Source organism: Dama dama, chromosome 12, assembly GCF_033118175.1.
Source record: "Dama dama isolate Ldn47 chromosome 12, ASM3311817v1, whole genome shotgun sequence".
NCBI lineage: Eukaryota > Metazoa > Chordata > Mammalia > Artiodactyla > Cervidae > Dama > Dama dama.
The window spans coordinates 83,871,988-84,016,166 of record NC_083692.1 but is presented as its reverse complement, the minus strand read 5'-3'; the positions used below and the strand labels follow the sequence as shown (position 1 = coordinate 84,016,166).

Below are 144,179 nucleotides of genomic sequence, written 5' to 3'. Positions count from 1 at the left end.
CAGCCCCTTATTTTACATCAAGAGAGACAAAGACATTGGAATTTTAAATTCCTCTGAGTGCTACAAGGTAATAATCGACACTTGCAAAAAGAACTGATGCATTAATCTTTTAAAACTTGAGGGATTCTTTTTTCTTCTACACAGTAAATGAACACAGATTTATTTTTCTTCCCTGAAAAGACCTTCACATACACTGCTTAGACCTTGCTAGCCTCCGTCTAAACAGTGGATATTTATTTTTAGGACACAGTTACACTTTCTGCTTAAGAAAAAGAAGCTCTAGATTTTCTGAAAATCTTTTTTAGGCCATGCATAAAATCTCACATGTGCTGCACATGGGTTTCTCACTACCAGCATGCAAAAACATCCCCCCATTAGACTGTCCTCTGCCTAAGATTCCACCACTACCAATCCACTCTCCTTGGGTTAAGCATTATCTTTCCATTTGGCTCCTGGGAGTTAGTGAGTCTAACAGCAGCTAATGACAGTGTAGCAGGAGTAAATATCTACTCGTAAATTTAAACAGGCAGTAAATATAATTATATTTATTTTCCTCTACTCAAACTAATTCTAGACCCCTGAATCCTGAACCCTTCCAGAAGGTCCCCCCATTCTCCTGTTTCCCAGCCCTCTCTCATATAATTCTAATTCTAATAAGGCTTGGGTAGAAAGTGGACCCCAACTAGTAGGTGTCTACCTCATTTGCCTAATCCAGTCCCCTGGGGATGGCCGTAGGTGCCTTCATATCCTCCCTAAGATAATCAATACGATGGTGACCATCTTACATCCTAGTACAAGTGTTCCAGTGAGGTTCTCTGGCATTTGAGAGCAGATGCCTGGGTGCTAGGGTTTCACTCTGCCCTGCCAGATTACCCTTTAAGACCTTAGAAATCATGGTTTCTGGTTCCCCATTGCCTCCCCAACGTTTGGCATAACGTGGCTTTCTTACTTTTGTCAACCTGCTAGATGTAATGTATATCTCATTTTGGCTCTATTTTTTGCTTTTTGTGATTACCAATGACATTAAATATTTCTTCAGGTACTTGTTACCACTAGGTTCCCTTTCTGAGAAATGCCAGTTGTGTCCTTTGCTCATTTTTCCGTATCGTTCTTCATCTTTTTATTATTGATTTTTCAAGAGTTGCCTGTATATTCTGAATGTTATTTTATTTCTACCTTCTCTAAATTTTTATTTTGAAATATTTCAAATGAACACAATTATCATAATACAGTTTCCAACTGTTGATATTGTTCCACATTTGCTTTATTTGTCTTTCTTTCTTTGACATAAGCATGCTGCTGTGTGTGTGCTCAGTCGTGTCCGACTCCTTTGTGATCCCATGGACTGTAGCCTGCCAGGCTTGTCTGTCCATGGGATTTCCCAGGCAAAAATAGTGGAGTGGGCTACCATTTCCTACTCCAGGGGATTTTCCCCACCCAGAGATCTAACTCACCTCTCCTGTGTCTCCTGCATTGGCATGTGGATTCTTTACCACTGCACCACCTGGAAAGCCCATAAGAGTTGATATAGATATACAAATATATTTTGCTGAAACATTTGAAAATAAATTGCTGATGTTCATACACTTCACTAAACATTGCAGCATAAATCTTCTAAGAACAAGGACATTTTCTTATAGTAAAATTCTTCCACTCAATAAATTTAACATTTATACAAACATTTTGCAACACTAATGTCTAATTTAAGGTTCATATTCAACATTCCCCATTTATCCCAATAATTTTTGACATCATAAAATGACCTCCCAATCTGTCTTTATTTATTAGCATCATTTATGAAGATCATTTAACAGAATCTTTAATACTTATGCCATCAAATGCATTAATGTTTTTCCCTAAGAAGAGAAGTTTTAAGGATCTCATTTAAGAAGTTTTTGGCCATCCTCAAATTGCAAGGATATGTTTCAACAGTTTCTCCTGTTAACTTTACAGTTTCACTTTTTAAAAGTAGATCTTAAATATAAGTGGGGTTTACTTTTATATAGGATAAGAAGTAGGGAGTCAACGGTCTGTTTGTTTTTTCCATAGAGTTTTTCTGATGCTGTCTTAAAAGTGGTCTGTTCTTCCTCCCTTGTTTGTGGCCCTCTGTCGCATACCAGGCTCCCATGTCCCGGGTCTGTTTCCAGGGCCCCTCTTCTTTCCATATATATCTATTTGCCCCTTCCTGCACAGGAGCTACTCATGGCTTTGACATATGTTATCATATCTTTCTGTCTGATAAGTTGTACTCTCTCTCTTTACTCTTATTTTTCAAACTTGACAGCTACTTGGGGATTTTTATTCTTCTACATCAATCTTAGATTATGTTTTTAAGCTCCACAAACATTCTGTCCATAGCCAGTCATTGTAATAACCTTGATACACAGCTGCCCTGATAGTAAGTGGCAAAGTTACAAATGAAGTTTCTATCTCTGAAAACTCATTTCATATCATACCACAAAAATGCCAAAATCCATCTTGAAAATAGACAGATAAAAGCAAATATTTGGCTTTCTCCCTTGTTTTCCTTTGGCGTCAGCTGGGCTTCGGATCTTTCTTAGGAATTATTGGCATCAACCTGGTGGAGAACAGAAAACAAATGGGCTGTACAGTTGGAGAAGTCCTGAGACTACAGGAAGAATAAAACTGAAATCCAGAGGCAGGAGACTTAAGCCCAAAACCTGAGAACACCAGAAAACTCCTGACTACAAGGAACTTTAAGTAATAAGTGACTGTCCAAAAGCCTCCATACCTACACTGAAACCAACCACCACACAAGAGCCAATAAGTTTTAGAGCAAGACATACCACGCAAATTCTCCAGCAACGCAGGAACATAGCCCTGAACATCAACATACAGGCTGCCCAAGGTCACACCTAACACATAGACCCATCTCAAAACTCATTACTGGGCACTCCATTGCTCTCCAAAGAGAAGAAATCAAGCTCCACGCACCAGAACACTGACGCAAGCTTCCCTAACCAGGAAATCTCGACAAGCCAATCGTCTAACCCCACCCACTGGGTTAATCCTCCACAACAAAAAGAAACCACAGACCTCCAGAATACAGAAAGCCCACTCCAGATACAGCAATCTAAACAAGATGAAAAGGCAAAGAAATACCCAACAGGTAAAGGAACACGAAAAATGCCCACCAAGTCAAACAAAAGAGGAGGAGATAGGGAATCTACCTGAAAAAGAATTTAGAATAATGATAATAAAAATGATCCAAAATCTTGAAAACAAAATGGAGTTACAGATAAATAGCCTGGAAACAAAGATTGAAAAGATTCAAGAACTGTTTAATAAAGACCTAGAAGAAATAAAAAAGAGTCAATTACAAATGAATAATGCAATGAATGAGATCAAAAACACTTTGGAGGGAACCAAGAGTAGAATAACGGAGGCAGAAGATAGGATAAGTGAGGTAGAAGATAAAATGGTGGAAATAAATGAAGCAGAGAGGAAAAAAGAAAAAAGGATCAAAAGAAATGAGGACAACCTCAGGGACCTCTGGGACACTGTGAAACGCCCCAACATTCGAATCATAGGAGTTCCAGAAGAAGAAGACAAAAAGAAAGGCCATGAGAAAATACTCGAGGAGATAATAGCTGAAAACTTCCCTAAAATGGGGAAGGAAATAGCCACCCAAATCCAAGAAACCCAGAGAGTCCCAAACAGGATAAACCCAAGGCGAAACACCCCAAGACACATATTAATCAAATTAATAAAGATCAAACACAAAGAACAAATATTAAAAGCAGCAAGGGAAAAACAACAAATAACACACAAAGGGATTCCCATAAGGATAACAGCTGATCTATCAATAGAAACCCTCCAGGCCAGAAGGGAATGGCAGGACGTACTGAAAGTAATGAAAGAGAATAACCTACAACCTAGATTACTGTATCCAGCAAGGATCTCATTCAGATATGAAGGAGAATTCAAAAGCTTTACAGATAAGCAAAAGCTGAGAGAATTCAGCACCACCAAACCAGCTCTTCAACAAATGCTAAAGGATCTTCTCTAGACAGGAAATGCAGAAAGGTTGTATAAACGTGAACCCAACACAACAAAGTAAATGGCAACGGGACCACACCTATCAATAATTACCCTAAATGTAAATGGGTTGAATGCCCCAACCAAAAGACAAAGATTGGCTGAATGGATACAAAAACAAGACCCCTATATATGCTGTCTACAAGAGACCCACCTCAAAACAAGAGACACATACAGACTAAAAGTGAAGGGCTGGAAAAAAATATTTCATGCAAACGGAGACCAAAAGAAAGCAGGAGTCGCAATACTCATATCAGATAAAATAGACTTTCAAATAAAGGAAGTGAAAAGAGACAAAGAAGGACACTACATAATGATCAAAGGATCAATCAAAAAAGAAGATATAACAATTATAAATATATATGCACCCAACATAGGAGCACCGCAATATGTACGGCAAACGCTAATGAGTATGAAAGAGGAAATTAATAGTAACACAATAATAGTGGGAGACTTTAATACCCCACTCACAACTATGGATAGATCAACTAAACAGAAAATTAACAAGGAAACACAAACCTTAAATGACACAATGGACCAGCTAGACCTAATTGATATCTATAGGACATTTCACCCCAAAACAATCAACTTCACCTTTTTCGCAAGTGCACACGGAACATTCTCCAGAATAGATCACATCCTGGGCCATAAATCTGGTCTTGGAAAATTCAAAAAAATTGAAATCATTCCAGTCATCTTTTCTGACCACAGTGCAGTAAGATTAGATCTCAATTACAGGGAAAAAATTGTTAAAACTTCAAACATATGGAGGCTAAATAACACGCTTCTGAATAACCAACAAATCATAGAAGAAATCAAAAAAGAAATCAAAATATGTATAGAAATGAATGAAAATGAAAACACAACAACCCAAAACCTATGGGACACTGTAAAAGCAGTGCTAAGGGGAAGGTTCATAGCATTACAGGCTTACATCAAGAAACAAGAAAAAAGCCAAATAAATAACCTAACTCTACACCTAAAGCAATTAGAGAAGGAAGAAATGAAGAACCCCAGGGTTAGCAGAAGGAAAGAAATCTTAAAAATTAGGGCAGAAATAAATGCAAAAGAAACTAAAGAGACCATAGCAAAAATCAACACAGCTAAAAGCTGGTTTTTTGAAAAAGTAAACAAAATTGACAAACCATTAGCAAGACTCATTAAGAAACAAAGAGAGAAGAACCAAATTAACAAAATTAGAAATGAAAATGGAGAGAGCACAACAGACAACACTGAAATACAAAGGATCATAAGAGACTACTACCAGCAGCTCTATGCCAATAAAATGGACAACTTGGATGAAATGGACAAATTCTTAGAAAAGTATAACTTTCCAAAACTGAACCAGGAAGAAATAGAAGATCTTAACAGACCCATCACAAGCAAGGAAATCGAAACTGTCATCAAAAATCTTCCAGCAAACAAAAGCCCAGGACCAGATGGCTTCACAGCTGAATTCTACCAAAAATTTAGAGAAGAGCTAACACCTATCTTACTCAAACTCTTCCAGAAAATTGCAGATGAAGGTAAACTTCCAAACTCATTCTATGAGGCCACCATCACCCTAATTCCAAAACCAGACAAAGATGCCACAAAAAAAGAAAACTACAGGCCAATATCACTGATGAACATAGATGCAAAAATCCTTAACAAAATTCTAGCAAACAGAATCCAACAACATATTAAAAAAATCATACACCATGACCAAGTGGGCTTTATCCCAGGAATGCAAGGATTCTTTAATATCCGCAAATCAATCAATGTAATACACCACATTAACAAATTGAAAGATAAAAACCATATGATTATCTCAATAGATGCAGAGAAAGCCTTTGACAAAATTCAACACTCATTTATGATTAAAACTCTCCAAAAAGCAGGAATAGAAGGAACATACCTCAACATAATAAAAGCTATATATGACAAACCCACAGCAAGCATCACCCTCAATGGTGAAAAATTGAAGGCATTTCCCCTGAAATCAGGAACAAGACAAGGGTGCCCACTCTCACCACTACTATTCAACATAGTGTTGGAAGTTCTGGCCACAGCAATCAGAGCAGAAAAAGAAGTAAAAGGAATCCAGATAGGAAAAGAAGAAGTAAAACTCTCACTGTTTGCAGATGACATGATCCTCTACATAGAAAACCCTAAAGACTCTACCAGAAAATTACTAGAGCTAATCAATGAATATAGTAAAGTTGCAGGATATAAAATTAACACACAGAAATCCCTTGCATTCCTATATACTAACAATGAAAAAACAGACAGAGAAATTAAGGAAACAATACCATTCACCATTGCAACAAAAAGAATAAAATACTTAGGAGTATATCTACCTAAAGAAACAAAGGACCTATACATAGAAAACTATAAAACACTGATGAAAGAAATCAAAGAGGACACAAACAGATGGAGAAACATACCGTGTTCATGGATTGGAAGAATTAATATTGTCAAAATGGCTATTCTACCTAAAGCAGTCTATAGATTCAATGCAATCCCTATCAAGCTACCAACGGTATTTTTCACAGAACTAGACCAAAGAATTTCACAATTTGTATGGAAATACAAAAAACCTCGAATAGCCAAAGTAATCTTGAGAAAGAAGAATGGAGCTGGAGGAATCAACCTGCCTGACTTCAGACTCTACTACAAAGCCACAGTCATCAAGACAGTATGGTACTGGCACAAAGACAGAAATATAGATCAATGGAACAGAATAGAAAGCCCAGAGATAAATCCACGAACCTATGGACACCTTATCTTTGACAAAGGAGGCAAGGATATACAATGGAAAAAAGACAACCTCTTTAACAAGTGGTGCTGGGAAAACTGGTCAACCACTTGTAAAAGAATGAAACTAGAACACTTTCTAACACCATACACAAAAATAAACTCAAAATGGATTAAAGATCTAAATGTAAGACCAGAAACTATAAAACTCCTAGAGGAGAACATAGGCAAAACACTCTCCGACATAAATCAAAGCAAGATCCTCTATGACCCACCTCCCAGAATATTGGAAATAAAAGCAAAACTAAACAAATGGGACCTAATGAAACTTAAAAGCTTTTGCACTACAAAGGAAACTATAAGTAAGGTGAAAAGACAGCCCTCAGATTGGGAGAAAATAATAGCAAATGAAGAAACAGACAAAGGATTAATCTCAAAAATATACAAGCAACTCCTGCAGCTCAATTCCAGAAAAATAAATGACCCAATCAAAAAATGGGCCAAAGAACTAAACAGACATTTCTCCAAAGAAGACATACAGATGGCTAACAAACACATGAAAAGATGCTCAACATCACTCATTATTAGAGAAATGCAAATCAAAACCACAATGAGGTACCATTACACACCAGTCAGGATGGCTGCTATCCAAAAGTCTACAAGCAATAAATGCTGGAGAGGGTGTGGAGAAAAGGGAACCCTCTTACACTGTTGGTGGGAATGCAAACTAGTACAGCCGCTATGGAAAACAGTGTGGAGATTTCTTAAAAAACTGGAAATAGAACTGCCATATGACCCAGCAATCCCACTTCTGGGCATACACACTGAGGAAACCAGATCTGAAAGAGACACGTGCACCCCAATGTTCATCGCAGCACTGTTTATAATAGCCAGGACATGGAAGCAACCTAGATGCCCATCAGCAGATGAATGGATAAGGAAGCTGTGGTACATATACACCATGGAATATTACTCAGCCATTAAAAAGAATTCATTTGAACCAGTCCTAATGAGATGGATGAAGCTGGAGCCCCTTATACAGAGTGAAGTAAGCCAGAAAGATAAAGAACATTACAGCATACTGACACATGTATATGGAATTTAGAAAGGTGATAACGATAACCCTATATGCAGAACAGAAAAAGAGACACAGAAATACAGAACAGACTTTTGAACTTTGTGGGAGAATGTGAGGGTGGGATATTTCAAAAGAACAGCATGTATACTATCTATGGTGAAACAGATCACCAGCCCAGGTGGGATGCACAAGACAAGTGCTCCGGCCTGGTGCACTGGGAAGACCCAGAGGAATCGGGTGGAGAGGGAGGTGGGAGGGGGGATCGGGATTGGGAATACATGTAAATCCATGGCTGATTCATATCAATGTATGACAAAACCCACTGGAAAAAAAAAAAATAAAAAAAAAAAAATAAAAAAGCAAATATTTGTGAAGTGATTTTGAATCACTTCCCAATTCACAAGTTTAAGGGTACGAGGAAGGACACTTTTTCTAACATCTCAAAACTGACCTGAATTTCTTTTTGGAGCTCTGCTGGAGTAGTGGAAACTTAATTTCAGTTAATCTGGGGGGGGCTCTTCTCACTTTCTCTGGGATGGTATTTGAGTTCCAAAGGGCTTTCAGAGAAGCAAGGCTTCAAGGGGCAGGGAGATCTATTATGTCAGCAATGTCATTAAGTCAGGCAAGCATCATTAAATGTCTTTTGTCCAATCTGCTCTTCAGTCAGTGGTCGCCAAAGGTCTCTCTCTACTCCTGTCTGTTCCTTTTTCAGGCTCCTGACAATCATCCTGTGGTTGCAAGGAGGGGACTGAGCAATGCTGTGAGACCCCATCTGCCTAGGTGTTTCACACAACCCTCTGGGACCTTGCCACCTCTCAAAACTCTACCAGGAAAATTAGCAAAGGGCCCCTGTACTTTCAGATCCCACCAATCTACCTGTTAAGGTGTCAGCAAGCTTCATTCTCCTCTCCCTGGGACCACTAGCAGCTACCTTCATAATAGGATTCTCCAGAGAAATGGAACCAACAGGATGTATGTGTCTACATAGAGAGAAATTTATCACAAGGAATAAATTTTGGAAGCTGGCAAGTCCAAAATCTTCAGGGTGGACTAGTAGGCTGAAGACCCAGGAGAGAAGTTGTTTAAGTTAGAAGGCTGTCTGCTGTAGAACCGGGAAAAGACTGGCAGATGAAGCCCAAAGGCAGTTTGCTGGAGAATTCTCTCTTGCTCAAAGACTTGTCTTTTTATTCTATGCAAGCTTTCACCTGATTGAATAAGCCTACCCACATTTTGGAGGGCAATCTGCTTTACTCAAAGTCCACTGATTTATTATAAATGTTAGTCTCATCCAAAATTCCCTTAAAGAAACTCTCAGAATAACATTTGACCACATGTTTGAGTATTGTGACCCAGCCAAGTTGACATGTAAAATGAGCTACCACACTTTCCTTGATTAATACTATAGCAATCAGGTTCTAGTCAAGTAATTCAACATAAAGTATTTATATTTTTAATGGGCCTATAATTCACATACCATAAAATCTCTCCTTTTAAATTGTAGGCAGGAAGGCTAGGGGTCTCCAAACAGAAGAAATAGGCTGCAAGTGTCAGACATTTTTTATCTCTCTCTTAAGCAGCAGGAGGAAACAAACTACAAGTGTCAGATTTTGTTTTCCCTTCTCTATACAAATTTAAAAGGAGGTTTCTCTTAAAATTCTGTGTTGCCATGATGACACCTGGTTCCACCTGAACTTAGCTTTTCTCAAACCTTGAGCTAACCAATGTGTTTTTCTTATGGAAATGCTTTTCTTAAGCTATGTTAATGAACTATGTATTTACCCTAGACTCTGTCTTTCTTCAAGTTGGTTCCGCTTAAGACTCAGAACCCATAAGGGCTCAACAAACCAGTATGTTTTATTCATACATTGTTCTCCTAATCTATGTTAATGAAACTATATATTTACTTGGAAACCTGCCTTTCTTTGAGATTCATGTCAATCGTTTCACGGCCAGGGGTGACTCACCTTGTCCCAATGTTATCTCAAAATGCATGTTGTGGGTGAGCGGCCTGGTGTGCCAGTCTCCTGAGTTTTGAGAAATTTCCTTTCTCTAATTAGCAGCCTGCTGGTAGCTATATAACATCCGGCTAAAGACTAGCAAGGGGACACTCTTTCTGCCCCCTTCTGATGTCTATATCAGAAGCTTTGTCTGTCTCTGTTATACTTTAATAAAACTTTATCACACAAAAGCTCTAAGCAATCAAGCCTTGTCACTGGCCCTGGATTGAATTTCTCTCCTCTGGAGGCCAAGAATCCTGACATCTTTCTCAGCTCAGCAACAACCTTTCACAACCATCACCACTGTCTAATTCCAGAAACTTTTCCTCACCTCAAAGGGAAAACCCATATGTATGAGCAAGCCAATGGGAGGATTTAATATAGGAAATTGTCTGGATAGCTATCAAAGGACTAAAGAGGCAGAAAAGAAACTCTGATGTCATGCAAACATGTAACTTTGGGAAACAGCTACCGCTCTGAGCACTGGGGGCACAAAGGGTAGAAGTTGGGGTGACCAGAACCCAGGACCCTGGAGGAGGGGTTTCACAGAACTAGGACTTAGATCTCCAAGAAGGGGGCATGAGCTAATGCCACTGCACTACAGGAGTGCAGAGGAAAGGTCTAAGTGACCTCTGATGGAACATAAAGAAACACTGGAAACTGGACCCAAGTCTGCTGCCTGGCTGATGCTGACAAGAGCAGCAAGCACATAGGAGTAAGACCATTTTCCAACCTCCTGCTTTCTGGGCACTCTTTAGTGCTCCTTTTTGATAGGACTTGGCAGGGAACTGCTGGCAACAAGGAAATTGAGTTGCAAAGTTATAGCTTCACTATCATAAAGCAAAGTATAGAAGAATTTGTGAGGAGTGGGGAGATGATAGCTTATACACCACACCTCTCAACTCTGCATCACCCCAGTCCCAGGGGCAGGGGCGGAGAGAAGTCTTATCTGGAGTTTGGACAACAGGGATAGCAGAAGTCTTGCTCTTCCTTGAGATATTTTTTTCCTGTTGCAAGTACTTTCATACTGTATCCTCTCCCTGGTCCTAAGGCCTGTAAGCATGATTCCCAGAGATGCCTGGGGTGAAGCTTGGGCTGCTGTGGTGTGGAGAGGTGAAGGATGGCAAAAGGGGGCCTTGTGCCAAAGTGGACTGGATTATAATGAATGCCCTTCGAGCCACATAGCACAGAGTGCCTCCTGAGACTGATGAGGGCCTCTGTCTCAGATGAGGTGGTCCTGGCACCCCATCACACTCACCCACATGCAGAGCTGCTCCCATTTTAACCCCAGAAGTACTTTGCTCAATGAAGCAGCTCTCATCTTAGTAAACAGGACCACACTTATCCTCAATAGGGGCTTCCTCAGTACACAAAACTGGCACTCATGGGGACATTTCTTGCCCTGGGTTATAGCTACATGGATGCTCGCTGTAGCTGCACATTTTTGTTTTGTGAACTTCAGAAAAGTCTGCATTGACCCTCAGACATTATCATACACAACTGTGAACCAATTGTGTGGCCGCCTCTGCCTGTCCCAAATAACGTTGCTCGTCTCTCCACCCTGTGTCCTGACTGCGTGGCCTCCTTCTGTTTACTTTAGATGAGTAAACACTGTTTGATTTACTCAAGTAACGTCTGTGTCTGGGTTTTCCTTTCATCCAAGTCCACTGTTGACTTTTGTCTTTTCAGTATAGTAGATGTGCAATTTCCCATTACCTGAAGGGCTGAAACTTTGAAATGCAAAAAGTCAGGGGGGAAAGGCTATTTTTAATTTGTACTTTTGCTATCATCTCCTCTCCGGAAAGACTCAGCACAGAATGGCCTACTTGCTTCAAAGTAGGTGGCAGAGTGGGAAAGAGATGTGTCATAATTGCTTTTTTTTTTTTTTTAACATTTTGATTTTGTACTATGACATACATTCTGTTCAGAAAACAAAAATGTACAGCTACAAAGTGAGCATCCATGTAGCTTTAATTGAGGGCAAGAAATGTCACCATCACCCCTAGGAGCCCCCACGTGCCCCTCTATTGCTCTGCTGACCTCGGGGTTTGGATTGTGCCAGTTTTGACTAGACTGAGATGAGGCTCCCTGGGATCCCCAAGTCACCTGTAGAATCAATCAATTTCAGTTGTCCCCCTCTCCTAACCTCCAGTTTTTTCTTGTGCAGAGTTGGAAGATAGAAGTGAAGGAGCCACCCCTACTTTCTAAAGGTCGTCGTGGTTAGATGTGGTGGCAGACAGATGCAGAGGTCCCTGTGAACCCCAGCTTGTCCTCACTTTCCCCTGCCTGCTGAACCAACAGCGATCCCAGCTGCAGATTCTCAGAACTGGCTGCCACACAGGGGCACTAGCCTTCTAGAGACTTCTCCCATCTACCTGTTCTAGTCCAGCAGCTGCCCATAGTGTCTGGTTTCATGATCCCCTGGAAGGCCTTGAATATCCACTCCATGCCAAGCAGTGCTTCAGGGGATTGGTCAGCAGTTTTTCTCTCTCTCCTTCAATTTGGATGAGGTGGTCATGGCACATAATCACACTCACATGCAGAACAGCACTAGCTTTCTTTATTTGTTTATTCTATTTGTTGGCTGTGCCACACAGCATGCAGGATCCTAGTTTCCCAACAAGAGATCAAACCCACACTACCTGCAGTGGAAGCATGCTTTCTTAACTTCTGGACCTCCAGGAAATTCCTTAAATTTTTTACAGGATATAGCAATAAAGCCTGGAGTTTTCTTTCCAGAAATTTTGTTTGTTTATTTTAACAGCAAATTAAATTTATCTAATAGATATAGGAACTAAAGAGCCTCTTGATGAGCATGAAAGAGGAGAGTGAAAAAGCTGGCTTGAAACTAACATTAAAAATAATAAGATCGTGGCATCTGGCCCCATCACTTCATGACAAATAGGGTGAAAAGTGGAAGTAGTGACAGATTTTATTTTGGGGGCTCCAAAATCACTGTGGATGGTGACTACAGTCATGAAATTAAAAGACACTTGCTCCTTGGAAGAAAAGCTATGACCAACCTAGACAGCATATTAAAAAGCAGAGATATCACCTTGTCAACAAAGATCCGTATAGTCAAAGCTATGGTTTTTCTAGGAGTCATGTATGGATGTGAGATTTGAACCATAAAGAAGGCTGAGTGCAGAACTGGTGCTTTTGAAATGTGGTGTTGGAGAAGACTCTTGAGAGTCCCTTAGACTGCAAGGAGATCAAACCAGCCAATCCTAAAGGAAATCAACCCTGAATATTCATTGAAAGGACTGATGCTGAAGCTGAAGCTCCAATGCTTTGGTCACCTGATGCAAAGGGCCAACTCATTGGAAAAGACCCTGATGATGGGAAAGATTGAAGGCAAAAGGAGAAGCAGGCGGCAGAGGATAAAATGGTTAGATAGCATTATCGACATGAAATTGAGCAAACTCTGGGAGATAGTGAAGGACAGAGGAGCCTGGCATGCTGCAGTCCATGGGTTTGCGAAGAGTCAGAGACAACTTAGCGGCTAAACAACAACAACAGTCTATTTTGAGTTTCTCCTTCATTTTGTGACACTTCTTGTAAATTCTGTTTTTTCGATTTACATGTCCATTTCTTCCATCGTGTTGAATTCTTTGGTATAAAGTTATTTATAACACTCTCTTACTTTTCATGTTTGTGGTAATAAAGCCTTATTTATTCTTGATGTTAATCATTTGTCTTCTCGCTATATTTTCACGATAAGCCTAGCTAGGAATTTACCAATTTTGTTCATCTTTTCAAGGAAACAACTTTTGACCTCATTAATCTCTTTGTATCATTTGATCTTTTCCATATTAATTTGTTCTTTTATCTTTTTAAAAAATTTTATTTACTTTGGGTTTTATTTCCCTCTCTTTTTTTTCCCCCCAACTTTTAAAAGGGTACCCTTGGGCATTTGTCTTGAACTTTTCATCTTTTCTACTATAAGCATTCAAAGCTATACATTTCCCTCTAAATACTGGTGTAACTAAATCCACACATTTAGTTATTGTATTTTCATTTTCATGCAGCTGGAAACATTTTTTAATTTACTTAGGATTTCTTCTTTGACCCAGAGATTATATAAAGCTGCATTGTTTAATTTCAATATGTAGGTGTTTTTCTGGACATCTTATCATTATTGATTTCCCATTCGATTCAGTGTTGGTCAGAGAACATATTATGAGCTCCCCAAATTCTGAATTTACCTCTTGGAATTTCCGTTCTCCACCTATCCTCTTCACCATTATATCAGCTGCCTAAAGTCTTCAAGCAAATTTTTAAAAATAATGTTGTGTCTGGCTTTTCTTACTGTGCTAAGTGAGAGAGTTAATCCAAATTACCTAGTCCTTCATTATCAGGCATCACTAGTTGCATTTACAGAAGTGTCATTCAGACTAAATCAATCATTCAGCATCAAAGCTATGCCGTAAATGCTTTTGGTGGAATTTTTCTGCATGGACTAGACTAGCTCACTTCTTGAGACATGAGTCAAAGTTTGGGCCAGAGGTATTTTCTCCCTCTCCTAGCACAACCTTCAGAATCAAACCTGGGCAATCTTTTTACAAGGACTTCCAATAGGGACCCCAAATTGGGGTCCTCTGTCTCAACCATTTTTCACTGCCTATTCAGTTTATAAGAATGTCTCTGACATGTATTACGTTGTAATTTCTGAGGAGGAAGAAACTTCATTTTCCTCTCTTCTTCTTCTATGCCTTGGTCCCCATTTAATCCACTGAAAGGACTCATTTTAGGCTACCTTCTCTTCAACAATTAAAAATAATATTTTCTAGAAAATTCTACAATGCTCTAGCTAGTCGTCCAGTTTTCCGCAAACCCCAAGGTCATTGTTGAGAGGAGGTCATGTCTCATTCTACATGGAAGGGCACCATTCTTTGTAATACCTTTGGCCTTGCTCAGATTGGAGGGTAGGAAAGAGAAACTGGGCATGCGCAGTCCAGCCCCTTCTGCCCTTTCTCTTGGGCACAGGTTGTCCTAACGAAGCACACCTCTGTTAAACTGCTCCAAGAGCAGTAATTCCCAAGCCAATATTTCAGGGGGCTACATTTATCCAAACCTGAGTTTAGAAAGCCCATATATCAAATTCACCACTCATCAAGGAGCTATTTTGGTGTTTATACACTTAAGCTCTTGCCTTACTTCTCAGGACATTTGGAAACTAGGGTGGGGTAGCAATTAGGGTTTCCCCCACTTTGATTCCTGGGTCAGGAAGATCCTCTGGAGAAGGGATGGGCTACCCACTCCAGTATTCCTGGGCTTCCCTCATGGCTCAGCTGGTAAAGAATTGTCCTGCAATGCAGGAGACCTGGGTTCGATCCCTGGGTTGGAAGGATCCACTGGAGAAGGGAACTGCAACCCACTCCAGTATTCTGGCCTGGAGAATTCCATGGACTGTATAGTCCATGAGGTAGCAAAGAGTCAGACAGGACTGAATGACTTTCACTTTCACTTTTTTTCACTTTCTAGGCTCTCTTGAACCCAGTAGATATGCAAATAAGTTCTCTTCCTGAAGTGATCAATCCATTCTTTATTTTAAAAAGACAACATTCTCATGTTCTCAAATATTCCATAGAGAGACTGTGGTTCTTCTCAAATGGTTCCTTGGTGCAGAGGCACATGAATGTAATTCATCCATAGAAAGGTTTTCCACTTCGTGAATCAGCTCACCAGATTTTTTTGTCACCATGGATTGCCTGGACTAACAAAAAGTTTCAGTTCAGTTCAGTCGCTCACATGTGTCGGACTCTTTGTGTCCCCCTGGACCTCAGCACACCAGGCCTCCCTGTCCATCACCAACTCCCGGAGATTACTCAAACTCATGTCCATTGAGATGGTGATGCCATCCATCCATCTCATCCTCTGTCGTCCCCTTCTTCTCCCGCCTTCAATCTTTCCCAGCCCTTATTCCATCAATTAATTTAACTTAAGGAGTCTTACTTGTGACAGATAAGAAAGATCAAAAGTGGGGATGCGGCAGTGAAAATATGAGTGTGTGCAAGCTCAATATGTCTGACTCGTTGTAACTCTATGAACTGTAGCCCACCAGGCTCCTCTGTCCATGGGATTTTCCAGGCAAAGAATACTGGAGCAGGTTGCCATTTCTTCCTCCAGGGCATCTTCCCGACCCAGTGATCAAATTCACGTCTCTTGCTTCTCTGGTATTGGCAGGAAGATTCTTTACCACTGAGCCACCAAGAAAGCCTGAAAATATGAGTTGAGCATCTCCAATGAAAGAAAAATATCACTCTTGACTCTTCAGTGTGATGTGATGGGACAGAACTAAGCTCAAAAATCAGCTCTGCAGCTTTGAGCAAATATTCGGCGCCTCTGAGTCCCAGCCCCCTCTCTTAGAAAAACAGACAAATAATGTCCGTCTTCGAAGCTTTTATGTGAGGTAACATATTGGAAGGCTTGAAACGTAATGAGTACTCAATAATGGCAATTGCTTTTCCCTTCCAAAAAAACCAACTGGATCAAATTTTCTTGATTATCATAGAAAGTCTTGGGGAATATTCTCAGTAATACTGAAAACTAGAGAAATAGGAAGATTGGCAAAAGCAAAATAGACAAAACAAAACAACAGAGTTGAGAGAAGAAATAATTCGCTAAGGCAGCTTACATCTGTACAACTTAATGCTTTGCCAAAGGGCTCCCCTAACTGTTATTTGATTTGAGCCTTACAATAGCTCTATGAAATTGATGGGGCAAATACTACTGGGCCCATTTGAATCAGGAGGAACTAAAGTTAAGAATCGTACGTGATTGCTCATGGCTCTTCTATGTCCAGTCTAGCATATCTCTCCCATGGTACCCTCTCTGTGTCACAGCTACTCTGAAATAATGTCCATAACGATGCCACTCACGTGCATATATGGCACTTTTCAGCGTGCAAATCTCACATTCATTTTCTCATTTTGTCCTCACAACAAGGATTTCTGGATATTTTACAAAGGAGGAGCCACAGGCCTCAGAGAGGCCAAGCAACCAGCCCCAAACCACACAGCTCACGCAGAGGCCTTCTGACATGCACACGGCTTCTGTGCCTATGGATATTAATCACATGGCTCAAGTGGTAAAGAATCCGCCTGCAATGCTGGAGACGCAGGAGATGTGGGTTCAATCCCTGGGTCAGGAAGAGCCCTTGGAGAAGGAAATGGCTACCCACACCAGTATTCTTGCCTGGGAAATCCCGTGGACAGAGGAGCCTGGCAGGCTACAGTCCATAGGGTCACAAAGAGTCAGACATGACGGAGTACACATGCCCATAGATGTGCTATCCTATCCTGAGGACATGAAGGGCAGAGGAAGATGGACTCATGCCCAGGGTGAAAGCAGAGCACGTGTTCTTCAGCCCTGAGGCTCACTTTGCACAAGACCCTGGTCCTTGTGGTCACAGCAACGGTCACAGTAACTGTCACAGCCAGCACTCTGCCCTGGTCATTTAGTACAATCGGCAGCAATGATGTGATTTATTGATGGCTTTCATTCCCCACTGGGATGGCATGGAAATAATCAGATGAATAATGAGCTCGTGAAGATGGATGCACTGTGAGCCAGCTCCCACAGAAGGGAAATATATGCTGGGGTTCTGCCCGGAGCAGCACAGGACGATGAATGTTTCTGCAGAAAGCTGGGCCTCATTTGCTCCTTTGGCAGAGAGTCACTACTCTCTACAGACACAGAGAGGCTTAAGAGGTAATAGCACTGGCATTTCCCTGTTCCAGGAGTGGAGATGAGATGAGCACTGATGGGCTCTGGGATGACAAAACAGAGCCTCATCCTTGGGGGAAGAAGCTGCATTTAACCCTCTGGAAGCTGGCAGGAAGGCCCGCTCCTCCAAGGTTGTCTAATGCATGGGCTCCTGCCCAACTTGGTTATGAGCCATGGGTCGGTCCTGCTGGTGCATCCAGGTTGTTTTACTGCTGAATCACAAACCACCCCAAAACTTAGGGACTTCACACAACGATCATCTTATTACTTACCATTCTGTGGGTCAGAATTTTTTTTTTCCATTTATTTTTGTGGGTCAGAATTTGAGTGGCTCAGGGGGAATGCTTATCTCTGCACCCTGTGTTGCTGTCTGGAGTGGCCTGACCGGGACTCAACAATCCCAGGTGACCTCACTCCGTGTCTGGGGCTATGCTGTCCACTGTTGGCTGGAAGCCTCAGTTCTCCTCTGCACAGCCTTCCTCCAGTAGTACAGCCTGGACTTGTTTACATGACAGCTGGGTTCCAAGGGCAAAAGTGAAATTTGCAAGTCCACATGGGCCTGGACTTTTGAATTCCCAGAAAATCTCTTCTACACATTTTCCTGGTCAAATCAAGACAAGACAATGAGGCCAGCTCAGATTCCAGGGGTGGAGACATGGTCTTCATCTCTGCATGTCACTGCAAAGGGGTGTGGACATAAGAGGGGCCCCCCATAATTCCTTGGGGGCCACTGGGAAGCAGGCTCTGAATTGGTATGTAGTGAGTGAGCAGGATATGTATCAAGGGGGGCCCTTGGAATGGTCACCAGTAGAAAGGAGGGGAAAGGAGCAGGTGGGGGCAGAGGGAGGTGTTGAGTAGCAATCAGGCCCACAGACAGCCCAGCCTCCACCGCAGACACGCTAAATGGAAAATGGCCCTTCAGAGCTGTCCTGAGGTAGGAAAGATGGCCAGGATGTCATACGCACAAGTCAAAGGATGTGGGTGCTTGGAAAGGGACATGACTTGGGCGAGGCAGTCCCTAAAGGCTGCACTCCCTGCAGCTGGGAACAGGCCCTGCACTGAAGGGCATCTGGGTAGCCCTCACGGTGTCCACCCTCGTTCTACCACGCTTGCCTTCCCAGAGAATCTATGTTCCTCTCAGCTCCCCACCACCCAGAGGACAAGGCAAGACACCCTGGACCCCCCTGGACCTCCCTCTCTGTCTACCTGCTCAGCGTTCTGCTCGCCGTGTGTCCAGCCTCTCCCTCCCTACCCTGCGTGGTCTGCTCTTACCTGGATGACTGAGATGTACTCCTACCAGGTGTCCCCCCTTCCGCCCTTTCCCCTTCAAAACCCATGTTTCTGCAGCAGCCCCAGCTGTCTGAGACAGAAATCGACCCAGGATGCTCTCCTGCTTAGAGCTCTTCCCTGACCCCTACAACCCCAAGACCACACCCTGGCTTCCCACACGGCTCCCCAGGCCCAGCACATAGCCTGACCGTGGCTCCGGCCACTTCTCCCTTCACATTCCCCCCAACCCTCGGGAGCTTTGAGCACGCTCTTGTCTCTGCCCCATCTGCCTGGACACTCACTCAGTCCTGTGTGTCCCCCTTTCCCACGCCCCTGAGTCCCCTCAGTCCACCCCTCAGCTCACTCTTCAGCTGGCAGCCCTCCTAAGCCCCCAAGTCCACCCCAAGTGTGTCAAGCGGCCTTCCTCACGTTCCTGGAGCCCCTGCACTCCCCGACTTCAGCAATCTGCACACGGGGGCAGTAGAGGGGCCCGTGATGTCTGTCTGTCTCCCACTAGACGGTGAGCCCACAGGGGCCGGCCCCATGTCCACTGCACCCCAGTGAGGAGAACCAGCATCACAACTGCATACTCAGCACACAGGGGCCTAGTCACGTGTCCTCTGAGTCACGTGTGACCTAAGAGCTGGAGGGGTGACAAGAGGAAGGGAAACAAGGCCTGCACCTGAGGTCCAGAATTAGACCAGCCCCGGGAGATGAAAGCCCTTGGGGAAGGATGGAGAGTGGCTTTGGAAAACGGGCCTGACTACACCCTGTGCCCGGCCACAGGCCGGCGTGGTGAGAGCCCCTCCTCGGGTGCAAGGTGGACTAGGGCAATGGGAGCCTGGAGGATGCCCAGCGACAGTGGACACGCTGTGGAAGGCGCTATGTCCTTTAGGATGATATCCACGTCTCTACTCCCTACTGGGCGGGCTTTTCCTCAATGTTTCCTTACAGCCTATCTTCCTCCCATCCCAGAGAAATGCTGCCAACCCACAGCGCAAGAGAAGTGCCCATCATTCCTTGAGCTCGTACCCTGTCCAGGGCACTCTATAGGGATTACAGTCCTTGTGTTCCAGGTTAGGTAACAGAGGCTCAGAGAACACAGGCGACTCACCCAAGGTCCTTAAAACTAGCACATGGCAAATCTGGGATTTGAAATCAAGCCCTATGTCCTCTGAACACCTGAGACTTTGCACGAGGCCGAGGCAGGGCAACCTGGAAGAGACAGAGCTAACACCCCAGGAAGGCACTCACAACCAAAGAGGGATGGGGCCTCAGCGAATAGATCACCAAGTTCATATTCCAACTTCTGTAATCCACTCTACCATTCGCGAACACAGGACTGAAAGCGAATGTGGAGACAGTCTTGTCTAACTACCTCTGTTTGTATTTAATTTTATTTTGAGCCCTCTGGGTTATGGTCTTAAGATCCATCCCTGTTTCTAAATGAACATCTGGCCTGTTACTTTTAAGTGTTTCCAGTGCTGCATCAATCCTGGTTTACTGCCCACTGCCGTGAGGATGGACGTCCAGATTGCAGCTCACTACAGACTCCGCTGCACTCACCCATAGTCTTGCTTCTGTCTTAAAGGTGAGAAAACAAGGATCAAAGGGTGGGGACTGGCTGGCAGCCATATTCATCTGTCGTAGCCATCTCTAGTTAGCTCTAGGCAAACCCAAAGGGTGAGGCATTTCTCTTTCCTAATTTTTGCATGTCCTCTAATGACAGGGCTCTGAGTGATCTTGTTTGCATGTTCATACACACGGCAATGGCTGGGGGAGGAGGGTGCATTCTGATAGGCTGAGGTGGGCCATGTGACCACCTTGGTTAGGGGTAGGTTGAGCCATTTCTTACCTCCCTACAGGGGACATACAGGATGGGGAAAGAACACTGAATTCTTCAAGGAAAAGAAGAGTCTTGGCAAAGAAAAACAGCTGGTGTCCACCTGGAGCCTCAAGGTCATTACTAGGTTGGGTCAGCTGTGCCAGTCACAGGGGTGGGGTCCTCTGAGCGGTGGGCACAGTGCAGTCCTCCTAAGGAGCAGGGGTCAGCATGCAGCCCTAGGCTGCCCACCAGGAGTGGTTCATCTCCAGCGGTGTGCCACCATTGAGGGCGAAGAAGCCTGACCCAATCCCCCTGCCATCCCTCTGAGATGCTGAACAGCGAGAAGCAGAACCCCTTATTGACCACACACCCCTCTCCCCACATTGGTCCCAGCTGGGGCATGGAGATGGCGAACCTTGGCTGACACCCTCACCACATTGCCCAGCAGCAGACTCAGGGCGGGGAGAATCTCCAGACCCAGACCCACATGGGGGATTCATTCTGCTAAGTGTAGAGTCCAGGCCCTGCTGATACTGTCATCTGTCTGTCAGCTGTAAACTGGCACTTGCCATCTACCTCTATAAGGATTAAATCAAGTGCTGCTGCAGCTGCTGATTTTCAACACCTTCTGAAAGGAGCTCAGGGTGGAGAGCAGAAATGAAGCACTCAGGGAAAAACTGGCAGGACAGGTCTTCAGACAGATATTTTCAGGAGCTGATGTTATGAGCCCAACTCTTACATCTCCTCGTATCTAGAAAAGCACTAAAATTTTTCACAGTGATGACTGCTCCTTGTAACCAGCAGAAACATTCTGTAAAAAAAAGAAATGTGCTCAATTGCATGTCCCTGCCCTCTTCAGCAAAATCACATATATATTGACCTTCCCACTTACCTCTTTGGAGCAGTTTCTTGGAGCTATCTGAGGTGCTGTCTCCCAGGCTATAGTCCTCACTTTGTCCCAAATAAAACTTACTTTGCAACTTTCACACTGTACATTTTTTTAAAGTCAGCATCTCAGAACACAGAGGAAGGAGAGGGACTCCTTAATTCTGATCCCCCAAGGACTCTCTGTTGAAATGGACAAGAAAGGAAATTGAGGACATATGGTCAACCTAGAACATAGGTGTAGAGTAGGCCTGTGTCCACACCCTACACCCTCTACTGGGTCCAGGGCACACCTGATACTTGGCACCAGACCCAGGCAGGGCAATTGCAGAGACAGAACTAATGCCTTGGGAAGCGCCCATATACACTGAGGATGGAGATTTGGTGAGTCAACCTCCAGCCTCCTTTCCCTCCTGTAGGGCAGCTCTGAGACCCCTCTCCTGGGACTCCCAGGCCCCCACGGGGATTAAGTTTTCCGTGACCACAGTGGATACATGGGCATAACACACATTCCAGGAGCTTCCTTCCTTTCTTGACTCATTTCTTCACTCACTTAGCCATGTCCCTGGGATCGCTTTTCAAAAAATGACTTACACTCAAATCCTTCTCCAGATAGGTATCCAGTTTAAAGGGTACTTTCTCAATCTCAAGAACACTTGAGAAAGTATATCTGGAAATCTGAAGATGCAGCAGTAATAGAGTGGATGACCCTACTCCGGGTTTGGAGTCATACAGTCTGTGTTTAATCTTTGGTGTGTTTAATCTGTGTGTAACCTTTGGTGGCGGTGGTGGTTTAGTCGCTAAGTCGCGTCCGACTCTTGCAATCCCTTTAGCCTGTCAGGCTCCTCTGTCCATGGGCTTCTCCAGGCAAGAATACTGGAGTGCATTGCCATTTCCTTCTCCAGGGGATCTTCCCTACCCAGGAGTCGAAACTGAGTCTCCTGCATTGCAGGCAGATGATTTACCAACTGAGTTATGAAGGAAGCCCCAATCTGCCTTTACTAGTATATAAATATTTAAAATTAGAATGAGTGTTGTTTATAGACTTTAGGAAGTAGATTTCAGGACACGCAGAGCTGGAAACTCTAGAGACAGGAAGGTGTCTCAAAAAGGATGGGAGGCTTTTACAAATTCTGAGAATATACAAATAATTCCTTCCTCAGAGGCTAAAAGGACAAAGGGCAAAAGAAGCCTCATGGCAGGCTGAAAACAGAGACTCCACCCCCAGCTGTAAGACAGATATTGGGAGAACACACTTAGGCTTGCTAATATCCCCAGGGCAATAGAAGGGGCTTTGTTAAAGTCCTTCCACATGAATTGGACATCAAGGAGATCAAACCAGTCCATCCTGAAGGAAATCAACCCTGAATATTCATTGGAAGGACTGATGCTGAAGCTGAAGCTCCAATACTTTGGCTACCTGATGCAAAGAGCTGGCTCATTAGAAAAGACCCTGAAACTGGGAAAGATTGAGGCAGGAGGAGAAGGGGGCGACAGAGGATGAGATGGTTGGATAGCATCACTGACTCAACGGACATGAGTTTGCGCAAACTCGGGGAGACGGTGAAGGACAGGAAAGCCTGGTGTGCTGTAGTCCATGGGGTCACAGAGAGTTGGACACAACTGAGAGACTGAATAACAACCACAACAACATGAATTGGAGGAGGAAGGGACACGCTGGTGCTTGTGACAGAGTGGGACTCTCACAGGTGACAGCAAGAAAGCAGAACTGCAAAACCTCTATTTTACTCCTATCTTTCCTACCAAAGCAAAGGTTGTAGAACATAAAAGGTAAAAACAGCCTGAGTTAAGAGAAATTAACACACAACTGAAGTCCAGGTGCTGGGGCTTGACAGGATTACAGGCTGGCAGACTTAGTGAGGCTGGGCTTGGACGCCCCAGCTGACCAATCTCCATCCTGAGGGCAGTTGGCGGGTAGTAACTGAGGGTGGGCTGCAGGGTCCCGTGCTTCGTTTGTGCAAGTTTTCCACAAAACATGACAATCCTAAGTACAGTCTTGTCACAGAGAAGGCTCCAAACCCAGGATATTTTCCGAGTCAGGAAGACTCCCCGGACAAGTGATGGCTACCCACTCCAGTATTGTTGCCTGGAGAATTCCATGGACAGAGGAGACTGGTGGGGTCGCAGAGTCAGACACAACTGAATGACTGAGCACATGAAAGACCCCATTAGGTGGCCACAGCTGGGTGTGTGTGGTACTACTGACATCCAGCGGCCAGAGGCCAGGGATGCTGCTTAACTTCCTACAATGTGCAGGATAGACCCTACCACAAAGGGTTATCTGTTCCAACACGTCAACGGAGCTAAGGTTGGGAAACCGGGCTCCAGATGAATGACTGCTGAATGAATGAGGAGTTAGTGAGCGCTGGTTTTAGAAAAGGCAGAGGAACCAGAGATCAAATTGCCAACATCCGCAGGATCATCGAAAAAGTAAGAGAGTTCCAGAAAAACATCTATTTCTGCTTTATTGACTATGCCAAAGCCTTTGACTGTGTGGATCACAATAAACTGTGGAAAATTCTGAAAGAGATGGGAATACCAGACCACTTGACCTGCCTCTTGAGAAATCTGTATGCAGGTCAGGAAGCAACAGTTAGAACTGGACATGGAAAAACAGACTGGTTCCAAATCGGGAAAGGAGTATGTCAAGGCTGTATATTGTCACCCTGCTTATTTAAGTTATATGCAGAGTACATCATGAGAAATGCCAGGCTGGATGAAGCACAAGCTGGAATCAAGATTGCAGGGAGAAATATCAATAACCTCAGATATGCAGATGACACCACCCTTATGGCAGAAAGCAAAGAAGAACTAAAGAGCCTCTTGATGAAAGTGAAAGAGGAGAGTGAAAAAGTTGGCTTAAAGCTCAACATTCAGAAAACTAAGATCATGGCATCCGATCCCATCACTTCATGGGAAATAGATGGGGAGACAATGGAAACAGTGTCAGACTTTATTTTTCTGGGCTCCAAAATCACTGTAGATGGTGATTGCAGCAATGAAATTAAAAGACTGCTTACTCCTTGGAAGGAAAGTTATGACCATAGACAGTATATTAAAAAGCAGAGACATTACCTTGCCAACAAAGGTCCATCTAGTCAAGGCTATGGTTTTTCCAGTAGTCATGTATGAATGTGAGAGTTGGACTATAAAGAAAGCTGAGCGCCAAAGAATTGATGCTTTGGAACTGTGGTGTTGGAGAAGACTCTTGAGAGTCCCTTGGACTGCAAGGAGATCCAACCAGTCCATCCTAAAGGAGATCAGTCCTGGGTGTTCATTGGAAGGACTGAGGTTGAAGCTGAAACTCCAATACTTTGGCCACCTGATGCAAAGAGCTGACTCATTTGAAAAGACCCTGATGCTGGGAAAGATTGAGGGCGGGAGGAGAAGGGGACGACAGAGGATGAGATGGTTGGATGGCATCACTGACACAATGGGTGGACTCCGGGAGTTGGTGATGGACAGGGAGGCCTGGCGTGCTGCGGTTAATGGGGTCGCAAAGAGTCGGACATGACTGAGCGACTGAACTGAACTGAACTGCAGATGTACAGATGATTAAGACACAGTCTCTCCCCTCAAGAGCTTATACTCCAGTACAAGAGCTAGAGGCAGGTGGCTGTATAACAACGAAATGTTCTTTCCTAGAGGGGTATGAGAACAGAGATAACAGAATCACCCGTCCGACTAAGCGAAGGTGCCTTATGAGCTGGGCTTTGAAAGATAAAGCTTGGTCAAGACACAAGGTGGAATCATAGGAGTTCCAGAAGAAGAAGACAAAAAGAAAGGCCATGAGAAAATACTCGAGGAGATAATAGCTGAAAACTTCCCTAAAATGGGGAAGGAAATAGCCACCCAAGTCCAAGAAACCCAGAGAGTCCCAAACAGGATAAACCCAAGGCGAAACACCCCAAGACACATGTTAATCAAATTAACAAAGATCAAACACAAAGAACAAATATTAAAAGCAGCAAGGGAGAAACAACAAATAACACACAAAGGGATTCCCATAAGGATAACAGCTGATCTATCAATAGAAACCCTCCAGGCCAGAAGGGAATGGCAGGATGTAATGAAAGTAAAGAATGAAAGTAATGAAAGAGAATAACCTACAACCTAGATTACTGTATCCAGCAAGGATCTCATTCAGATATGAAGGAGAATTCAAAAGCTTTACAGATAAGCAAAAGCTGAGAGAATTCAGCACCACCAAACCAGCTCTTCAACAAATGCTAAAGGATCTTCTCTAGACAGGAAATGCAGAAAGGTTGTATAAACGTGAACCCAAAACAACAAAATAAATGGCAACGGGACCACACCTATCGGGATTGGGAATACATGTAAATCCATGGCTGATTCATATCAATGTATGACAAAACCCACTGGAAAAAAAAAATAATAATAATAATAATAATAAAACCTTGCTTATTTTACCCATCAGGTAAATGGCTAAAAGAGCATAATATATAAAAATTTAAATAAAAGTAAAATACTGATATAAAAAAAAATAATAATAATTACCCTAAATGTAAATGGGTTGAATGCCCCAACCAAAAGACAAAGATTGGCTGAATGGATACAAAAACAAGACCCCTATATATGCTGTCTACAAGAGACCCACCTCAAAACAAGAGACACATACAGACTAAAAGTGAAGGGCTGGAAAAAAATATTTCATGCAAACGGAGACCAAAAGAAAGCAGGAGTCGCAATACTCATATCAGATAAAATAGACTTTCAAATAAAGGATGTGAAAAGAGACAAAGAAGGACACTACATAATGATCAAAGGATCAATCCAAGAAGAAGATATAACAATTATAAATATATATGCACCCAACATAGGAGCACCACAATATGTATGGCAAACACTAACGAGTATGAAAGAGGAAATTAATAGTAACACAATAATAGTGGGAGACTTTAATACCCCACTCACAACTATGGATAGATCAACTAAACAGAAAATTAACAAGGAAACACAAACCTTAAATGACACAATGGACCAGCTAGACCTAATTGATATCTATAGGACATTTCACCCCAAAACAATCAACTTCACCTTTTTCGCAAGTGCACACGGAACCTTCTCCAGAATAGATCACATCCTGGGCCATAAATCTGGTCTTGGAAAATTCAAAAAAATTGAAATCATTCCAGTCATCTTTTCTGACCACAGTGCAGTAAGATTAGATCTCAATTACAGGAAAAAAAGTGTTAAAAATTCAAACATATGGAGGCTAAATAACACGCTTCTGAATAACCAACAAATCATAGAAAAAAATCAAAAAAGAAATTAAAATATGTATAGAAATGAATGAAAATGAAAACACAACAACCCAAAACCTATGGGACACTGTAAAAGCAGTGCTAAGGGGAAGGTTCATAGCATTACAGGCTTACATCAAGAAACAAGAAAAAAGCCAAATAAATAACCTAACTCTACACCTAAAGCAATTAGAGAAGGAAGAAATGAAGAACCCCAGGGTTAGCAGAAGGAAAGAAATCTTAAAAATTAGGGCAGAAATAAATGCAAAAGAAACTAAAGAGACCATAGCAAAAATCAACACAGCTAAAAGCTGGTTTTTTGAAAAAGTAAACAAAATTGACAAACCATTAGCAAGACTCATTAAGAAACAAAGAGAGAAGAACCAAATTAACAAAATTAGAAATGAAAATGGAGAGAGCACAACAGACAACACTGAAATACAAAGGATCATAAGAGACTACTACCAGCAGCTCTATGCCAATAAAATGGACAACTTGGATGAAATGGACAAATTCTTAGAAAAGTATAACTTTCCAAAACTGAACCAGGAAGAAATAGAAGATCTTAACAGACCCATCACAAGCAAGGAAATCGAAACTGTCATCAAAAATCTTCCAGCAAACAAAAGCCCAGGACCAGATGGCTTCACAGCTGAATTCTACCAAAAATTTAGAGAAGAGCTAACACCTATCTTACTCAAACTCTTCCAGAAAATTGCAGATGAAGGTAAGCTTCCAAACTCATTCTATGAGGCCACCATCACCCTAATTCCAAAACCAGACAAAGATGCCACAAAAAAGAAAACTACAGGCCAATATCACTGATGAACATAGATGCAAAAATCCTTAACAAAATTCTAGCAAACAGAATCCAACAACATATTAAAAAAATCATACACCATGACCAAGTGGGCTTTATCCCAGGAATGCAAGGATTCTTTAATATCCGCAAATCAATCAATGTAATACACCATATTAACAAATTGAAAGATAAAAACCATATGATTATCTCAATAGATGCAAAGAAAGCCTTTGACAAAATTCAACACTCATTTATGATTAAAACTCTCCAGAAAGCAGGAATAGAAGGAACATACCTCAACATAATAAAAGCTATATATGACAAACCCACAGCAAGCATCACCCTCAATGGTGAAAAATTGAAAGCATTTCCCCTGAAATCAGGAACAAGACAAGGGTGCCCACTCTCACCACTACTATTCAACATAGTGTTGGAAGTTTTGGCCACAGCAATCAGAGCAGAAAAAGAAGTAAAAGGAATCCACATAGGAAAAGAAGAAGTGAAACTCTCACTGTTTGCAGATGACATGATCCTCTACATAGAAAACCCTAAAGACTCTACCAGAAAATTACTAGAGCTAATCAATGAATATAGTAAAGTTGCAGGATATAAAATTAACACACAGAAATCCCTTGCATTCCTATATACTAACAATGAAAAAACAGAAAGAGAAATTAAGGAAACAATACCATTCACCATTGCAACAAAAAGAATAAAATACTTAGGAGTACATCTACCTAAAGAAACAAAAGACCTATACATAGAAAACCATAAAACACTGATGAAAGAAATCAAAGAGGACACAAACAGATGGAGAAACATACCATGCTCATGGATTGGAAGAATCAATATTGTCAAAATGGCTATTCTACCCAAAGCAATCTATAGATTCAATGCAATCCCTATCAAGCTACCAACGGTATTTTTCACAGAACTAGACCAAAGAATTTCACAATTTGTATGGAAATACAAAAAACCTCGAATAGCCAAAGTAATCTTGAGAAAGAAGAATGGAACTGGAGGAATCAACCTGCCTGACTTCAGACTCTACTACAAAGCCACAGTCATCAAGACAGTATGGTACTGGCACAAAGACAGAAATATAGATCAATGGAACAGAATAGAAAGCCCAGAGATAAATCCACGAACCTATGGACACCTTATCTTTCACAAAGGAGGCAAGGATATACAATGGAAAAAAAGACAACCTCTTTAACAAGTGGTGCTGGGAAAACTGGTCAACCACTTGTAAAAGAATGAAACTAGAACACTTTCTAACACCATACACAAAAATAAACTCAAAATGGATTAAAGATCTAAATGTAAGACCAGAAACTATAAAACTCCTAGAGGAGAACATAGGCAAAACACTCTCCGACATAAACCACAGCAAGATCCTCTATGACCCACCTCCCAGAATATTGGAAATAAAAGCAAAACTAAACAAATGGGACCTAATGAAACTTAAAAGCTTTTGCACTACAAAGGAAACTATAAGTAAGGTGAAAAGACAGCCCTCAGATTGGGAGAAAATAATAGCAAATGAAGAAACAGACAAAGGATTAATCTCAAAAATATACAAGCAACTCCTGCAGCTCAATTCCAGAAAAATAAATGACCCAATCAAAAAATGGGCCAAAGAACTAAACAGACATTTCTCCAAAGAAGACATACAGATGGCTAACAAACACATGAAAAGATGCTCAACATCACTCATTATTAGAGAAATGCAAATCAAAACCACAATGAGGTACCATTACACGCCAGTCAGGATGGCTGCTATCCAAAAGTCTACAAGCAATAAATGCTGGAGAGGGTGTGGAGAAAAGGGAACCCTCTTACACTGTTGGTGGGAATGCAAACTAGTATAGCCACTATGGAAAACAGTGTGGAGATTTCTTAAAAAACTGGAAATAGAACTGCCATATGAACCAGCAATCCCACTTCTGGGCATACACACTGAGGAAACCAGATCTGAAAGAGACACGTGCACCCCAATGTTCATCGCAGCACTGTTTATAATAGCCAGGACATGGAAGCAACCTAGATGCCCATCAGCAGATGAATGGATAAGGAAGCTGTGGTACATATACACCATGGAATATTACTCAGCCATTAAAAAGAATTCATTTGAATCAGTCCTAATGAGATGGATGAAGCTGGAGCCTATCATACAGAGTGAAGTAAGCCAGAAAGATAAAGAACATTACAGCATACTAACACATATATATGGAATTTAGAAAGATGGTAACGATAACCCTATATGCAAAACAGAAAAAGAGACACAGAAATACAGAACAGACTTTTGAACTCTGTGGGAGAAGGTAAGGGTGGGATATTTCAAAAGAACAGCATGTATACTATCTATGGTGAAACAGATCACCAGCCCAGGTGGGATGCATGAGACAAGTGCTCGGGCCTGGTGCACTGGGAAGACCCAGAGGAATCGGGTGAAGAGGGAGTTGGGAGGGGGGATCGGGATGGGGAATACGTGTAAATCTATGGCTGATTCATATCAATGTATGACAAAACCCACTGAAATGTTGTGAAGTAATTAGCCTCCAACTAATAAAAAAAAAAAAAAAAAAGACACAAGTTGGAAATGAAGTGTGAGCAGAGGCGTGACATGTGCCTGGTGTGTTGGGGGCATCACAAGTAATCCAGTGTGACTGGTGTGCAGGGTTCTTAAGGAAGAACTTTGGGGACCAGGTGAAGGGTGCCAACGCCATGGTGAGGCCCCTTGACCCTCTCTGTGTTACAGGCACAGGGCTAAGAAAGTTGTTAGGCAGATGGTAACATGGTCAGAATCATCTAGTGAACATAAGAATATATTCATTATCTCTTTGGTTAAAAAGAAATCTTTTATGTAAAGAATTAGCATAACATTAATCTCATTCACAAAGCCACCAGGATGATCTCACAAAAAACACAGCAGAATATGCTAGATCCTCCCAAAGCATACCAGAACCCTCTGCCCCACCCACCCTGCTCAATCCCACCCTTTGCCCTGTGTATGCACCAGACTGTTTTAAGTGTATGACTCAGTAATTCTCAGTAAATTTACAGAGCTGTGTAACCATTACCATAATCTGGTTTTAGGACATTTTTATTACCTCAGAGTCCCACATGGGTATTTGTAGTCAATCCCCATTCCTACCCCCGGCCCCAGGCAACCACTGATATGCTTTATGTCTCCATACATTTGCTATTTTTAGACATTTCGTATAAATGGGATCACACAATGTGTGGTCTTCTGTCTCTAGCTCCATTCACTCAGCATCATGTTTCGAGGCTCATCACACGGGAGCATGAATCAGCAGTCTGTTCCTTTTTATTGCTGAATGATACTCCAGTCAGATGTCTGTTTCAAAGAAGGATGCTGGTTCTAGAAGGTAAGACGGGTAGAGGAGGAAGAAATAGAAGCCAAGGGACAAGCTAGAAGACCCTGGTGGTTGTTCTGGCTGGAGACCAAGGAGGCCTGAGTTGGCTGAGCAGCAGTGGGCACGGAGCGAAGAAGGGAGGGAAGTGACAGCGTCTGAAGACAATTTGCTCACGTGAGCTGGATGGGAAAGGTGAGAAGCCTGGGCGAGGTCCGGATTCCCACAGGGTGAGGAAGGGGCGAGTGAGTGGATAGCATCTCTGGGCAGATTCATACCTGGCTAATGGGGCCAAGCGTTCACAGGTCCAGTCAGCCTTGAGCACCCTCCTGGCAGCCTGCTGAGAGGTTGGGTTCTTGAGTCACTGAGATGAAGGCGCTGAGAACAGGTCTGCCCCTGTGCTGACACAGAACTATGAGGGGCAGCACATTTGTGATGACTCAATACAAAAAAGCTTGGCGGGCTCAAATGATGGGCCATGGCAGAATCTGGGCAGCTCTGCGGGAGTGAGACCTACAAATGCCAGTGGACTGTGGTTTTCTGGACACCCATCTATCTTCCTGGCATGCTGTGAGCTGTAGGAACAAAGACAGTGCCTGAGGATACAAGGAGGATCTCATGAAAATGACCCCAGCAGCTGGCTTTGGTTGTCAGGGCCTCCTCTTTTCAGCTTCCTATGGGAACAAGGAGCTCCTTTGCTTCACAAGACGGTTTGCCCTGCCTGAAATTCCCACAGGCCTCCAAGTCCCCATGTGAAGGGTGACAGCTTTCCTCACTGCTCCTCTAGTGCCCCTGTATTGAACAACAAGCCCAGCATGCCTCTCCATGGGATGCTGAAAAGATGGGGATCTCATGTCCCTGCTTGCTGATCTTTATTTTGGTGTTTCTCCCAATAAATTCTGCTCCTTAACCCTTACTGTGTATTGTGCAAGAATTTATGATGCTATTAATCACCGTAGCAACTAACAACACAATAGGGGTTTCTTCACTTTTGAATCCATGCACTGCCAACAGAGCGTCCGACTCTTTGTGACCCCATGGACTGCAGCATGCCAGGCTCCTCTGTTCTCCACTATTTCCCAGAGTTTGCTCAAATTCATGTCCATTGAGTCAATGATGCCATCCAACCACCTCATCCTCTGTCGTCCCCTTCTCCTTTTGCCTTCAATCTTTCCCAGCATCAGGGTCTTCTCCAGTGAGTCAGCCCTTCACATCCGATGGCCAAAGTATTGGAGCTTCAGCTTCAGCAACAGTCCTTCCAATGAATATTCAGGGTTGATTTCTTCTAGGATTGACTGTTTTGATCTCCTTGCAGTCCCAGGGACTGTGTTTGATAAGTAGCTATGGACAAATAAAAGCACAGACCACTTGGATGATAGGTACCTGCCTTAAAAGCAATTGGTTCAGAATTCCAGGTATTAAGCAAAGATTCTATCACTGCACTGTATTCATCGAGTCCCAGTTCTTGGAAACTGGAGATCTGATAACATTTACTGTAATTTCCAATTATAAAAGTAGCATATGCTCTCCAAGGCAGATTTGGACACTATAAGCAATGTTAACTTTTTGATTGATTTCTTTCTTGATACAGAAGGAATGTTCAGAATATTTATTCATTCATACATATACATAGGATACATGCACACACACACACACACACAACAGATCGTTACTACATAATTGGGATCAACAGGAGGATTTAAATTTCAACTTAAAAACATCGTTCTGTCATTAAAACTCTTTGGAAACACCCTTTTTAATCTGGGCGGAATAGTCTATCATATGTAGGTTACACGATTTATTTGACCATTCCCCTCTCACTGACCTTGTAGGTTGCTCTGGGCCTGGGGGCTGGTTTCAGTGATACCTAACTCTGCCTGTCCCAGGTGGGGCTCCGGAGTCCTTCCCCAGCCACGTGATTCTGTCACACTTTTTGGCCCACCTCGCTCAGCACCTGCAAACTCTCCTGCTCTGGCTACCTTGCTCCAGGTTTATGTGCAGCCTTACCCCTGCCCCCGCTCCCCACCCCAGGTGCCAGTTCTGCCCCAGTTTCCTGTTTCCTCCCTCCCAGCTAGCGTCTAGGACTCCGCATCTTCACAGTCCTGAAGGCCATGGTGGCGGTTGTTCCTGGCTCTCTCCTGCCATCTCCTGCCCACTTGCAGCATCTCTAATATCCTAGCTTCAATCTTACGATGCTGGGCCACTTGGGAAAGAACAGGTCTAAATCAAGAGAACACCATTTAACAGGTTTAATTGTAAAGTCCCATACTTATTTGTTCTCAATTATCTGCAGAGTAACACTATGAAAGGCCTGATTTAACTGTACCTGAAGGAGGCAAGGGTTCAATCCCTGGGTTAGAAAGATCCCCTGGAGGAGGAAATGGCAACCCACTCCAACATTCTTGCCTGGAAAACCCAATGAACAGAGGAGCCTGGCGGGCTACAGTCCATGAGGTCACAAAAATTCAGACACGACTGAGCGATTCAGCAGAAGCACAGAAACAGTCCTAGAGGCTTTGCTTGGTAATAAGCCCTCTAAGAATCACTAATGGAATGTGGCTGTCAAAAAAAAAAAAAAAGTCATACCATTTCCAGTCACCTTTATGTACTATTTTGGGACTCAGGATCACCAGGGGGATGTCTTGGGAAGGCAGATTTCAGGTTAAAATAAGGAAAAAGCTTTGTAACAGGAGCCGTCCTCCAATGAAATGAACTGGCAGTGACTGTTAATGTTAAGAAAAGATGGGATCCCTTATGCCTCCAAGATTTTATTGCTGCCCACACACACTCATTACACACGCTTCTTAAGTGACTGCAAGGAGACTGAACACCCACGCTAGCAGTGGGAGGTGTGAGCTCTGGGTTTACATGTGAGCCTTCATTATGCAGCTTGTTCCCTGCCATCACGGAGAAGAATTCAAAGGCTAAGTGAGGCGTGTGGTAGCTCCCTGGGGTGGTAGCTCCCTGGGGTGGGTCCCGGGCAGGCCCTGAGGCCAGCTTTCCACCGCTGCTAGGCTTTGGCGCTGTGAGGCAGCATCCAGTCTCATGAACTAGGATGATGGTACCTCGGGGGGGTGCGGTGGGGAGGGGAGTGTCCTTCACGCTCCCCAAGCTGGGCAGGCCCCACCCTGCCTTCCCATCCATCCCAAGACACTCTGCTGCTATCACCATACCTCTGCTCCTGCTTAGCCACTAAGCCGTGTCTGACCCTTTTGCGATCCCACGGACTGCAGCCTGCCAGACTCCTCTGCCCATAGGATTTCCCAGGCAAGAATACTGCAGTGGGTTGCTATCTCCTACTCTGGATCAAATCTGTGTCTCCTGCATTGGCAGGCAGATTTTTTACCTCTCGGCCTTCTTGGAAGCCATGTCTGCATTCATATAACCCACAGCAGCTCCAACAGACACTCACCTATTACTCACTGAACACAAATTTCCTTCCTCTAGGCCTGTTGTGTGGGTAAGTCTGCAGGGGAGGTTCATGAGTGCATAAGGCAAAGGCTCCCTTTCCCTTGGGGAGAGGCAGCAAGATAGCAAAGTCTTCAAGGGCCAAGGCAGCCATGTGAAAGGATGCTTTTGCCAGACAAGAGCAAGTGCAAAAGCAGAGGGGGTGGAGTGGCTTGGGATGGGGATTGGGGAAGAAATAATTCAATATGGCAAGTTGCCTAGTCTGGCTGGGGCTGAAGTGATGCAAAAAAGGGTGGGTGAGAGATGAAGCTGGAGAGGTAGTTGGGACTCAAAATAAGAACAGCCATACTAAGGAACCTGGATTAGAAACGGACAGATGTGGGAAGCTACTGTCAGAGAACAGTACTAAAACCCCGAGAATTCAAGGACTGTGAGGTGTGTGCCTCCTTTCAAGAACAATGACCAACTGAAAGAAAGACTGAACGGCTCTGAACCCTAAGTTCGTGATTTTATAAGCTCACCTTGCCAACAGTGACCAACCAGAGGCCTCATGGAGCACCCTATGGAGAGCGTGGTGTTTCGTCCTCACCAATACACACTTGGATTTGTGTCCATGCACATGATGCCTCTGCTAGCACAACCATCTGTGGACTCACCTTCTACACATTCTCAGGATCAAAGACCACCTTGCTTCTAAGGAATCCAGCCTTTGTGCAAAATTAGGAAGTTGGTTGATAGATCTCATTCAAAAGTTTTTACCATGTACCAAATTATTCACAGGCAACTGGCTTTATTGTTGCTGTTTAGTTGCTAAGTTGTGTCGGACTCTTTGCTACCCCGTGGACTGTAGCCCAGCAGGCTCCCCTGTCCATGCCATTTTTCAGGTAAGAATTCTGGAGTGGGATGCCATTTCCTTCTCCAGGGAATCTTCCTGACCCCGGGATCAAACCTGCATCTCCTTCACTGCAGGCAGATTCTTCACCACTGAGTTACCTGGGAAGCCCCACTGGCTTTATAGAAGGGTATAAAACTCAAGGTGTAACAAAAAAAAAAAAAACAAAAAAAAAAAACTCAAGGTGTAGTGCCACTGGAGAGGTGACATCTTTGAGGTTACCACATTGATTTACAGCCTATGATACATGCCTTGAACCAGCAAGCAATACACAGGGCCAGGAACCAAGCCATGAATGTGGAGGTGCTCACTTGTCACTTTCATAACTAATGACTGCCCAAATTTTTGCTTCCCATCCCTATAACTCGGGGCTCTGTTTGTTTAGAGATTTTAGCCTTGAGAGAATGTTTCCATCAGGAGACAAAAATAAAGGTTTCAAAAACTTGGCTCTGTCACCTCCTCATACAACTCTGGTGTTGTAATATAGTGTGTAACATAATGATTTGGAACACACTGTCCATGGAATTCTCCAGGCAAGAATACTGGAGTGGGTAGCCATTCCCTTCTCCAGGGGATCCTCCCCATCTACTACATAATTCAGGAAGAGAAAAGTATAGATGTAACTTAGAAGATCCCCTGGGACTTCTCTTAAAAAGGAATGAAAACAGTAATCGATGACACTGAATTGTATTACCTGCCAATTTCCTTAGAGTAAAACCTCCTACTGTGGCCAATGTCAAGGCATCAATATGACATTACAGCATTCTGAACATGCAGTTTAGATTAACAGTAGTCCACCATTATGTGGTTTTTATACAATACATACAAAAGATATAAATAACCCCAAAGGGATAGATAATAGTAAAATAACTAGAAAGTGATGAGCTTGGGGTATTTATTACATTGTTTTTAATATAATTTATTTGATTGTGAGGGCTTCCCACATGGTTCAGTGGTAAAGAAGCCACCTGCCAATGCAGGAGACACAGGTTCAATCATTGGGTCAGGAAGATGCCCTGGAGGAGAAAATGGCAACCCACTCTAGTATTCTTGCCTGGGAAGTCCCACGGGCAGAGGTGTCTGGCTGGCTATAGTCCATGGAGCTGCAAAAGAGGTGGACACGACTTAGCAGCTAAACACCAAAGTCCCACAATAACACGTCATCTTTAAGGAAAACCAGGGTGCAGCACAACTGGTGACTGCCGCAGGCCTCTGGCCAACTCTGTTCTCACATGGAGGTGGGCTTAATTTGTCATCTTCTACTTCTGCAGCAGGAGGGAGGAATATGGAAGGAGGGTGAAGCTGAGGAGGAAAGCAGCAGGCAAACTCTTCAATAGAGAGCTGGAGGCTGTACTCCTACATCGCTCACTGATTTTCTCTCCAGATCAGGGCAATTAGATGAGAACCGACTAAGTGGGAGAGCTGCAGAATCGTTGTTACTGCTCTGGAATCTCTGCATACTACAGAATCCAGAATCCTTCTCTTGACATTTCAGCTGGAGCTGACAGCTGCCCCCCAGTGACGCCATATGGCAGCTGGGACATGGCCCCAGTTGAATCAGGCAGTGGGGACTTTCAGAATCACCATCCAGCTAGCTCTGATGTCTCACCCAGTTATTTTTAACATGAATATATTCCACAGTTTACAAGAGTTGAGTTTGGGGGGAATTTACTTATAACATTGCAACAGGGGTTTACTGGATTGGACACCAGAGGGAAGTTGGTGAATATTTGTATTTTGTTGGCTTGATTTTGGCCTTCCCAGAATTTGAAACCATTTCTTTAATTGGGAAACTCCCACTGTATGAATCTTAGTATGAGGTGGTGCTGATGATGCCCTCCACTCACTTTCCCAGCCTCCCTCACAAAGAGCCCGGTCAGGGGCAGCGGGGATGCAAACCTGCCTGGCGTCTGGCACTGAGTCATAGGAACAGCGGCACCTCCACCAAAACCAATTCTGCAACGTGATGTGGCTGCTCAGCCTTCAGATTTCGTCTTTCCATCTTCCCAGTGATTCTAGTATTTGTTTCAATAAATTACCTTTCATCTTGGGCTTCCCAGGTGGCGCTAGTGGTAAAGAACCCACCTGCCACTGCAGTAGATGTAAGACATGCGGGTTCAGTCCCTGGGTTGGGAAGATCTCCTGGAGGAGGAAATTACCCACTCCAGTATTCTTGCCTGAAGAATCCCACGGACAGAGGAGCCTGGTGGGCTACGGTCCACGGGGTTGCCAAGTCAGTCTGACACAACTGAAGCGACACACGCCTTTCTTCTTAAATCAGACCGTTGTTCTTGTGACTAAAACCCTCGGTTGATATCATATAAATAATTCTCAGGGGGAAGTAGCAGAGTCTTATTCTAACTTTTGGACTAGTGACGCAGGAGGTAGGGCCATCCACTAACAGAGTTCTGTGCATATGGTGGGTTGAAGAGAAATGATGAGCCACTTTGAACAACTCTGAAATCCTTCCTGAATGAGTCTATTTCCAGCATCAATTTCCTACTTCTTTGGTGAGCTCTTTGAACTCTCTCTGCCTTTAATCTCTCCTGTCATATTGTCTTCCAGGCACCATTGTAGAGGCTGGAAGGGAGCTCTTATACCCAAAGTGGCTTGATTCTCCCCTGTATTTTTCCTCTCTGTTAATACATATAAGCAAGGACTGACTCCTTAACACCAGTGGTGAGGGGTGTGGGGACATGTGTACCAGCACACATACATCTCAAGCCAAACTGAGTCAGAAAAAACAACCCTGAAGTTCATAATTCAGAAAAACCAACAATCGTCCTAGGAGTGGAACTTTTCATAAAACTTTTATGCCAAGAAGAGCTGTTGTAATAATCAAAGCATTTCTCTTCCCACTCAGGTGTGGATATCAAGTCACACCAATAATCAAGAGTATACCCAGGAGCCAGAACAAAATTTTGCTTACATCCATACATTTCACAAAACTTCATAAATTCTCATCATTAAATACATCCCAGAAAAGCCCATAGATAATATCTAACATGACCTTATACACACACATGCATACAGTATCCAGTAAGACAAAAAGGCTTTCTATACAAAGACAAGTCCCAACTTCCAGCTAAGCTCACTAATTTCCAAAAGACATTCCTCACTTGATCTAAAGCTAATTTCTTCCCCCAGGACTTTAATCTCTTCTCCTACATGATGCCATTTTAGAAGGTTCTCAGCAGACTTTGGACTTTGAAATTCTAATGTGCAGTTTTTCCAGCATGGGCCCTGGCTTTTCCTGTTGACCAGCAGAGCCAAGGCATAAACTGGGCAGTCCAGGCTCTTGAATACACCCCCATTCAAATGCAGAAGAGAAAGGATATGGGCCACTGCTGAATGTTTTCACTGTCACACAAAATAACAGAAAAAGTTCTTTGACCTACTCAGGTGCTAATGATGCTATCCTTTGGATTACAGTAGTAGCCCAGGGAAAAACACAGAAAACCCTAACAGAGCTAGTTTTCTTTTTTTTTTCTTTTTCTTTTTTTTCTTTTGGACTTCAGAAAGCTCAGAGCCAGCTCTGCAGGTCAAGTTTAGTTATGCTATGAGGACGTTACCCTAACCTTTCTCTTCACCCTCAATTTCCTAATATAATTTTACCTTGCCATATATATTTCTTATTTTTCTGAAAAACAAGGGGAATTTATTTTTACCATATTTAAATTTCAAATAATTACAGAGTCACTGAAAGTTTTAAAGGTATGAGAGAGGTCCTGCTTTTCATTTCTCAAGAGCAGGAACCACCCTGCCCTGGCTCTGCCACATTCTGATGAAAGGCCCCTGGGATCAGCTTTCCTTGTCCTGAGAAACCTACATGCTGAGGCAAACCAGGCCTGAGAACTGCGCATGGTTGGGTGGGTTTAGCTGTTTCAAAACAACTGTTTAAAGTCCAAGAGGTTTGACAATGTGGATCTGAACTCTAATTCCCCAGCCAGGCCCCTCGGGATGCAGACCCTGTGTCCTGCATTCTGCATGTTTTCCTCCCTGTATCCCATTCATTCTTTTTTCTACATTCCCTTGCTGCTTTCTTCATAAGACATGTTTTTTGAAAGGGTAGAAGCCTTCAATGAATTTTTCTGTATTTTTAGCTGTTTGGCCTTGTCTTATGTTTGACCAAGGAGACCCGAAACCAAAAAAGCCCCAAAGAGTTAGGGCAGCCTGTCTGGATAATAGGCATTTTTGCTTGTATGTTTATTCCCAAGATCCTCACTTGACTGAGGGGCACGGAGATTAACGGTTTCATTCTGTACCATTTTGTATGATTTGAATTTTTACCCTATGCCTGTTATTAATTTTTTGTTTGTTTACAAAGGTATACTTCATCAACTTGTTGTAGGTCATAGCCTAAGAGAAAAAGTTTTTCTGGGAAACAAAGATTAAAGCTAGTATATTTTCCCAAAAGCCATACAGTTGTAAACGATACTCATCAGTTCATTCAGTCCCATGTAATTAATTCCTGTTGATCTGGATGAAGTAATCAGGTTTTTCAGCAGAGTTTTGTCATTTGCTGGGCTTTCCAGGTGGTGCAGTGGTAAAGAATCTGGCTGCCAATGCAGGAGACAAGAGTTCAATTCCTGAGTCAGGAAGATCCCCTGGAGTAGAAAATGGCAACCCGTTCCAGTATCCTTGCCTAGAAAATTCCATGGACAGAGGAGCCTGGAGGGCTACAGCCCAGGGTGTCACAAAGAGTTACCTAGTTTCTTCCAAGGTTCCACTTCACATAAACATAGTATTGATATCAGTACAATGCATGTGTAAAGCTCTAGGTCATGTTATCACATTCATGTAACTCTGTAACCTCCACTGCCAGCAAGATACAGAAGCATTCCATCTCCAGAGATCTCCTTGGTGCCATCCCTTTTCAGTTGCACTCACTCCCCTCCCTCCACTGGTCCTAACACCTCTCATCTATCAATGTGTTCTCCATGGTTACAATTTGGTCATTTTGAAAGTGGTATATAATCCATAATGCCCAATGCCTGGCAACCACTGATTTGTTCCCATTACTATAATTTTGTTGTTTTGAAAATGTTGTATAATTGGGCTTTGTAGTCAGCAAAGGTGAATGTATTTTTGAAGTACAATTATTTGTTTACTCATCTCTTTTTCTCTAGATCACTTCAATTTTCTACTTTGTTTGTACATTCACGTATTCAAGTGGAAGAGTCTGGGCTGGGGTAGCTACCACTCGGAGAGGCTTTTTTTTTTTTTTTTTTTTTGAGCACCTCTGCTGTCCAGTAGGGTTTCCCTGGTGGCTCAGCTGGTAAAGAAGCTGCCTGTACTGCAGGAAGCTGCCTGCAGTGTTAGACACCAAGGTTTGATCCCTGGGTCAGGAAGATCCCCTGGAGAAGGAAATGGCAACCCTCTCCTGTATTCTTGCCTGGAAAGTTCCATGGACAGAGGAGCCTGGTGGCTATACAGTCCTTGGGGTTGCAAAGAGTCGGACACGACTTAATGACTAAACCACCACCACTCTCCACTCGCTTAGGAGATATTAATAAAAACAGTAAAACTTATTTTGAACTCCTGTCTTCCTGAAGGTGAGAGGATAAATTTCTGTTGTTTGAAACCACTGCATACAGTAGTTTGTTACAGTCGTCATAAGAAACCAATAGGACAACTAAGACAGTGCCTTTCTGATACAAGGCAAGTACTCAAGAAATGTTTTGTGAACTTCTTTGAATTCAGAATAAAAGGAAAAACTCTTCCAAAAGGTAATTCCTGGAAGGCTTCATGGGAGTGGGATTTAAGTTATTCCTTAAAGAACTGGGTAAATCATAAAGGGAAGAAAAGGAGTGAGAGATCATTTTAAGTGGGAGAAATATGATGGGGAAAGCAAGGAGGCGGGCAAGCCTAGGACTCTGAGGGCAATGACACTGGCCCAGTTTATCTGGGATAGAAGAGGGCCCTCATGGGGAAAAGTGGGGAAAGTACTGCAGTGCAAATGCCCTGGTTCCCCCATTTATCAGCCTACGTGTGGGTTTTCACCAGTTTTCCTCCAATACAACCAATCTTATCCATAATCTTACAGATTATTCGTCTAAGACCTGAGTGTTAGCAGTGTTATTCTGTGGTGTGCTGTCATAATCCAAGTGGGTTCCCTTGGATTCCCTACCAGAAAGCTATTTGGAGCAAGGCAGGATAGAAAGAACCTTGTTCCTCCCCTAGGATATGGCTCCATGAATTACTGATCAACTGTGTACCACTGTCTTAGTTACCATAACTCACAAAGTCCATTCATCGGCTTAGCATAGACGTGGTAATACACAGAGCAAATTAATGGACTTGCCATCTGTCTCCAAGGACCCTGCCATTCACTTCACTCCCAGGACTCCAAAAGCAAATTCAGTCAGCTCTGTTGCATGCAGTATTCTGCCCAAGCTCTGTTAATGAGGACATCAGTGCATTTAGAGCATAATGATAATTAGTGTCTGTGCTGTGGCTGATGATCCTGAAATACAATAAGATCTTGACAGCCCTATGCATCCTGAAAGGCAAAGTCAAATTACTTCAATACACTTGCTTCTTTACCAAAATTCTATATTAACCAGAGCATTCCATCTCCTGCTCACATTAAAGGACAGAGTTTTCCATAATGATGGTTCTAATCAATAGGTTTACCCCAATCCCTGCCTATTTATCCAATATTATCTTTTATCTTTCTTAGAGTAACTGCCAAAAGATTTGGAACTTGAGATAACATATATATTTTTGCAGTGGAGGTTAACAGATATGTAGACCCATGGAATATAATGAAGATTAAAAAACAGCCCCAAATAGAAACTTATTACACTTTTGAATGGAAAAAACCAATATTGCATTGAAGAAAAAAGATAACTGAATTAATTAGACAAACTGGATAGAAATATGGATAATAACTAAACTGAATCTGTACCTCATGTGATAGCATAAAAAAGTACAAATGGCTTGTTTAATATAAACAACAATATAATTAAAGAACTAAATAAAATATAGATCCATATGTTGAGAATGTTTAAGGTATGATATCAACCCCAGAAACCATAAAAGACTGACAAATTTGAATACAAAATCTAAACTTGGGAATGAGAGAGAAAAGCCAAGTTAAAAGGAAAATAACAAAGTCAGAGGGGAAAAATTACAGCCTATTTGGCAAAGAATTAACATCCTTTTGAAGGTGATTCTTAGGTTAAATTTAACCATAATTTAAACTTAAAGGAGTTGAGAGCAAATGCTTGCCCACATAGTCCAATTCAATTAAGCACTCTTAACTTCAGACTCTTCAAACAACAGTAGGAAGCCTATTTATTGGATTCCCTGATCAAAGAAGGAAGTGCCCCCAAATCCTGTACTATTATTGCTTTACAGGTTAGTCTTTCTTGGAAAGGACACAAACAGGAAGACTGAAAAAGACACAACAAAGCATTAACCATGGTTATAGCAAGGTTTGGAAGAGTTGGAGGGGTTAGTTGTTTTTTTCCTTTTTCTTGTCTGTATTTTCTAAAAGTTTTCAAATTGAATATATGTTGTTTTGGAATAAGGGGAAAATGTTTAATCAGCCCAGGTTCTTATTTGCAAGCAACAAAATTCAATTCTGGATGTTTTAAGTAAATAGGGGATTTATTAAGAATGCACTGAATTAAAAAATTGTTTTAAATAATAATTTTTAAGATGCATTTGGAAACTCATTGAGTTATAGAGAAGGTGGAAACCCAGACTTGGGCCTGAGTGGACAGAAAAATCTTCCAAATCATATTTGAAAGTCTGAGGAGAAGACAACAGTGGTCCCATCAAGGACTAGATGGTAATCTTTGGGATCACCTCCATCTCAGCACCAGGAACTTGTCTTGGAGCAAACCCAACTGTCCCTGCAACCAGAAAGAGAGACAAGTGCCATCTCCCCCTCTTACTTTTAGTCCCCTAGTCAAAGTCAAGGGCACAGCTGGCAAAATGACCTGGCTTGGGTCATGTGCCTGCATCATAGGATGCTGGGGAAAGGCAAACCCTTGGCATTTGCAGCCTCTATAATGGGCGGGTATCTCTTCATCTCGTTAAGGTACGCGAGGCAGAGAATGCCCTAGACATGGAAAAGTGGTTCATAGGCTGGTGGTCAAGAGAAAAGTAATTGGCCACTACATAATACATTTTAGAGATTTTAATTAAAAATATAGAGGGAGGTAGGAATTTGAAAAGCAACAGCAGCTTAGAGGGAATTGTGATGGGGTAACTCAGGCAGCCAAGATGGCTCCTCATGAGACAAATTATCTCCTTCTCCCCTTAAAAATAGAATTTCTTCCAGTAATTTTATTACTGTCTCTAAGATTATCTGCTAATTAGTACACTGTTTGGGGATAAACATACCTTTTTTAAGTAAAAAATTTACTTATATAGTAGTTAACATGTTCTCAGTAATTTATAAATATATTCATTTGGTCATACTGCTTTTTTAACTCCTGCCTCTGAAAGCGTCACCGTTACTTTCCTTGGAATAGAGGTGAGGGAGATAAAAGAAAATTGGGGTCCATGTCAGGCCTGGATAAGGGGCTGCAAAATGGAGGATTCAGGGTCTGGTGAGAGCGTAGGCGGCCTGAAGGGACAGGGGGAGTGAATGCACAGAAAGAGCGGAATGGAAGGCAAAAAATACCACGGACAGATAGCTACTTTAAAGTTTTGTCTGAAATATCTGTCAACCAAGAAAAAGGAGAGAGCCATCTGTTAGAATGGCCATCACTGAAAAGTCTACAAATGGCGAATGTTGGAGAGGGTGTGGAGAAAAGGGAACCCTCAGACACTGTTGGTGAGGCTGTAAATTGATGCAGGCCCTGTGGAAAACAGTATGGAGATTTCTTAAAGAACTAAAAATAGAACTACCATATGATCCAGCAATCCCACTCCTGGGCATATATCCAGGAAAGATTAAAACTCTAATTCAAAAAGATACATGTACCCCAGTGTTCATAGTAGCACTATTTATAATAGCCAAGACATGGAAGCAACCTAAGTGCTCATCAACAGACGACTGTGGATCTTCCCAGCCCAGGGATCAAACCCAGGTCTCCGGCATTGCAGGTGGATTCTTTAGCAGCCAAGCCACAAGAGAAGCCCAAGAATGCTGGAGTGGGGAGCCTATCCCTCCTCCAGCGGATCTTCCTGACCCAGAAATCGAGCCAGGGTCTCCTGCATTGCTGGTGGATTCTTTATCAACTGAACTACTAGCGAAGCCATATACCAATGAATCTATATACAAACAGAAACAAACTCACAGACATAGAAAACTTGTGGTCACCAAAGAGGGGAACAAATAGCAGTACGGGATTAACAGAAACTATGTATAAAATAGGTAAGCAACAAGAATTTACTGTATACCACAGGGACTTTACACAAATCATGTAATCATCTATAAGGGAACATAATCTGGAAAAATACAGAATCACTATGCTATCTACCTAAAACTAACACAATACTGTAAATCAACAGTAGTTCAATAAAAACATAAGGGGAAAGAAAAATGCAAATTCTTCCTCGTGGACCCAAATGGATCCAAAATGTGGAGCATTACTACTCAGATTCAGTCATATCATAGGCTAATTATTCCAAAATTTAAAAATTATTACAAAATAGCTTAAACTTTTACCATGAGATCTGATGGAAGCACTCAGGGAGATGCACCCTGCTCACCGCACTGCATGTGCCCTGAAGGGAGTTTTCACTCCAATTTGGAATGACATGCTGAACACCTGGGGGAAAGGCTGGCCAGCTTCAGAACCAGGAACAACTGCTATACCTAGCGGATATGGTATCTCACATGTGTGATGTTCACTTCCTTACACTGGCTGCTAGAAAGTCCCGTCAAACTGAGGCCAGTTCCAGAAATGTAAGCAGAATAGTGTTCATGGCATGTTTTCTAGATCCCGAGCTGTTCCTTGTTTTTCCTGTCTTTTTAGTATTTACCACTCCTCTTTCCCTCTCCCATACTAAGAAAAAAATTGCAAGCCACCTTAAAAATCTTTTTTTGTAATGAGGTAGGGCAAAAAGTAATAAATATGCATATTGACATTTGCTTGGGAACCTAAAATGTAAATTCAACGTACTAGCTCCCTATTCTGGTTAGACATCAGACCACAATTAAATCTTCCTCAGATTCTCTGTTGTCCTGGTAACTGCTCTCCGCTTAGAGAACACAGAGGGTGATATCGCCCAAAAGGGTCTGGAAGGAGAGCAGGAGCGCATTAAGGAATTCTTTCTGATGTTCATAACCACACAACAAGCTGTGGCAGAATGGTAGCATGGAGCGGAGACAAGCCCTCCTCAGGTTACTCCCGTTGCTGTGATGTATTCGGGCTTTGCTGCAGTTAAGTGGCTATGTACGTTATAATAACAAGATTGGCTATAGCACACCAAAAATATTGACAATGAATAGTACTTTGGATAATCACAGATTGCAAATCCTCTTAAACGCATTCGACTCTAACAGATATATTTAGACTTAGATGAACAGTAGCTGAGGGAATTTCTCAAAGTGTCAATTGGTGTGAATGAATAAAGATGGCTTTAAAGGAGCTATACTGCTTAGGGATTAAGACCAACTGGAACAATTCACTTTTACAAAATAAGCCTCCAAGCTCAAGAGAGCAGCCCGTCTTTGTTTGATGGAGGCGTATACACTTCAACCCTCAGGACGTGTGCTGGCAGTCCTGTGATGGTTCATCCCTGTCCATTTGTTCAAGGAAGAGGTTTTAATTGTACATTGATGGGAACCCGCAACTCCGTTGAGACAATCTTTGTAGCAACAACAAAGAGGGAAAATTTTTAAGTAGCCGTCATTTTTATTTTGGCTTAACAGATTTTAGCAGGAAGATTCTGAATATGAATCGGCTTCATTTTTAAATCCTAAAGAGAATTTCTGAAGCAGCCCAGAAGGTGCCACTTTAGTCGGAGGCAATTAAAAAAAGCCCAGAATAGCAAGAAAGAAAATCACACAATTTGTTTGGACATTGTATGGAAAAAAGTTACAAATTATATGAACTCCTTTCCTCCATCCTCCCTGAGTCTATTTGTTCTTGTTTACACTCCTACATAAAATTCTTCCTCAGTGTTTGGAGGTGGGGATGGGACAGGAGGTATGATGTAAATAGTAAGAAGAGTTTATATTATTTAAGATATTGCTTGTCATGTTTTAACTGCAACAAAGTCAAGTGTTACATGCACTTAACAAAATGGCCAGTGCAGTGACTTTCCTGGTGGTCCAGTGGCTAAGACTCCCCACTCCCAATGCAGGGTTTGATCTCTAGTCAGGGAAATCGATTCCACGTGCTGTAAGCAAGAGTTCACATGCTGCAACTAAAGATCCCTCATGCCGCAACAAAGACCCTGTGTGCCATGACTGAGACCCAGTGCAACCAATAATTAATTAATTATAAAAGGGGGGGGGGAATGGTGCACTTTTGGATGGTACAGAATCTCTTCCCATAGGTGAGTTGTTTTTCTCAAGAGTTGAATTCCAGCCTTTAGTCGGTAATGTGGGCATCAGTAGAGAAAAGTAGAAACTGATTAAAAGTCATTTCTCTCTAGGTTTCCCCCCCGCCCCCGTTCCCTTAAGGACCACCAGAGAATGCATTTTCAAACTTAAATCCTTTATAATGTTGAGCTACCTGAAACTATTAGAAATATGGTTCCTCGAACTGAGATGTCAACAGAGCGTACCCAGCTACTGGGATTCCCTGCGGGTACCACTTTTAAAGTGACCCGCACCATGCTCCTTCAGTGTGCGAGAGAGAGCTACTTAATGATGCATAAAACTAATTATTATAAAATAAGACTGAATCTGTATGGTAGCTGTTCACAATGTGGAAAATCACACTTTTTCATGGCCTATTTTCTTTTAAAATGTATGCCCTTTTCCCATCCTTAATGTGCTCTGTATATGTAAAATAAATACTCTTCGCAGCAGGACCTGGGCTTGGAGGCCTTAAAACCCAATAAAAGAGTCCTGTAGTTTAATGGTCCTTAAATGCTCAACATCTTTTTCACTTAATGTAAAATCCATCTGATCTAATAGCCGTGACTGAATTATAGATATATAATTTTTTTCTATTAAATGTTAATCTTCTGACTTGGCAGAGCAATAGAAGCTCTAAATTATTAAGAAGGCAATAACCTCTCTAAACTCTTTCCTGAATTCAGAATATTCCCAGGACTGCTATCTTAAAAAAAACCTGCAAACCTATTTAAAATATAAAATAAAAATTGGGCCTATTAAGTACAATTTGATGCTAAATATCAGTTATAAGGGGCATTATTTTTATAGATGTTTATCTCCTTTATTATTTCACTATATGTATGTATGAGTTTGTAGGTATGTGTATACAGATACACACCTATAACTGGAGAAGCAATCCTCACAAGTCCTGGCTCTTTTTCATTTACATATGACATTTTTGTAACCTTGCCTTTTTGGTTGAATTCATTCATCATCAATGTTTGTTCATGCAGGCATAAATAATGAAAATGCCCTCTAATGCATAAGTGATGCCACATGTCCAATTATGCTAAACACAGTCTCAATGCCCAGAGAATCTTATTGAGTGCCATCTTTGCTGCAGTTTTTCTCTTTAAATCTCTACATCCATGATTCTCATGAGCCAAAAATCCATACGTGCAGTAAGAAACAGAGCCACGTTAAGAAGGTTAGTATGTACCTGGGGAGGCTAGTATAGACACTCTTGTTTCAGATACTCAAGCCCAAAACATAAGAAAGAATTCAATTTCCAACAACAAAGTCTTAAATCCAGTTTAGTTGGGAACAACACTGAATGAAGTGGGAGCTGAAACATCTATTTAGCATTTTGTGCATGATATATCTTCTGGTGCCGTTTGCTTTTTTTCTTTTTCTGAAAATTACTCAGTAATTGTTTTTCCTCTCTGAAATTTATTCACAACATTCAGCAGCCAGGAGCAAGGTCCAGGTTCTTCTTCCCCGGCCATACATGTGCAACCATAATTTGCACAATTATCACAGGCAATTCTCTTTCAATCCTTATTTTGGTGCCTTTACTTTGATACATACAACTTGTAGGATGAAAAGGATCACCACAAGGTTGTAGAATCCAGTGATGAGGAAGATAAAGAGACTGCAAGAAAGTTTTCTTCCACCATGGGGAAGCAGATGTCAAAAGAAGTTTGGAATCACTACTGTCAATATTACCCACTTGGCATTAGTGTAAGCAGGCACTGATGTATCTAGTTATCATGGACACCAAAAATTAATTTGAAACTCTTCCCTTTTCTTCTTTGAAACAAGCAAACTGAAAATATGAGCCATGTTCTCTGTAGGTAAGAAGCTCGTGTATGAGACCAATGTTCAGGTCTTTGTTAGAAGGAAGGTGGTTAACACTGCAGGCAAAAAAAGTGCTCATGTTCTAAAGCTGCAAGCTTTTTAAAGCACCAGTGAGCCAATGCATTTAGAATTACAGAAAAAATTAAACTGTATAATATTGGTTAGGGACAAGAGGAAAGGTTTAAATAAAAAACAAGCTATAAGAAAGATTAATTCCCAGGTGGCGCTAGTGGTAAAGAATCCACCTGCAAATTCAGAAGATACAAGAGGCCCAGGTTCAATCCTTCAGTAGGGAAGATCCCCTGGAGTAGGAAATGGCAACCTACTCCAGTAATCTTGCCTTGAAAACTCCCATGGACAGAGGAGCCTGGGGGACTGCAATTCATGGGGTCACAAAGAGTCGGACACGACTGAGCACACAGACACACACACATCTGAAATTTTAGAACAGCACAGGTGTAGCTAGTGTTTGATGCTGTAAAAGTGCTGCATTCAATATGCCAGCAAATCTGGAAACCTCAGCAGTGGCCACAGGACTAGAAAAGGCCACAGTTTTCACTCCAATCCCAAAGAAAGGCAATGCCAAAGAATGTGCAAACTACAGCACAACTGCACTCATCTCACACGCTAGCAAAGTAATGCTCAAAATTCTCCAAGCCAGGCTTCAACAATACGTGAATCGTGAACTTCCAGATGTTCAAGCTGGATTTAAAAAAGACAGAGGAACCAGAGATCAAATTGCCACATCTGCTGGATCATCAAATAAGCAAGTGAGTTCCAGAAAAACATCTACTTTTGCTTTATTGACTACACCAAAGCCTTTGACTGTGTGGATCACAAACTGTGGAAAATTCTTCAAGAGATGGGACTGCCACACCACCTGACCTGTCTCCTGAGAAACCTGTATGCAGGTCAAGATGCAACAGTTATAACTGGTCATGGAACAACAGACTGGTTCCAAATTGGGGAAGGAGTACATCAAGGCTGTATATTGTCATCCTGCTTATTTAACTTATATGCAGAGTACATCATGTGAAATGCCAGGCTGGATGAAGCACAAGCTGGAATCAAGATTGCTGGGAGAAATATCACTAACCTCAGATATGCAGATGACACCACCCTTATGGCAGAAAGCAAAGAAGAACTAAAGAGCCTCTTGATGAAACTGAAAGAGAAGAATGAAAAACTTGGCTTAAAACAACATTCGGTAAACTAAGATTATGGCATCTGGTTCCATCACTTCATGGCAAATAGATGGGAAAACAATGGAAAGAGTGACAGACTTTATTTTGGGGGGCTCCAAAATCACTGTGGATGGTGACTGCAGCTATGAAATTAGAAGATGCTTGCTCCTTGGAAGAAAAGCTATGACCAACGTAAACAGCATATTAAAAAGCAGAGACATTACCAACAAAGGTCTGTTTAATCAAAGCTATGGTTTTCCCAGTAGTCATGAGTGGATGTGAGAGTTGGACTATAAGGAAAGCTAAGCACCAAAGCATTGATGCTTTTGAACTGTGGTGTTGGAGAAGACTCTAGAGAGTCCCTTGTAAGGAGACCCAACCAGTCCATCCTAAAGGAGATCAGTCCTGGGTGTTCATTGGAAGGACTCATGCTGAAGCTGAAACTCCAGTACTTTGGCCACCTCATGAGAAGAGGTGACTTACTGGAAAAGACCCTGATGCTGAGATAGACAGAAGGCAGGAAGAGAAGGCCGATGCGATGGACATGAGTTTGAGAAGGTTCCAGGAGTTGGTGATGGACAGGGAAGCCTGGTGTGCTGTAGTCCATAGGGTCGCAAAGAGTCGGACATGACTGAGCAACTGAAGTGAAACTGAGCTAGTGCTTAGTTTAAAAGCACTAGCATTATTAAATTTTAAGATGTTCATTGCATTACTATTTTATTTTAAAGGTTCTTTATAATACTAACCCTTTGTTAAAAGGAATGAGCTTTTCTGATGAAGTAGAAGTGATTTAAAAAAAAAAACAAGCAACAAACAGTAATAAAGCTTTCAATGAAGGGATTCAGTGATTCTTTCAGAAAGCACTCGTATGTTAGACAACTGATCTTCCTCTTGGCCTAAGTTCAGACTTCACAGTCTTTCTGAATACAGAACAGCAAAGTGACCAGCATCACACATTGTATATGTTTCATTTGTTAAGGCTTGTATGAGCTCTGCATTTGACATCCAAAGGTGAGTGAATGAGAAAATGAGATTAATTCAAGGAGGTTACTTGGTATTGCATTCTACACAGCTAACTGAAAATAGGTGTCATTCGATGAACATGGGTTTGGGTGAACTCCGGGAGCTGGTGATAGACAGGGGGGCCTGGCATGCTGCAGTTCATGGGGTCGCAAAGAGTTGGACACGACTGAGTGAATGAACTAAACTGATCTGTACTTTACACCCCATCATTTTCTACCCAGAATTCTCCAAAAATAGCAAATGGACTTGATCACCTTGTAAATCTCTTGCAAGGATGTTCAAAACAATATTCCACAGAAAAATGTTTTTTGATGGCTGAAGACAAAATAAAACATAAATAAACCCATACAGGTGTTCCCTTACCATTCCTAATAAGGAAAGTATAACACTAAAAATTATTCAGTTAAGAACTTCTCTACTCTAGAGCTTCAATAGGTGACTTAAAACTCACGAAACAGAACTCATGCTGAAGGACAACATTAAATATAAAATTTAAATAATCTAAATATTGCTTATATAAACTACATATATTTAACTAAAGAATTAAAAATAAATCCATTTCTGACTTTTCATTGTTGCTTCTATATTGAAGAACTAGGATAGTTTATTCTTTGGTGAGATAAGTTATTCTGATGGTCCTTTGTCCTTGTAATTCGCAAAAATGGGATCAAAAACCTGGTTCAGGATGCTCAAAGATTATTGATAAGGCACATTTTGCAATTAAAAAAAAAACTTGGTTGAAATGATTCATTTGTGTAGTTTATTTGCTAATAGTCAAATTAGTAATTTTCAATCTGAATTGTAAATAAAATATTAACAAAATAGCAAAACAAACTTTCCTTAAGGAGACAGAAATAATAAAAATGGTTGGTTATAATATTTACTATAAACATGTCCAATTGCATTATTTTCTTGCTATCTATATTCTTACAGTTTACTATGTTCCTGCACTTTTGTCTAAATCCTTAAAGATCTGTCCTCTAAAATCCATTCTCTAATGCTAATTTTGCCAGAAAACTGCCTTTTACATTATTAATCTCATTAGTGCAATTTTCCTATAAATAAGTACAAAACATTTGGAGGATGCATCTATAATGAGTGCTTGGTTACTATAGTAGCAAATGTCAGAGTAATTACTAAAAAAAAAATGTCTAAAACTTTTGACACTTTGAAAAATCTAGTATACCATTAATCATAGTTTCCTACATACTCTGGCAAGAAAAGTCACCACAAGTGAAAATTAAGATACCATTATGGAGATTATGAGGCAATTTTATTATGAATTCCTGATATATTCCACCCTTGCCTGTTCTTAACCTAAATGTAATTTAGCACTGCAAACCATCTGTGAAATGAAATTTACTTTAAAAGGCATAAATGTTACTAGTGTAAAAAGAAAAAAAACGTGTACCTCCCAAAGAAGTCAAAGGCACTCATTAAGTTACTTGAATAAAAATGGAACTTGGCCAAGTTACCATGTGTTCCTTGAAACTTCATGAGATCTCATGGCTTGACTGAAGACCTGAAAGATCTTTTGAGAGCCACTTAAAAGTGGCTCCCAACCCAATTAATTTCTCTGGAAGAAACCTTTAATTATTTCCGCCTAACCCCTTTTCAAATGGAACCACTCAGTTGGCTCAGGTTTTACTGGGTACTCAATCAGTTAAAACAATCCAAGGCAAAGTGTTAATGTTGTTTGCCTAATTGTAAAATTAACATACACAGAATGTAAGATTTGAACTGATACTGAAGAACTCAGTAACATGGCTGTCTAAATTAAAAACCTACTGATGGATCAAAATACACTTTATTTTAGTTATACTAGCACAGCAAGGCCCAGAAAGGCCATGAGGTTGCAGACAGAATGCTCAGCACTAGCAGGAAGAGCCACCATGGGGGGTGGGTGCCCGCTAGCACACGAGCCCCTGCCGCATCTGTATGATCTGCAGTAAGGCGGCCTGCACGTCCTCATCCATGTGACCCTGGGGAGAAAGGGGAGAGGGGAGAAGTATTTTATGTCATCTCCGTTCACACACAAATTCTTAAGACACGGGGCTTTATAACAGGACTTTATTGGTTGTGATTCACCAAATGCTAAATCCTCACCATCGTGGTGACATTCTCAACATTTTATTGGAAAGCAGAGTAGAGTTCTATCGTGGAAAGAAGGACAATCAACGTAAAAGTAGTGCACACCAGTGCCTCTAACTGTCTAGTATCAGAGAACAGATGGACAAACTTCCTTCTAGAAAAAGAAGTAAAAAGTAAAAAGACAAACTTCTCTTTTTACTAATGGCTCAGATGATAGAGGCAGCATAAGTTACAGATGAGCAAAGTAAACTACTACAAGGAAAAGTTTCTTTTGCTTCTGCCAAGTTTTTTTTTTTAATCAGAAAAGTAATTAATGAAAATTCCTATATTTATATTTTTTACATAAATAGGATCAAATATATCGTTTTGCAATTTGCCTTTCCACCTAATGTCACAGAAATCTTCTCTAGGTTATTGCTTATTTTTATTCATTTATTTATTGGACACACCACATGGCTTGTAGGATCCTAGTTCCCCAAGTAGGGATCAAACCTGGATCCATGGAAGTAAAAGCCAGAGTCTTAACCACTAGAATTTCCTGCCTTAATTATTTTAAATTATTGTATAATATCCCATCGTGTGTATGTATGATAATTTCTTTATTCATTCTCTCAAAAATAGACATTTATGGAGTTTCCAATCTTTCACGCAGGTTCCTAGAGAAGAAACTGCTGGGTCAAAAGAGCAGGCTCAATTTTTAAATTTTGCTAAGTACTACAAAATCTCCCTCTACAGAGATAATGACAAGCTACACTCCTACCAACAGGGTATAAGTGTCCATTTCCCACAATGTTCTGAACAGTGCTACAGATTATCCTTTTCTTTAATATTTGCCAATCCCAGCAGTGAAAAATGGCACCTCCTTGTTTATTTCCCCTTTTACTAGTTATGTTGAGGTCTTTTAACATGAATGTTATCCGCTTATATTTACAAAGAGACACTTTAAAGTTAAAATGATGGCAAGAGGTTGATTAAATGCAAGCCAATATGGTGGGCTTACAACACCCACCCTCCTTCCCTTTTCCTTTGCTTGAGTACTTGAATGCATTTCAGCATGACACTTCCTACTAATATAAAAAGTTTAGCTTCCAAAATCTGTTTCTATAACAGCGGGATGTTTAAATTCGAAACATTAGCCATAGTTGACTAAACTGAATTTCTTAGTTAACTTTATGATGCCAGAAGGCAAGACTATTTCATATGCCAATTGCTTTTGTTATGTTTCATTAGGAGTCAGTAGAAAATAATTTCGAATCTCAGAAGCATACATGATAAAAAGTCGATAGGCTTGTTAGCTTTGCTGTCTTTCAGTACGCTGCTCCCCGCCTTGGCCAGTATCAGAGCCAAGCAAGTTCACCCTCACTCACACAGAGCTTCTATACTTTTCTACTATTTTCCCTCCAAAGAACTCCCCATCCTGCTGCCCGTCAACAGTCTTCTCTAATAATTACAATAATAACAACTTTCAAACCCCAGCTTATCTTCTATCTACTCAAAAGAAAGCAGCCAAAGAGACTACCATATTATTCATCCTTTTCCATTGGTTTCCCCTTTATCTCCTACAGAAAAGGCAGGCCTTTTTAAGAAATTGATACTGTAAAAAATCTCTTCCTTTTTATTTTACCTAGTTCTCTTTCTAAAAATGATCTTTTTTTTTTTTTTTTTCCAGTGTGGACACTTCAAATCTTAAACAATTTCTATTACATCTCACCTGCTTATTGCTATTCTAACATTGTCTCAACTGTCTTCCCAGAAAATCTATCCTGAGAATTTTGGAGATGCTGATCGTGTTTCTACAGAGTATTAAGCATAAAACACTTCATATGTTAAACATATTTCTTAGTGTGATTTTTTAAATAGTTTTCTCATTACACCCCTCAAGAAAGCAATCTGTGGTCTTACGCTTCACTGAGATTAAGGCTCAATAAATAAATACTGCTGATATTCTAACAGAACCTCTGTTTTCTTATATTATTACGATTCTGTGCACACTTGTCACTTTTTTGGTATTCTCTACATTTCAAAGAAACACTTCTGAGCTACCAAGAAACAGCGAAGTTCTTCCTACTCTCCTCTTTCAGCAACAGCCATGTGTGGATGTCAAGGCATTATCTCCAGCTAGTGATACTAGTAATGTGTGCCGCCATCACATGTTGCCAAACTGTCTACAAAATGAGTGACAAGCAGATGGAGACAACACTAAATTTAAGATGCTGTGTTGCCACACAGCTTTGTAAATTTCTCTGGAAGACATGCAACCCATGATTAAAAGAAACAATTATTTTAAAATAAGCATATGGGGGTACAACTACGTTAAACATCAATGACTTTCACATAAATTTACTGGAAAATAAAGAATTATTTTCTCTAAAATGATATCCTATCCAAAGGAGGAGTTCTACTTTACCTGCGCAGCACTAAGAAGGTGTGTCCGATAAATTGCAATTACTTCTTGGTGCTGTCTGTCGGCATCCTACAAGTGGGAAAGATGGGGAGGTCAGACTATCAGCATTCATGTTTTCAAACACATGGAGGCTTGTAACAATGCTGCCCTCAGGCCTGATGCTTCTAAACAGTAGTATTATTAAAGCTCTCCTGCTATATTGCGATAACAAACCACCTTGGACCCACCAGATGCAAAATTCCACAGCAAAACAATAGTATAAACTTTTCTAAAGAAAGTATGGGAACATTCACAGTGAAAGTAATGCCGCTCATCCTAGGTAATATGAAATTATTGCCTTAGATCACATCTAATGCCATGAAATTATCCAGACACTTATCAACGTATGCTTTAGATTACTGCAAAAACTTCCCATCTCATCACCTGTCTCTGGACTTTATTCCCTTTCATGCTACTGAGACTCAGGTAACTCTGTCCTCACATCACTTTTCACTCAAAAATCTTGGGTGACACCTCATTATCTGATATCTAATATCTCATATCAGTAAGAGGGAACTGGAACTCATCAGCTTGATTCTCAACAGCCTCCACAACTGGGCCTCAAACACAGCTCCCAGGACCAGCCAGCCCAGCACCCTTTTACTACCCTGAGGCACGCACGCCACTTGATTTCATTTCCAGGCCTTGCTTCACACCGTTTCCTTTGCCTGCGGGAGGCTCTGTCTTCCTTTCACCTACCAAAACACCATCCATACGCAAGTTCAGCCCAGGTACTCCCTCCCTCTTTCAAACTGGCTCCTACCACATCAGTGAGCTTGCCTTCCTGGCAATTCATATCACTTAGATCCCGGGACCGTATACTCAATTTTATATTTGATATTTTTGTCCCACTATTTTACTTTTTATGGATATATATTTTGCCTAACTACCCAGAACCCTTGGGGACAGGGACTGTATACTCTCTTTATCCCTGACAGTGCTTAGCACAGTGTCATGAACATAATAAACAATAAACAAATATTTCCAAATACTGAAAACTCCACCACATCCTTTTGGTAAGATCCAAATTAGCAATATGTCATCATTAATCTGTAGGCCAAGAGTATTACAAAATGAACACTTTAAAAAATAACTTTCTTCTATTCAAAAACAACTCACAACCAATTCCTATAGATTAGAAAAATAGCACCCAACAATTTACATTTGATTGGGCTACATTTTACTTAGCCTCACAGCTCATTCAACTAAAAAAAGGAAACAAGCAAGCAATCAGTTCATATTATCCTATTCTAAGGATGAGGAAGCCAAGGATTAAGGGAAATGTATCATGTCACTCTCTTTTAAGTGGCAGGGCTTAGAACTGAGCTCCCAACTTCACCTTCTTAATCCAGATGTTTTCTTTTAATATATAAAGGAGATACATATCCACAAAGGTATTTATGAATGTATACATATATATACACACACACACACATATTGTCTTTTAATATATAAGGATATAATGTATAAAAACCATAGGAATGCCTACCTTTATTCATAAGGATAAAAGATTATTTTAAAAAGTGTGCCCTGTTGTGTCTAACTTTTGTGATTCCATGAACGGTAGCCCGCCAGGCACCTCTGTCCATGGCATTTTCCAGGCAAGAATACTAGAGTAGGTTGCCATTTCCTACTCCAGGGGATCTCCCTGACCCAGGGATGAAACTGTAGTCTTCTGCACCTCCCGCATTGGCAGGCAGATTCTTTACCATTGTGCCACCTGGGAAGCTTGCTTTAAAGTGAGAGTGAAAGTCACTCAGTCATGTCCGACTCTGTGACCCCATGGACTATACCATCCATGCAATTCTCCAGGCCAGAATACTGGAGTGGGTAGCCTTTCCCTTCTCCAGGAAATCTTCCTACCCAAGGATCAAACCCAGGTCTCCCACATTGCAAGCAGATTCTTTACCAGCTGAGCCACAAGGAAAGCCCAAGAATACTGGAGTGGGCACGCCTATCCCTTCTCCAGCGGTTCTTCCTGACCCAAGAATTGAACAGGGGTCTCCTGCACTGCAGGCAGATTCTTTACCAATTGAGCTATCAGGAAAGAAGTGGACCAAAATTTTAGAGTCTGCAACAGTTGGAAAGCTATCAGATTTGGAGTAAGTCCCAGGATTAAATCCTAGCTGTATGATCCTAGGCATATTTTTGTCTTTGTTTCCTTAAGAATTAAATGGGGGGCTAAATAAAACCTTGTAGGACTGTGAAGAAGATCAACTTTAAAGATCAAGCACATAAAATGCTTAGTATAGTGCCTGGTACATAATAAGCACACAAAAATGATATCATATCATAGTATAAATAATTTCTAGCAAAAATGATTGCATTCTTGGATCTGAACACAGCCACAAATTAATCTGATTTCTAAATAAGATTTTACAAACAAGCAAAGGTGACCGTGCACATATCAGCATGAAGCCCTGCAGGTCCCAGGTACTCACCGCCAGCTGCTGCTGCAGGGACCGGACCTGCTGCTGCAGGCCGTCAATCAGCTGACTCTGCCTCTTGCTGGGACTCCCACTCCCATAGGTGAGCTGGGAAAGGCCACTGAGGGCCTGTTTTAATCTCTCCACATCACTGAGCAGTTCAGTTATCTTACAAAAAAAGAAAAAGGGTTGTGGGAGAAACACGTTATTAGTCACATATTCACCTGTAAGGAACATCTTTACACAAAGCTCATTCTCTGAGATACAAAATTCACCTTTATATACCAGAAAATTGAGGAAGGAATACTGTCAAGACTGTTTCAACAGTATGTGCAGTATATGATTTTCTCCCAGTACAGGGAGAATCTTTCATAGTTAAGAAAATCAAGTAAAATCCTAATATATGTTTGGTATGTGGGTGTGCATGCTAAGTCACTTCAGTCGTGTCCGACCAGGCTCCTCTGTCCGTGGGATTCTCCAAGAATACTGCAGTGGGTTGCCAAGCCCTCCTCCAGGGGATCTTACCAATCCAGGGATCGAACCTGTGTCTCTTATGTCTCCTGCATTGGCAGGCAAGTTCTTTACCACTAGTGCCACCTGGGAAGCTCCTTGGTATGTAGTATGTGCTTACTAAGTGGCAACAATTGTAAGTGGGAAATTAATAACTTGTTATCATAATTTCATATTATATCCATAACTGATTTCCAAACAAGGTGCGAACACTAAAGTTCTAGGTCATGTGAGCAGACATGCCAGAAGGTCAGTACTTGTACCACTCCACTGGGCTGAAGCTGGGCTGTGTCACTGTATTCCCAGCACTAAACATAGCCCCTGGCAGGTAGAAGGCATTTAATAATTATTTGAATGGGTAAAATAAAACTGCATTCAATCTCCCTGATTTCTCATCTTCCTAATACATGCTTTATTCAACTACCAGTTTTGAAAATGTTATTGAGCACCTGTTCTGTAACTTGTACAATGAGAATGAACAGTAAGAAGGAAAGATAAGTTATGAATCTGCTCTTAAAAACTGGCTGGCAAGACCACCCATATCATTCTGACATGGTAATATATATGCTGTGAAAGTGAAAGTGAAGTAGCTCAGTCATGTCCAACTTTTTGCAACCCCATGGACTGTAGCCTACTAGGCTCCTCCCTCCATGGGATTCTCCAGGCAAGAATACTGAAGTGGGTTGCCATTTCCTTCTCCAGGGGATCTTCCTGACCCAGGGATCAAACCTGGATCTCCCGCATTGCGGGCAGATGCTTTAACCTCTGAGTCACCAGGGAAGGCCTGTAAATGGATGTCAAAACACAACATACATTTTGGAAGAGGAACCGTTTACTATAGGCTAGATCGGCCAGTGAAGGATTTAGGAAGGAGAGTTAAGTGAAGATGTGGGCATTAAGAAATGTAGAGAATTTGAGCAGGTAGAAAGGAGGGGCAAAGACATTCTGTCTAAAGGAAGATAAAATGTACAGTGAGTTGGAGGGCCCAATTTACTGGTATGAGTGAGTTTCAAGATTCTGGGAGGCTTCAAATTCTGGGAGGCTCTGCAGTGTCTTCAGCTTCTTGCAGCCCAGAAACATAGTTTAATATTTTTCCTTTCCCATTCTTTAAGTGCCCTAAAAACCCCTAGGTTTTGATTACTCATTTTTGAGGCAAGCGAATCTTGAGTCTCCCTATCTTTCCACAGTTCTTGCCTGAACCAGATGAGAAAACAAAAGGAAAACTGCTTTTGATTTCTGTTTGTGTAACTTTACCTTTTTCTCAACTCTGTTTTGTTTTTGTTTTCGGCATATTCACAGTCACACTAAAAAGGAGGCATTTAATGATCACTTTGTCAATGCTTTGGTAAACCTGTCTTGTGGAGTGCTACAGTAAACAGTCCTATCGTATGTACCCCAGCAGTTCTGCCCTGGGGTTGCCAACACCAAGCCATGCTTCCCTAAAGTATTATCATTACCTTATTATCTTTTGCTTCGATTTGTTTGGCAGATTCCTGTATTCTTCTCTGTAGCTCTGTGATGGTTGTTAAGGATTTGTCACATCGTTCCTGCTGATCTTTGATTTCTTGCTCAATGCTGAAATGGAGCAATTCCTTCTCATCTTTAGCAGACAGTTCCTTCTTTTTGGCATGCAAAACCTCCTCACATACTTCCTCATAGTTCCTATTCAGATTGGCCAATTTTTCGTTTAAGTTGGAAATCTGTGTCTCCAAATCGCTTTTCGTTGCTTTATATTTCGACAAATCAACCACCTCCCTAGTCTCTAATTTTTTTAGCGCTTGTTTAGTATTCTGAATCTCAGACTGGAGTTTGGAGACCTCTTCAGTTTTGTTTTGGCTTTCTTCTTCCTTTTCTCTCAAGCTAGCTTTTATGATTCCAACTTCTTTCTCAAATGCTTCCTTAACCTGCAAATGCTCAGCCAGGGGCACAGAGGAGTTCTTCTGATTCTCCAGCATCTGCCGCAGTTGGGTCACTGTCTGCTGCTCTTTCTCGTAACATCTCTGCTTAGTCTTCAGTTCTTCCTTGAGTGTCTCGATTGTACCACTAAGAGATTTTTTCAGGGACTCAACCTGTTCCAGCGGAACATGCTGCTTCTGCAAAAGAGTTTGTGCTGCAAGGATCTCAGAAGTCTGCTTGGCATTTTCCTCCACAAGCTTCTCTTTCTCCTTCTTTGCCTCTGTGTATTTCTGCAACAGGTCTTTTAACTGTCTGTTCAGCTCTTCTGTTTTTCTGCTTAATGCTCTTTCTGTTTCATGAGCATTCTCAATGAGAACACTCTTATCCTTTAGATCCTTCTGAAGAGTGAGGATCTCCTTCTTTAACTTGTCATTCTCTTGCCTGCACTTCTTGGCCTCTTCTTCGCTGGTATGATACTTCTGTGTCTGCTGGGATAATTGTTCTTTAAGTTCTTTTTCGGTGGCTTTAAATTTTCTCTCACACTCTTCCAAGCTGATGATCGGAGCATATTTTAGCTTGATGCATTCCTGTATCGTGTCAAGTTCTCTTTTCTGGGCTGCGATCTCAGCATGCAGGGTTACAATCTCCTCCTGCCCTTTTTTGTAGTTAGCCAGTATTTCAGCGCTGTGTTCCTGGACCTTCTTCATGCTCTTCCTTATGCCACTCATCTTTTCTTCATGCTCTCTTAGGCTGATGTACTCAGCTTTTACTTGGTTCTGAGTATTCTCCAGATTTCTTTTTAATATTTCATTCTCATCTTTTATTTTCACAAATTCTTGATTTATATCTTCACACTTCTTCTTCACATCTACTAATTCTCTATTGGTTTTATCCAATGTGCTACTCAAGGCAGTTTTGATCTCTTCATGGGTTTTCACTGGCACATACTGATGACTCATGGTCTTTTTCAAATCATTGTTTTCAGACATGAGTGAATATATTTTCTCTTGGTCTTCACCACATTTTTTATTAAGTTCAGACAGCTGCTTCTTAAGTTCAGTGATACTGGATTTCAGAGCCACCATCTCTTTTTCGTGTCTCTCAGGAGGTATGAACACAGTTTCCAGGCGGCTGACATTCTTACTTAAACTGGCATTTTCCATAAGCAACTTCTCCATTTCCAACTTCTTTTCTGTATATTTGTGTGTCACATCTGAAAGCTTTTTATTCAAATCATCAACAATTACATCATGTGACTTTTTCATTTCTTCACTTACTTTTAAAGGGACATAATGATTTTTCATTTCAGTTGTTAAGTTATGTACTTGTTGCGTAAGGAGCTTATTATCCAGGCAGACCTTTTCGATTTCCTTTTGTAACGTCTGATTTTTTGATGTTAACTCAGTGATCCTCTTCCCAAGTTCTCCTGACTTTTGCTCTAATCTGCTCTTGAGCTGCTCATGTTCCTCTGGTTTGACGTGCTGAGCCAGTTTGGACTTCAAATTCTCAAGTTCTCTCTTTAATGGTCTAATTTCATTAAGTGATCTTTCATACTCTCTTTCCACATCTATTAATTTTTTTGCCTTCTCGTTTACTTCATTTGATAACAAGCTCTTCATGTTTTCAAATTTCTCTGCTGGAACAGAAAGGGCCAGCTTGACTGACAAGTCCTTTAACTGGCCTTCCATCTCAGTGAGCTTCCTTCCTCTCTTCTCTCGCTCCAGTTCACACATGCTCAATTCCTTCTGCAGTCGCTTATTCTCTTCCATCAGCTTGCCCTCATCTCTCTTAAACTCTTCAACTAACATTTCATTTTGTTTGATTTGGTTTCTCAACTTCCCCACTTCTGCAGATGCACCTTCATATTTCACTTTCATGTCTTTCAACTGATCCTTCAGTTCCTCCATCAGTCTGTGGTTCCCAGTAGCTGCATCACTTGTCAGGTGCTCTTTCAAGGCAAGAAAATGTGTCTGCATTTGTTTCACTTTGCCTTCCGACTCATACATTCTCTTCTGCACGTCTTTCAAGGCATCTTCCAGCTGCTTTACCTGCTCGTCTGAGTCCTCTTTCACCCTCTCACACTCCAGCGCTAAGGCTCTGCACTCTGCCACCTTATGAGCCAGTTCATTTTGGAGTTTGAGTCTGTCCTGTTTTGCTGAATCACAGAAAGTTCTCATAGCTTCTAATTCTTTCTTTAAAATTTCATTTTCCGAATATGAGGCTTGGTTAGGTAACGCTAGCTCCAGTGGTCTTAACATTGATCGGCTTTGCATATGGACTGGCATGCCTGTGGAAGTACACTGCAAAAATAATAGTAACACAATAAAATATCAATCCCAAAAGCCTAAAGAAGACACTTATTTACCAAACTTATAAAGTTGCCACATCATCAGTAGCCAAAGGGTTTCCAGACTAGTATATTAGAAAAATATAGTAGTACTGATTTTTGAGGTAAGAAAAACAGTTCTAGGTATGATTTCCTTGATGCAGTGACATTTTAAAAGCCTGTTCATTTTACGTGTATTTCTGGCAGACCAAAGAAGGAAACAGTTGTGGCCTCCGGGGACTTTTTTCTCTTTCTCTTTTTATAATATCTACTGATGAATGTCAACTGATCAAAATCCATTTACTATTTCTATGTATTATGGCACATAATCTGCTTAGAACTTCAAATTCTGAAGAAAGTCATCAGAGCCCTTGAGTAAAAACAAGGATTTTGCAATTTTAAATCTGCAAATAATTTTATAGAATGATATATTATTATCTAATAACATATATTGACCTCTGAGTTCCCTCAATGCTAATGCCAGTGTAATGTTTAAATTATAAAAATAATACCAAAATAAACCTAGCTAGAATAAGAATCAAGACAATGATATTAATAAATTCACAAAATATAAACATGTTTTCTTCTTTCAAACAGAATGATAAATTAGAATTTACCATACACTTTTACTACAAAATTGAATCAACATCTTGTTTCTTCTATTAAATGCTGACAAAAAGAAGTATAATTTCTCACTGAAATATTTCATAAGTACCAGAACACAGAACATATAACCATGAAATATTAAATTTAACTATTTCTATTTTTCCCTATCCACCCTATTACAGTAAGGGCTCTTTTAAAATACTGATAAAAGCCATATGCTATGAGTATGTCCCACTATTTTAATAGGCAGGCTTTACTGTTGTTCACTTCAATTAACACTGCCTTCCCATTGATGAAGAAGAAAACCATGGTGTGCCTGGTCACTCAGTCGTGTCTGATTCTTTGCAGTTTTATGGACAATGGCCTGCCAGGCTCTTCTGTCTATTAGATTCTCCGGGCAAAAAACACTAGAGTGGGTTGCCATTTCCTCCTCTGGGGGATCTTCCCAACCCGGGGATCAAAACCATGTCTCCTGCATTGGCAGGTGGATTCTTTACTACTGAGCCACCTGGGAAACCCAAAGAAGAAAATTAACAACATGGAATAATTTCTCAGCCTCAGTCTGCTTTCAACTTACCAATTATCTTTGGACTAAGACTACTATAATTCACCAGCAAATTACTTACACAGCTTCACAATTCTCATACTTATTTTACTACAATCAAACATTTATCTTATCTTCTTAAATATTATTCAGTTAATTGACATCCATTCTCTCAACTTAGAATCTTAGAAGTTTCCAACTTAGAGGGACCCTAGACATCATATAGGCTAATTCACTCTGCCCACGGATGATGAAGGTATATATATAAAACCTTTAAAAGTCCAAATATTTATCAGTTCTGCAGTTCATAGAGGGTACTTGGAAGGCAAACCTTGTATCCACTGGAAACTAAAAGTAAAGAGCAGTTAGGCAATAGAATCAGACAACACTCCCTCTTGGAAGCTTTATTTTGAGGTGAAGTGAACTGAAGTCGCTCAGTCGTGTCCGACTCTTTGCGACCCCATGGACTGTAGCCTACCAGGATCCTCAGTCCATGGGATTTTCCAGGCAAGAATACTGGAGTGGGTTGCCATTTCCTTCTCAATTATTTTCAGGTAAATTTCCCAAATATAGAATACACATTTGAATTCAAGGAACAATACATCTCAAAGTCAAAATGAATGCCTTTTGAATTATTCATACCTGTCTCCCCTGTAAATGGGCAACTACGAAGAGTTGACCAACTGCTGTTAAAGAATAGAGGCCTAATATCAAAGACAATGAAATTGTAATTCAAATCTTTTAAGTCACTGTCACCAAAAATACTCTAGACGGCACTAAACAGCGTATCTGCTTTTACTAAACTCAAGACCACAAGACCAATTTTTCTTTGATAATGAAAACTTAATTCAATGTATATATAGATGATAAATAAACAATGCTGCTTTCCTCCTTTTAAAAAGGCACAAATACATGTAAATCCATGGCTGATTCATATCAATGTATGACAAAACCCATTGGAAAAAAAATAATAATAATAATAATAATAAATAATAAAAAAAAAGATAAAAAAAATAAAAAATAAAAAGGCACAAATATTTTTATAAATATTTTTTAAAATAAAACATTACCTGTGATTCTGTCATGTACATTTGACCTTGTTTAAGAAGCATATCTTCTTTCCCTAAATAAATGCAAATAAAGGATACCTTAAATATCCATACCAAAGAAGGCTAAGCATTAATTTGGTGTTACTATCTCCTTTATTATTCAAATAAAAAAGAAGCATGAGTTACAAAATAAAATTACCCTGTTCTAAAATGGCCATATTTTTACTTATTTTTCTATATACATAAGGAAAGTATGTATATTCTTTTGAGTAGATATGAAGTTGGTTTTTAGAATTATGTAAAACTGTTAGGCTAAATAAGTTAAATGATTATTATAAAATATGTATATTATAGTCAAAATAAAAATGATATCATTTGCAATTTATAGGATAAATATTACAACTGTACTTAGCTAAGGAATAATTTAATATTCGATAGGAAGCAAAAAATTAGATTTTCTAGAGAAACTTTAAAGTTGGAGAATAAACACAGTGAAGATTAATTATGTAAAGTCTTAAAATAATAAAGAAGTATTTATGGAACATCTAAATAATTCTAAAATGCTTACCTGCATGAGGCTATATCCAAAGATTTTTCCAAATCAGAAAACTATGTTTACATCTCTTTCAATAAAGAGCAAGTCCCAAATATCACAGGTTAAATGTCTTAACAATCAATATGCAAATCTGGTAATTTGTACAGCACACAGTTTAAAAATTTAGGTCCTAAGGAAAATCAGAGCCTTAGTGATTAGCAGATTTTCTGCTAAGAGACTACAGGAGTCATGTTAACCTCTTCCCTGCGCCATGCTGAGGTATAAGATACAAGTAGTTGATGAAGTTTTGCAGCAGGAGTATCATATATAGTCAGAAAAAACATTCTTTTTTGCTTAAACTGGGTGAACTGTAATGATAATCTATACTTTTATACTTACTGAAATGACTTCCTGATCCTAAATGATCACTCTGAAATCAGAAGAATACATTAAAACATTTTAGATGAATACTGCTTCAATTTTGTTAAATTCTGTATCTATTTTAGCTCTAAATGATCCAGTCATAAAACCACATTTTCAACATTCCTTGTTTCTCCTGGGTATTATTCTACTCAAACTCACAAAAAGACAAAGCACAATTAGCGAGATCAGTTGGGAATAAACTACTTCACTAAGCATTTTAATAAAAGCAGACAAGTATTTCAAGAAAAAACTTTGACTCTTCAAAAGAAAAGCAAGCTCCAAATGAACTGAAACAACTTTGAACATGTACTCTCTGCTGCTTCTTTACCTCAAAAGGAAGGAAATGCCACATTCGCACCAAGAAATCAATTTACTATATCACCGTTGGGGAGCAGAAACCTTAACTCATCAACTATGAAACATTAGCCTAACCCTTTATTTCAGATTTATAAAATGCTAATTACCTTTGAAGGTAACAGAGACAGAGAGCAGGAAATAAAACTGAGGCAAAGAACTGCATATAGTTCATAATAAATCCACCAATGCATCAGTTAGGAAAAGGAGAAAAATAGAGAAAATTTAGATACTCTGAGTTAAAGTATACTTGGATTGATCCCTATCCCAAGTTAGCTAAGTACAAAGAACCTAACAGAAATTAAAATACTATACTGTCAAGAGTAAAGATATGCAGATGTACATCATGTTTCTATATTTGTCTATATTCATACTAATGGCTGTGTGTCACTCTGGTAAGTGACCATGATAAAAACGGCCCACAGTTCAATAACTAAATTAATGTCCCACTAATACTTATTGCCCCAAGGGTATGGAAAAAGATCTGTAAACTTAGGTGAGCTCTTTGTTCTAAATAATATGTAATACTAGAATCTGCAATAGGTAGTAAATGGGCTTATACATGAATGGGTGAAGGGAGGCCATGGCACATAAGAAATTCGAAAAACTTAGTTTGGACTTATTACCTTGCCTGATGACTCAAATGACAACAAATGCATGAGTTACAACATAAAATTAGCCTTGTTCTAAAATATCCATGTTTCCCAAACTTGTTCTGTAAAAATAAAGAAAATGCCTACATATTAAGTACCACACAGTTGCACTCATCTCACATGCTAGACTAAAGTAATGCTCAAAATTCTCCAAGCCAGGCTTCAACAATATGTGAACCATGAACTTCCAGATGTTCAAGCTGGTTTTAGAAAAGGCAGAGGAATCAGAGATCAAATTGCCAACATCCGCTGGATCATCGAATAAGCAAGATAGTTTCAGAAAAACATCTATTTCTGCTTTATTGACTACACCAAAGTGTTTGACTGTGTGAATCACAACAAACTGTGGAAAATCCTTAAAGAGATGGGAATACCAGACCACCTGACCTGCCTCCTGAGAAATCTGTATGCAGGACAGGAAGAAACAGTCAGAACTGGACATGGAACAACAGGCTGGTTCCAAACAGGAAAGGGAGTACGTCAAGGCTGTATGTTGTCACCCTGCTTGTTTAACTTATACGCAGAGTACATCATGAGAAATGCTGGGCTGGATGAAGCACAAGCTGGAATCAAGATTGCTGGGAGAAATATCAATAACCTCAGATATGCAGATGACACCACCCTTATGGCAGAAAGTGAAGAAGAAATAAAGAGCCTCTTGATGAAAGTGAAGGAGGAGAATGAAAAAGTTGACTTAAAGCTCAACATTCAGAAAACTAAGATTATGGCATCTGGTCCCATCACTTCATGGGAAATAGATGGGGAAACAGTGGAAACAGTGGCAGACTTTATTTTTTGGGGCTCCAAAATCACTGCAGATGGTGACTGCAGCCATAAAATTAAAAGACATTTGTTCCTTGGAAGAAAAGCTATGACTAACCTAGACAGCATATTAAAAAGCAGAGACATTATTTTGCCAACAAAGGTCTGTCTAGTCAAGGCTATGGTTTTTCCAGTAGTCATGTATGGATGTGAGGGTTGGACCATAAAGAAGGCTGAGCGCCAAAGAATTGATGCTTTTGAACTGTGGTATTGGAGAAGACTCTTGAGAGCCTTTGGACTACAAGGAGATCCAATCAGCTCATCCTAAAGGAGATCAGTCCTGAGTGTTAATTGGAAGGACTGATGTTGAAGCTGAAACTCCAATACTTTGGCCACCTGATGCGAAGAGCTGACTCATTTGAAAAGACCCTGAAGCTGGGAACGATTGAGGGCAGGAAGAGAAGGGGACGACAGAGGATGAGATGGTTGGATGGCATCACCAACTCAATGGACATGAGTTTGGGTAAGCTCCGGGAGTTGGTGATGGACAGGGAAGCCTGACATGCTGTAATCCATTGGGTCGCAAAGAGTCGGACATGATTGGGCATCTGAACTGAACTGAACTAAGTATTAACACATAATACAGCAATGCTGGTGGCAGTTTATGAAGACTTTCAAGGGAGGTGAGATAGCAGTGGATATTCCGTATTACAAATAATGATTCCTTAGTTTTTAATAACGGCTTTCATAAACATGGTCACAAATGAAGCAGACCTTATAATTTTCTCTTGGATGGTTAAAAATCATTTCCAGCATAAAAATTCATTTGATTGGGGAAAATGTCCCCATTATACTGAATGCAAAAACTTATAAAATAGGATGTATAATAAGATTCCATCTGATGAATTCATGTATATAACAAAAGTTATGTACAAAGAAGGGGCTTCCCAGGTGGCTCATTGGTAGAGAATCCTCCAGTCAACACCAGAGACACAGGACACACGGGCTTAACCCCTGGGTTGGAAAGATCCCCTGGAGGTGGAAATGGCACCTTCCTCCAGTATTCTTGCCTGGAAAACCCCATGAACTGGGGAGCCTGGTGGGTTGCAGTCCATGGGAGTCGCAGAGTCAGACCCGACTCAGAGACTGAGCGCACACACACACACACATGTACACAGAAAGGTTTGAAAAGATGGTCAGGTGCTAAGAATACCACATCAGCATAGATGAGCTTTGTATCAGCATAGATTAGCCTTGTATCAGCATAGATTAGCTGTGTCTAGCTCTGCACTTCATAAAAAAGGAATTATGCAGTATGTGCTCTTTGCATCTGATTTCTTTCATCCAACACTATATCTGTGAGTTTCATCCATGTCTTTATATTCTTTTTCATAGCAATACCCGTTTTTTTTTTTATTTACAAAGAAAAAATTGACTTTTGTTATGTATTTTGGAGATATATCTCATAATAAAGATAAAAGACTCACATTGAATCAGCTACTCTCTTCAGCGACCCCAGTGCTGAACAACATTTATAAAAATATGTATTATGGCCTTGCAAAACACATCTATACAGTTGCAGGTCTGGAGAGTGGTCACCCTTGGTGCAGGGAGCATGAGGAGGCTTCTGGATAAAGGTGATGTGCTATTTCCTGATCTAGGAGGTCTGATTTGTGAAATTTGTGAAAATCCTTCAACTTATCCACTTTAACATATACTTTTTAACATATATTGCATTTTGAATAAAAGTTTTTAGAAAAACATAGTCTTGGAAAAACTAAGAGCTAACTGAGTCAACAAAAGATAAGTACATGATCTGAGCCTTATTAACACACTACCCTCACCAAACAAGTTTGTACATGCACCAGGCTCTTTCTGAGATAATCCTGGAATTACCACTGTTCATTTAAATGATGCTTTTTATTAACACTATCATAATCACTGTAATTTTACAGGTAAAAGTATGACATCTTGAAATGGTAAAAATGGACAAAGAGGAAGGTTGGGGAAGAGAAACTGGAACTGAACTAAATGTTGGTTTAGTCAATTTCAATTATTTCATTTAACCTTTACGACAACTCCGTGGGAAAAGGGACAATCACCCCAATTTTGCCAAAGCAGCAAAAAGCTCAGAGACTTTAAATGAATCACCTGAGGTCACACTATAAAAGAGTGATAATTCAAATTCAAGTCTGACTTCAAGCCATTTACCACTTCCATTGTAAGTTACACAAAATACTTTATTTAAGCTTTCTGTACCTCAAAATACTTAAATCTACTTTTCAGAGCTTCAATAGTTCTTAGGCTTTCTTCATGTTGCTTTTCTTTGGCTGCCAAAAGGGACTTCAGCTTTTCTTTCTGAAATGAAAAGGAATAAATACAGCACAAAATCATACTGTGCTTGAAATACATGTGCATGAAATGTATTACAGAAAATGTACATTAGAATTACTTTGAGGACTATTGTTAATGAATTCTCTAAGCTGGTAGATTTTTTAACTATTAGTCAAACTTCATACCAATATACCAATAATACACAAAATATACAAATAACATTATGAAAAATTCAAATTTCTGTGGTTTGGTTTAAGTCATATTATTTTCAGACATTTTTTTTATAATGCTTAGAATTTTATATCTTTTCACAACAAGTCTCATGGAAAATGAGACATTCAGAGGAGTAACAACAAAATGCCTACAATAACCCATGCCACTATTCTCAAAACATAATTTTACAGTCACACATAGGTTTTGTTTTTCCCTTTGAACAATTAACCAAAAAAGCAATTCCGTCTCCATCTCAATTTAGGACTTAAAACTCCTACTGCAATATTCTCTTCAATTTACATAATATTTTACAGCTTTAAAGTAAAACTTAATCATCCTACCTCACTTTCCAGATCATCAGCCACCATTACTTCCTAAATTTAAAAAGAAGAAGAAATATATTTTCACTCTTAACAGTTTATTTTAAGAAGCATGAGCTTGGCAAATACCTTTTAAACAGACGTGCATGTCATTGAGCCTGGGGTCAAGGATGTGAGGAGATGCCTGTGCCCCCACTCCTGTGCTCCCACTGTATTCATTCGTCTCACTAACCTTGCTCACAGCACTTCAGGCTCTTCTGACAGCCTGTCAATTCCTTACAACTCTTACTTGCTCTTCCTCCTCACTTCTGTCCATTCCTTCCTCTCCAATCCCACAACTCCAGTGTTATCACCATAGACCAACAGTGTTCTCTGTTCTTAGATTTGACATTAAGTTTCATGTAATGAAACTTCCCTGGTGGCTTAGCCGATAAAGCGTCTGCCTACAATGCAGGAGACCAGGGTTCAATCCCTGGGTCAGGAAGATGCCCTGGAGAAGGAAATGACAACCCACTCCAGTCTTCTTGCCTGGAAAATCCCGTGGATGGAGGAGCCTGGTAGACTACAGTCCATGGGGTTGCAAAGAGTCGGACACGACTGAGCAACTTCACCTTCACCTTCATGTAAAGGTCTTAATAAGATCTAACTTTCCTCAAGGGCAATGATCTGATTTTACCGCCTTTAGCATCTGACACCATGACTTGCTGGGAGGGTTTGATCATTAACAATTTGTTATCGACAATGATGATGACTCACAGTAAAATAGTTCTGGATGTTTCTGGTATTATGCAGATTATTTACCTCATTTAGCTGTAGCTGTAAACCATTGACTTTATCCAATAATATTCTCTGTTCTTGCTGAATTTTTCTCAACCTCTCTTTCAGATCTTCATTTTCAATCTCCAGATCCTTCAACAGTAAAGAAAACAGGTGCTAGGCCAACTTTAAAGGAGCAACTCTTATGGAAGAAATTTCTGAAAGCAGCTCACTATCATAAATACATACACATACAAACAGCTTTAAGTATAAAGATACAATAATTTCAATGACATTTAAATAACAAAATCTATACATGAGAAATAATGTAGAAAATTACAGTTCTATGATAACTAATAAACATAGCTATATATAAGACAGCAAATCATGATTCTAATAAAAAAGAAATAAAAACATCATCTAGAAATAGAAAAGAGCAGAAGAATATGTCATCTTAACTTTTGCCAAACACCTCTCAAATTAATGAGTTTAAAAAACTGAAGAATATTCTTACACTTTGTTAACCTAATCATCATCACTTCAGTGCTCTGATAAAACATTTAAGGCTATAGTTCACTTTCTTAACACTTCAGAGTAAACTATGAAATCCCCCCAAAATGCTTTTGCTTCATTGTACAGAAAAGGTTATTCAACTTATATTTTAATAGTATTTGTCACAAAGTAAACCATTTAATTATGGCTCATCTTCCAATGCAACCCAAATAATAATTATTATTTGAACACTTTAATGAACATAAAAGGTAAAACTACTGTGTGGATAACAAAAATATTTTTTAGTCAAAATTTTAAAATTTAAGAAAATGTTCAGATTTTGTTTTATTCACAGTGATAATCATTTTGTCATTATAATTAATTTTCTGAAATAAATACAAATGTATGATTTATGGCCTAAAACAGATATATTTAAATCAACAAAAAGTTATATAAAGTTATTTACTTCCTAAAGTATATTAAAACAATGCTTTCTGTAAGATAACACTGACACAAACATTCATATCAAAAGTCAATTCTTTTAGAAGGAATAATGCAAGAAACAGAATCACAAAATATAACAAGCTTCTCTTCCTGCCCTTACTTGTCCACAGCACGTCCCATTTTTGCTTCCTTTCTTGTCCCAAACCTCACTACAAACAACACTGGAATTCTCTGCAAAGGAAGATACCAATGTTTTTCTTTTTACCTGAACGTTCTGATGCTCCCTCTGATTTGACTTCATATTTACTTCATCTAACATCTGAGACAAATTTCGCTTTGGTAAAACATATGAAAACACAGGTTAGCAAGTGTGAGAATAAAGAAAAGTACATTTTCCTCAATAGGAAATATACCCAATTAGTGATTTTTCAGCTTAACCAAGTTTTAATTTTCCTGTACAAAACACAAGGTGGCAGTGTTTCCACTTAAAACTCCAAATGGAAAAAATAACAATATAGGTTTTAAATGGAACAAATATAGTCTATTTTTAAATACTAAAAAATAACAGAATTTAAAATCTCTATTATTAACTACTTATTTTCACCAAAGTCACAAAATTTTAAAAAGAAGAATTTATACTAGAAGCAAAACTCAAAGTTATACTAAAAAGCATTAGCTACTATTCCCAAAACAAGGGAATTGGTGTTTAAAAAGAGAAGGGAGAGTTATATTAATATTGAAAGAAAAATATGGAAATTATTTGAGTACTGAAGAAATAAAATATCAAAGGGTGTGAAAAGAAAGAGACAGACAATGCACTGACGAAAGCTACATGACTTGGCTGGTACATGATCTGTTTCTGTACACTTACTGCTTTGAAACTTTATTCCAGCTTAGAGATTTGCTTTAATAAAAACACAACACAATCATTAAACAAGAGAGAAAATAACCTTTTTTTGTCCAAATTGATCTGTAAATCTACACAATAATTTGACAGCTAAAAAACCAAATAAAAAAGTAAATGCCTTAGTTCTCTAAGGTAATTACATTTTGCATTACTTGTTGAGTTTTGTTTAATCAAGTGTTTAAACTATCATTCTAATGAGCTTGGATTTGGAATTGGAGGGGGAAAAAGTTCCCATTAAGATGATACTTCGTATCCACAATTTGGCCCAAACTACATTTCTAGCTTCATTGCTTCTACCAAAGGTCTGTTCTCATGTGTAATCTGACCAGTCTCTTCATAACATGTCCTGCCCTCGCCTTCCCTTCTGGTCCCTGTCCCTCTGGCCCTCTACTGCCCCCTTGGACATGTTAGACACGTTCCCTCATCAGAGGCTTGGTACTTGCCACTCCCTCTGCCCTTGAGGTTTCACCCACAGAGCCCCTGGCTCCCTCTTCACTTCCTTCAGACCTCCGCTGGAATGTTACTTCCTGACCACACCATCTAAAATAGCTTCCTGCCCTCTGTCTCTGCCTCCCCTCATCCTGTTCTGCCGGTCTTCAAAGCATCTCCTAGGATACTAAATACCTACTTGTTTATTATTCATCTCTCTCACTAGGCTGGGAGCTCCATGAGAGCAGGGACTTGGAACACTGATATCCCCAGCACTTAGAACAGTAATAAGTAAGTAACTGAATACATCTTATTTTTAAACTATAGGCGTCTTGATAACAAGGATTACATGTCCTTTAGTACGGAAACAAATCCTATTCATAACAGCTATTATAAAATGTATTTAATAAATAACTGAAATAAGTTTCATTGTTCTTAGTAGAATATTAATTTCATGAATTCATTTAGATAACTTATTCATTAAGATACCATTCCCATATTAATATTCAATAATTCTTTCTTTAAAATACCTATATATTTCAGAATCATTTTTCTCTGAATCTGGGTGAGATGACTGGTACAGTTATAAGAGTGTACATTTTATTTCCCTCTACCCCAACTTGGGTTATCTAAAGAGACAGCTGCTCCAGATGGAAAAAAATTGACAAGTAGACATGACCCATGCATGGACATATTACTTAATTCTGATGGACTGAAAAGGCAGCATGCTTTCATATAGCTTTCAGATTCAGGTGCGGGCTAGAGAAATGATGCAGAATGATGACAGGATGGTTGAGAAGGTACCTGATTACTTTCTCTTCAGGGTTTGGAAATGTTCAGGTCCTTCTCACTAGAGAAAAGCTGAAAGCCTGGAAGGGAACAGCCAGCAGAAGAGGAGAGTTGCCTACACTAGCTTTGGGCAAGATGGTTAGAGTGCGTAAAGCAACCCCACTCATTTTAACTCAAAGAGAATAGGGGAAATAATCAGACATCTGCTGAGACACAAAACCAGGGTTAAGTAGTGATTTGATAATAAAGTTAGTGCAAGGGATGAATTACTTCATGTACTGTGTTTTTTTAAAAAGTCAGTGTGAAAGTCACTCAGTTGTGTCCGACTCTTCGAGAGCCCATGGACTATACAGTCCATGGAATTCTCCAGGCCAGAATACTGGAGTGGGTAGCCTTTCCCTTCTCTAGGAGATCTTCCCATCCCAGGGATCAAACCCATGTCTCCCACATTGCTGGTGGATTCTTTACCAGCTGAGTCACAAGGGAAGCCCCCTTTAAAGTCAAGTCCTCATTAAATTAAATACACACAGCAAAAAAGAAAAAAGAAAATCAAAATGTTAACGAGGCATTGAAGTCACATATGTAGTCTTCCTTGAATTGTTTTCTTCACTTCTTATTGCACTGAAAGAATTTTCCCACCTCAGGATATATTTGGTTCTGTTACTAAGTGAAAATAGAAAACTGTCTATGGTCTGCCAGACTAATATTCATCATCAAAGAATCTCAACAAGGTGCAATATTTCACACTTGAAAGGGCTGTATGTTCAAGACCAGCGATCAGGAGGTTGCTTATTGCCCACTGGATACATTCATTGTAATTAAGACCCACTGTTTCAAGCTGAGTGACAGTATCTGTATAAAGCCTCAGGATCTCATGACCTAGGTTCTACATGGGCATGATTAACTGAGAAGAGAGAACAACATGAATTTAAACTCAAAACAGTTAAACATAACCATTAACCAGGTTTGCTAAGCACTTTACTTAAATTGTACAATATACATAATTTTTAACCTGTTGTAAAGATGGTCCTTTCTTCCAAAGTTCTCTCCCTGAAGATTTAAAGAGAGGGAAAGAGAGGAGAAAGAGGAACAGTGAGAAAGAAGGTTAACTCAGGTAGATTTCCATTCCCTAATTATATAATTAAGTCAATATTAAAGAAATAAATTTCTTTCTTTATAGCTTACTACCTTACAGTTAAAACAATAGTGAAACATCACTTTTGCCTATCTAATTGGTAAAGTATTTTTTTCCTAGGATAACATCTATGTAGATAATATTCAATGCTAGGGAGGGGAGGGAGGTGAAAAATGCAAAATTGAAAACACTCCTAAATGAGAAGGCAACTTGTTGATATATATCAAAAGCTTAAAGAAATGTGCATAACCTGAAACCTCCTGACTCAATTTCTAGGAAGTGATTCTAAGGGTATAATAAAAACATGCTAAAACATTTACACATAAGGACAGTCACTAAATGGTTATTTACATTAGTAAAAACTGTAAGCAACTTAAATAACACCTATAGAAAATTACTTAACCAAATTAAATGTAAACAGATTGAATTTTATGCATCAATAACAATCATACTGTAGAAAAAATACTTATGAGGGAAAAGTCTTTAAACTGTATTACACAAAAAGTAATCATAGCTTGCTACAGGTGACTTCAATTTTATGCATAGTGAATAGACTGGGGAAGAATATTCCTCAAAATGTTAGCAGAGGCTCCTCAGTGGCAGAAAGTGAAGTCGCTCAGTCGGGTCCAACTCTTTGCGACCCCATGGACTGCACAGGCTCCTCCATCCATGGGATTTTCCAGGCAAGAATACTGGAGTGGGTTGCCATTTCCTTCTCCAGATGTTCCTGACCCAGGGATTAAACCTGGGTCTCCCATATTGTAGGCAGACGCTTTACCATCTGAGCCAGCAGGGAAGCAGCAGAATGAGTGGCTAATTTTACTTGCTGTGCTTTTCTGTACTTTCCAATTTCTCTTTAATAAGCATAGAAAAGTACTTGACACAAGTATTCAATAAATCTTGGTTGAATATTTTATATACACGTTTAAACAATGATTCTTTAAAACATCTTAAGTATAAGACCTTAAATCCCTCACCCCTCATCAAAAAATATGTATTAGTAAACCCCTTTATTTGGGTCTTTCTTTTCAGTTCTTAAATTACTCCACAGTAGAGGGTTGACTGGATAAGCTAGACAGTAAATGTAACACACACTGCCTCAAAATGAGTGACTGTAATGTAAACCTGCACAGCTGGGGCAGAGAGGGAGATGAACCAGTACTGCTTAAAGTAAGGAGTGTTTTGCCCCTTACAAAGAGTAAGGAGTGTTTTGCCCCTGTAGCTCTACCACGTAAATCTTAAAAAGCTGTTCTTTATTAGCACACTTTATTAACTAGCACTTTATAGTGACAAAAAACTGCTGGTACCTTTGTTGGAATTTTCCGATGCAGTCTTCAGTAAGGTTAGAATGTCCAGATTGTCACCAATTCTTGCATAGTAAGAACTATCATGGCCAAGGGCATCCAGCAAGGTTACATCAGCGCCATTTTTGATTAAGACTTCTACTGCATCTTTGCAACCATACTCGCATCCTAGCATGAGAGCAGTCCTACAAGGGAAGACAGAAGAATAAAAGACCATAAGGAGGATACAAAAAATATTTCAGAAATCTCTTTCAGAGGCCCCATTCCTAAAGAACAGATATGACTTTTAAAAGCTATATTGTTAAAAAAATAAAATAAAATAAAAGCTATATTGTTACACACACAGATTTGACTTCATATTTTTGTTTTATATTTTAACTCCATTGCATTTATAAAAACATGTGCTTGTGTCTTAGTTTGCAGGGCTTCCCTTAGTTTACAGTGGCGCAGATGGTAAAGAATCTTCCTGCAATGCAGGAGACCCGGGTTCAATCCCTGGGTCAGGAAGATCCCCTGGAGAAGGGAATGGCTACCCACTCCAGTGTTCTTGCCTGGAGAATTCCATGGACAGAGGAGACTGGCGGGCTACAGTCCATCGGATCACCTAGAATCAGACATGACTAAGCACAATACAGCAGTGAAAAAAGAGATAAACATACTTGGAAAAACATAAGATCTATTAAACAAGACATTATATACATGGATCAGCCAGATCACACCTCTCTGATCTAAAATTTATTTTTATATCAAATTTTATTAATCATGCTTGGAGCCAGATTATAGTATCACAAAAACAAAGTAATATAAAAAAGTCACTTTCTTAAAAATCACACTAATGATTAAATTGCTTAAGAATTTCCTCCTTTGGGATGCCTGAACAGTAAAAACGATCAGAGCTATAAAATCTGACATCCAAAGACTAATTATACTTACCTACTTCCAGTGAACTACAAACAACAGCATACATGTTTAAAAGAATAAAATAAACTGAAAAGAAACCAACAATTTGACTAGTATTCATCTATAAAAATCTCAGAAACTCGTCATAAATTATTATAATGCTTCACCTGGTGAAATGGGCATATTTTGGATACTTTGTTGTCAGAACCTCTGTGACTATAGACATCAGAATTACAATATAACAAGTGGTAGGATACACTAAGCCCAGAAAAGAAGACAGGGAGAAACACAGACAGAAATTGTTAGTACACATCAATTAAAACAACATCAAACACAGATGCAGAAGTAAATGAATGGGATCTGTATTGGGGTACAGAAATGAACTGAGTTTCAGAGAAGGAGGTGGCATTGTGCCCAGGTAGAAAGGAGAGAAAATACCGTGAGAAAATCTACACTGAAACATGTCCATCTCCAGAACAGCCAAGAACTCCTTTACTCTCGAGATTCACTAATGAAGAAGTAGATTGTAGATGTAGCTTTTTATTCTTCTTCCTTATTTGAGCCCATTTCACTAAAGGTTATTTTAAACATTAAATATAACTAGGATACAATTCCTCTTTCTTCAGTTCTTTGACTCAAACACAGGTCATAGTCACTGCATATATTTCGAGTATTTCCCTCTCCCCTCTTCTTCAGACAATTCTGAAGAAAAATAAGTAGTGAATGCTAATTCCAAGGAAGGGAGAACCACAGGAGGTGGAAAGACCAGGTCACAACAGCAGAGCTTCAGGATCACTGGGCATCCAGTTCGTGTCTAAGGAACCTTGATAAAAGAATTACCTGTTTTGTTTGTCTCTGGAATTAATATCTGCCCCTCTATCTATCAGCAGTTGACATATTGTTGGCCTACACATCTGAGTAGCCAGAACAAGCGGTGTCCGCCCATCCTAAGCAACAAAAAAATAAGACAGCATTAAGACAACAAATCTCCCAAAATGTGAAAGTTAGAATCCATGAGTTGAAATGACAATAAACATAAACTGACTTACTACATCTTTGGCATTCACCGAGGCCCCGTGGTCGCAGAGCAGCTGTATGCTAGAAGGACAGTCTGCCATAGCTTTCAGGAACAAAGGAAAATGATAAATGGTGAACATCTGCTGGTAACACGTGGTGTTTTGCAAGACCCATATAAGGCCTAAATTCTTCAATCCCTAAAATACCAAGCTTTACATCCTTCACTCTCAGTTTAGCATTATAAGCATTGATTTTTCTATCTGAAAATGGATTAGACAAAATCATTTTGCAAGCTTTATATAATTTATTAGAACCAAGGAATACTGTCATTCTTATAGAAGATAAGAATATATTGCTGTTCTAAGGGTAAACACTGACAACGAAAATCAAACTTAAATTTTCTATTAGAGTATATTTTAAAAATGGCTATAACTGACTGCACCCTTGAAATATTAGCTGAGATTTTTTTTTAAAGAACCATATCCTTTCTTTTTTTTTTTTAAATAGAAGAGCTACAGTTAATAAAGTATGACTCATATAGTTCACATGCCCTTTCAAAGCAGAAACTGCAATGTCTGACCTTAATTATGCAAAAAGCAGGGTCATTTTGCTAAAAATTATATTACAAAGTCACATCATGCTTCTTCTCTGATTGACACTAGAGTTCATATTTATATCAGGAAAAAATGGTCAAATTCATAAAATGTGTTTGTACTTCCCATGAGTTTTTATAAAATTTTATGAGTTGATATTAGATTATCTGCACAAAAAGAACTAAGTCAATGTTCTTTTTTTTTTTTTTTTTGTAAAATTCAATAAAGTAAAACCAAACATACATTTAAAAAAATCAAGTAAATTTTTCATTTCTGATGTCTTTAATCCAGCAATCTTTTATATAAAATATACCATCAACCTTTTAAAAAAGATAAAACTGAAATCAAATACATTAATTCCAGAATTATGAAATGAACAACCATTCAGGTCCAAATAATAATGAACAAATCTAATGGATAAAAACTTGAGAGTTATACATATTGCATAAGTCAAGTCAGCATTGAAGGTGCTATGGTGGAGAACGTTAGCTGTTCACCGTTCTTCCGTGGTAATAAAACTGTGCCAGTCACACGGTGGTTCACCTAGACCACAGGTCCCAGGCTCCTTTGCATGCAGGCAAGAGTACATGAGTTAGATCATGCCAGTTGTGCCTGACCAGAGGGATATGTGCTACCTTCTGAGGCTAGGGCTGCAAAATGTGGTTACACATTCCTCCATAATCTTTCTCTTTCCTGTTAGCAGGAAAACAGATACCTGTTGTCAGCTTTAGCCTTAAAGAAGAGGACAACACCCTAGGCAATGGCATAACTGCAAAATGGAAGTAATCTGGGTCCCTGCAGGACCATACGGAACAGGGGAACAAGCCAGTCTGATCATCAGGGCTGTGACATGAAAGAAACTGTGTTTTTTAAAAGCCAATGTTATATTTTTGAGATTAATCCTTTGTCTGTTTCTTCATTTGCTATTATTTTCTCCCAATCTGAGGGCTGTCTTTTCACCTTACTTATAGTTTCCTTTGTAGTGCAAAAGCTTTTAAGTTTCATTAGGTCCCATTTGTTTAGTTTTGCTTTTATTTCCAATATTCTGGGAGGTGGGTCATAGAGGATCTTGCTTTGATTTATGTCGGAGAGTGTTTTGCCTATGTTCTCCTCTAGGAGTTTTATAGTTTCTGGTCTTACATTTAGATCTTTAATCCATTTTGAGTTTATTTTTGTGTATGGTGTTAGAAAGTGTTCTAGTTTCATTCTTTTACAAGTGGTTGACCAGTTTTCCCAGCACCACTTGTTAAAGAGGTTGTCTTTTTTCCATTGTATATCCTTGCCTCCTTTGTCAAAGATAGGTTCGTGGATTTATCTCTGGGCTTTCTATTCTGTTCCATTGATCTATATTTCTGTCTTTGTGCCAGTACCATACTGTCTTGATGACTGTGGCTTTGTAGTAGAGTCTGAAGTCAGGCAGGTTGATTCCTCCAGCTCCATTCTTCTTTCTCAAGATTACTTTGGCTATTCGAGGTTTTTTGTATTTCCATACAAATTGTGAAATTCTTTGGTCTAGTTCTGTGAAAAATACCGTTGGTAGCTTGATAGGGATTGCATTGAATCTATAGACTGCTTTAGAAAGGTGATAACGATAACCTTATATGCAGAACAGAAAAAGAGACACAGAAATACAGAACAGACTTTTGAACTTTGTGGGAGAATGTGAGGGTGGGATATTTCAAAAGAACAGCATGTATACTATCTATGGTGAAACAGATCACCAGCCCAGGTGGGATGCACGAGACAAGTGCTCCGGCCTGGTGCACTGGGAAGACCCAGAGGAATCGGGTGGAGAGGGAGGTGGGAGGGGGGATCGGGATTGGGAATACATGTAAATTCATGGCTGATTCATATCAATGTATGACAAAACCCACTGGAAAAAAAAATAATAATAATAAAAAATAAATAAATAAATAAAAAAATCCATAAAAAAAAAAAAAGCCAATGTTATTTTGTCACAGCGGTAGAATCTTATCCCTAATCAAGACAAAAATTGCTACTGGAAGTCAGGCCCTGCTAATAACTAAACAAATAACTAAATTACATGGCACTGGTTTACTGGATGGATACTAGGTGGTCAGTAAAATATATTTCAGGCTAGGAACCTTGTGATTTTTCTCATGCTGGAGCAAAACATTTGCTAGATTTATCATGTGTTCTAATTTAAAAGGTATACCATGTGACTATGGAACCTTTCTAGGTGAAGCAACAGAAGAGAGCCAAAATTTTAGTACATATTGACAGCTGCTTACTGCTTTTAGTAAGGTATTTTAAGAAAGTGATGAGGTTAAGCAAAAACTAGTTATGCCCACTGTTGGAAGCAAACAGAGTGCCTAGATATTTGGGACCTCACAGGTATAGGGAAGCTAATTATTTCTCTTTACCAAACAGCAAGATCTAAAATTATTGCTAGTCACAACTTTTCTCAAAGACTGTGCAATAAGGAAAATGAAGAAAGGGGGGAAAAAAAGGTCCAGTCCTGAAATAAAGATCGAATTGAGGATACTATATTCCTATACAAGACTATTATTTCAGATGACTTTGAGATAGCAGTATTAAAATGAAGTAGAGAACCAATGAACTTATTTTCAAAACAGAAGTAGAGTCACAGACATAGAAGACAAACTTACAGTTACCAGGGGGTGGAGGGGAGGGATAAATTGAGATTGGAATTAACATATACACACCACTCTATATAAAATACATAACTAATAAGGAGCTACTCTACAGCACAGGGAACTCTACTTAATACTCCATAGTGGATTATATGGGAAAAAAATCTAAAAAAAAGAGTGGCAATATGCATAACTGATTCACTTTGCTATACACTTACTTGTACATTATAAATCAACTATACTCCAATAACAATTTTTTAAAACCTTGTAAATTAACCTAATGTTCTATACTGTATGGAACATTTTATAAATAAATAAATTTTCTAAATTTGGCCAAAAAAATAAAATGAGGTAGAGAATCATGACTCTAGAAATAAAGACAAGAAATAAAGGAGGGTTAAAATTTTTGTGTCCAGAAAATAAATGGTGAAATAAATATGAAAGTGGCTGGCAACAAACAGACGAGAAACCTTCCAAGGTTCTGAGGGAATGAATGTACTATCCCAAATCCGAAAGCCCAAGCAGCCAAACCAATAACTCTTCCTGCACTTAAGCTGCCTATACAGAAGGCATACCTTCCAGCATCCAATTTATCTGTGTCTTAGAGGATAACAGGTAAGTAAGAACCTCCGAGATGGCAGCGCTAGGACCCACAGATGACAATGACAAGGGATTTCTCATGGGAAACAGAACCAGGGGGGCACATGGAGCAGTTAACCAAGAAATTTACTCCCAGACTTCAGCTTTCAGCCTTTGCAAGTTTTGCTCAGCAGCATTTGGTACCCACTATTGATTAGTGATTGCTGTGTATTTCCCAGTTCTCCCTTTTCTGGAACAGAGACTTTATTTATCCTGGTCTTGTTTCATCACTATATATTATGAAGAGTACATTTCTTTTCTTTGCGTTTACCAATTGTTGGACCATGAAGAGCCATCTCAGAGCCAACAAGAGCACAGCACCCAGAAGCCCGACTCTGAGGTGGCCTCAGTAACTGAACTGATTATGTATCCTCTCCTTGGCGGGGTGGGGGGCAAAGGTTCTCTGTGTGGGAAGTAGCGGCTGCGGGAATATTTGGAAGGCCAGAGGGCTGGACTGTGGCGACTGTTACCAACCTGTTCTCCCCTTATTCTACAGTGGAGCAGCTGGGCCGTGACTAGTTATCTGGAGATTACATTTCTGGGCCTCCTTTGCAGGCCACCAACTGACTTTTCTCTTGTTGATGGATTAGGAATAAAGGGCTGTTTACTGTTAGGAAAAACGCCGCGGGAGGAAAAAAGCCGCCTCTAAGGACCGGTGGTAAAGGCCTTTTATTAAGCGTCGCTCTCGGGCAGAACTCCCGGGGGCTGGTGAGTGAGGAGACAAAGGGAGTCTGCAAGGTATGAGGGGTGGGGAGGGGTTTTATAGTCCGGGCAGGTATCCAGGCCAGGTCTTTTCATATAAGGAAGAAAGCGCGGGCTACAGCGGTGGTCAGTGTCCGAGGGCTTTATGTTGGTACCTGATTGGGCCAGGCTGCAGGGGGCCAGCCCCTGGAAGTTTAGCCAGCCTCCGGAATTTGCCTTGCAGCACTTTCCCGGGGCATGCTCCGACCTTTCATCTACCACTTCCAAATCTGGGCCTTAGATCGCGGGCATTTGCTCCCCCAGTTCTCCTTCCCTTTGCTACTGGCTGCAACACAGATATGACTACAACCCAGCTGCAATGATGTAGCTGAGAAAGACACCAGAGTAAAGTGGAGCAACAAGATGGAAAGAATTCAGTGCATCAAAGACCTCAAGCCACGTGCTAACCTATATACCACTCAACATTTTTAAAATAAGCAACTGGTACTAAAGTGCTTTTATTACATCAACTCAGTCTTCATTCTAACTTCATCAATATACCTAATGGCCAAATATTTAGATTTCAATTGGTTAAGTTGTACCAGTTTTAAAAACAAGGATAATAAAATCTATAATATAGAAAAAATTATACACACTTAATGTATACATTTTGATGAGTTTGGACTAAAGAATACATTGTAATACCATCACCACAATCAAGATACTAAACATATGGATCACTTCCACAAATTTCCTTGTGTCATTTTGTGTGTATGTGTTTTTGGGGTTTGAGGGTTTTTTTTTTTTTTTTTGGTGAGAATACTTATCAAAATATTCTACCCTCTTAATATATTTTAAATTATACAATATCATATTGTTAATAATATGCAATACATGATTATATTATATAATTATCTAAATTTTTGTATAATAATTATACCTCAGGTATTTAAAAAAGTAAAAATAACTGGGGAAAGCTGAACATTGAGTCATTGAGTAGATGATATTGAAACTATTTTCACACACACTAAGTGCGATAATGATGTTACATTTAGGTTACAAAATAGAATAATTATCTTTCAGAGATAAAAATTGAATTGTTTATGGACAGAATTATATGACGTTTTGGATTTGATTTAAAATATGTCAGGAGAGTAGAATAATGGGTGGCGGTATAAATGAATCAAGATTGGCCACACGATCACAACTGTCTAAATTGGATGAACAGTATAAGGTATTTTAATATGATAGTTTAACATTATGGTTGAAATTTTCCATAATAAAAATTTTAAAATAATTTTTAAAATGATTATTAATAAGGTTAGACTGATTTAAAAATAACTATGAAAAGGTGGTAGGAGAACAGAAATATCACATGACACAAATTCATACTTCATTAAGCAGCAAAATCATTTTAAAATTTCTATCAAGCACAATAAATTAGTGCTACAGAAATGAACTGTATTTTTTTTATGGTGTTAAATTTAAATAAATCTGTTTGGTGATTCTGTAACTACACAAGCTTGATAAGCATATTACATATGAATCTAGGTTTATGTTTTTTTAATTACTTATTTTTATACAAGTAGCAATACAAAATTATCATAAAAATAAAAAACTACAGAAACTCACAGGGAGGGGTCATTGTGAGGCTCAAATGATATGTATGTAAAAATGCTTTGCAAATAATAGTACTCTGTTCCAAAAATTTTTTAAATGCACTGTGTAAGAGATTAAACTATCACAGAAGTACATATTTTTTCAAAGGAAGAAAATCAAGTTATGAAAGTTTGAAGGAAATTTGAAGTATAATATATTTTTCAAGGGACCACTCTAACTACCACAGTTACTCCATATACATGAACGGAAACAGTGTGTTGTTTTTTTTTTCCTTTTCTTTGAACTTCTAGTTAACTATTAATTTCAGTCTTTTCTCGAAGAGTCCAGCCAGGGGTCAGAATATCTTACATTTCAACAATCCTTAAATATTTAACTTTTTCTAATCATTTTCTTTAAGACACCTAAAGAATAAAGCAGATAAACTTTGATATTAATAAAATTCTTGAAATTACTATTATAAAACTCTTTTAAAATAGAGCACATTACAATGATATCAAATTCAGCACTGATACCTCTAAACCAAAACAAGCACCACCACCATTAATTGAGAAGTTACTACATGCCAGGCACTATTCACTAATCATAAATAGTTATAACCATTACTGGGCTTCCCTAGTGGCTCAGACGGTAAAGAATCCGCCTGCAATGTGGGAGACCTGGGTTCGATCCCTGGGTTGGAAAGATCCCCTGGAGGAGGGCTTGACAACCCACTCTAGTATTCTTGCCTGGAAAATCCCCATAGACAGAGGAGCCTGCTGAGCTACAGCCCATGGAATCGCAAAGGCTCAGACACGACTGAGCGACTAAACACACAAGGCAGTAGTATTCTTAACTTCATTCAGCAGATGAGGAAAATGAGGTACAGACATGTCAATGAGGTAAATACAGTTTTTAAGAAAGAGACAAGTCTTCCTTCTTCCATTTCTCCTACCAGTCCCCAAGCATACACATGGTATTTACAGCTCCTTGAGAACAAGGTTATGGTTTATTCATCTTTGAACTCTCAATATCTCGCATCTTGGCCTGGAAATACTGGCTGAATGAATCTTTTTAAGCTGTACAATGTACCCAATTTCAAACTTCAGTAAATAAAAAATTCATAACATTCTGTTTCTCCATGGATTACATAAACATATGCATGTTAAACTCTGAAATTAATTTAAATGCCCAGCCATTTTAACAAAGATTTATGTCCAACTGAAACCTTTGCTTACCTGCATCATGAAGTGCGGTTCTTCCCTGCAGGTCTACATGTTCAGTGGGACAATTGTACTGTTAAAACATAGAAATTTAGTCATGTAAGGAAGTTTTATTTTCAAATTAAATATCATGATTCAAATGAACAGCTGTTACTTCATCTTAAAAATATTGCATTTATCAAAAACTCTAAAGAGTACTAGACAAGTCATAAATATTTTGACATGTGACAAATATAATAACTTTGTACTATAAATTTAACAGTATTCCAGCAAACAGGAAAACATATGGTATATTACAATAGCATGGAATATAGAAACGGCTATTGTTTGGGTTTTTGCTCTTTTTTTCTGTAGCAGTTAAAACTTGAACAATTGAATCAGAAAAAAACAAATGAGCTCTGCTGTGAAACTCAGTAGCAAACATGTTCAAGGAAACATGTGACTAGACTTTTCAACTAAAAACTTAATCTAGCCCACTAGTTCATAGAACTTTGTGGCTGCCTGAATACAAGCTTAACTAATGATGCTATTATACAGTCTGACTTATTGGTGTTTATATAGAAACATAATAGATCCTATGCTGTGCCACTTCATCTCAAGTCATATACCAGACCACAGAAAATTCCAATCTCTAGCTAATGTCAACAGGAAGGTCAAGTCTTTGTTGTTTATTTTTAATACACTGAGTTATGCAATTCACTTCCCTCAGAGTTTTTGCTCTTTATTGTTCACATTCTTTCACAAATGATGGAAAAAATATTATGTAAGCTAACAGTCAAAGCTAGCCTACTATTTTCTTTGATCTCAAGTTCCAAAAATGCATTGAAAACACATCTACTATTTGCAGTCAAAGTAATAAAGCCAAAGTATTAACCACTTTTACTACCTGTAGAAGTTTTTGTAGACACAGCGCATGCCCATACTTTGCAGCCAGGTGAAGAGCGTTCCTTCCTAGAAAAGAGATAATTTTAAATATATGATAAGGGTTATTTTCTTCACATGTGAATTCCCCTTAAAAATGTAATTGATTTTTCCAAAATCAGTTGACAGACTACTTTATTTATAGGCATGCTTTAAGTGTGAGCTTTATTTGCACTGAAGGAGGGAGGGCAAAAATCACTCAGATTGGTCTCTAGGCAAAGCATCCAGAGCAGAAAGAACACAGACAAAAACAAAAAAGACATATGTTGGAGTTGGAATCAGCACAATACACATACAAAGTTTTATGAGTTCTGAAAAGGCATGGTTAGTAAAAAAATTTCTAAAAATAAATATTCTGCTTCAATGGAAAACACACATACGTGTGTGTATATATGTGTGTGTGTGTAATAAACAGTTTTTTGTTCATTCAAAGCTGGCAAGTAAATAAAGTTTGGTCTTCAATTAAGAATTTGATGTACCTTTAGGTAAAGATTTACCTCACTAACTCATCTGTGATGTCTCTCTTTCTCTCCCTCCTTGCCTTCCATTTCCAAACAGAATGCTGTTAACAGCAATGCATTTATTTGTCCACACATGAAGTCACAGGATAAAACATTAAAGTTGTTAAGGAAACTCTCTGCTCTAGGTCAACTCCCATATTTCATTGAGTAACAAAGTATAAGCTCAGAGATACAAATTGCAAAGGATCTCAGAGAACTGAGAATGATTGTCTAGATGAACGGAAAACTGAAACATTCACTAAAGAAAAGTGATAGCTATATTCAAACGCTTACAATCTATCCTGTGATATGCAAACAAACATATGCTATAGTATTTTAAAAGACAGACATAGGTATGACTAAGTTTAAGCAGAAGGCCTGTCTAGAAGAAATACTTGTTTATAAATACAGCTAGCCAAACAGACCAGGTCTCCTCACGAGGCATAACGGTTAAGAACACAGACTCTGACTGTGACTCATACACTGAAGGACCCTGGCACATCACTTAACAACTCAGTGCCTTGCAGGCTCACTGGCTTGATGTGAGGATAAAATGAGTTAGTACATGTAAAGTGCTTAGCAGAATAGCATCATCTATTATCATGTTAAAAAAAGCATCATCTATTCTTGTTATGATCACTACTGGTGATGCTGTTATGAGGTAATTAGTTCCCCAACAAGTCTAACCAAAGGCCAAATGACCTCAGGACAGCAAGAATTTACATACTGAATAGAACATGCATCTGTGCTAAGTCGCTTCAGTCACGCATGACTCTTTGTGACCCTATGGACTGTAGCCCACCAAGCTCCTCTGGCCGTAGAATAATTCTCAAGGCAACAATACTGGAGTGAGTTGCCATGCCCTCCTCCAGGTGATCTTCCCGACCCAGGGATCAAACCCACATCTCCTACGGCTCCCGGCATTGCAGGCAGATTCTTCACCACTGAGCCGTGAATAGCATATAAGTATAAATTAAATGGCCCCTATAGATTCCCCGAAGTCTGAGATTTTAGAATCCTATAACACTACCAAGACAAGCCCTAGACTTCAGGTCTCCAGCTGCTAATCTGTTCACTCAATGCTTCCCGCTACATTGCCCCCTCCCCCACAATACCTCAACTAATTAGAAACCAAGTTAAGGCCTTCTCTCTGAAAATCACATTTAAGTCTGACTGAGAGCATTGGGGGCAGGAGGAGAAGGGGACGACAGAGGATGAGATGGCTGGATGGCATCACCGACTCGATGGGCATGAGTTTGAGTAAACTCCGGGAGCTGGTGATGGACAGGGAGGCCTGGCGTGCTGCGATTCATGGGGTCACAAAGAGTCGGACACGACTGAGCGACTGAACTGAACTGAACTGAGAGCATTATCAGTGGACAATGCTTGTCTTCTCTGCACTAACTATGGAGGCAAACATACCTGCCGTGTCACTGGTTGTAATATCAACTCCATGTAAAAGGATGGCATTCAAACACTCAAGATTTCCCTTTGAGGCTACAACATGAAAGCTAAACAAAAAGAAAACTTTGTTATGCCATGGAAACTACCCAAGGTCAACTTTAATGTTACATTCATGTCATCTTATATTCAATACTCCTACATACACACACGTACACACATGCATTTTAAAGGCTACACTAAACACTACATATTTAATACAAGAAAAAAAGAAACTTATTTCACATTACTGAAAAACTCATTTTAATCCAAATTTATGTCACTACCCCTATAGTTTATCATTTCAATAACAGAGGCACTGGGGTTTAGACCTTAAATGCACTGAAAATTTTCTATCAGATTATTTTACTTAATTTCAAATATACGGAAACTGCCAAAACAAATGAAGATACCACAGAATGCTAAGGCTAAAGAGAAATCAAAACACTTATCCAGCTCTTTAGAATTATCATATTAAAGCTGGCATAGAAAAGTTTTCAAAACAAGCTAAGCTATACTTGAAAGCCACAAAAGATCTGGCATCATCTTCTTCCCCCAAAGTACTACCACATAATTCCTCCTTTCACTCAAGAGATCTGTGTGACTGGTTGAAATTTCACATAAACAGGCAGAATTGAACATGTTTTCTAGTAAGGTAAGTAAAGACTACTTAAAAACATAACTTTAAGTCATCAAGTATTCAAGAAACAGGATAAAATATCCCATTGTTTCTTTGATCATCTAATACTTTTTCTTAATGAACAAACACAGAAATATTTTGTGTGCATTAAGAACTGATACTGTACGTAGATACAGTAGGACTTGTTGGCAAAGGACACTGAACTCAGGCCATAAACAAGCACAGTAACCACTGTGAAGATGCCAGGAGATAAAGGCTCAGCAAGGCACCTGGATACAGACACACTGCATACCCAGCAGCAGGGGTCTTCCCTCACCTTACCACTTAAAAATTTTACATTTTCCCACTCCCTGAAACCTTAGTACTCCTAGCTCCCTCATCCCTGCCTTCATTATTTTAAATATAACTATGCATTTTCTAATATACATAAATTCAAATTTTATTTTCTTTATGGTCTATTAATCTCCTCTAAGAAATCAGGGATTCTTGGCTGTTCTGCTTCCTATTATATTTCCAGAACCAATTAAAGTACCAGACAGATGTGTTGTTTTTTAGTCACTAAGTTGTGTCAGACTCTTTTGCGACCCCATGGACCATAGCCCACCAGGCTCCTCTGTCCATGGGATTTACCAGGCAAGAATACTGGAGTGGGTTGCCATTTTCTCCTCTAGAGGATCTTTCTGATCAAGGGATCAAACCCCTGTCTTCTGCATTGGCAGGTGGGTTCTTTACCACTGAGTCACTTGGGAAGCTCACCAGACAGATGATGGACCCTCAATACTTGAATAACTGAATGCTTAGGAACAAAATATAGAGATACCTTGCAAATTCATTTTCAGATATTAAATTATGCCTACATTAGTATCATGATGAATATAAATGCAAACTAGAGACTGAACACTACTAAGTAAAGTAAATCAGGTTTGTGTACAGTTTAAATGAGAGAGAGAGATACTTCTGATAAAAAGAATATACTGTTCTTAAAAGTCAGGTAAGTTCTCCTTATAGTAGAATTAAACTGCTATAAGGCTGAGGGTCTCAATTCTATCTGCAACACTGAAGTGGGGAATTATATTATGCAATGCACTGAGAACTTTTTGAGGAATGATAATTTCCTTCAAGCAAAGGTTTTTCACCTTCAAACAACTTTGGAGATCTCATTCTTTGTCTACCTGTTTTCACTTCTTAGGCTCACAAAATTTGAAAGACTTCTTTCTCCAAAATAACTTAGCATTATACTGATGATGCACTAAGAGGGCAGAAATCAGAGCAAATCTACAATGCATTATTAATATGGGTGTGCTATAAATAGTAGATGTGCTTCAGAAAGAAGATATATCAATCATTACACTGTATGCAGAGTTGCAAGGGAAATCTGGAAAACTGCTTTATAGAAATATGCTTTTTTAATTAAAAAATCAACTTTTTCTTTTTAAAAACAAGACAAGTATTACTACTATAATTGGAGATCCAGGTAATTTGGACAGTCCCCACCTTTAAAGACAACCAGAAAAGCATACAAAATAAGAAATCTGCCTGAAGCTATCAGTGAGCTAACAAGATAGTGAAAAATTACTAAGACAGTATGCAGGGAAGCACAGAGGCCCAGAGAGGTGAACTTGGAATATGGGGCTACTTTTTCTCTAGGAGCATTTGCTAGTTAGAGAGAAAAGAACTGAGAGGTTGAACAGTACTTTTGACAGCCTGAGGGGAAGGCGAGTCAGGAACTGGAACCCACAGCTCTCCAGGAGGCAATAGGGATTCTAGGTGAACCTGCCCCATTTTGTATTGGCAAAGGGCTACATCCCTGGGAAAGAGGTGACCAGGAATAAAATAGATTCTTCTAATGACTATCACAAAGCCTCAAATATCTCATTTTTGAAACTGTATAGAGATCAAGAGGGGCTTTGGTGATGGCTCAGATGGTAAAGAATCTGTCTGCAATGCAGGAGACTGGGTTTTATCCCTGGGTCGGAAAGATTCCCTAGAGAAGAGATTGGCTACTCACTCCCACGTTCTTGCCTGGAGAATCCCACGGACAGAGGAGCCTCGAGGGCTGCAGTCCATGGGGTTGCAAAGAGTCAGACATGATGGAGTGACTTATACTTTCACTACAGAGATCAAGAAGGACTTGTCAATTTTGCCTTAAATTTCAAAAATTAAGAACCAAAAAAAAAAAACCATTCAAAATTAAACTATTTTTATAACTATAGAAAATATATATTTGTAGTATGTCCTGTACTTGACTAAATATAAAATGCTTTAATTAAGAAACACTTTGTGTGTGAATAACAAAAGGAAAATATTTTACCCTATGAATCCTAGAAAGAATTCTACTTCTATAGTGAATACCTCAAAAACTTACACTACTCAAATATGTCATAAACTAAAACTCACAGTTCATCATAAACTAAAGTCCACAGTTCATCATATTATACCAGATTTGCATAACTCTATTAATATAAGTAATTTCCCTCAAAATTGAACCTTAGATCAAAAAAGTCTGAACAAAATCTCAAGTAACCATTCATCCAAAACATTCAAAGCATGGGCAGACAAAACTGAAGCAATAAGGTTTCACTGAAGATTTTCATTGAACTTTTAAAATCATGGCACTCGGGGAAAAAATACGAAAAACAATTTTGATATTAAATTTTTACTATTTATACTGCGAGTCCTATAAATGGCTTAAAATTTAGCAAAAATAGAAGCAGGACTCAAAATAACCAGTTTCTGTAGCTATCAAATTGCCTACTTTACAAAACTGAAACAGTACAAAAAATTGGGACTCCTCAAACTTCAATGTTCTTATAAACAAAGTCATGCTCTGCTATTTTTACTATATTTATGTATCTAAGCATTCTAAGATAGTAACCTACATCAAACATTAACTATTTACTTCCTAATATTCATTTCTATATTTAGTATCTAGTTTCCAGTATTCTAAAAAAAAAAAAAAAAAACTCATCCAAGTATAAGGCAGAGAGGAATTTAAGGAAATGAGACTTTTCACCTCTAACTTTGGAAGGTTTCCCAGATAAGGTCTGAACTGCTGTATTTATAGAGGATAGTAACAGAATCTAGATCTACCCTTTAACCCACTGCTCCCCATCCTCAACATGAAGGGAAATGATGAAGACTAGGAAGAGGTAGAAGAAAAGATACCTGGTTTATAAGCATATAGACAAGCCAGCAGCCTTCAGTAACACAAAACAAAAGGGCAGGATCACTGCCTATATCTCCCTAAGTCACACTAGTTATTCTGCCTCTCTGTTGTCCTAGACATCTTCATTTAAATTAACTACCCCAATACAAAAAATGGATTGGGGTTAAGGGGAAAAGGCAGTGTAATTTATAGAACTCTTCCAAAATAGAAAACTTGCATTTATATCCCAGACTGTGACTTTTAATGAGACTAGACCCCAAGTTATTTAGCCTCTGTAAACTTCTTCCTACTTCTTTCAGAGGGCCACTGTGAGGATCAAAGATGATAAGGAGTATTAAAAAAAAAAGCTTATAAAACAAAATTGCACCAAATAACCCAGGTTGTGATTTGCCATAGGGTCCAAACAACTAGACCACTGGGTGGTATTCTAGTATTCTCTCTCTCACTTTGAAAATCTTTCATATTGAGGACAATTATTAGTCCAAATTGATGAAAGTGATATCTGAAAGATTTTAGAGTGTGGGTTTTGATAAAAATTTTTTAAATTACATGTTGATAACCATAATTCACAAATTTCATTTGTATGCCAAGGGTGTACCCTTGAGAGAATTACCACGAGTAATACTCACGCAGATCTGCCTTCCACATCTAGCTTGCCTGGATTGACTCCCTTTTTAGCAAGGATTGAGGACACTTTTTCTACATCTCCCCTTTCTGCTGCTTTCATCAATCGGTCATCATATTTGTTCCAATCTGCTGCTTGCTACAATAAAGAAAAAAGAAAGTAAACATAGCATACTATATACTATATTAGTATGGCTCTCCAAAGAAGGGGAAACAAGAGAAGGGAAAACAGTGCTGTATAATACATCACTGGGTTCCCAAATGTATCTCAAATCCCTTTCTCCTCACTATTCTAACTTGATGAAAAGAGCCTTTCCAAAACACACAACATACAAGAAATAATTTATATATTATATATTTGAGAAAAAGGGAATTTCTCATGTTTTCTGCCCTGTTTTCTTTGCCTTCAGAGCAAAGAAAGGAAAGGAATTAACTGCTGAATACCTACCATGTGCCAGTATAAATTACTGGAACAACCCTAATAAACTAGATTTATCATCTCTATTTAACAGATGAGAAAAATCAAGGTTCCAGGCATATTAAATGACTTAACAAGCCAAGCCCAATTATGACTTCTCATGACTTCCCAAATCAGTGTGCTTGTTTTCCTGTTCTATAATTCAAGCTTTTGAAATTGGCTCTGGTTACCTATCACCCAAGACCTTCAGAGGCAGTGAAATTCTGTACACATTTAAGAACACCCACCCCTCTCCCCCCAGCATCACTTGCTTAAAAGGTACTATTGGAAATATAATTATAGAAGCAAATTGTACACACATACATGCAATTAAAAAAGCAATCCATTATGCTTATATATTAGGATAAAAAGAAACATCTACATAGAAAAAAAATTTTTTTAAACTCTAAAAATATTAACTACTTAAAAATCCTAAAATTATAGGATCAGAGATGACTTTCATTTTCTTGCTTCTTTACATTCAACATATACTGCTTTTTATAAAAAAAAAAAAAAAAGATGTTTGATTTCAACAAAACAGTGCATATGTATTTCAAAGGAACATTAAAGGCAATTTTTTTTAAAATAGAAAAACATATCAAATGGTATAATTTTAATTATATCAAGATTATCAAGTTTTAATTTGAGAAAATACATTCAAGACATTAGATATTCTGAAGCCAATAACTTTAACCTTTTCTTAGTAAGTAGAAATGTAGAACTCAGAACTAAAATATACATTAAACAAGTAAGGTTTTAGCCTTTTAAAATTCTGTAAACTTATTGCTAAATTCTTCTTTGCTAAGTCCAATATCATTTTTAGAACAAAAAATAATGTACATATCTTTCACTTATCTTACAAAGCAATTCTTACGTCCACAAATACAATAACAAATCTCTGGAGGAAAAAATGAATCACTTTATATAAAGCATATCCTCTAAACGTTTGAGCAATAGGATTATTTTATATCTACTCTCCTCTAAAACAAAACAAAAAAGTAACCAATTTTCTAGCTAAATAAATAATGTATTCATTAAATACTTGAAGTGAAAAATATAAAAACTGAATATGAAAAAAGATAAATTAAAATTTTAACCCACCAATGAAATGTAACATTTCAATGGAATCTGGTTCAAGAAACTACACAGACTTCAGAATTGCTGTCTGCAGTCAAATTTGGAGATGAACTACTTCCTTCTAACTTGAAAAGTTCAAATTATCAACTATGCTATGAGTCCTATGAGCTCGACTTACTGCCTCAATCTAAACAACACTTTCAGCTTCCCCTTTCTTTAGCTTTAAAACAAAACAATCAGTGTGCTGGCTCTAATTTGGGGAGTGGTAGTAGATGCAGGCTTTGTGATTTCAAATGCCTAAGGGATTAAGTCACGTTTAGCACACAAACCCTTGCTCTAAATTGATTAGTTTATCCTTGCAGTTAGAACAATCTCAATTTTATTTTCAAGTAAACTAGCTGGTGGAGAAAGGAGCTATTTAAAACACTAGAACAATTGCAAAATCCGAAAGTAAGGCTCTTTAAAAGATAACTAAGTAAGATTAAAGTCTGGTATTAATCCGGTGATTTTTCAGTTCTACTCTACCAAGCACTTTGGCCCACTGTCAGTTAACAGAAATACTGCTCAATTACTAAAATTCTATTATGAGCTTTTTAAATCCAGAAAAAGAAACAAGCACTTTTGTTTTCGATCACTAGCCCCAGTCTGCTAATCAAATAAACCAGAGAGAATAGAATAAGACAAAGAAACCAATTTTTTTAAAAAGTAGTACATTTTAAAAGAACACAGTTCAGAAAGCCTGGCCAAGACTCTTTTGTTTCACTGACTATAGGGATACCTACTCTGTTCTTAGGAGCACAAGAAAACCAACAGCTCATCATAGACAGGATTTAGTTTCTTGTTGCTAACAGCAAATTAGTTCGCATTAAGTTACAAATCACTGTGGCTCACAGAGCGAGCCCTCAGAGAAACTCCTAACTAGTGACTCAGTCCTTCTTCTTACAGCTCTTCCTGTTCTGCAATCTTCATGCTGAGCTACGCTTAGCTTGGATCTCTAAGGATATTTTCTTCGTCTTCGGAATCCTTCTCCGCCTTCATAACGCTTGAAAATTATCTTCCTTGCAGCGGCAGCACTTGATTAAGAGCAGCCCCAGATCAGGTACTGTAACTCCTCCTATTTGTTATTCTTTAGAAGCTGTCTTTCACCGCCTTCCCTTTTCGGGGACTCCACTGGAAAGCTGGAACAGCACTCTACATCCTGCCGCCTCAACACTGCGGCACAGACCAGCGCCTGTGCACAATAAGGCTGTCCACATCCGAATCATCCCCGAAAACAGTGTGTAGACTGCCTCCCGTTGGTCAGGATCTATTTTAGATTCCATAGGCCTTGACAGCTGAGTGACAGATAGAGAAGAGCAGCTAAGAATATACTGCAAATGCATGCTTCTCCTCTGAGTAATAAACTTAAGGTCTGCGAGGGAAAAATGACTCAAACACATTGTAAAACATGCTTATTATATCAAAGCAACTTGCGTGACATTACAACAATATTGTTAACAGACAAATTTGGTTATTCCCACAAAAAAATATTCTAAACCAGTTTCAGTCTTAGGATCGTCTAAACAGAAGTTATAATGACCTTGATAAACAGAATATAAAATTCTATTTTTGGCAAATAGAATCACACTTTAATTTAAGGAAACACACACACACACAGAAACATGTTCAGATTTTTCTCCATTTTCCTTGTACCCCTCTCAGTCTCGTTCTGCATGCAACCAGGTTTCCGCTTACAACCGCTGCCAGCCTGTCTCCTAACATGTTAAATAAGAAGAGCAGAGCACTGCCAAGACATTAAATAGTCTGCATTATGATGAATACTTTTCAACAAATTTTAAATTTAACTCACTGCTCTTAATTTCCAAGTTTAGCACCCTGCCTGATATAGCAAGTAAATATTTTATCAGTGGAAAATCAAATTATCTGGATTCAGGGATTTTAAAAAACAAGTAAGATGATTAAATATTAAAGGGAGCAAATGTATATTAATCACTGAGCTAGACTGTAAATAAAACTCCACCTGGGGACAAAGTAAACACCCTCTCCACGTTCTCCTCTGTGATGTTTCACCTCCTTGTACCACAACATCCCTTACATTATCAAGGACGGTGACGAGTTTCCACAAGCTCCAGGGATTTTTTTCTGTTCTAGTTCCCCCATTAACACAAGAGTAATTTACACTTCTTCCAAAAAGTCAGATTTGGGAAAACCATTTCATGGGAATGAAAAACAGCCCAACACGACTGTTTACAGGAGGAGGTAAGGGCTATACTACAGATCATGCCACCAGCTAAACTCTGTTATGAATATCATCAAGAAATCCATTTCCTACTATGTAAAATATTAGGGACATATTCTAAGATATATAAGATCACATACCATAATGTATTATTTTTGAAACAACTTTTTTTTTTCCCCAAATCACGTTAGACATCACAATGGATTCTTGGCTGGACCCAGAGACTCTGCCCACTCAATTCCACCCTTCTTCAGGGAAATCTGGGTGGGATAGAACTCAGGTCCTATCCTTTGGTTAACAAAGCAAGCACATTCTTTCTACAAATAGGACAGCAAAGGCAAAGGAAATAAAAAGAAAGGAGGAAATCTGCAAGAAGTAATAAAAGCCATATATGGAGCTGTCTTGTGCTAATAACCAAGGCTCAGGAGACAGGATGTATGGACTCTCCTAAACTGTGGCTATCCTGAACCTCCTCTGTTCCTCAGTCTCCTTTTCCTACTCTCTCTCTCTCCTCCTCAGCTGTTTCCCGAGAGCTCAAGACAAATTCCCACCTCTGCTGCCCCCTGTGCCAATGAGGTTCTTCCCCTACCTTCATTCTAGTTCTTAAACATCACTTCCTCAGAGAACTTCTCAAATACTGTATCGACAGCACTAGCCCCATGCTACCCTTGCCACTCTATATCTTTCTGCCCTGTTTCATCCATCTTCATAATACTTATCAGTATCTGCCAGTATATCGTATGTTTACCCATTTATTAGCCTACTTCCTATTTCTGGTATTTACTTCAAAAATAATCAAAATAACCAGGGGGACAGACTGAATTCAACAGCACATTGAAAGGATTATACACCATGACACCACATACACCAATGCAGGAGACACGGGTTCAATCCCTGGTCTGGGAAAATCCCACATGGCCATGGAGCAACTAACCCTATATGCCACAACTGCTGAGCCCTGCATGCCTGTGCTCCGCAAGAGAAGCCATGACAACGAGCAACCCCTGCACTGCAGCCAGAGAAGAGCCCAAACAGCAGTGAAGGCCCAGCAAAGCCAAAAATAACTAAATCATAACAAAGGAGGAAATCACCTCAACACAATAATAGTTACATATGAAAAGCACACAGGTATCATCATATCCAATGGTGAAACACCTCCTCTAAGATCAGGAACAAAACAAGGATGTTCACTCTTACTACTTTTATTCAACAAAGTATTAGAAGTTCTACCCAGAACAACTAGACCAAAAAAAAAAAAAAGGAAATAAAAGGCATTCAAATTGGAAAGGGAGGAGCAAAATTATATCTGTTTGCAGATGACATAATGTTACATGTTGTTCTTTGTTCTTTAGTTGTTAAGTTGTATGCAACTCTTTTGCAACCCCATTGGACTGTAGACTGCCAGGCTCCTCTGTCCATAGGATTTCCCAGGAAAGAATACTGGAGTGGGTTGCCATTTCCTTCTCCAGGGGATCTTCCTGACCAAAGATCAAACCCATGTCTCCTGTGTTAGCAGGCAGATTCTTTATCACTGAGCCACCTGGGAACCTGATATTATATGCAGAAAATCCTAAAAATTCCACAAGAATAAAAAATTTAGACCTAATCAATGAATTCAGCACAGTTAGAAGTCGCTCAGTCGTGTCCAACTCTTTGCAACCCCATGGACTGTAGCCCACCAGGCTCCTCTGTCCATGGGATTTTCCAGGCATGAATACTGGAGTGGGTTGCCATTTCCTTCTCCAGGGGATCTTCCCAACCCAGGGATCAAACCCGGGTCTCCTGCATTGTAGGCAGACGCTTTACCGTCCAAGCTACCAGGGAAGCCCATACCAGCTGTAAATCCTATACAAAAGCAACGCACAACAATTATGCTTCTACATGCACTAACGAGGAGCAATCCAGAAATGAAACTAAGAAAACAATACCACTTAACAATGGCATCAAAAATAATACAATAATTAGGACTCAATCAATAAAGTGAAAGACTTGTATACCAAAGACTACAAAACGTTGTTGAAAGAAATTAGAGAAGATACAAATAAATGGAAAGACAGAGCATGTTCGACTGGAAGATTTACTATCGTTAATGTCAATACTACTCAAAGCAATTCACAGATTCAATATAATCTCTATCAAAATTCCAAAGGCATTTTTTTTCAGAAATAGAAAAATTCACCTTAAAATTCATATTGACTTTCAAGGGAACCCAAATAGCCAAATAATCTTGAAAAAGAAAAAGTCTGAGGTCTCACCTGTCCTGATTTCAAAATATGTTACAAGGTTACAGTAACCAAAACAGTATAGTATTGTCATGAAAACAGACACACAGATCACTGGGCTTCCCCAGCGGCTCAGACAGTAAAGAACCCACCTGCAATGCAGGAGACCTGGGTTGGACCCCTGGGTTGGGAAGGTCCCCTTGAGGAGGACATGGCAACCCACTCCAGTATTCTTGCCTGCAGAATCCCCATGGACAGAGAAGCCTGGTGGGCTACAGTCCATGGGGTCGCAAAGAGTCAGACATAATTGAGCGACTAAGCACACACACAGCACAGATCAATGAAACAGAATAAAGAACCAGAAATAAACCCTAATATATAAGGTCAAATGATCTTCAACAAGGGTGCTAAGACCAGTTGATGGTGAAAGGACAGTCTCTTCAACAAATTCTGTTGAGAAAACTGGATATCCATGTGCAAAAGAATGAAGATGGACCCTTATCTTATACTATATAGAAAACTTAATTCAAAATGATTAAAGACTAAATTTAAAGACCTAAATTTAACATTCAAATATAAAACTCCTAAAAGAAAATACAGGGAAAAGCTTTATGACTTGGAATTTAACAGTAATGTCTTATATATGACAACAAAAGCACAGGCAACAAAAGCAAAAATGGAACTACATCCAACTTAAAAACTCCTGTACAAAAGACAGAGAATGAGAAAATATTTCCAAATCATGTATCTGATAAACAGTTAATAAGGAGACTATATAAAGAATTGTAACTCAATTATAAAGAAACAAATAACCCAATAAAAAATGGGCCAAGGACTTAAATCAAACTTTCTCCAAAGATGATATATGAATGACCAATAAGCATATAAAAAGATGTTAAACATCATTAAATTAGAAATACAAATCAAATCATAATAACATATCACTTCACACCCATTAGGATGGCTACTATCAAAAAATTAGAAAATGATAAGTGCTGCTAAGGATGTGGAGAAATCTGAACCCTTCCCATAGATGGTGGAAAAATTTGAACCCTTCCCACAGTTGGTGGGAATGAACATGGTGCAACCACTACAGAAAACAAGATGAAGATTCCTCAAAAAATTAAAAATAGAACTACCATACAATCCACTAATCCTTTTTCTGGGTATATATCTGAATGGATTGAAAGTAGAGTCTCAAAGAGGTATCTGCACACCCATGTTCACTGTAGCATTATTCACAATAGCCAAGAGGTGGAAGCAACTCAAATGTCCATTGATAGATGAATTGATAAACAAAATGTGGTATATACATGCAATGGAATAGGAATCAGGCATAAAAAGGAAGGAAATTTTTCACATGTTACACCACAGATGAATCTTAACTTTATGCTAAGTGAAACAAACTCCAGCCCTCCAAAGACAACTACTGTATGATTCCACTTATGAGGTATCCAAAGCAGTCAAATTCAGAGAAACAAAACATAGAATGGATTAGGGGAAAGAGGGAAATGGGGAGTTGCTATTTAATGAATATATTTTAGCATTTCAGATTTATAAGATGAAAATTTTCTGGTGATAATTTGCATAACAGTATGAATATACTTAACACTACTGAAATGTTCACTTAAAAATGGTTAAGATGGTAAATTGTCTGTGCTTTTTACCACAATTAAAAATAAAACAAAAGAAATGCAATCTCACAATATCATTAGCATGCTTTATATTAATTAATAAACTTTTAAAAACAAAATTAAGAGGGTGAAGATACAGATGAAATGAGATTGACCACAGGTCAATAATTATTAAAGCTGAGTTATAGGTTCATCAGGGCTTTGCTATGCTAAACTATTCTCTAAACTTCTGTGTTTCATGCACTTTTGACACTTGGTCCAATAAATTTGGTTGATGCATACATTTCTAAACTATATTACATGCCTCTTACCAAGGCCCTTGATTAAACTGGCAGGAAACACAGTATATCCTTTCCACTCAGTCCTCTCTGGATTAAAATGAAGCCATTTTCATTCACAGCCATATACTTACAAGATAAGTCCTGTGCTACTGAATGAAAGCTTTCTGAAAAGAAGCAATTTTTTTTAAAAAAAAGCATTAAATGTTTACCACATATTATAATAAATATATTTCTGTACTTCAGTACTGTACTATTTCAAAAGAAGCTATTCATTAAACTCAGAATGTACCAAGCCAACACATCTATGGTAAAAATCAAAATACAGTTGTTTCTAGAGAATAAATAAAACATTCTAACACAAAGTATTCTAGGTAGACCTAAAGAGATGATATCTTTAAACACTAAATCACCATAAAGAAAATCACTTAAAAGTTTTGACAGTGATTTCCTCATATTAGCATGAACTGCAAATTCACAACTTTTCAGAAATTAAATGAAATTTTTAAAGTATTTAAGTAATACATCTCTAATGTATAAAATCTATAATACATTTAACTTTACATATAAAAATGGAAATTCCACATGCAGAAAAAAAAATTACTAAAAATTTTGTATACTAACCTCTAATTTCTTCTCTGTTAAAAGGTCTAGTCAAGATTTTTAAATGTAAATGAGTCCAACAGTTGCTTCATTTATTCAATATTTAGGATAAAAGGTCTCTTGAGAAGTACTTTATAGAAGCAAATAAGCAAGTAGACTTTAAAATATATGCAAATTCATATAAAGTATTTATATATTTAAGGGGTAGACTCAACAGATCACAGGTAATATTATTTGAAGACCAGTTTTAGCCTAAAGGCCATTCTAGATGCTTTATCCAAAAGAGAAACATACACAAAACTTTCACAGATTACCACAAAACTTTCATAGAAAACTGCTTAAAACCAAGAAAAGTCATGCTAAATAAAAGTACCTAATTCACAGTTGTTCATCATTTTAGTGTTGCAGACCCTTTCAAGAATCAGATGAAAGGAATGGATGGTCTTTTTAAAAGTATATATAAGCACATAATCAAAATAATTTACATTTATTTTTGGAGGGTCACTGATCTCTCTACAAATATGGAATCCATGAACCCCAAGTCAAAAACCACTAACACAGATAAGGAGAAGCAGCAAAGAGTTCTGTCTTTCATATAATATTTCTAAAATACTGAATAACTGTCAGAAGATGGGATAATTTATTCTGTTCAGTAAAAATTTACCAAGCATTATGTGTACAGGGATATATTTAAATACTTGATTCAGGATTTAAATATACATGATCATTTGGTATGTGCTATGGCACATGTCAGGTGCAGGATATGAAACAGGGAACGAAACACACATGAGACCTGGCCTCAGGCAATTCACAGGAATAAAACCCAGTTATTTTCTTCAATTGCTCTCACAATATGAAAAAGATACATATGTAAACATGCAAATAATCATAATACAATGCTATCTATGTTCTATGCTCAGATGCTCAGTTGTGTCTGACTCTTTGTGACCCCATGGACTGTTGCCCGCCAGGTTCCTTTATGGGATTCTCCCAGCAAGAATACTGGAGTGGGGTGTTCATACACTGCTGTAATATTACATTAATTACATGGAAGGTATAGAAGTACAGCAAAAGAGAGAAAATCAGAAAAAAAAATTTGTAGAAAAAAAAGTAGATAGTTTAGCAAACTATATACTAAAAGATGAGAAGGGAGACAAGATCAGAGGCCAAACTCGGGATCTAACAAGATGGCCGGGCTGCCCCAAAAGATTATCAAGGAAACCCAGCATCTGCTGGCAGAACCAGTTCCTGGCATAAAGAGAACCAGATAAAAGCAATGCCTGTTATTTTCATGTGGTCACTGCTGGCCCACAGGAGTCCCCCTTTGAGGAAAGGACTTTTAAACTTGAACAATTCCTTCCAGAAGAATACCCAATGACAGACCCTAAAGTATGTTTTATAACCAAAATTTATCATCCTAATGTAGACAAGCTGGGAAGAATATGTTTAGATATGGTGAATAAGTGGTCCCCAGCACTGCAGATATGAACAGTTCTGCCATGGATCCTGGCTTTGTTAAGTGCTTCCAAACCAGATAATCCATTAGCAAACAGTATAAGAGCAGCGGAAGGCCAACCAAGCCCAAGCTACTGAAACAGCCAGAGCATGACTAGGCTATACGCCATGAATAATATTTACATTGATCTGAGCATCAAGTCTGCATGACTTCTGTTCTGCCAAGACTTCTTCCTTTTTTGTTTGCATTTAATGGACACAGTCTTAAAAACATTACAGAATAAAAGCCCAGACAGCTTCAGTCCTTTGGTGATTAAATGTACATTAGCAAATCTATGTCTTGCCCTGATTCACTGCTGTAAAGCCTGAGCAGAGGCTTACAAGTACCATCTGGATGTTGCAAAACATTCAAAAGCAGTGACCCCTCTCTGCTTTTATTCATTTCCCCCATCAATGGTTTAAATAGAAAGCACTGTGAATAAAGGTAGTTGTCAGGGTTAGCAGCAGGGGTGCGGGTGTTGTACTTTATTTTTTTGGTGGGGGAGAAAGTAGTTTTAGTTTATTTTATGAGTTCCTTTCTCCAGTCTTATGGTGATCTAACTGCATTGGGTAAAAACAGCTAGCCAGTTTTTTAGAATATGCTCTCCAGCCAAGTCTAACTTTATTTAGACACTGTAGATGGACAAGCTCTATTGTTTGAACCAAAATGGAAACATTAAACAAATATCACAGCCCCTATTAGTAACACTGTGACCCTCCTGTCAAGTGTAGAATTCTCCTTTCAAGAAAAACCTTGTGATCATTTTGTGCGGCTTGTCTGAAAACTTTTGCAAATCTTATGTTTTAGTAAAATATTTTCTAAAAAAATTATTCTAAAAATTATTCTAAAAAATAAAAATTTTTATTCTAAAAAATTCTAAAAATTTTTTATTCTAAAAAATTATTTTATTCTAAATACATATTCTAAAAAAATAAAAAAGATGAGTAGAAAAATCACCAGGTTTGAAATACCACCACAAATTAGGAAATTAAACAAAGCTTGTAGACAAAGCACTTCATCATATTGTAATTAAAAAATCTGTTCACATATGACTGTCATATACACATCTGCAACCGAGGCTTCTCTAAGCTTCAGGCCCACATATTCAAATACCTTTGTGACAATTCGTCTTCAGTGTCTTAAAAGTACCTCCATGTTTCAAACTATAAACATGTTCCTCCTGAAGCTTGATCTTACTCCAACTTTCACTAATATCATCCATCTAGTTGTACAAGACGGAAATATAGAGATGAGTCTTGACACCTGACCCTCCTGTTCCCCTGGCACCAAATCTCAGAGACTTTACCTCCCCATTATTCAAATCCACCTGCTCATCTCCATGTCTACCGACATCACCCTACTTCAAGTTAGCACCATCCTTCACCAGGATTACTGCATTAATGTCCTAAACAGTCTGTCCAGATTCATTCCAGCCCCTTCCCTTGTATTCGCCACACTGTAGCCAAAGTGATTTTCAGAATGAAAACCAAGTCACACCACCAGCACTCCCTTTCAAGCACCCTCTGCCACCTCACTTAATATCTTTCAGTAGTTTCCTACTCTTGGAGGAGAAAAACAAATTCCTTCATGACGTCTTGTTGTTCAGTTGCTTAGTCATGTCCGACTCTTTGCAACCTCACGGACTGTAGCACACCAGGCTATGCTCATGATGTCTACAAATCCCTGAAAAGTGTTATCCCCACTACCTTCTTCAGCCTCCTCATATTGAAATGCTAACTGATTCTCATATTATTTATGCAGAAACTGAGTCACTGGGAGATTATGGGATTTTGTATAAGGCAATTGCAGTTAGCTGCAGAATGATTAGAGAATTCTTTTGTTAGACTTATCCAGTGGTTTCTACTAATTAAGAAATTTCAACTTCTCAAATCATCTGAAAATAAATCTTTGACATAAAAATGCAAGTATCTTTAAAAAAAGTAAGCATCATAAACTTAGATGTCCTTTACATCAAAAAAATAAAAAATAAAAACTTCCATATTTGCAGATACAAACTTTAATGAAGCACCTAATAATATGTCAGGCATGGCACCAGAGATATAGAAGTTAATAAGATAGCCAAAATCTCTCTTTTTTAAACCACTTTATTAAAGTATAATTGACATGTAAAAAGCAATACATATTTAGAGTACATAACTCAATGAGTTTAAGGCTTCCACGGTACCCTACAATTATCACCATTCTCGTTACTAAACCCAAGACAAGCCCTGCCACAACCGAACAGCAGAAAGCAAAGCTCATGAAGCATAAACATTCCTTGAAGATTAGGCTGCACAATTAAGAACTGTTCTACAGTTCACTGGATTGATGATGGCTAGAAATATTTCCCCCATTCCATTTAGTCCAAAGGTTATTTACTCTTCTTTCTTATATAACAGCAAGTTAGAGCTTACATAACAAAAAAAGAAAAAAAAAAGAATGTTAAAATAAAACAGGAAAACAAAAGCTGTGCATCCAGTATCTTTCTCCTACATTCCAGACTCTCTTCCCTTTCTGATTTTTCCTTTTCCTTATTTAATTAGGCCCCATTTTATCTACTCAAGTCTTCCACTATATGATCTGAAAGTACTATTTAGTCAGGACTCAATGGAACAATTAGAGGAAGGGAAAAATTTATCCTGTCAACCATTTTTCTGACCAAGACATTAACAGGCTAAATCCTGCTTTACTGAATTTCTCTACATAAAAATGTCAAGAAAAAACAACAATTATTGTTGTTATTACTTAAATAAAAAATCTAATATCTTAAATACTGAAGGTGCTATAAAATTTTAAAAATAAATATAATAACTTTAAACAAACTACAGTCTAAAAGACTCAGCACTGCCTTGATAAGATTTCCTCACCACTCCGTTTCATTCTATTCTAGTCTTAGTCTGTCGTATAAATACCAGACTGTCTACCACTAACTATTGCAGGTATTTGCTTCTTTATTAGAGCTGTCTAGGGGCCCAAAAGAGGTTGTTTAAAATAGATAGGAAATTGCCTCTCCAATTTTAATAAGTATCATTTATTTAATAATATTACGTATTTCACCCTTCCTGTTTTATTTTAACATTCTTCTGGCAACAGAAGAAGCATCAAATTCTAAAGTAAATATATACATAGATCTTGAACACAACAAATGATAAATATGTATCATACAAGAATAGAGCTCTTAGGCTGGATATATAAGATCTTATTTAAGATCCCTTTTAAAATGCTAGGCAATTGGTTATTTGGGAGAAAATTTTAGAGAAAAGTGTATTCAAATTAGAGTTCTATAAACATCTAAGTGTCATGAGTGAATTTTTTTCAGTATAAAGGTAAAAACCAAGAAGGGTCTATTATGCCTCCTACCCTACCTTACACACACCAATGAACACAGTAATACCTCTGATGAGTTTTAACAAACATTTCTGCTAATGTCTGAAAACAGGACAGATTTAGGAAACAGTCTATGTTTATTCTTGACAAAGTAAAAAGCAAAACAGATACACTTATAAAAGAGCCTCTGATGACTACCGTGAAAAATAAGAGATATTTTTGTTTCTTTGGTTTTCTATTTATTCTTGGCTTTGCAGAGAAACAGCTAAATAAAAATATGTTTGCTAGAACTAAAAAGACCCTTTGAGAATTAAACTGATAATAAATCTTACCCTACTAGCTGGTATTTTTAAAATTGAAAGTTGGAAATACAAAGATATGTACAGACAGAGGGTCATAAGAAAATACATGTTTTTACAAACACATTAGAAGTTAACTGCTTTTCTTTTTAATTATGAAAAGGATAATAGTTCTACACATATGCCTAACTCTTCCTGCATGGTTATTTTACAGAGGATTTGCTCCCAATGAGTCTTAATATGTTTCTCCTCATTAAAAATACATGACCAAATTAATAATGAAGAAGAATGAATACTCTCATGATATTTAAGTATACAATAATAAAACACAGCATTTAAAATAAAGATTCAATTTCAAAATTCTTTAAGAACTACTTCTAAGTGCTTTATATACATAATTGTTACACTACAAGAAAAACTCTCTAAGTCACATTGTTATTTCTACTTTCCAAACAGGGCATTAAAGAAACTAAGCAACTGATGGTGTTAGATTGGGCAGCTACTATTAATTCCCTCCTCTCCTGTAAACCCATCCTTTGCAATATGACTTTGCCATGATTCTCATCAAAAGATGGCATTTATTTTCTCATCCCTTAAATCTGGGCTGGACTTGACAAGTTGAACTGTGGCAGAAGTGATCTTGTAGAACATTGAATCGAAGTCTCAAGAGACCCTGCAGCTTCCCCTCTGGGGCTGCTGCTGACACAGGGTAAGCAAGCTAGCCTCCTAGAGCATGAGAGATCTTATGAGAGAAAGAGCCCAACCACCCAGTCATGCAATCTAGCAAAAACTGCCAGACACATTAGCATGGCCAACTTAGACCACCCAGCCTTAGAGGCACTACCAGATGACTTGGCAGCCTCATCTGCCAAGATTACTCATAGTAATCCCAGACAAGACCAGTGGAACAACCAAGCAGCAGAACCCAGCCCAAACTGCTGACCTACGGAGTCAGCAGCAAGTAAAATAGCTGTTGTTTTAAACCACTACATTTAAACCGAGGACTGTCTGAATCCAGGGCCTGGACTCTCTCTACTAACCAAAGCTGCAATTTATTACTTGGTTGGGAAACAAATGCATCTTGTAGTCTGATTCAGTTTTACAGATAAAAGAGCAAATTAAAAAACAGATTACTTTTTTTTTTAATCCATTATCTAAAAAAGGGGGGTGAGCTGGACATAGAAATACACCTTTTTACCATCTTAAAAGAAGGAAAATAGATACAAACAATGAATTCTGCAATTGTAATAATATGAAGCTGACAAAATTTTGTACAAAAAATACTTTCTATTCATTCCCAAAGATAGACAAGTATTCATTTAAAAACTAACAGCATTCATATATATTTTGTCCATAAAAACTGAATTCAGCAACTGATCTAAGAGCAAATTTGAATGTCTATGCAATCAAAAGTTAAGAAATTACTAAATTTTATGAAACTAGTTAAATCTGTGGCTTTCAAAAACAAAACATTGCTACTGTAATGTTTAATAAGTATACATTCATACTTGAATGGAAATATTGAGCTAGGAATGAACTATAACAAAGCAAGAACCACAAGCAGCATTTCTATGTATTCTTTAAGCATTGGCAAGCACTTGCTATAAAGGGTTAGATGGTATTTAAGGATTTGCAAGCCATGCAGTCTCTGTTTTAACTATTCAACTCTGTCACAGTAGAATGAAAACAGCCACAGACAATATACAAAAAATAAGCACTGCTGTGTTACAATAAAACTTTATTTATAAAAAACAAGCAGTGGGCCACAGTTGCCAACCTCTGTTTTAGATGCTCAAACATCCTCAGTTTATTAGTTGTCATCAAACTAATTTGTTTGCTGCCTTATTATGAGATTTATTAGAAAGTACCTTCTGTATTCATATTCCACTCTCTTCAAAACAGCACTATATGTGTGTGTGTGTGTATATATATATATATACACATACATATATATATGTGGGTAAATTTTATAGGGCAACTTGGCTCAGCTATGATGTCCAGTTGTTTGGTCACACATGAGTCTAGATGTTGCTATGAAGGTATTTTGTAGATGTAATTAACATCTGAAATCAGCTGACCTGAGGTAAAGGAGATAACCCTTGATAATGTAGGGTAGGACCTCATCCAATCACTTGAAAACCTAAAAAGCAAGATCAGAAAACTTCGAGAGAATAAGCAATCCTGCTTCATGGCTATAGCACAGAAATCCTGCCTGAGTTCCCAGCCTGCTGGCCTGCCTTACAAATCAGATTTTTCAGTCCCATATTCATGTAGGCTAACTCCTTAAAGTAAATAAGTATCTCTCTCTTAGATACAGATATCTTTGAGATATAGATACCTAGATATCTTCTATTCTGTTTCTCTGGAGAACCCTACCTGATACAATAATAGGGTTTTCCTAGTGGCTCAGCCTATGGGGTCGCAGAGTTGGACACGACTGAAGCGACTTAGCAGCAGCAGCAGTGGCAAAGAATCCACCTGCAATGCAGGAGACCCAGGTTTGATTCCTGGGTCAGGAAGATGCCCTGGAGAAGGGAATTGCTACCCACTCCAACATTCTTGCCTGGAGAATCCTATGGACAGAGGATCCTGGCAGGCTACAGTCCATGGGTTGCAGAGTTGAACATGACTGAGCAGCTAACACTTCACTTTTACATACTCCCACTGTATATGCCAATCACAATTCCAGTCTTTTCACCAAGTTGCCTAATATTTTACACCTAACATTTTTGTTTACCACTACATTATGTGGTTTGCCCTTACAGCTTCCTTGCTTCAGCCCCCTGGCCTCCATGCCTACATAATTTTATTTTTGGTGGTACTGGTATTAAAGGTAGCACCCCACTTCTGGTTCCAGTTCCTGCAGTGTTCATTTTGTTGTAATAATTAGCTCCGAATTTCAGTGGTTTCTCAGAATAACAAACTTGTATGTCCTATTAACATTATGTTGCAGACTGTGGGTCAGCTCTGTAGAAATAGCCTGTGATGCCCCTCCAGAACCAAGGCTGAAGGAACACCCCTTATAGGAAACATGGCAGTCTCTTGATAAAGTATTGAAACAAGAAGGCTGGCCCAAATTTGGCCACAGCACATGACAAGCTGCTCCTGCTGCTGCTAAGTCGCTTCAGTCGTGTCCGACTCTGTGCAACCCCATAGACGGCAGCCCACCAGGCTCCCCTGTCCCTGGGATTCTCCAGGCAAGAACACTGGAGTGGGTTGCCAGTTCCTTCTTCAATGCATGAAAGTGAAAAGTGAAAAGTGAAAGTGAAGTTGCTCTGTCGTGTCTGACTCTTAGTGACCCCATGGACTGCAGCCTACCAGGCTCCTCCATCCATGGGATTTTCCAGGCAAGAGTACTGGAGTGGGTGCCATTGCCTTCTCCTGCATATGACATGAGCAGTCCCCAAATCAATAACCATGGGAGGTAGAGTCTTTGTGAGGTATGCAAAAGTCATACATGTGGGGACACACACACACACACACACACACACACACATATGATCATCTTTGAGGAAGTAGGGGATTGGATAATCTCAAATAATAATACTGTCTACCACAACTTCCTTCCATAGTTTTGGATAATGTACGAAAAATTAGAGTATCCTTTTTAAAATTTAAGGTCATTATTACCTTAATGTTGTTGTTTAGTTGCTAAGTTGTGTCTGACTCTTCTGCGACCCCATGAACTAATGAGAGCCACCAAGTGGGAGAGGAGCATCTAAAGTTACATGACTGATCCCTGAGGCTGTGAGGTCTGAGCTAGTTCTGGGTAGTGCCTACACTGAGTTATATTATAGGACACCCAGCTGGCACCCACAGAGAACTGCTTGGTGTGGAAAAAACCCACACATACTTGGGAATACAAAACTATTCAGTGAGTTGTGAGTAAAGGAAACAAATGTTTTCCTTTCACCCAGTAAACTCTTTCAGTGGAACAAAGTGGCTTGGAGGGTAACTCCCCACAGGAAGAGACGAAGGATGTGGTGCCACAGAAGCCTGATAAGCTCAAGATAATTGTACTGATGTCTAGAGAAAAATGCATTTCTCAAAGAATTGAGGATGTAGTTCATAGCACATGGATCTGACTGAAATCAAATATATAAAAAGACAAAAGACAACTTCCAAAACAATCCCCAGCCTGAGGTAAGGGTCTATTACTCTTCTAGATCATCTTGGGTCCCCGAGTTTCTCTAAGTGAGAGGCAGGCCAGGAAAGTTGCTCAACACTTACCTCATTCCCCAGCTGAGAAGGGTATACCCTCCAATACTGTTCCAATATGGATGAGTATGATATATTAAAGGAAACACTTCACAGAAGGCATAGCCAAAGGCCACGGAAAATGATGAACGAGGGAGCCTCACACAGGAGCACAACCAGGGCCTAGTCAAGGAGCATCCCCTAGTGCAAAGAAAAGGAGGCCTTGCTATATTTACCCAAGAATATTCTTATAATTGGGGCTTCCAGGTGGTGCAGTGGTAAAGAGGCCACCTGCCAGTGCAGGAGGCACAAGAGATGTGGGTTCAACCCCTGGGTCAGGAAGATGCCCGAGAGAAGGAAATGGCAACCCACCCCAGTATTCTTTCTGGGAAATCCCATGGACAGACAAGCCTGGCGGGCTATAGCCCACGGTGTCTCAAAGAGTCAGTCTCTCTCTCTCTCTCTCTCTCTCTCTCTCTCTCACACACACAATTGCCAGCATCCAGTACCCTGGCAATTGTAAGAATGTGTTGCTCTGGCTTCCTGGTACCTCAATTGGTGAAGAATCTGCCTGCAATGCAGGAAGCCCCAGATTGAGTCCTGGGTCGGGAAGATCCCTGGAGAAGGGATAGGCTGCCCGCTCCAGTATTCCTGGGCTTCCCTGGTGGCTCAGACAGTAAAGAATCCACCTGCAATGCAGGAGACCTGGGTTGGATCCCTGGGTTGGGAAGATCCCCTGGAGGAGGGCATGGCAACCCACTCCAGCATCCTTGTCTGGAGAATCCCCAGGGACAGAGGAGCCGGGCAGGTCGCAGTCCATGGGGTCGCAGAGAGTCGGCCACGACTGAGCGACTGAGCACAGCACAGTGACTGCTGTATGCCTCCTTTCTTCCCCTTTCTTAACAAACGGGTTTACTGTGGACAGCCTATCCCCGCTCCATCACTGTACGCGGGGGAGACAGAGGGTGCAAGATGACTTGTCTCTGGGTCAAGAAAGTCTACATACAGAAATGATGTAGAAATTTTACTGTGCTTCAAGACTTCAACATGATTGGAAGAAATTCATGAGCTATTTTTCTTGAGGAAAGGATAAATAAATCTAGTACACAGAAAGGAAGGAAGTTAAGAGGCGAGATTGTGGCAGATTATATTGCTGTTCACTCTTTACCACACCCATCCTTGGAAGAGGCTCTATATCCCTGCCCATTAATTCATAACTTGCCTACACCCTCCAGCGGGAACAGTATTTGTCTGTGCCTCTGACTTTGAACCTAATCAGGCGACACGTTTTGGCCATCATGAGGCACTCCACACCTGAACTGAAGCTCTAAGGGTTATCACAAGTTTCAGTCAGCCCTCTGAGCTCCCAATACCATGCGAATGGCAGGTCCACACAGAGGCTGCTCCTTCAGTCTGGGTCTTGAGACTGAAAACATGTGGAGCAGCGCCACTCTGCACAAAGTCTTTGTGTAAGGTAATGTGATTATAAGCCACCGAAATCTGGGAGTTATCTATTTCTATAGCCAAGTTGATTAACACAGAAATCAAATGAAGCAAAAGGTAAAAGGTGGAGGGATTCTGTGATGTGTAGCTATTACTTTAGTAGCTGAATATAGGGCAGGATACCTATGATTATAGGCTAGCACAGTTAGTGAAAGATCTATATTTCTCTAGCAGCTGGGGGTATGAGTAAATATAGATTCCATGATGGATAAATCAGCTCAGTTCAGTTGTTGGAAGTGAGGTTGCAGCAAAAATAAAACTAAGGTTGCAAACCTTAGTTTGTTAATAATAAGTTAATATTTATTATTAATAATAAGCACTTCACATTCCCTTCACATAATCCTCAACTCGAGCAAAAAGACTTTTATTACCATTTTCATTTTATAAAGAGAAAGAAAATTAGAGACATTCAGTAACTTGCCAACATTAAACAGCTACCAAATGACAGAGTAAAAATTCAAATTCAAGACTCTCTAATTCTAAATTTCAATGCTTTTGTATACCATGCTGTCAAAAAAAGGGCAAAGATTATCAAGTCATCAATCCATAGAAGAGTTATTTTGGTTTTATACTTTTTACATTTCTACAAAACAGATTTAAGAGAAAGCTGATGTCATGAGCTCAGTTCTAAATCCGAATCATATTAAACATATTATTCATAATGAATTTTTTCTTTTATACTCTAAGATGTCCCTATTAATATGACAATCAAGAATCTAAAATAATACATCTTTTATTTCTACTGAATATATTTTCTTAACTGTAGATTATAATAATTCAAAATTTTGAAGATTCAGGTCAAGTAATGGCCTAAACTTACCTAGTTAATATGAAAGAGATTTCCCAAGCAAATCAATAATGCAAGAAAACAACTGGCGATGCATTTTATTTTTTTTTTTGGGCGATGCATTTTAGATTAGAAGAACATTTTAAACACTTTATGAACCATTTAATAGCCCTTATCTCACCCATATAAACAAAAACCGACAGCCATTTTATCATATAACACACATTCAGGGTAGACAAATTATACAAGACTAATATAAATTCATAAAAAGCAGAAAAGACAACCTAGCGAACCACAATTAAAGAGATAATAACAACTTTACATTTTGTTACACATCCTTCCTCATTTTCTATACATAGATACACAATTACTTTTAAATCAAAATACACATATTTCATTTACATAGTTATTTTTAACATGAGTTGAACAGAATTGCTTATAAATGTATATTCCTAACCTGGAGAATTTCACTGTATTCAAATATCAGTCTTTCTGGCTCCCTCTGCTGGACACTAAGAGAAGCTTTTTATTATTATTCATTTTGTTTAAAAACTCAGTCTCAGAGAAGCACTCATTTATCATTATTAAATACATCTTTGAGAACTTGTTTGAATGTATCATTTGGCCAGAAAGAGTACAACGGTCTATTATTGAGGGTGCTCCTATTAGCCAACAGGGATTTAGCATCAAAAAATCCTGGACTGAGTTCCCAGCAAGTTCCCAGCTTGATAACTTATTTGCTAATGACCGTGATCAAATGATTTATCCCTTCAGAGTTTCAGTATCCTCATCTGTAAAATGAAGCTAATATCATTTAGCATGTATAATCACACAATTAGTTATAAAAATTCAAATTAATAGACTAAATGCAAGCTAAATGGCTGTTAAGTATTACTGCTATTACTATCACTACCACCACCAAGGAGTTAAGTTGGGATTAGACAGCATACCCTCTAAAGAATTATTAATACTATACAGTTATCAAATTCAAATAGATTAACTTTTAAAATGTAAACTTACTGTACTTACTCTCTGCTTCTTCCTATTGCTCTCTGCTACTTCCTATTGCTCTCAAGATCAAATTCCTTAAAATGACCTCTAAGATTTTTCATGGTCTGGCCCTACTAACCTCTGAAGTGTAATCTTGAACCTGGATACTCTCCCTTCAGTCCTCCAATCTCTTTTCATAGTGAAGTTCTTCAAAAGTACCAGGTTCCTTCACAGATTACCTAATTACAGCATTTCCTTCCTCAATGCTGCTTAACAATAACTCATTTTTTTAGATCTCAGTTCAGCTTTTGCAGAGACACTTGCTCTGCCTTCCCACACCAAGTCAGACCTTCCCTATTATGTATTATCTCTATTACGTATTATCACACAGAGCTGTCACTGTACATTTAAATGTGTTAGCCCTGTAATACTGCCTCCTGACCCACCCTTGTCTGTCTACAAGCTCCTCAAGATCAGGGAGTAGTATTCTGTATCCTCACAACCTCTTGGCTGCATAGAGTAGGCACTTAAGTATCTGTTGAGTGACTGAATAAACTTCATTAATAAATACTGAAATCAAAGAATTCTTTCTCAGCCTGACTACTTCACACAGAAAGGTGGCCACGTAATGTAAAACAACATTATGGATATTTTCCTTTAACTTCTCAGGCCAGCTGCTCACAAAGCCTGTTCATGAAGTTAGACAATAATACACAGAAATATCTTTAACTAAGTTGCACACTTAAAAGAGAAGAATTTTTAAGAACACAGAAACCTAAATATATGATAATCCTTTAACACGATTTAATTTTTTAAATTAATGTCTGTAAAATGTCTTTAATGTCTTTAAAATGGCTTGCTTTTGTAACAAATATTCAATTGAAAATTTGTCTAAAATTGATGTTTTACACGGTACTAAGAGGTTTGCTTTTCAAGGGAATTTATGGTTAGCGAATTAGTTGAGCTAGCAATAACCAGCTAAAAGCTGTGCTTCATGGTTTCTTCCAGAAGTATGTATACTGCACTATTTTAAACCAACACCTACCTCCGATTGCCTTAAAGAGTGTGACCTTTCTATAGACTTAGCTCCTTCCTTATATAGTAAGCATTCCCGAGTATCTAAGTTTTGCCCCAAATGACTTTCCCTCAACGAGGAAAGCCCCAACCAAACAAAGCAATGTTTGCAACATACCTCCTAGACTCAAATTTTATTTGATAGGATATTTGATAAATTCATTTGACAGATGTGTTGGATATATTTTTCTCTTTACTAATGATTTTAGCAGATCCTATGACTCCAAAATAGGCTTACCTGGTGGTTTAATCCCTGGGTTGGGAAGATCCCCTGGAGAAGGGAACAGCTACCCACTCCAGTATTCTGGCCTGGAGAATTCCATGGACTCTATAGTCCATGGGGTAGCAAAGAGTTGGACACGACTGAGCAACTTTCACTTTCACTTTTCACTTTTATGACTCTAAAGCTGCATTATGACATATAGAGAATTGAAAATTAATTTCTTCCCTTGTTATGTTAGGGAAAATTAAAATTTTAAAATAAGCTCAAATATACATAATAGACTCAAGCTGTTGGGGGATCATCCAGTTCAGGAATGGTAAATACTTAGCATTATATGTGGCCACTCCCATGGCAAATATAGATAAATCAATCTTGGCACTCTTTCCTTTTGATGAAGGATGTCCACAGACCTCCCTGAGAATAAAGCAGTAGTCAAAAATGGGAGAAAAACATGTGATTTTAACTGTTACAGGGAACATTTGCTGCTGATGGTTGTGACAGGAGATAGCCAACAAATTCTGGTAAATCTCCCTCCTCCACATTTGAAAAGGAAATCCTTCAACTTTCTTGATGGACTTTAAGCCGTGAGGAGGATCTCTGGTGATAGATCTCTTAATGCACCACAGTCTCCACAGAGGTGGACGGGCTGTGATCAGGTTCAAGCTTCCATTTCCTAGGTTGTCATTTAACCAAAAAATAGAAATCGAGAGTGACAGGCACAACTAAAGTACCTGTGAACAAACTGGAATGAAAGCAGAGGTGTATTAAGAGGGAAAGTTTTCAGAAATTCAGGTACTGACCTTGCAGGAACAATCCAAGGAAGATGATGGGACACCAAATCATCAAAACACAATGATGGCTTTAAATATTGGAATGGTATGACTCATTCCCACTCTTCTGATGCTACCTTCACCAAGCAAACTTCTGATAAACTTGCTTCCCTATAGGGAAAAACTGGATGAAGTATCCAGCCCACTAGTCAGCTACTTACTTCTTATAATACAATAAGGTCACATTTAATACTTCAGTGAACTTTCAGTGTAACTCAGCATCTTCGAATCCAATCAAGATTGAGTTTCTGCTCAAACAAGCCTAATGTGAATTTATTAAGGTGACAAAAAGGCTTCACCTGACAACAGGAAACTGGGTCTCCCTTAACAAAACTTTTAATTCAAACTTTTACAAGACATGTAATATATGAGCAACACAGAGGGAATTTGTAAAAACTGTAAACAGCACTGATTTTCTCATTAGCTTAGAAGCATCCTCTTTGCTGCTCTTTTAAAAGTAAAACTAAATCTCTCCAAAATTCAGGTTTTAAAAGTACATACCTACTAGTCTCTCCAATTCTTGTTTCACTTGGCTTTAATTTTCATCTGAAGTAGAAATAAGATCATAGAGCTCAGTACACTGAAAAGGCATGCAAACATTAATCTAGGTTGTAAGATCACAATTTTAAGGAATAAACATTCAGAAAAATAATGGAAGGAAATAGCAAAACAGTTAACAGTTATGGAATGTGGGATTAGAGAAGACCTGAATTCTTTATATTCTCTGTATTTTCTACAATGAATATTGTTCTATTCAAGCTTCTTTACTTGCAAGAAAAAACATCCATTCACAGTTGCCTTAAGAAAAACTGAATTTATCATAAAGCTATATAAACAAAGAGCTGCAAGAGAAATCTCACAGAAAATGACAGCTGAGCTGAGCTCTACAAGTCTGGAGCTGAGGTGGCCCCGGCATCAATTCTGCTCCAGGAACCTCAAGAAGAGGACTGAGTGGAGCTGCCCACCAAAGCTCTGCCACATACATTGCTCTATTCTAGTCCATGCACGTCTTCCACTCAGCCAGCCATGGACATGCTTTCTTTGCTTCCACCTTAAACTCCATATTTCCTTCATTTTAAGCAGAAGGCTATGTGTTAAGGTATAAGAAGGTTGGGAAAATAAGCAGCTTTTGCTTATGGACTGAACTGTACTTTTTAAGATTATGTACTGAATACACACACATGGTTTTTAGAAAGAGCCAACAGTACAACTTTCTTGGTGGCTCAGGGGTAAAGAATCCACCTGCTAACGCAGGAGACAGAAGTTCAACCCCTGGGTCGGGAAGATCCCCCTGGAGAAGGAAATAGCAACCCACTCCAGGATTCTTGCCTGGGAAATCCCATGGACAGAGCAGCCTGACAAGCTAGAGTCCATGGGGTGGCAAGAGCCGGACACAACTTAGTTACTAAACAACAAGACAGTATAGAAAAAGGAATATAAAAAGGAAAAGTCTCCCTCATCTTCCCTGATATTTGGAGGTAGGGAAGAATAATCTATAAAAGCAAAGTTAATATTTATGTTTCTAAAAATTGTAAAAATATTATTTAAGAAAGCACAATATCCTTAGTTTCTCATTTTATTACATAAACAATGATTATACAACAATTAAAAAATACACATAATCAAAACAGATTACTTTGAAATTATTTGATATTGCATCACATATAAATAATATGAAGCACTATAAAACTGGTTCCATTTTAAATAGATATTTTTTCTGAACTTTACTGTCCACAGAGCAGATTAATTTATATTGGCAACCTATTTATAAATTATGTGAAATATTTCATCATGGGAGAAATATCTTCTTTCCTAATATGCTTTCCCATCTGTCTTGCTCAGATTAAATTGATTAAAATGAAAATAACTGAGAAAATGTTCTCAAAAGCTAAAAACTCCAAATATACATAAGGTAGAGACATTTAAGTTTTAATTACTAAATACCCTCAAACTGTTCTAGAACTTCTGCTTGATGTGGACAGCAATCTCGGACGGTGGTTTTCATATCTTTTTAATTTCAGAAAATTTTTTCAAAGAAGTCCTGAAGTGAATAAAGAAGAGGAGTTTCTCTTTGAAAACAGGGTCCCTTTTTTCAAAGGGACTGTATTCTTTCCTTTGTCCTCTACCACCTAAGACACTCCACAGAGCAGCTCAGGCCTGCAGGCTGAGCTGGAGCAGGGAAGCCACCAGCATCAAAATGACCTGGTACATGAGTTTATTCAACACACAGAGTGATACCAACTCTAACGCATCTCTTAAAGTGTGGTGCAGAGTATCTTTGAGAACCCCATATTCCTGTACTCCTTAAATACAGGAAACTACTTTTAAGAGTTTAATGAAGAATTTAGTTTATATTTTTCCAATTAAAAAAAAAGTCTCCACTAACTAAACTAGGATTATACTAACAGGCTATCCTCCAACTTGCTTTTTTCACAGAATAAATATATCTTGGATATCTTGACGTGTCACATATATGTAAATATGATGATGTTTCATAATCTAAATGATAATCTCTAAGGATTACAATTTTCTATAATCAGAGAAAACAAAGTTTTTAAAAAGGAATGAATAACAAATGTTTCCACTGCTATTTTTGTTATTTTGAGTACTTTGAATTGATTTTAGAATTTAATGTTGGGGATTATAATATTAATATTGTACTGGAAGGTACCTTTATGGGAAACATTCCTGGTTTGGGGTTTGGAAGTTCACTGAAAGTGAAAGTGTCACTCAGTCATGTCGGACTCTGCGACACCGTGGACTGTAGCCTGTCAGCGTCCTCTGTCCATGGGATTCTCTAGGCAAGAACACTGAGGTAAGCAGCCAATCCCTTCTCCAAGAGATCTTCCCAACCCAGGGATCGAATTCAGGTCTCGTGCACTGCGGGCAGATTCTTTACCATCTGAGCCACCGTGGAAGCCCTGGCAGACTTCTAAATTGGTTAATTAGTTAAATTATAGTCTTCATGTTTTGAAAATATTTAATAACTCTTACAAGCAATTTTGAATTTTTCACATATCTTACATCAGTCAAGTAACTGCATATGAAGAATAATTTGAATTTAGCATGAATAAGTAGTTTTCAAATTAGTATGATTTAAGTATTACTTTATAATTAAATTATAGCAAACTATTCTAACAACTGTATCTCACTATACAATTGGAATTGAGGTACTTTGTATTGATTTTAATAAAATGATGGCATATTCAATAGATTTCAAATAGTACTCTGTACTTGAGAAATTATGGAGCTTAAAGTTCAGTATCTTTATTCTCTCCTTAACAAAGGATTGTAGTTACTTGTATTGCAGTGATTACTCTAATTGGAGTTAATAAATGTTTATGTTTATAACCTCTTGGTTGACAGTGACAGAGCTCATGACTTTGCTAATGGCAGGGCTAGGCACTGCGTGTAATAAGGATCCTTTCAGGCATTGTGAGAGGAATAAGGGTGGCTCGTGTTCATCGCCATATTTTTCTGAATTTCAAGGATGTTTTATGATAAGGAGATCTGAGATCTAGCACAGTTGCGGTGCTTTAAAATCATTACTGTTCAAAGCTGGGAAACAAATCTGAATAGATGGCTATCAGGGCTCAGGGTGCGAGACTGTCTGAGAAGACTGTCTATCCCTTTAGAGTGTAGCAGGACCCTTTTGGGGGACCACTTCCATACTGTGGAACAAATCAAGAAAAGCAAGCTATTTCATTCAAAGTCTTATATAAAATATACACATTAAAGAGAAAAAAACCTGTATGCTCTTGAGGTAAAAATCTTAAACTTTGTTACATTTTTCCTAATAAGCTTTATTCAGTTTTAAATTTGCACAGCATTTTTTCCCATATTCAAAAACACTTGCTAAATCTACTTACTTGTATGTATTTATACAATATAATTATTTTGTTAAATATGAGACGGTTCAATTCTTTTTAAGAATATCTTTTGTACTTCAATCACAGCCTTTTCCTTAAAAATGAAAGAATTTCTTTTAAAAAGAACAAGTTCAGCGGTTATAGTACTTAAATACAAACCAAGCCAAACTGAGAGGTTCACTCTTACAATAAAAAATTTGCTTAGACTTTTCCAAAAATATAGATATAACACAGCCTCACATATTTTATAATTTATTATTCCATTCTCACCTTTCTCCTTGTGTTTGGAGGAGAGATGAGCTTTTAAATAAACCCATGAGTTTATTATTTTAAAAGGCCAATTTTTAAACATTTCATTCTTTCTTAAGTGAGAGTATATGGAAAATACAGAAAAAGTTTTAAACAGCCTACGATAAAATTGATTTATATTAATTAATGGCAATAAGAAGAACTGGCACAGTGGTAAAGAATCCACCTGCCAATGCAATTTCAATCCCTGGGTCAGGAAGGTCCTGTGGAGGAGGAAATGGCAACCTACTCCAATATTCTTGCCTGGAAAATCCCACAGACAAGAAAAGCCTGATGGGCTACAGTCCATGGGGTCACAAAGGGTCGGACACAGCTAAGCCCCTGAACACATGCACACATCATGGTTTTGCTTGGGAGTTCTGTGTTTTTTTAGTTTCTGCATCACTGTGGACTATTACGGTAATCTATGAATTGGCCTCCCCACTCTATCTGTGCCCCTTGACTACTTGTAAGCTACAGTTTACAGTCTACACAGTAGTCAGAATACTTTTTAAAACCTAAGTCAGATCATATCACTCCTTTGCTTAAAATCCTCTAGTAGTTAGTATTCTTAAATATTTAACCTGAAAGTAATATTAGGAAGAAATCAAGAAAAGTCAAACTGTGGGATGTTTTGTAAAAAGCAAACAAACAAACAAGAATTGGCCTACTGGACTTTTTAGATTGGGATCCAAATACAATCCAAAATCCTTACCCATACATGATCTGTACCTGCAAGAGATCACTGACAAAATTTCCTTCCACTTTCTCCCCTTTGCTCACCTCACTTCAATTTTAATGGTCTCCCTGTTTTCAAATCACGAAGAAAACAAATATAATTGCATCTCAAGGCTTTTTAACAAGACATCTGCCTAGAATTATTAATAATTAGAAGAAAAAGCAGATACATTCATTCCCTTCAAAAAGCTTACTATATCATAATTTATCAGTTTTCCACTGCTGCAAAACCAGACACAGAGACTTAAAATAGCTACCATGTAGTAATACTATTGCTCATGAGTCTACATGTCAGCGGGGCAGTTCTGCTGTGCTGGGTGAGGCTGGGTAATCACGGCGATGCATGTGTCTACCGTCAAATAGCCCGGCTGGCTGGACTGGGATGGCCTCTTTCCCGTGTCTGGTGATTGGTGAGATGCCTCCTGGGACAATAGGAGCAACTAGTAACTAGCAGTCTAGCCAGACAAGTGTGGGCTTGATCACAAGAGAAAATAGAAGCATGAAAGGCCTTGTGAGACCTAGGCTCAACATCATTTCCAACATTTCCTACTGTCCAAAGCAAGCTGCTTGTACAACCTATATACAAGAAGCAGGGAAACAGGCAAAGTCACATTGCAAAGACTATGGGTACAGTGAAGGGTAAAGAATAGAACCATTTTGTAAGTGTCTACCACACATCACGGATGACAAAAACGTGATTTCAAAACGCTGGTTCATCTAAGATGTGTGGGTGAGGAGAATAAAATATACAAAGGATGATATAAACTATATTTTGCTATAAATCCTATAAAGCATGCTTTCTCAGCCAAAGGGTGTGTCCTATGCACTCTGGGATGCTTAGCAGGATGGCTCCCTGGCATCTACCCGCTACACACCAGTAGTACACTCCCATGTTGCAATAACCAAAAGTGTCTCTAGATATTGCCAAATATCTCCTAGGGAACAGAAACCACTCACAGCTGCGAAACGCTGCTAAAAAGGAATGAAATAAAGTAAGGACAACTTGGTCTTATTACTGCCAGTATAACCTAATTTTACTTTAAAAGGCCATTCAAATGAGTCTAAAAGGCAAACTTTATTTACAAATATGTAAGATGTATACCAAATTCTTAACAGTTTACATATTAAAAATTCAAAACTTCACTGATAATACTTAAGATTCCTGCCAATTTAACCAAAAACCAACCATATTTTGGCAATCAATATGAAAGAATTTAATTATCAGAAGTTCAACTAAACTAATAGTGCTACCTCTAGGATTTGGTATGTGGTGCATAAATAAATCCCAGATTGGTTTATTATTTATATTTTATAACAAATGAATACCAAGAAACGATGGTGTTTCTCTCCCAATCTCCAAAGGTAAAATTCTGTCTCAAAACTGCAGTTCATGTCCAATCCTCTCTCCCCATTTCAAGGAAACGGCAATATACATCCCACTTCCACCCCTCACTCTTAACAGCAACTACAAACATGAGACACACCATGAAAACCTCCGTCATAAATTACAGGAGAACAAAGTCTCAATAAAAAAAGGAAGAGAATAACAAATTAGAACATTCCTGGGCACACTGGAAGACCCTGCAGTCACAGTCATGAACTATGTATTGATCTAAACCGTTCTCACAATACTTATGCTCTGGAAATGCTACATACAAGCCAAACTACTTCAAATGCATAAACTAAATATCCTCTAACTTATATTCATATACATATCTGTGATGGCATTGGCCAAGTGAAGTCATATATACAAGAACCAACTTAAAGACCCTCTTTTTGGATTCTCTGGGCAAAAATCTAATAGTTTCTCCTTTAGAGAAAAGAAAATGTGGTAACTTGCTAACCCAGTGATGCACCAATGAGCAGGGCTGGGACCACGGTAAGGGGAGTAAAGTGCTAAGGGCACCAAATTTAAGGCAGGACTCATTCTGATGGCCAGGTAATAAGCTAAAATATGAGGAAAGCAACTGCTGTTTTAATCTTAGCTCCGGTTGAGCAGGGATTGCACTTAACAGCAGGAAACAGCACCCTGATTTCCGCATCCCCAAGTTCTGTCCTGTCCGAAGCCTTGGCACTTACACTTTTCCCGTTATCTCTGACAGCCCTCAAAGAACCACAGGGCCTGCCTAAACTGTTAGTCTGATGGTACCAAACAAGGAACTGGGGAATGCGGCAGAAAGAGTCACCCAGATGGATACAACTGGAACACCTAAATTTTGAAATTTTGAACGCTGGAAAAAAAGGGGGCATTTCAGGAACTCCAAGATTGTCCTTCATAAAGCTGGCCTTGTGTTTATAAGTGGTTTATAATTGTTAAGCATGTGTATTCACACTTTCAATGGAAATATTATCATTTTCAACATCTTTTCCCAATTATCACTATTTAACTCAATCAGTGTTATCGACTAGAAACACTGAAAAGCAGTAGTATACCTTGTGGTTAGCAATATTAGTTTTAATAAATCAGCTTCAACCCAAAAATAACTATAGGGTAGGACTTCATCTTCATAATGCAATACTATCCTTTCCCTACTTAGTCTTAAGAAGTATCTTCAATGCTACTGAGGAGCAGACAGAGGAAATTTATAAATTAGAACCACTGACAACAAAAACCCCACATGATAGCCTCATTACATAAAACGAGACACTTTTTTGTCTTAGGAGTAGACCCAAACACGCCACCACACCCAGAGGTGTTTGTCAAGCGTCCTAAGTATAGTTCCTTCCTCTGTTGTGACTCACCCTTTCCCACGCTATCGAACAGTTTAACAGCAGGAATGCTATTAGATCTAAGCAATTAGGAAAACTGCTGTTCCATTTCCTCAGCTGTGCAGAGAAAGAGTTCTGATTAACAAAGTTTGACTTGCCCAACCCCCTGCAGTAAAGCTACTTATTAAGCCTAGATCACTTTAAGTGGCTTGGAGACGAGTCATATTCGGTACAAGTCCTTTCCCATCTTATTTTAAAGGCCACACATAAGCAATTTAAATCTACCTTTCCAACAGCCACCTCGTAACCCCTACACAGAATTTCTTTTCCAAAACTGTGCAGGCCTATGTGTTCCCCTCAACCACACAGGACAGCAAAGGCTATTTCCTCAGCAAATTAGCGATGGGGTGAATGCTAAGGAACATAGGGGTTTTAGCTTATTGTCAATGGGCTCTTTCTACCAATTATCTTAATTATATACATTCAATAATTAAGGCAAGGAAAACCACTCAGAAGCTTTTTACTCTTGCCAGCAAGAATCTTTCAGGCCTACGGACTTACATGTTCCCAGTAATAAATCCCCAAATAAAATTAAGCTGTTAGTTTTCATAAATAAGTGTATTAAAATTGTATTAATATTAGTCTATTTTTATTATAAAAATTAAAATCACAACAAAGAAGTGAAACATAAAAATTTCATAATCCATAACGATGATCATCTTTGTGTTTTTCCCTACTGGTCTCTTCCCATGTGAATTTTTATATGACTTATCAAGTTGTACCTATATTTTTTATTCTGATTTTTTTCACTTATAAGATTTCCATTTCTTCCATAGAATTTATTTATATGGCAGAATAAGAGTATGGCAAAAGTCTTGCATTGTTCTCAGTCAGTCAGTTGAGTCACTCAGTCATGTCCGACTCTCTGCAACCCCATGAATCGCAGCACACCAGGCCTTCCAGTCCATCACCAACTCCCAGAGTTTACTCAAACTCATGCCCATAGAGTCAGTGATGCCATCCAGCCATCTCATCCTTTGTCGTCCCCTTCTCCTCCTGCCCCCAATCCCTCCCAGCATCAGGGTCTTCTCCAATGAGTCAACTCTTCGCATGAGGTAGCCAAAGTATTGGAGTTTCAGCTTCAGCATCAGTCCTTTCAATGAACACCCAGGACTGATCTCCTTTAGGATGGACTGGTTGGATCTCCTTGCAGTCCAAGGGACTCTCAAGAGTCTTCTCCAACACCACAGTTCAAAGCATCAATTCTTCAGTGCTCAGCTTTCTTCACAGTCCAACTCTCACATCCATACATGACCACTGGAAAAACCATAGCCTTGACTGGACGGACCTTTGTTGGCAAAATAATGTCCCCACTTTTTTATATGCTTTTTAATATGCATTGTTCTACTGCTGTGTAAAAATTTACTACAAACTTAGAGGCTTAAAAACGAAACTTATTTATGAGTTCACAGGTCAGAAGTTCAGTGGGGTTGACTGGGTTTTTTGCTTAGGGTCTCTCAAGGACAAAATCAAGATGCCAGACACGCTGGGTTCTCGTCTGGGAAGAATTCACTTCCAGGTTCATTCAGGTTATTGGTGGAATTTCGTTCCCTGAAGCTGTAGGTCAAGGACTCTCTTTCCTTGGTGGCTGTCAGCACAGAGCCTCTCTCTCAGCTCTTCAAGGCCTCTTGCATTTGTTGACACACAGCCCCATCCATCCTCGAGCCAGCAACAACATACCAAGTCCTTCCTGTCCTTCAACTCTCTCTGCTTTCCAGTTCTGCTGTGAGCCAGAGGTAAATCTGTTTTTTAATTCTCATGTGATTAGAACTGGCCCACCTGGATAAACTCCCTATTGTCTAACTCAAAGTCCAGTTGTTAGTAACCTTAAATTACATCTGCAAAATCTCATTTGCCATGTAACAGAACATAACCATGGATACAGTATCTCATCAAATCTAAAGCCCTGGGGATTAAGGTGGGAAATTATGGAAGGCCATTTTTAGAATTCTGCCCACTACCTCTCTGTCACAATAGAAAATGTATTTCCAACTGTGGATAACAGTTAAACTTTAAGGTCCTTTCTAGTCCTAAAATGCTTTTTAAAAATCTAATATTTAAACAAACTAAAGAGATAAAGTGAAGGGCTATTTTAAAACTCATTAAGAAAATCAAATTATATGAATTTAAAAATTAGTCACATTAAAAAGAGAATTGAACTTTCCCCTAGTTAAAAAAAAAAAAAAAAGGACATGTAAGACATGTTTTTGCAAAATCATCACCTTTTGGAGCCAATTTTCTACACCAAAAGGCAAAGCATGGCTATAGAAATAAAGGTTAGTGCCAAATCATAATGACTGGGTAAACCAGAGTGAAGAACCCTAACACCAGTGACAATTTCTATAGTACAAAACCCCAGTCTGATTCTTGCTATAAAGAGCAGAGGAGTAAATGGGCCAAATGAAAACCGGGTTCTTAGGCTATTCCACCCAAGGTTCATTAAGGAAAACTACGACTAAAGATACAACCCAGGGATCAGGGTAGCTGGGCATCTCAGAGGGACTCAGCCAGCTGACTTTGGTATGAGACAGTCCTCATGCTCACCACAGAAATCTAGCCAAAAAAAAAAAAAAAAAAGGAAAGGGGAGGAAAAGGCTATGTTTGTTAGCCTTCAGGAACTTCACTCCTCTGGACAGAGAAGAGAACTCTTTCTAAATCTCAGCTACTAATGGGCTAAACATTACCAATTCGCTACTGATAGACTGACAATGGGTCCAAGGTGGGGCAATCTGCAAGGGGACGGGAGAGCAGTTCCTGAGAGCGGAGAAGAAAATGAAGGCCAACAATAGAAGTTTTAAGCCCAAGAAAGAAAGTCTGACAAATATGAGCGGCACTGAAATTTTCAGTCTCAAAGTAGTTATAATTTATACAATGACAAATATATCAATACAAGTAGCTATTGCATGTTCCTCAACAGAATTACAAAGATTTGTTCCCAGCAAAATAAGCCAGATTCTGCCTATTTGTATTAACTGGTGGGAAGAGTACACTGATAGACATGAATGATACCATGGAATGATAAGCTCATACAGTGGTAAATATAAAATACTAACTACAATGCCATGTGGTGAGGCCAAAAAAAAAAAAAAAAAATACAACTATAGCTTCAGCTCTATCAAATACACAAGTAATGTCTTCCACAGCTAGCAAAACACTCTAAATCAAGGATTCTTACAATGCTTATAAGAATTATACGAATTGCTTATAATGATTATTACAAGCAATGTATGCTTATAATGCTTCTAATGTGCTTATAATGATTATTAACATAGCACCTTAAGCTTTCAAACATATTTTTCAAACAACATCATCAGAACTTTGAACTATTCATCCAAACTATGAATCAGTGTACTCTGAAACAAGGCTAAGATGTCAGGATACAGGAAGATGGAGACAGCATTCTCTCCAGCCACCCCTCCACTCCCACCTGGAGAGTTACTACCTCCAGCCTGGGACTGTACCTTCCCCACACTGCAATCAGGTGCAGGGGGCTTAGTGGGACTTGCTCAGGGCAAGTTAACTGCATGACTGGCAAGTCACAACTTCTCTGGTCTCAGATGACCCCTGTTTCTCTAATGTACTCCCTCTTCTCCGTCCCTTCCAGCACTGTTATGATTCAGGCCCTCACTAACCCTTGCCTGTCCTATGGTAGCAGACTCATAAACAATCTGCCCACCTCTAAGACAGACCACCTCAAATCCATCCTGAACACAGCTACACAGTAATCCATCTAATAAAACACCGGTGATCATATGATTTGCCACTTCTGCATACACAGGACAAAGTCCAACACAAACAACGTGCCCTATTTTAAGCCATTCCAAGATTTAGCCCCAACCTCCCTTCCTGACTAGCTCCCCTTCAATCCCTTGCTGATTATTTTGGTGGCAAAAAGTTGAGCTGACAATCCAACTGCCCCTTCCCCCAACTCCAACATTTCTCCCCTTCATGCCTCTGCTCTTGCTGTCCCCTCTGAAAGGAATGTCTTCCTCTCCTGGATCACTCCTACCCACTTCTTCTAAGCTTCAGATGAAGAGGCTCATCCTGCAGACTGGTGGTTGGGATTGCCAAGGGGTAGGGGAGAAGAGTTGGAAAGCAGCTGCTTAATGGGTACAGGGTTTTCTTCTGGGGTGATGAAAAAGTTTGGGAACCAGAGATGGTGCTAACACAATACTGTTAATATATTATATGCCACTGAATTGTTCACTTTAAAATGATTTCTGTTATGTGACTCTCATCTTAATTTTTTAAAAAGCAGCAGCAGCCCACCCTACAAAAAAATACAAAAAACCTTCACCAACTCCTCAGCCCCAGACTGGGTCAGCACCTTGTAAACACCTCTATCATAGCACTTATTACTTTTATTATCCATTTATAGAGTTCCTGCACAGTATTTTGAGCCTCTTTATCTTCTTCATCTTCTCATCTCCCTGTGCTTAGCCTAGGCCCTCAAGAATTAATTTTTAATAAATAAAAAATAGAGATACCGCTTATCTCCCTGGGGGCAAAAAGCTAGGGGCAAATGATCTTTTGAAGATCTAGGTTCTATAAAAAGCCTACAAGAGCATGTATTAATTGGAAAGAAAAAGATCAAGAAGACTGCTATCTATCTGGTTATAAAACTCAGGTGAGATTTTTCAGGGAGTAATGAAAAGAACTACCATTTATTGAGTTAACTGCAATTATTAACCCCATTTTCCAAATAAGGAAACAAAGTATACTGAAGTAACTTGCCTAAGGTCATAAAGCTGGTTATTGGGAGCAGCAAGATCCAAGTTCAAGGCTACCAGACGGCAGAGCTTGACCCTACAACGCTAACACACTACCCGCCCCTTCACATTGCTCCAGGCATAGTTTCAAAAACTATGAACCGTCTGGCCCCCAGTGTGCCTTTTCTAAGGCTGAGAAAACACTCTACTTTCCACATTTTTCTACTTATCCATTGCCACAAATGTTGTTTATATTTTATAAAGTGTTTTTAAAATACAAAATGTTAACTTTTTAAAAGACTCCAACAGTCAAAAAAATAGAGGTGAATCATAAAAAAAATCTCCCATTTAAAAAAAAAAAACCTCTCATGTGTCAATCAGCACATGTTTGTGAGCTATTTCTCATGTCACAGCAGAAAAGATCAGAGAGCATCAGCCTCACTAGAACCACAGCCACAAGACTTCCCCACTGGAGAGGCTGGGGTATTTTCATGATACCCCAACCTCTACACAGGCTAAGTATCATGTGGGTGAGAAAACTATAGAAAAACCAAAACAAGCCAGAAGAAAATTTACAGACACTTTTTTTTAGTTTAGAAAGCATGATTGTTTTATGTCCTTCCTCCCTCCCCCTCTTTAATAATACCAGTATCTGGTAAGAAAAAAATTAACCAGAAGCCAATGAGACTTTTTAAAACATGCTTGTGCATCCGAAAGGAAAAACTTTACTACAGAAGTAATGTTGACCTTGACAACATATCAATAAGGTCAATATTAAAAACATTTTTCCCCCAATCCCAAAAAGCATATACCCTTTTAGATACACATGTACACAAGCATGCATGCACCTGTGTGTGTGTGCACACACACACCCCTTTCCAGACAGTAAGCCAACAATTTTTAGTTCTATTGGATACTCAGGACTTACTTCACCCATACATCCTCCAACTAATGCTAAAACTAAGGATGATGGGATAATGTATTGGGTGAACATACACATATACACAACAGCAAAAGGCAAAGAGGATACAATATGACAGTATTAATATCAACAATTCAAGACAAAATTATAATGGGACAAATTCAAGATTTGTATAATCACTAGTTAGACTTTACAATGAATATAAAGTAGCCAGGAACCTTAATATATCATTTAAAACAAAATTAAGTACATAAAGCAAAAACTATTTGAAATATAAAGGGGAAAGGACAGAAATGCAACTATAGTCAAAGACACACTACTCTCAAAGCTATGATGGGCCATAAAATAGCAAAAATAGAGATATAGAGCTCTCAAAGATCAATGTGAACAAGGCATCAACAGAAAGAAATGGTCAAATAACATGAAAGAACCAATAATCATAAGAACATTGTCATACTCCCTGGAAAATAAAGACACAGATTAAAGCAATAATATTTTGGCTGATAAGTAAATATGTTTTAAATCATAGTATGATTATTGGAAGGGAATGGGTAATGCAACTGCTGGATAGAACACAAAATGGTTTTGAGACTTACCCTTAAAGGTCTTCCTTCTGCCCAAATACCCTGCCTCCCAATTTTTTAGGTCTTTGGCTTAAGACACAAATTCCATAGCTTTCAATTTGAAATATATCAGTTCACAATGGTTAAAAACATGGTTCCAGAGTCAGACCACCTGGCTCTCCACTTACAGCCATAGCACCTGGGCAAGTAAAGTATTTAACTTCCATCTATAAAATGATGGCAATAGTACTCACTTCTTAGGGTTGCTGTGAGGAGTATGTGAGTTCATGCAAAGCACTTAAAATGATGCCTGGACATCCACGTTCAATAAATATTGGCTATTGGCACTTGGACTTCTTGTATGTTATTTATTTTTAAGAAAATTCACTAGCATTTACTGAGTTCTCCTAATGGGACATTTGAATCTGCTCAAATCATTTCAAATTACTTGTAGTTTTAAGTACAAAATGTCTTAGAATCAAATATTATTCAAAAACATACACATATCACTACTGTGGCACTAAGGTCACTAAATGCTAAGTAAATAACAAAGAGGTACTAAGGAATCTTTCAATAAATAGCGTTACCTGCAGTTTCAAATCTGATGAACAGAACTACAATTGACTTGTTTTGTTCTTTATCTTCAACTATATTTTGTTTTCTACAATGAGCATGTGTGACTTTTATGGGGAAAAAAAGATTTTTAAAATCAACAGCCATTTATCCTCACTGGTTCAGTCAAATATCTACTCTCTCTTAAGGGCACCTGCCAGTCTGATTCCATTACATAAATACAGCTCATCAAATCACAGCCCTGGTCAGAGCTTTAGTCACTCAACTGTACTGGTTCATGTTTTACACTTCATTTTAGAGACTACACTATGTGGAAATAAATTAGTTCACGTCAACAATATTCAGGATTCCTGAGAATATAAAAAAGCCCAACAGACAAAACTATTTTTGTAACTACAAACAAGTGAGTTTACTCTTGTGTTTTTGTGTTATATTTTTAAACCTTAAAGACCTACTACTTTTTCCAACTATATAAAATCTGTGTAAAGCTTTTACATGTTTTATGACTTAGGAAGAGACAAAATGCATATATCAGCCTATCATTTTGCTTATAATTTCAGGAAGTACATTTCAAACATCTATTTTTAGGCAAATTCATTACAGAAATCAATTTGATTTCTCTCACACAGATAGCTCATGCAGGTGGAAATTTTCACCAGTTTGTTAGATCCCTTATGAGAGGACAGACAAATGTTTGCATGATCTGTAACAGGACAATAAAGGTTTCCATATGATACTGACCCAGAGACTACATGAGTCATGTTTAAATCTAATATTCTGGGATCTAGATTTCTTCAGCAAGGATACAACCATAAGTGAAACAGTTTGATGAGAACAAAATTTTGCTGGCTGTTAGCTAATTCTAGAGGAGAAGGGATGAGTGGGAACATGAACTTGTTATTAATAAGATAATTTCTGAAGATGAAACTTAACTGACTCTAGTCAGAGATCCCTCTAAACAATGGTTAAAACTTGTCAAGAAATTCAAAGTTTTAATTCAAGGTAAAAAAAAAAAAATAGAAAATCTTCCCTTCACTCACACAAGCTGTCACCCTCTAACTCCTGACTTTCACTGAAATCCTTGTAACTCATCTGTACCATCCTTTACAAGAACACCAAATTTTGTTTTCAAACCTAATACTCCCACAATTGGCTATATAATTTCACAACTCCAAAACACTGTGCTCACTTCTCTTTTGCCCTCAATGCCCTTCGAACTCTATGTGACCCATGTTCAAGTTTCACCCTTCTACCTTTATCCCTGGCCCCACCCTACACATCTGTGCTGTCATAGCAATTTATACACACCTATATTATGACTCTTAGCATACTACAGTATTATTTTATGTCAGCTCTCTGAAACTTCTTGAAAATTATGATTTTATCTTTCTTATTACAGAAGTTTTCAAACATATACAAAATAGTATCACAAAAGTAAATACAATAGTATCATTATCCAACCAATTACAATAATTATTAACTCACAACCAGCCTATTTCAACTATATCCCCCACTTACTTCCCCACCCACCCACAGATTATTTTGAAGCAAATTCCAAACTCCACATCATTTCATCTGTAAATAGTATACTCTTAAATGTTTCTCTGAAAGACAGACCTCTTTAAATGTAACCACATTACTACCACTGCCACACTTAAATCTTTTAAAATAATTCTATACTATCAACACAAATTTAGATGGTGTTTACATTTCAATTGTCTTATAAACTTTTATTTTTATAGTTATTTAATCAGGGTCAAATGAGGTCTACCACTGTGGTTAGTTAATACGTCTCCTAAATCTCTTAATATCCAGATTTCTCCTCCATTTTTTTTCTTCTTCATAGAATGTATTTTTTAAGAAACTAGGTCACTTAGTCTAGAGTTTTCCATTATTAGAATTAGGCTCATTGCACCCCCATGTTTCTCTGTCCTCTGTATTTTCTGTAAAATGGTGGTTAGGTCAAGAGACCTATCATATTCAGGTTTGGCATTTTTGGCAAGACAGTTAGTGGAAATGAATATTCCCATCAGGAGATAAACTACGTCCGACTGTCTTTCTGAGACATTAGTAGCCACTCATAAACGCCTGTCGGCACTCTATAGCCATTGATTCATGAGGAGCTAAAAAACTGTGATATATTAATTCTATCATCCCATCTTCATCTATTAGCTGGGGTAAAACACGTTTGGTTACCCTGATAAAAAGCACAAGTTTCATTCCTTCTCTTTATTTTAGTCCTGATCTTTGCTGACTTCTTTGCCTTCTAGTGTGATGAAGCCTGCCATGGTCATCTTGCACATTTTCTGCTCCCAGTTTGGAATTATCCATGTCTTCAAAGAGGATCTAATTATTAATTCAGTTTCTTGAGCCTAGCTTACATGTGCCATAAATGTCTTACAAACTAAATAAGGCAACTGCCTTATTACTAAACTAATGAATTTAAATTTGAAAAATGTGTATGATGTGGAATAAATAAATGCACAATCATTACTCCACTGTTATTAAAAGAAGTAATTAAAATGCTTAAGTACTCATCATTTAAGTTCTTGGACTCATTATGTACTAAAAGACATACCAAAGCAATTCAACCCTCCTGCTTTGGAATTATAATAAAGTTCAGCAATTAAAGTCAGCATGATGCTGAGCAAAACTGATGCTGGGTTACAATCCAAAAGTATAAAAAGAGGGCTTCTTTACTGTGATCTTCCTGCAAGAACCACAAGAAATACAACACAGGAATAATCCTAGAAAACTGTCTGAATAAAGTTTTAATTAATGTAAACATTTTGACTAAAGGTTGGCATCTTTAATGAAAATGAGTAAACATTGCTCAATTAAGTATCATGAGTTTAAACAGAACAATTTGTGATCTTAATTTTCACATCACCACAAAATCATCAATACAAAAATAACAATAACATCCTTTCAAACACACCCATATCACTGAGTGGAAAACACAAATGCCTCATTCTCAAAATTACAACTAAAACAAAATAATACTTAGTCCTTTATGCTTTTTAAAACATCTCAAACTTCTGCTCTTGGTGGGAACCAAAAGAAGTTTTTTGAAGATTTTTCAGTTGCTATATTTGTAACTCTAAATTCTTTTAGAAATACCAAATTTTTTTCGGGGTACTGAGACATTAGTGAGATGCTTTAGAACATATTTGGTTGCTGATTTATAAAATTGATTTTATAATCAATTTATAACCCATTTTAAGAGCAGCCTAAAGAAAGGGCAGCAAAAATTATCACTGCATAACTTCCCAGGTCAGAGATTAGTAGTATAGGTACAATTTAAAATGGAACCTCCTTCCAAAATGTGTGCTTGTAATACTGGTTTGCAGTAGTCCTTTTAATTACTACTCAAATTTCCTAATCTGAACTAGGTGAAAATGGAACAAGCCTATTCTCATTGTACACATAATTGACTGTACGTATAATTGACTATATCTGAAGTAGCATTTATAGTTATTTAATTATCCCTTTCAGAAATCTGAAACTCCAATTTAGTAATTAAAAATAAATCTGACAACAAAAGTTGTCTTATTTTATGATTAAAAGATGCAGCTATCTCTAGATTTAGCTAGTAAAGGGCACTCACATGTATTCTACGCACAATTTAAAATTGTGAACTATATTTATTTATGTGTATAAACACACCCTCTTTTAGTGAATTTAAAACTCACTGACATATTTATAACCACAGTACTACTCAGAATATTTGAAATTCCTTATATAGTATATAATTATAATTTAGCATGTTACATTAATATGCTGTATTTTGCATACATACTATAATATCATAAAATATTTACATAGTTCAGTTTATTTCTAATGTGTCTCCAAATAAGCTTAGATATTATAAATGCATGAAGAAAACTATTTATGAAATACACTTTTTAAATCTTTAAAGTTGTACAAATTGTGATCATTTCCATAATGATTAAATGAATGCTTTAAGATTCAATCAGGCAGCCACAAGGGGAAAATGGGAGAGAAGGAAGAAAACAAGATGTATACCTCTTATCTTACACCAGAAAAAATTCTATATGGATTAAAGAGTTAAATATTTTTAAAAATGAAACAAAGACTAGATGAAACCATCTAGAGATTTTTCTTTATTTTTGTTTAATATGGCAGAGTGGAAAGGCCAAGATATAAAAAGTCACAAAATAAAAGGTTGATAAATTCAACTGTATAAAAATAAGCCACACTCTGCATAGCAAAAGCCACCATAAACAAAGTCATAAGACAAAAAACCAATGAAGAAAAAAAAATTCATATTGAAAAGGCTAATTTCCCCGATATAAAGTACATACAAACGAAAAGGAAAGAAATCGGCAACCCAATACAAAAATGGAAAGAGTAAACTCTTCACAGGAAAGAACATGGAAGGGGCTCTTAAAAACATGCAAAGATGCTCAACTTTACCCACAGTAAAAGAAATCCAATTCAAACTATCCCGAGATACCATATTTACTTATCAGGCTGGCAAAACTTAACAATTTGAACAAACTTTAAATAAAGCATGGGAAATAATACTTTCTTATACACTGGGTATATGATGCACAAGTAAATTTAACAACATTCTTTAAAACTATACATGCACATGTCCTTTAATCTAGCAATTACACTTTCAGGAATTGATCTGACAAGTATACACACACATGCTTGCAATATATTCAGGCGTATTCATCATAGCATTGTACATTATAGCAAAAGATTTGATTGGGGATGCTCTAAATGGGCCTAGATACTACAGTTTAAAAAATATATATGGAACAGCAAGTACAGTGTATTACCATTTATATAAAGAGTGAATACTTATATTAATATTTGCTTTTATATGCTAAACTCTCTCTGGTGGGATATACAAGCAATTGATAACACCAATGGCCTCTGAGGAATGGTGGGGGGTAAGCAGAATAACTGAAGTACACAGGTGGGAGACGGACTTTCTGCTGTAAATAATTTTGTTCCTTTTAAATATTAAGCCACGTGCTATATTATCTATTCAAAAACAAATAAATTTTTAAATAACTTTGAAAGCAAAAAGATTTTTTAAAATGCTCAATCATAACAATACATACACATGTGACCAAATAGGACATTAGGGCTTATGGTTTATAGACTGAAAAGCAGAAAGAATCTATTTCCCCCTGTTCCTTTATTAAACTCTATCAATATTTAATTTGGTTTTATTACTCATCATACTTATATATTTTCATTTAAATATTTTACAAAACGTATTTGAAAATTTAGCTAAAACTGAGAGATGTTCACTTTTTCTAAGCAGGTAGGTTCTATTTTTTTATACCATGTATTTCTCTTTATTTTTTATGACGGTATTTTTAAAAAAAAGTAACAATGCCCAGTGTAACAAGTGCTAAAGATTTACATTCAGAAAGATGCATTTTATGTGCTGAATGTATAAAATGCAAACTGGCATGCTGGTAATATCAATAACAACTAAATACTCTGCATCTCTAGAAGAGAAAACAGGCTAAAATTAGGGTGTACAAACTTAGTGCAAACCAAATGGGGTAAAACATTGTGAATGATCCTAGAAAAGTATACTGGTAAAGCTGAAAACAACCTGCACTACAAAGAAATTGAATCTTCACCTCAATTATGTATGGTGATCTGATATCATTAAATCACTAGTCTGTCAATAATTTTCTTTTAAAAAATCTGAAAGTAATCGTCCCTTCTATGGGCTAATTAAACAATTTCATGCCATATTAACCAATATCAAATCATCAAATATCATGCTATCTGAAACTATCCCTTTTTTTTTTTTTCAATTGGGAAGTAAAGAGTCAAGTTTCACCACAATTTCCTTAAAGCCCAAGTAAAATCATCCTAGAAGTAGTCAAGTGGAGAGAAAGGCATAATTCTGAATTCACTCAAAAGCCAAAGCAGATTAATGAGTAGTCTCAAAAAAAAAAAAGCATTTAATCATTTGGCAAAACCTATGTAAAATTATTAATATCTGTTTTAATGACTCCAAACGGACAACCAGGCAGTTTTGAGTATTACATCTCGCTAAACGTTTCTGACTCTCAAGACTTTTAAAATAACGTTTATTCCAATAATACATAATGTGGAAGATATAGCCGTTCTTCTACTGCCAAATTATCTAAATCCCAACATCTGCAGTCAGGCTGTTTCTCAACTTTTCTGTTCTCCTGCCAACTAAAGAGAGGCCCTGAGAACTTAGCGTGCAGAGGCCGGGCTGCGGATCACCGCCGAATGCAGGTCTGCCGGGGGTCTGTCTGTCCCACAGGTGAGACTTACAAGACAATTTCCCACATTCACCACCACTTTCAGGATCATCACCCATTTGGGGCTTTGTCTTTACAACTACGCCAGATGCATCTGCCTCACTCAGAAATCAAACTTTTGTGTTTGATTCTGAGTCCCAGTGACCCCGCGACAGCGGCCAGCACACGGCGTCCACCCAGCCCAGCAGCGCTCACCCACGAAAGGTCCGGAGTCCGGACCGGGCGGCGCCGGGTCCACTGCCCGGCCCACCTGGACCGTGGGGCGCCAAGCCCCCGCCCGACCCGCAGGCCCGGGGACTGAGGGGCGCCCGCTGTGCCCAGCAGAGCCGGGGCGGGACTGTGCGCGCGTGGGGTGCGGGGGTCAGCCGCGCAGAGGGCAGGGGCTGGGGTCACCGGAGAAGGGCCGAGGTGGTGGACAACCCCGAAAACACCGACTTGAGGAAGAGGGGACGATCCAGTCCTAAAGGCCAGGAGCTTGGAGACCTAAGGGTGAGGGGTGGGGAAGGGGCCGGAGAGCCCCGGAGGCAGCGGCGGGGAGGGTCCCCGGGGTCTCCGGGCCAACGCGGAGCCCTGGTCTGAGGAGGGAGGAGGAGTTGCCGGGGCCGACCCAGCGGGACGCTGTAAGGGAAAGCCGAGCAGAGACGGGCTCTGCGGTTCGCGGGAGGGCAGCGCCGGGCGCTCGGGGCGCGCACTGGCCACGGAACTCACCGCGCTGACGGCGGCGGCGGCGCCGGACGGCGCGGGGCCGGGCGCGTCCTGCCTCCTCAGGCGGGACTTGAGGCTCTTCATGGCCAAGACCTAGCAGTCCCGCTCCCGCCGAGCGCGGCGCCCCCGACCAGCGCGCGAACCTTAAAGTCAGCCTGCTGGAAGCGCGCGGAGGAGGCGGCGGCGCGGGCGGTCCCGGCCCCACCTGCCACCTGGGGGCCCCGGGCGGCCGTCGGCTCCGAGCCTGCGGCGGGACTCCCCTCCCACAGCCAATCCGCCCACGACCCTGGTGGGGATGGGGCTGGCTCTGACCAATAGGAATCCGGGAAGGGGGAGGGACTTCCCTTTCAAACTTAATAACACCCTTCCTCTCCACGCAGGAAAAAGTTTGGAACTTCAGCTGGGGAAGCGATGAAGGTGAGCAGCCAGCGATGTGGAGCGACTCTAGAAGCTCCAGGCCATGGGCACCCCGACTACCTGGGTGATGGAGCGTCAGGTCTAGAGAGAGCATGGAGTCTAGCCTACACCAGCTCTCTTCTACCCGGACTCCCCTCCTCTCTCCACCCACGTGCTCTTTCCCAAGTAAATTTCTCTTTCTTCCGGCTGATCCCAGAAAAGACTCTTGGTCACCTGCACACTCACCGGCTTCCAAGAACAACTTCCCTTACATCGGTTGATGTTTCGCTAGACAGATCCCAGTATCTGGAAACAACTACTCGCATCCAAAACTCCAGGGGAAAAAATAAAAGAAAAAACAGACTTTGAAGAATAAGGTAACAGTTGTACAGAAGTGTTAGGAACAAACTGAAAACGTTATAGAAAATCAAAGCACATGTCATGTGCTCAATAATTATTTGTTGAGTCCAGAATCCACTGCTTTGGAGGGTAAGAGTTGAAAGTTGGAGGGGGAGAGCTTTAATCAAAAATGACGCACACGGTCAAAGTGATACATAAAAAGTTGTCAAAGAAAAAACAAATTGTCTTTTTTTAAAAAAAAATTATGGTGTTTCCTGTAGAAACACGTTACAGGTGAAAGTATACAATGAAATTAATTCATCCTGTCCAGAAATCTGGATGGATAAACAGGCAAGTGAGCAACACCCAATAATTTGCTGTTATGGTGACATCTTCAGAAGTCTTCCTGGGAGTCAGTTTTTCCCAGGAAAATATTTATTCTAGCAGTCACCCATTTGAAAAGACAAACAGTCCCCATTTCCCACTAACAAAGGGCTCCTTTTGTCTGAAAGGTCAGTTGCTTCTTTGGAGTTTCCTTAGAATAACTAAAGATTTTATTCAAATAGTGTAAGGAAGTTTTCAGAACTGTTTTGGAGAGACAACATTCCCGTGTTTACCCTTAACAAAACACTAAGTAACAGTTAACTACTTGAGAAAATTATTAAATTTTCTCTTGATTAGTTCTATGGAAGTAAATTTTCTTCCACCTCCTTCCTCAAGATCTACAGTCATTCAGTTTTGTTGGCTCTTTATAGTGTCTGTGGATAGCTAGTTACTCTCCATCCTCATCTGCCACTGCAGATCCAAAATTATCTCATACCTGGATGTTATAGAAGCTTTCCAACAGAGTGTTGGTCAGGTTGCTGACCTCTGAACTCCCAATCGTCAAAAAATTTTACAAAATATTCCTCCTTTGCTCAAACAGCTTCAGGGCTAATAAAATTTAACTCTTTTACTTGGCATTTAAGGCCGTATAATATGTACCCAACCCTGTTTTCCAGCTGACACTCCAAGCAAACTCTTCGGCCCATTCCTCAAACATGGGTCTTGCCTTTTAATTTTCACATCTTTATGCATGCTAATCCTTCCTCCAGTAATTTTCTCTCTGTCTACATTCATCTAACAAAATTCTACTGCCCCCCACCAAGAATGATCAGAAGAGAGCACAATGGGAACTTCTGGAGTATTGTACTATTCTATCTGGTTATATAACTAGTGTGCTGATTGCATAACTAATGTGTTCAGTTTGTATAGAATCAGTTAGCTTGTAGTCTTTATGATATGTGCACTTTTATATATGTTATACTTGAATTTAAAAAGTTTTTTAAACTCATACATCCATTCCAAGTGTCCTCCCCTCTAATAGAGCATTTTCTGATCACTCAACTGAAAGTGATTTCTCCATCTTCAGAATGACTAAATTGAACTTCTCAGATGATACTAACACATATGTTCTGAACAAGCATTATTTCAGTACTAGACTTCAAACTCCTTAAACCCAGGGAGTAACTGTTCCATGTTTGAATTCCCTAGAGTGCTCAGCATGTATCAGGTGCTTGATAAATATTTCTGAATAGATTGATGCATTTTTTTTTGTTACTAGACTGCATTACAGTTTTGTTGTGTGTATTCATGTCACACAGGATTGCTACTTTCCCTGTGGTGAATGCTGGGTGTCTCTTGAGCATCCAAGTTCTCGGAGTCCTAGTAACTGGTCTCTTTTCAGTTGTTACTGGATAAAGCAAAGGAAGCAGACAGCCACAAGTACAGCTTACATCAGTTTCCAAAAATGCGTGGGCAAGTTATTTTTATAAACTGTCTGCATGATGCCCCATGGTGTCTGTGTTCAGTAGCCTTTGTGGATTTTTCCAGGCTGGAAACTTGATAGCTGTTGTCTGCGTATTCCCATTCCAGAGCTGCTAAGTAAATAGCACTGGTTTGAATGTGCAGTACATCTTTTTTGTATTGATCTAGAAGCTCCCCACATGAAGTAAAGGCACTTTTATTAGTATTCAGCCAGACAGGTTTTGTTTTTTTTTTTTTTAACCATTATCACTATTATTTATTTTTTATCATTTTATCACTATTGTTTAGTTTTTATTATTTATTTTCTTCAGAGCAAAAGACACTTATCAAATCCAGATGGAATTTATTTGGTACCATGCTGAATCTATGTGATTTTTTGTTGTTGTTTTGCTTCTTATAATATATGAGGTCTGGAAGGCAAATGCATTTAAAATTATTTTAATAGGTTATACATTCATAATATAAAGACATCTCAAGTAATACAGAAGGGGGAAAGTGAGTCTCCTTACCACCTCTATTCTTTGGCTCCTGCAGTCAAGGAACTTGTATTCTAGCCTGGGGGACAAAGCTAACTAACACATAGCTCAACTGGAGAGCAACTGCTTCCTAAACTGTATGGTAGAGTGCAGATGTGGGTGGTATTTAGGGAAGGAAAGATCAGGAAATAAGTTTGCATGTAGGGAGAATAGCCAAGGTTGGGAGAAGATTCAGTGAGTGTACTGAGAAGGAACACCAAGAAGGCAAAGGATTCCCTGAGGACCAGCCAAAGCAGATAAGAGAGTTCGGTTGGGAGATGCTCGTTGATAACCATGTGATGATAATGGCAACATGATGACAAAGACAAATTAAGCACAGAGAATCAAAAATTTACAGTTAAAATGATCTACTTTTAATCACGCGTTTTATGAATTTTATGTCCAACAACTTCCCTCTTCATTTTCAGAACTTCCTGTCTCCCCTGGTAACCCCAGAGAACCCTGCCAACAAAGTCAGCCAGTAATTCCGTGGAGAATCCCAGGACATCAGTCATTCTCTCCCAGCTCAGATACCAAAGCAGATTAGTGGCAGAACCACGTGTGGCCACAGGGTCATGAGGAAAGGCACCTCCACCCCCAACTTACAGGGCAGCCCAGGAATGAGAGACCTGAGGCATTTCTCACACCCTCTTCTCTTGCCACAGTCAAAACTAAAACACGTTGCATAAGAGAGCTTTAAAAAAAAATAAATAGGTCATCTTTGGCACTAATTTTAAAACCATCTGCATTTCTAGTAAGCTCTCCAATGACTCCATCCTGGAAAACTCGAGTGGGAAGAAGAAAAGTAGGCAGAGAAGGTAACTGCTTCCCTCTTACAGAAACTCTTTTAATCTCCTGCTGAGGGCTGTTTTGTGTTCTGCTGTAGCAAGCTTGAGCCTACCAATTATCTCCTGAAGAGGACTGCTTTCTGTCTCCCTGTCCTCCTTGGCATTTACAGACTGTCATTCATGTATGACACATCAAATGTGTCATTAGTTTCAATACTGAAAGAGGGAGCAGAAAAGCAGGGAGCGGCGTTGTCAGGAACAAAACCAGACTTCCCTGTCATAACTGAGCTTACACCTAAAAACAGCCATAACTTTTTCTCTGAACTCAGTCAGGTTTAACGTCAGAAAGTCCAACCCATCTCCTTTGGTGAAAAGTAGCCTTTATTATCGAGTCTTGATTACACAAAGCTCCAGAAATACCACTGGCCCCTCTCTGTGAGACTGATGGCCCTCGGTGTGAGTCGTAGAAGCTCTGGATTGCCTTTTTTAAAACAGGCTACTCAACCTGGAACCCAGATAAACTCAAGGCATTTGGTTCAGGAACCAGTAAGCATCTGACTTCCATGATAAACTTTCCTGGATTCCAGACCCTGGATTTTTCTTATCTTGGCCAGCACACCAGGATATTCACAATGAGCCAAAAAACTTTCAAGACTTCAGCACTGTCGAAGTGGAATAGAAAAGTTTCTTGCTTTTACATTGAAAATATGGCAAATAAAGAATATCTCTGTAAGAGTTTAAATGATAGTCTTGATTGAATAATTACTAGTAAATTATGTTACTGGTATACCATAAGTTGTTCCATGCCAATCTTTGCTACTTAAGCTAATGAAAGAACATTCCAAACAATAAGTCAAGGTAAATCTCATGTTCAAATGTGCTTGGTAAAGGTCCCAGGCTTTATGGTACATATTTAGCAATGATCTTACAGTCATTTGAATTAAAACTATAGTGGTTTAGGTTATGCTGAAAGAAAAGTCACAGCAAAATGCTGGATAAATACATGTTCTAAAAAAGTTATATGTAAACACAGCTTATTATGTATATTAGATACTATATTATTATACTTAACATTATACAAGATTATATTATTATTTTTAAGCATTACTTAGGATCCATTTTTTTGAGGCAAGTAATAGTGACTTTATTCAGAAAGTCAGCAGACTGAAAATGGAATTCTTCATAAAATAGCTTCACAAATTAACAAATCTTTATGTAAGCCCTAATTTTCATATAAAAAATTGAACCATATTAGTGTGGGTAAATTTGTATTTCAAAAGGTTAATCTTCAAAATCAGTTACTTGCACAGTATCATACAGGATTTATGTTTTATGTGTATTTGGATTTGGTTACCAAATGACTCAGACTTGCTTCCTGTATAAGAAAAGCTTGCAAAAAATTTTTGTCTGTACCCTTTCTTCAAAACTATTTGCATCAATGTTTAAATTACTATCAAAAATTAAAATTTAATTTTGTATCAAATTTCTAAGTAATGCCTAATTACAGTGCTTATTTGAGAGAAAATTTTAAATTAAGATACAGTTTTGATGTACTGTGGCATTATTCCACACTGCACATAAGCAATAAGGGCAGTTTTAAAAGCATTCTTTAACTGTTCAAAGAGATTTGTCCACCCTGATGCCCTCATGAATTAACCATGTATATATATTCTTTACATCAGTGATATCAATTTAATATAAGCATCAAAATATTCAATAATAATGGATCAATTTATGCTTTGCTTTCACAATTGCTGTTTTATGAATGATGTTGCTACAAGCAAAATATATAAAATAACTAATCAGTTAAAATATCATCACAGTCTGGACTTCAAAGAGTTACATTTTAATTCTGTAATACTAAGGAGAAGCATTACATATTGTGTTCCATAAACTTCAAGACCATCCCTAGACCTAAATAACAGTTACCAACTGTTCCTTTGAATCTTAGGAGAGTGTAGTTCATGAATTACCTGAAGATCAAGGCATAGCATTTTAAGGCTAAACTAAAAGTCATCTTTCTTCCACTCCTGAGACATGAAGAGAATAATAAACTCTCAAGATGCATCAACTTTTCGGCTCGTAACTCTGAAGTGACAGTCATCAAGTTAACAAATAACCCTAATGCCTGAAGGGTTGGGCTCTGATTAGCCGAGTAAATCCTAATTGAAGTGACTTTGGAGAACCCCCAAATATGAATCACAGCAAACCCCTAACAACAACAAAGCTCACACTACCATGTGAACCCTTATGGCCAGAAAGCTCCCATCCAATATCACATTGCTCCAAGTAAACACTTAGATGTCCACACTTTCAATGCTTTCATTTAAATCACACTTCTCTCCAAAAAGAAACTGAGGTGACATAAAAGATTTCTCTGATGGTTCAAACGGTAAAAAATCTGCCAGCAATGCAAGAGACCCAGGTTCCATTCCCGGGTCAGGAAGATCCCCTGGAGAAGGGAATGTTTATCCACTCCAGTATTCTTGCCTGAAGAATT

At 39.0% G+C, this 144,179-nt stretch overlaps 1 protein-coding gene, 1 long non-coding RNA gene and 1 pseudogene across 4 annotated transcripts; 2 read left to right on the top strand and 1 right to left on the bottom strand.

Moving 5' to 3' along the window:
- Nucleotides 1–49,800: 49,800 nt before the first annotated feature.
- Nucleotides 49,801–137,977, bottom strand: UACA (uveal autoantigen with coiled-coil domains and ankyrin repeats). Of its 3 annotated transcripts, none has more exons than XM_061157959.1 (19): nt 137,839–137,977; nt 93,180–93,313; nt 88,727–88,815; nt 86,770–86,834; nt 85,899–85,956; nt 78,569–78,639; nt 78,360–78,466; nt 76,623–76,804; nt 75,193–75,230; nt 72,321–72,389; nt 71,165–71,272; nt 70,385–70,417; nt 69,756–69,854; nt 65,704–65,734; nt 64,791–64,843; nt 59,806–62,544; nt 57,854–58,006; nt 55,377–55,442; nt 49,801–49,836 (listed from the first exon to the last, which is right to left on the bottom strand). In XM_061157959.1, the coding sequence occupies exons 1-19, from the start codon at nt 137,917–137,919 to the stop codon at nt 49,816–49,818; spliced, it is 4,197 nt and encodes a 1,398-aa protein (XP_061013942.1). In that variant the 5' UTR covers nt 137,920–137,977; the 3' UTR covers nt 49,801–49,815. The 3 variants fall into 3 exon arrangements, with proteins under 3 accessions (XP_061013942.1, XP_061013939.1, XP_061013941.1); XM_061157956.1 differs by lacking the exon at nt 49,801–49,836 and adding an exon at nt 51,616–52,860; XM_061157958.1 differs by lacking the exons at nt 49,801–49,836; nt 137,839–137,977 and adding exons at nt 51,616–52,860; nt 95,491–95,867.
- Nucleotides 102,872–105,217, top strand: LOC133067426 (ubiquitin-conjugating enzyme E2 N-like; annotated as a pseudogene).
- Nucleotides 135,560–143,295, top strand: LOC133066659 (uncharacterized). Its single transcript, XR_009695187.1, has 3 exons — nt 135,560–137,619; nt 138,216–138,608; nt 141,320–143,295. It is a non-coding gene; the product is annotated as an uncharacterized LOC133066659 (long non-coding RNA).
- Nucleotides 143,296–144,179: the final 884 nt, after the last annotated feature.

What these genes read in the sequence shown, in the direction of transcription:
- UACA (XM_061157956.1), bottom strand. Translation starts at nt 137,919, where the DNA reads ATGAAGAGCCTCAAGTCCCGCCTGAGGAGGCAGGACGCGCCCGGCCCC. An exon ending in TACAGCTACAGCTAAATGAG is followed by an intron (nt 70,418 to 71,164) that starts GTAAATAATCTG and finishes TTTTAAATTTAG; the next exon opens with GAAGTAATGGTGGCTGATGA. An exon ending in TGTACATGACAGAATCACAG is followed by an intron (nt 62,545 to 64,790) that starts GTAATGTTTTAT and finishes TTATTTTTGCAG; the next exon opens with TGTACTTCCACAGGCATGCC.